This window comes from Manihot esculenta, chromosome 16, assembly GCF_001659605.2.
Source record: "Manihot esculenta cultivar AM560-2 chromosome 16, M.esculenta_v8, whole genome shotgun sequence".
In the NCBI taxonomy this organism is placed as follows: Eukaryota; Viridiplantae; Streptophyta; class Magnoliopsida; order Malpighiales; family Euphorbiaceae; genus Manihot; species Manihot esculenta.
In genome coordinates, this window is record NC_035176.2 from 2717870 (window position 1) to 2860254 (window position 142385).

At 39.2% G+C, this 142385-nt stretch overlaps 9 protein-coding genes and 2 non-coding genes across 18 annotated transcripts; 7 read left to right on the plus strand and 4 right to left on the minus strand.

Annotated features, from left to right (window-relative positions):
* Positions 1-5964: 5964 nt before the first annotated feature.
* On the plus strand, positions 5965-8182 carry LOC110603805 (CBS domain-containing protein CBSX5). The gene is made up of 2 exons (XM_021741730.2): positions 5965-6477; positions 7066-8182. The coding sequence occupies exons 1-2, from the start codon at positions 6128-6130 to the stop codon at positions 7877-7879; spliced, it is 1164 nt and encodes a 387-aa protein (XP_021597422.1). The 5' UTR covers positions 5965-6127; the 3' UTR covers positions 7880-8182.
* A 14373-nt stretch (positions 8183-22555) lies between these two features.
* On the plus strand, positions 22556-27001 carry LOC110603436 (E3 ubiquitin-protein ligase AIRP2). Its single transcript, XM_021741166.2, has 5 exons — positions 22556-22813; positions 23926-24076; positions 24180-24246; positions 24348-24582; positions 26408-27001. Exons 1-5 carry the CDS (start codon positions 22734-22736, stop codon positions 26616-26618), a joined length of 744 nt encoding a protein of 247 aa, XP_021596858.1. The 5' UTR covers positions 22556-22733; the 3' UTR covers positions 26619-27001.
* Positions 27002-27147: 146 nt separating this feature from the next.
* Positions 27148-30187, plus strand: LOC110603435 (sphingolipid delta(4)-desaturase DES1-like). Its single transcript, XM_021741165.2, has 3 exons — positions 27148-27699; positions 27818-28088; positions 29192-30187. The coding sequence occupies exons 2-3, from the start codon at positions 27927-27929 to the stop codon at positions 30020-30022; spliced, it is 993 nt and encodes a 330-aa protein (XP_021596857.1). The 5' UTR covers positions 27148-27699; positions 27818-27926; the 3' UTR covers positions 30023-30187.
* Positions 30188-30240: 53 nt separating this feature from the next.
* Positions 30241-34413, minus strand: LOC110603437 (tetraspanin-19). Its single transcript, XM_021741168.2, has 6 exons — positions 33909-34413; positions 33696-33795; positions 31750-31830; positions 31568-31672; positions 31085-31261; positions 30241-30511 (listed from the first exon to the last, which is right to left on the minus strand). The coding sequence occupies exons 1-6, from the start codon at positions 34079-34081 to the stop codon at positions 30500-30502; spliced, it is 648 nt and encodes a 215-aa protein (XP_021596860.1). The 5' UTR covers positions 34082-34413; the 3' UTR covers positions 30241-30499.
* Positions 34414-34668: 255 nt separating this feature from the next.
* Positions 34669-34741, plus strand: TRNAV-UAC. The gene has a single exon. It is a non-coding gene; the product is annotated as a tRNA-Val (tRNA).
* Positions 34742-35865: 1124 nt separating this feature from the next.
* Positions 35866-38931, minus strand: LOC110602996. Of its 3 annotated transcripts, none has more exons than XM_021740635.2 (5): positions 38687-38931; positions 38011-38064; positions 37428-37531; positions 37151-37189; positions 35866-36901 (listed from the first exon to the last, which is right to left on the minus strand). In XM_021740635.2, exons 1-5 carry the CDS (start codon positions 38760-38762, stop codon positions 36833-36835), a joined length of 342 nt encoding a protein of 113 aa, XP_021596327.1. In that variant the 5' UTR covers positions 38763-38931; the 3' UTR covers positions 35866-36832. The 3 variants fall into 3 exon arrangements, with proteins under 3 accessions (XP_021596327.1, XP_021596325.1, XP_021596326.1); XM_021740633.2 differs by having other exon boundaries at positions 35866-36583; positions 38687-38904; XM_021740634.2 differs by lacking the exon at positions 38011-38064 and having other exon boundaries at positions 35866-36583; positions 38687-38930.
* Positions 38932-43094: 4163 nt separating this feature from the next.
* On the plus strand, positions 43095-51246 carry LOC110603810 (allantoinase). 5 transcript variants are annotated; one of them, XR_006349012.1, is made up of 18 exons: positions 43095-43277; positions 43403-43505; positions 43755-43875; positions 44102-44175; positions 44502-44578; positions 44838-44874; positions 44948-45033; positions 45393-45452; positions 45665-45807; positions 46212-46338; positions 46469-46624; positions 46702-46812; positions 47526-47636; positions 47786-47884; positions 48505-48650; positions 49158-49216; positions 50166-50389; positions 50475-51246. XR_006349012.1 is itself a non-coding variant. In XM_021741734.2 (16 exons), exons 1-15 carry the CDS (start codon positions 43194-43196, stop codon positions 48631-48633), a joined length of 1518 nt encoding a protein of 505 aa, XP_021597426.1. In that variant the 5' UTR covers positions 43095-43193; the 3' UTR covers positions 48634-48650; positions 49158-49332. The 5 variants fall into 5 exon arrangements, 3 of the variants coding, with proteins under 3 accessions (XP_021597426.1, XP_021597427.1, XP_021597428.1); XR_006349013.1 differs by having other exon boundaries at positions 50221-50389; XM_021741734.2 differs by lacking the exons at positions 50166-50389; positions 50475-51246 and having other exon boundaries at positions 49158-49332.
* Positions 51247-70462: 19216 nt separating this feature from the next.
* On the plus strand, positions 70463-74086 carry LOC110603348 (monothiol glutaredoxin-S17). Its single transcript, XM_021741048.2, has 3 exons — positions 70463-70709; positions 70791-70865; positions 72515-74086. Exons 1-3 carry the CDS (start codon positions 70539-70541, stop codon positions 73745-73747), a joined length of 1479 nt encoding a protein of 492 aa, XP_021596740.1. The 5' UTR covers positions 70463-70538; the 3' UTR covers positions 73748-74086.
* A 780-nt stretch (positions 74087-74866) lies between these two features.
* Positions 74867-77934, minus strand: LOC110603349 (pentatricopeptide repeat-containing protein At4g21705, mitochondrial). 2 transcript variants are annotated; one of them, XM_021741050.2, is made up of 2 exons: positions 77629-77934; positions 74867-76610 (listed from the first exon to the last, which is right to left on the minus strand). In XM_021741050.2, exons 1-2 carry the CDS (start codon positions 77869-77871, stop codon positions 75378-75380), a joined length of 1476 nt encoding a protein of 491 aa, XP_021596742.1. In that variant the 5' UTR covers positions 77872-77934; the 3' UTR covers positions 74867-75377. The 2 variants fall into 2 exon arrangements, with proteins under 2 accessions (XP_021596742.1, XP_021596743.1); XM_021741051.2 differs by having other exon boundaries at positions 74867-76618; positions 77629-77931.
* A 4651-nt stretch (positions 77935-82585) lies between these two features.
* Positions 82586-85460, minus strand: LOC110604176 (heat stress transcription factor B-2a). Its single transcript, XM_021742306.2, has 2 exons — positions 84993-85460; positions 82586-83085 (listed from the first exon to the last, which is right to left on the minus strand). The coding sequence occupies exons 1-2, from the start codon at positions 85326-85328 to the stop codon at positions 82756-82758; spliced, it is 666 nt and encodes a 221-aa protein (XP_021597998.1). The 5' UTR covers positions 85329-85460; the 3' UTR covers positions 82586-82755.
* A 2871-nt stretch (positions 85461-88331) lies between these two features.
* Positions 88332-88404, plus strand: TRNAV-UAC. The gene has a single exon. It is a non-coding gene; the product is annotated as a tRNA-Val (tRNA).
* The last annotated feature ends 53981 nt before the right edge of the window (positions 88405-142385 follow it).

Below are 142385 nucleotides of genomic sequence, written 5' to 3' on the forward strand. Positions count from 1 at the left end.
GGAAGCTGGTTCAGGCCATGCAAGAGTACCAAAAGGAGCTAGAGGAGAACTATAGCCTGGACAATGCCTCGCCCATGTTAGAAGAGATCTTAACAGAAACTTTCCCAACCAAGTTCAAGCTGCCAAGCTTGAACAAATATGATGGAATAAAAGATTCCAGAAGTCACCTGGTGATCTTTAGGATGACCATGTAGCTTCAAGATGTTAATGACTACGTGTTATAGCGAGTGTTTCCATCAACGCTCATACGTTTGGCCCAGAAATGGTGCCAATATCTAAGCCCGGATTTAATTTAGAACTTTATACAATTTACTATGTTATTTAAATCCAGATTTATTACTTGTATACCTCTTAAAAAGCTCTCCTCTAACTTGTGGAAGGTTCACCAAGGAGAGGGCGAGTCTTTAAGGAGCTTTATCTTATGGTTTAATGCAGAAGCAATATAGGTGGAGGAATTAAATCATTAGATAGCATGTGAAGCATTCAAGAAAGGAACACAAAATGTCAAGTTCATGGATTCCCTAATCAAGAACTTAGCCGCTACGTACCAACAGCAAATGGACAAATCCCAGAAGTACATCAGGCTAGATGATGAAGTCTAAGCATTGAGAGAAGACAAAAGGCTGAGTCAAAAGTAAAAGCAAAAGCCAGAGAGGCGAGAATATTAAGAAGGCCATAGAAGTTACCTAGTCTCTCGGATAAGAGATGATTAAAGTAAGTATAAGAACTATATTCCATTGAATGACTCACGAATACATATTCTAATGTGGATTAGAAAAAACAACAAGGAGGTCATGTGACCTCCTAAGCTCAACCTTAAGAGGGCCAAAAGGTGAGATAGGACCAAGTACTACCGCTTTTATGAATACCACAAACATACAATGAGATCGAGAAGTTAATAAGGGACGACACACTTTGAAAGTTCACAAGAAAGAGTAGGGAAGAGAGGAGAAACCACCCCTGACAGTGAACCTATAGGGGTTATTCATGTAATTGCAGGAGGACCCAGTGATGGTAAGAGAAAAAAATAAATGAGTCATAGAAAATGTCATGAATGTTCAACAGTAGAGTTAGGTCACGTGTCTTTAATGTAGGAGACTTAATCCTTAAAAGAACAGATGTAACATACAGTGATGTCGGATTTGGTAAGTTGGGTGAAAACTAGAAAGGATCATTTAGGGTCTCGAAGATTATTCGTCCAACGTCTTATAAGCTGGACAAGATAGATGGCCAAGTCATTCCCCACTCTTGAAATATTTGTAATCTGAGAAAATTTTATTAATAATAGTTAATGATGTATTTTTTCATGTGTTGTGTTATTTAGTGATAAGGAACAAGGCGGTTTCCTTCTTTAAGAAGATTAAAGAACATTCATTAAAAGCCACAAGGCGGGTTCTGCCAGGCCACCTAATCCGGGTGTTAGTCTTGCTAAACGAGGTATCTTATGACAGGCCACAAGGCGGATTCTTCCAGGCCACCTAATCTGGATGTTAATCTCGCTAAACAAGGCATCTTATGCCAGGCCATAGGGTGAGTTTCGCTAGGCCACCTAATCCGAGTGTTGATCCCGCTAAATAAGGCATTTTTTACTAAAGCCACAAGGTGGATATCCGCCGGGCCACTTGACTGTGTATTAGTCTTGCTTCACAAAAAGTTTAAAAGGTATTTTATGCTAAGGATACAAGGCGGGTATTCGCTAAGTCACATGACCAGGCATTAGTCCCGTTTCACAAGAAATCTCTAAGGCATTTCATGCCCAGGCCACAAGGTGAGTATCTATCAGACCACATGTCTCGCTAATTAAGGCATTCTATGCCTAGGCTACAAGGCGTGTATCCGCTAGTCTTACGACCGGGTGCTAGTCCCAATTAATAAAATTTTTAAGTCATTATCGTGATTGAGTGATAAGTTCGATTTATTATTTATTCAAGTTATTTATTCCATAGCCACAAGGCGGGTATCCGCCAGCTCGAAACCATGTGGTAGTCATGTTAACTAAGGCATTTTATGACAAATGGGCACCTATCAGGCCTAATGACCGGGTGTTAGCTGCACATTTATAAGAATTCTAAGGCAGTTTATACCCAGGCCACAGGGCGGGTATCTACCAGACCACGTGTCTGGATGTTGGACCCATCCTACAAATTTTCCAAGTTATTTATTTTATGGTCACTAGTTAGGCTAGTGACCGGGTGTTATGGTCGGGTGTTAACCCCTTAACAATTTTTTAAAGAGATTATTTAAGTCTTGTTTGACGATGGTTGGATAAGGGTTATGAACGAGTGCAAAGCATATAAACACTTAAATAAAATAATAATAATATATTTTGACTAAAATTATGCAAGATTACATAGATGGAGGATCTTCAGGTCCCTCCTCTCGAGTCTCCATTACATCAACATTTTCTACATTTACTACATTGTCTGTAGAGATCCGGTCGATGGGATTGTCCTTAGCTTGTTCCTCCTCCTCTTGTTTGTCCCCATCTTCCTCCTCCTCAAGGAAGATATCGTCTATCCAGGTAAAGTCTTCACCAGCTTCTTCTTAATCAAATCTTAGCCCTCGACGAACATCTCCTTGCCTCGGGCCACTATCTCCTGAAGCTCAACCTCTAATTCAATAATTTGTTGGAGGCGGCCTGGTTCTCCTCAACTTGAGACTGCAGCTCTAGGACTTGGTGCTGACATTGACCACTTGATCCTCAGCACTCCTTACTCGATTCTCAAGGGCAAGCTTGCAAGCGTTGGCCTCTTCCAGGTCCACCTAGAGCTTGTCTACCAACTCCAGTGTCTCTTTCATGGTATCATCTACTTCATCAACCTAAGCCTTCTGCCTCGAGCATTTCTCTTGCAAGAGTCCTCTGTCTGTCTCCTGGGCCCTGAACTCTCGTCTCAGAGCCTTGTTACACTCTTTGGCCATGTATGCGCAGAGGACACTCTCCATAGCAGAGTGCATGATGTTGTCAAAGAAGTCATCCTACTCGACCTCATTCAAGCAATGATGGTCCCTAGGCCTTAAAGCATTCTTGGCTATTAGGATTGATAGGTGGGATTTTTTAGGAAGAGAGGTTGTCTGAGTTAGTGCCAGTGCTAGGTGTTGGATGCTACGAGGCCATGAGGACTCGACCCCAATATTTTCTAGGGTGGGCTCAATAGTGACGTGGACAGATGCAGAAGCACCAACAAGGGCTAATTCTTTTATTATAGGAGAGGGTGGAGGAGGAAGAAGAATGATAATCTCCTTAGTATGATGAGCCCGTTTAGAAGGAGGACCGATCATTCCAACAACTTCTTTGCCCTTGCAAGCAGTGTGTTGCCTTGATAAATTTATTTTTTGATCCGACCATATTTGCATAAAATAAAAAGTGAGTAAGGCAGTCAGTTTCAAAAATAAAGGGGTTAGAAAGAAAAATACCATGCACGCTAGCATGTGACATGCTTTCCCGAATGTTCGAAAGGTTGGGGAGTGAGGAGCCCGAGCCTGGTCAGCATGGTTGTGGTTTTGCCAGGACAAAATGACACTCCTCACTGCCATGGTAATATCTGAAGAGATGTGATAATTAACACCATCTTCTTAAGTTAATAATTGCAGAAATCAAGATATACATTCTTACACAACTACTTTTGAATTCTAAACAACTCCTTACACTCGCTATTTTATTCAATTCACTGAATTGAACGTCGGAGTGGCTACTGTAGGCGCTAATCATCTCACATTTACTTTCTTACAGATTGACCAATCACAGTACAGTTTCATTTCAATTATATCATTATCCATCACTAATTTAATTATAATTTAACCAGATTTAATCATGATTATTTTATTAAGAGGTGAGTGGATGATGTGAATTCATAAATATCGCTAAAAAAATTAGACAAAGAGAAAAAAAACGAGTAAAAACATAAAGGACTTAAGGGCTTATTTGAATTAGCGTGATTGTGAAATGTGAATAATGTTGCCTGCATCTTGTATGGATATTTTGAATGATTCATTGCTAAGCGGTATTCGATTTATATCGGAAAAATTAATCGAACTGAATTAATTTAGAAATTTAATTTAATTTTTATTTTTTAATTCGATTTAATTTTTATTTTTAAAAATTTTAATTAATTTAATTCAGTTCAATTTTGATAAGAAAAATCGATAAAACCGAATCGGTCAGTGAATAATAACATATTATTTTTGATAATATAAAGAAATTAGATCATAAATAAAATTTAAATATTTTAATTAAATTTTAAAATATAAAAATAAAAAAATATATTAAAAAAATTTAATTAATTAAACTGAATTAAATCAAATTGATTTAATTTAAATTAATTTTTATAGAAAATTAATTAATTTTTATAAATAATAAAATTTTATTTTTTAATTTATTTAATTTAATTTTAAATCAAATTAAACGAATATTCAATCTGACTCATTACGATATTGATTTGCCAACCACCATGTCAACAAACTAGTGGAAGCGGCTGTAGCTGATCTCACCAACGAGACCCAAGAAATTTTTACCTGTGATAAAAGTCACTCTTTTCGCTGCTGAAAAAAAAAAAACTCAAATTGTTTTGAAAATAAAGCCAGCTTCGCCTTAATATTTCTTTTTATCAAAAGCCAAACAAGTCCTTTTATTTTTATTTTTTGCTAAATAGATTCTTAACTTTAAATTAAGAGTCAAATATATCCTAACATGCTGTAATATTAATTTTTTACTAATAAAATATTATTATTTAATTTTTTAAAAATAAAACTTAGATACTATTTTAATTAAAATGAAATAAAATATAAAAAAATGAAAAAAAAAAAAGAATTACTGTCTACAAAAATCCCTCAAAACTTAATATTTGAATATGTTAAAACATAATCTTATATTTAAATTTACGATTTTATTTAACCTGAAAATTAAAATTAACTTATTTGATCTTAATAAAAAGTAGAGTGGTAGATTTTATTTTCCTATTTATTTATATATCAACGTGCTTAATAAAGAGAAAAAAAATAAAAACTGAGCTGTCAAACGGCAACAACCGCGTCAAAAACGACAAGTCCGGCGTAATTGTACTTCTCGAGGAGCCAGACGGGACTTCACATTAGCGCGTTTAAGTGAAATTCAAAAGTCCAGTAAGCAATATATCTTTTCTATTTTTTTAATTTAATTTTGATTAATATCAAAATTTTAAATTATTAAATTAAAATTATAGACAAAGGAAAACTTCATTTTAACCCCTAAAGTATGAGTGAATATTTTATAAGTGTTAAAACTTTTTTAATTCAAATAAATCTTTAAACCATTAAAATAGATCGAGTAAATTTTAAAAATATTTCAAGTAATCTCTTAAAATACGTATAAATATTTTAAATTTTAAAATGAAACAATTAAATTTTTTAATTTTAAAAATATGTGAAGATAAAGGATTTATACCGATTACTACAATTAATTCCTTTTTTTAAAATAATTTACTCAAAATATTTAATTTTTTTAAAGTCTTTTAGTAAGTAATTACATAAAGCATATTTTTAAATAATTTTTATTTTTTAGTTTAATTTTATTTGGTAATTAATTAATATTCACATGTGCTTTAATAATTTTTATTATCTTAAAAATTAACTCTCCTTGCGTTATGTATAAAAAAAAGAGATTTTTTAATAAATCTAAAATTAAATTTTAAAAAAATTATCAACTTCAAATTTTAAATATAATTATAAAAATTTTAAAAATAAAGATATTTATGTGGATAATTTTTTGAATTATTAATTCATAAAAAAATTTATTTTATAATAGTATATTAAAACTCAAATACTATTATAAAATAATTTAAAAGTTTCGATATTCTCTCCCTTTTTTATTTAATGATAAAATAAAAATGTCCCACTCGTACAATTAAAAAAATATGGGTAGGTCCCACTCGTAAAGTACTGACCTCGCGGGTGCGCCGGTGATACGCTGTCTATAAATTTCAGAAAACTCAATCCTTCGTAAAAATTCTCCAGCTCTCCTCTTCCTCCACCGGACCACAACCCACTGTCACAAAACCCGACTGTTCTCTCCACTGCTCCCCTCCTGCTTCTTCTCTCTCAAGCCATCCTTTTTTCTATTACCCTTCTCTCTCCCTCTGTGATATTTCTGTGCATGGCAGTGAGTTTATTGGCCCGCGAGGTATCTGACCTATGCCTTGGAAAGCCTGCGCTCAGGTCTCTCTCCGTCTCTGCAACAGTAGGTGATGCGCTGTCTTCTCTCCGGAGATCCGGTGACCCGTATTTGAGTGTATGGAGCTGTGATCATCACTGTAATGTTTCAAGATCTAAGGTTGCTGATGTAAATGAATGCCGTTGCATTGGTAAGATTTGTTTGGTGGATGTCATTTGCTTTTTGTGTAAAGAAGACAATCTGAAAAATCCTGGGAGAGCTCTTCAGGAACCTGTCTCTGTTCTCCTTCCTAAGGTTCCTGGCCTCGTTAGGCACTTGGAGCCAAACGCAAGGTTTGTTAATTAATTCTCTGAGACTTCTTCTCCTTTTTTTTTTTGGTGATTTTGAATTTGATTTTTTTAATTATATTATGATTTTTTTTTTTTTGGTTTGAGAAGTGGAATCCATTTGCTTGGCATTTGTTGTTTGCCACTGTAATTTCAAGATCAGAAGCTCTTTGAGCTTCCCTTGATTTAATGGATTTTGTTTTCTTTCAGGTGTTGGGTGATTTGAGCAGTTGCATTTCCAAATTCTTAGATTGCATATTCATAAACGTTTTTTCAGAATTGTAGCTCTGGGATCTAATTTGCCGTTAGAATTTTAATTGCTTAACTAATGATGCTTCAGCAGTTAACGAAATTTAATGCGAAGAAAGGTTTTTTAAAAAAAACTGTACTTTGCATCAAAAGGATTGTTTGTTTGGCTTCAAGAACTGGTTTTAGTTATAATAGCATTTCTGAATCTGGAAAATGGGACATAAGCAAATCATAATTGTAGTTCGATTCCTAGTTATTCATTTCTGCAAAATCCCATTTTTTTCTAATTAACCCATCTCTGTTTCTTGATCATTTCTAACTGCTCTGTGTTTCCTCTTGTTTCAGCTTGTTGGAGGCTATAGATTTCATCCTTGAAGGTGCACAGAACCTTGTGATCCCAATTCACAGCCCCTTTTCAAGAAAAAAGCTGATACACAAACCATCCTCTAACTCCACCCTTCATAACAATCGAGATAAGTACTGCTGGCTTACCCAAGAAGACATAATTCGCTACCTTCTCAACTGCATTGGTCTCTTCTCCCCAACTTCTAACCATGCCGTTGAGGATCTCAACATCATAGACACCAAATCCATTTTGGCTGTCTGCTATGATGAGCCTGCCTCCTCTTTGTTACCCTTGATCTCTCAATCCCTTGTCAAACAAACATCTGTTGCTGTTCTTGACATAGACGGAAAGTTGACGGGTGAGATCTCACCATACACACTGAACTCTTGCAATGAATCAGTAGCTGCTGCAATTGCTACACTTTCTACTGGGGATTTTATGGCTTACATAGACTCTGGCGTGCCGCCAGATGATCTGATACAGTTGGTTAAGGAAAGACTGGAAGAAAGGAATTTACGCCAAGCTGTGGAGTTGCTGGAAGAAGAATCAGTAATTTTGTCATCCTCTTCCTCAGACGAGGAGTTTGGGCCGGGAAGGAGTGCGAGATTAGCTAGGCATTCATCAAGAGTGATGATGAATACTGATGCAATTGTGTGTTTTCCATGGAGCTCGTTGGTGGCAGTAATGATTCAGGCACTTTCTCATCGTGTGAATTATGTGTGGGTTATTGAAGATGATGGCACTTTGGTTGGAATAGTTACCTTTGCAGGAATGATGAAAGTTTTCCGAGAACGTTTGAAGTCGATGATGTAGGGATTCAAAGCAACAATTGAGAAATAAAAGAACTGCCATCTCTATAATGAAACCAACATTCCTTATAAGGATTCTTATTTTCTTGTCTTCATCGCCACATTTTTAGTTCTATGAGTAGTGCTAAGTTTGAAGTAATTATGGTGGAGCTTGTGGCTTTCCATGATTAAATTCTGTGTTTTGTGATTTAAGGATTAAACTAAAACAGGGTGCAATAGAAGGATTGCGAATATGACGAGGTCAGTCTGTTGTATGCCTGTTGTTTCTTGTGAAAGAAATGGCGAAATGCGGCTTTTATCTTTCTAATATGCTTGCATTTTGCTTGATAATATGTTCTACTTGAAACATTCTATGCTTAGCATCAATTTTGCAGGACTTTCTTATCAGCTCCATTGCACCATGGGCAGAGTCTTCTCCCTTGAAACAAATCCAAGAGATGGTTGCAACCGGATTTTATTATTTGTGAGATTTTTAAAGAGTTGCAATTAGATATTCAAATATGATTTTCTGAGATTTATAAAATCTTAATCTTGTTTTTATGAGATTGTACAGATTTTTTATTAGATTATCTCAGAATTTTCCTAACGGCTCTACTCCATTCTACTCTGCTCCTTTCTTGAAAATAAAAATGTCTAATTTTTTTAACACCTAATGTAACCTCTTTTCACAAAATATAAAATTCATATAATCCATTCTTTATTAGCAAAAAAAAAAAATGCCGATGAACATCAGCTTTTAAAACAATCACTTGTTGTCTCGATCAAGCTTGCCTTCAGAAAGGGGAAGGGCATGAGAAGAGAGATAGCCGACAGAAATTGAAAAGTCTGTTTCTTTTACAGAATACAGGATCTGGCAAAAATGAAAACGAAGGCGGCCAAGGTGAAAATCAATTGAGGGCTTTGTCGGAGTAAAACTTTTTGCTCATAATTGAAGGCATAAAGCTTCTCATACTTCGAGTTGGTGGTTTTGTTTGCATAAAGCTTCCAATCCAAGCTGATGATCAGCGAAACAGGATTCATCATTTAGCCCCTCTTCTCTGCTTTGAGATCTGTAAGTTACATTTATCTGCTGCGAGAAGACTTCTCGGCTCCATCAGCTTGCTTCAATATAGGCGGAGTCTGTTTCCATGTGTTGTTAGTAACCGAAATTGAAATCCATATTTAGACAGATAGTCGTGGGTTTCCAAGTTTCAATTCCTTTTTTTTTTGTTCATCTTCCAAGAGACAAAGCGATTATCCACGATCTGCAATCTGCTTCTCAGGTAAGAATACTCTTCAGCACCAATAAATCTTTTCCCATTCCCAGCTATTTCTCTTGAGTTCATTTTTGTACTTATAGATATAATTCTGATTTTACGTTTATACTTTGTTTGGGGGGAGGGAAATGGAGCAAAGACAAAAAAGAAAAAAGAAATTTAATTTTCTTAAATTCTCTTCTTTGGATATTAACACTAGAAAGAATAAAAGAGAGAAATGAAAATAAAGAAGGAAAATTAATATTTCTCATCGCATTCGACCCGACCACCGTAATTTGCTGAGTTAGGGTTGGATAATGCATAGATGGAAGAGCAGCTGGTGAGTTTTAGAATGTGTAGGACCTTGGTGAGGAGCCTCAAGGGAGTCTCTATTTGCAAGCCAATCTTTAGGATTGAATGCTTGTAAACTGTCAACTCTGATCAACGAATACGTTTTCTCATAATGCCAAGAGAAAATTTTGGTGAAAGCTTAATTACTCTCTAGAGCTAGACACCCTTTCCTTGCAAATCTCGAATATTTTGAGGCGGAGCTTTTCATTAGCAGCTCTAGTTTTGACTTGAAAGTGGGAGGGTGTTTTTGTCGATAGAAAAAGAAGCTTGAGCTCAATAAACAAAACGGTGCGTCGTTTTGCATTATTGGAATCTTACTAGCAGAAGGTCTGAGCCCATCAGAAACAGTTGAATGAGACCGCACCAGCTTGAAAGGTAAGCTAAGGCCCAATGGTGCTAATGGACAAGCCTCCAATGAATTTAAATTTTAACCCATAAATTTTAATTATTTATTTTTATTTCGAATATTGATAATTTTACATTTTTTAGATAGAAAAGATAAACTTAATATGCTTCAAGAACCTACTGGACACAACCTATTAATTGAAAGATTGTCAAAAGTCAAGAATTTAAATTTTAATGCAAAAATAATAATAATAATAATAATAATTATATGAGTATAAAATAGGAAAACAATAAATTAAATATTATATTTTTGTTTCATTCACATAGAAATATAATTGTTGATCATAAAAAATTGAAAATTACCCTATTGATTCACACTTTTATATCACTTTTTAAATATTGTTTTGTTTAACATGTTTTATTGTTTTAATAAAACTAAAAAAATATTAATTAGTTTTCAATTTTACTACATATAATAATTATTCATGTAATTTTTTAAATTTTATTTTATCATGCATCTTTTTTCTCTATTTTTATACATATAGAATTATTAAGATCGGAGTAATTGTGCATGTAAATAGTAATTTAATTAAAAGTATTTATTATATTTTAAATTATTTAATATTTTTAATTATTATATAAAATAAATACTTCTTTACCGGCATTTTAAATATCATAACAAATATTTTTTATCAGCATTTTAAAAAACAACACAAATATCATAACAAATATTAGAAGCGAGTGGCCAGTGGTTATGAAGAAAAATATTATCTGATAATTTAAAATTCAGAAAAAGGTAGGGTTTTAATATGTGTAAGTGAATTTAATTTGAATAATTCATGTTTTCTTCTTTTATTTTTTTTTCTCTTATCCTTTAACGACTATAACTGACCCCTATTATAGTGCTACTTGTCGTTATCATACAGAATTATACATAAGGACGTACCTTTTCTCTGTATTATAATCGATTTTTTAATTTTCTTACGACGCTAGTGTTAATAGAGTATGGTATATCTGGGTTCTTTCTCACTGATCTATCATGTTAGGTGAATTGAATCCCTTTTTAATGAGTTTAGATCCCAACCAGTCCGATTTACTCAATTGTGATTTGAATTGTGCGCTAATGGACCAGTTTGAACTTAACTGGCTTTTAAGAATTCGAATACGATTTGAGTGTTAATAGTCCGACGATCATCACTATGATGATATTTTCAATCCTAAAAAATTTAATTATAAAATTTTAACGCGAATCATCAGCGGTTCACTCTTTCTCTAATGAGCATGATAAATTTAAGGGAAAAACAAATCGCAAACGGTCACAACCAAAAAACTCACATAATCAAAACTAACAAAATCAGAAAAATTCAAAATTAAAAAAACCAAAATAAAAAACCATGTTTCAGTTGCCAGGCAGAGAGAGCCTCATCGTTTGTGTTTTCATGGCCTTTCCTCCTATGAAGGACTCTATAAAATAGATATTCTGATTCCATTAGAAATCCAAAAACTGTAAAATATTGTAAATGAAGAAGAGAACAATAAAAGCAAATGAATTTAAGGTTGATTATTGGTTAGGTGAATAAAAATTAAAAAGATGGGGACCATATTGAAAGAGACAAATCATTAATGGTTTGATCCAACTTTTATACATAAACAGATAAAAGAATTTATTGTTGAATAATGAAATGATAAGGTAGATAGGATAATAATGGATGTGATGTTGGCTGCCTACTACCACATCACATAAATTATTTTATTCTTTCTTTATGTCAAAATTATAATAATAATAATATTATTATTATTATTAAAAAACATATTATTTATAATTTAACAATAATATTATATTTTTTAAAAAATAATTACGATTTAGTCCATTAAATTTAATAAAATTTATTAATTAATTTTTTAATTGAAAAATATATTAAAATGTATTTAAAATATTAAAAAATGTACTAACTAATCTCTCCATTAATTTTATCTATTAAGTACTAAAAAAAGTCTAAATGCTATCGGTTGAAGGGATTAATTAAACTAAAAAAAATAGCGAGTGTAATAAATTGGTTAAAATTCAAGAATAATTATGTAAAAATGCGTATTTTGATCTTTATATTCATCAGTTTTATTAAATTTTTTGAAAAATTGAATTAGCACCGGTTTATAAATAAGAGATCCCGCAATTATAGGTATAATGAAAATCTGTTAAATTATATTCTCCAACAGTAATTTTTTGTAAAATCTTGTCCTGTTAAATAAAGGTCTGAATAAAAAATAAAAGTTTAGAAATGTCTAAGTCTTATTTTTCATAAACAAAACCGTATATGATTCGATTAAATTTTTGCTACGTGATTATATTTTAAAGTGATGGCTCATTATGCTACATCAGTAATTATTATTATTATTATTATTATTATTATTATTATTATTATATCTTCAATACATGAGGTAAAGCAAATTAGTTGAATGTTGGCTGTTGAGGAAGCCATATGATTTATTTTATTTGTCAAATTGGAGAGAGGAAAAAAAATTTCAGCTTTACATTATAAAAAAATAAAACCCTTTTAAACCCTTAAAAAAAATTAAAAATATCATTTAAACTCTTGTTCAAAAAATTGATCCAATTAGGTCTCTAAATATTTTAAAATAATCATTTAAACCCTTAGTAAAAGAATCAAAAATCATTTCTATTTAATAAATAAATTTATCTTGTACATTTCAAAAAATATATTTTTGAAATTTTAATGATTAAATTTAATTTAATAAATAGACTATGTTAATTTATGTATATTGTTTATAAAAAAATAATTTTGTAAAATCTATAAATTAAATAAAAATATTAGTAATAGCTCATAAACATTTAAAATATATAATTTATTAAACATATGAAGAAAATTATTGATTTGGATAAAACAATTAAAAAATATATTTTTTTCTTTTTCATTGATCAAACACCCAATTATAACCACAAAGCCTCTATTAAAATTTCTGAAGAGATAAGAAATGAAGAGAAAATCTAAATATTTTTTAGTTTTGTTTTAAGTAAATGATTTTCAAATATTAAATTTAAATTTAACATTTATAAATCTTAAATAAATTTTATTTTATATTATAAATTTATAAAACTATTTTATTTATGTTTAAAAATTTAAGCTAAAGTAATTGATTTATAAATTTAATTATTAAAATTAAAATTATTTATTAAATAAAGAGTTTCAATCATTATTATACTATTTCTTAAGGGTCTAAATATTCGTTTTTTAATAGAAATTTAACGCCTTAAATTACTATTTTAAGGGTTTAAATAACTGTTTTGAAAAATTCAAAATTTTAAATGGACGAAATATTTTTATAAGGATTTTAATGGCTTTTTGAACATTTATTAAGGGTTTAAAAGAGTGAAAAAAATCAGCTTTACATTATAAAAAAATAAATAACTTAAATCTCTTTTATTAGTTACAATTATCATTAAATCTCACATCGGTTTGAAATAGAAATAACGTGTCTCTTATAAGAGTTTTAGGCACTTTTTCTCTTGAGTTTTCGGCATTGGCCATGTTGCATGCAGGATTAAATCAAATATTCTTTTATATGGAAGATTTAAATATTAAATATGTAATTTTTTAAATAAAAAATAAAGAATTAATATGTTTTTTTTTTGAAATAGAGGGTTGGGGGAGTCGAACCTTAGACCTCTCAAGGTTACAAGGATGCACTTTCCACCATGCTAAGCCTCGAAGTGCAAATGATTAATATGTTGAATTTAGGATCTCACAAAATTTCATTAATGCATTAAATCAAATATTCTTATTCTTAAAGCTAATTAAATGATGAATTGCCCCTAACATTGTATTATTGCATTGGAAGGTTAATCCTCCAAGTTTCAAAATAATTCAAGAATCATTATGTCTTTAATTCAAGAATTGTTAAGTAACATGGAATTTAATAATTATTTTTTTTTGTCAATGGGTCTTACGAAATGACATCATTAGCTAGCAACCACTTTATTCTTAATTATTCTTATTATCTGATTATCTTGATTTCATCACTAAAATTATGGAAAAGCAAAAAATTAGGAAAAAACAAAGGATAGGTATAGAAAAAGAATCCTTTGATAAAGGCTTAATACATAAAAAATCTAGATGTTTTTTTTTTTTTTTTTATCTTTTGCAATTAAATTTATTAGTTTTGATTTTAACACAATTAATTAAAATTTTAAATATTTTTAAAAAAAGTTATGCACATTTTATACTCTTAACTTAAATTTTATTTTTTTAATGACGTGGCGGGTAACTCATCTCACCTACTAATAAAAAAATTAGATGACATGTCACCTAAAATTAGACATATGTCCTCGATTATAAATTTAAAATCTAGATAAATTTTTTTAAAAATTTAAAATTTTGATCAATTGTGTCAAAATTAAAACTAATGAATTAAATTGTAAAGACTCAAAAAGATTTGAATTTTTTAATATTATTAGGCGTTTGATAAATGTTGCATTACATATATATCATAATTTAAATGATCATTATTTGAATGCTAATATTTTCTGTTGAAAAAACAGTTATTCACTAACTTAATCTTTTAAGTAAATAGACTATATTGTTAATTTCATTAAAGACCAAATATCAAATATATAATTTGGTGTTTGAATTTTTCTTTATTTAACTCATGATATAACCATTTAACATATAAATTTTATAAAATATAACTATTAAATCCTTCAATTTATAAATTATATATAACTATTTAATGCTAAAAAATTAAATTACTTATAACTGAGTGTATGCACGTAAAAATTAAATAATTAAATTATATAACTTACATTTGCATATAAAAGTTAAATAATTGGATTTTTATGAAGATTATGTATTAAAAGTATAATAAAAAAATAAAGTATCGATTGACTTTTTATACAAAAATATAATTTTTTTATAGAAAAAATAAGTTTATATTTAGTTTTTACTAAATATGGACTTAATAGTACAAAAGGGAAGGGCCAAAAGGTGAAAAAAAGGAAATGTAAAGGGTAGTTCAGTGAATAAATTAAAAAAGAAGGGCGAAAATTAGATGAAGGTGCTAAGATTCACACGGTGATCAGGAAAGTGCGTAGAGGGCAAAGCTAAAATAAAATGAAAAGTGTAAAGTGACGGCAAAAAATACACGCCATTTAAAAAAATGTCACGCTTCATGATGAGAATGGATAAGGCGGAGATACACTAATTGTAAATTTTTAAATAAAAAGATGGGGAATTGAGATGTTGAATATAGGATCTCATAAAATTCAATAATGCACTTATTGTCGAACTAAACCTTTTGTTAGAATACAACTGGTAGTTGATTGTCTTATATGTATAGAAGCTTAATTTTAAGATTAACTGTAGGAGTAATAATATGATTAATTATAAATTATTTCCATATAAGATGTAATACCCGGCTCGAGTCCGGCATCGGAATTCCTGTAGTCCGGTGGAATCTCGGGTGTCGGAACCCTCGAGAAGGGTAATGCATATGTTTTCCACGGTTTTTCACTTGTTTTCATGTTTTGAAGTGTTACAAGACTTGAGTTTTAAAAGAAAAGCAACAAGGGAGAAATGCAAAGGTTCGGCCGCCGAAGGTCACTTTAGGCCGCCGAACATTGCATGGTTGCGGCTTCACGTTCGGCTGCCGAAGGTGGTCTGGCCAGCCACCTATAAAAGGGCCAAAGGTCGGTGAGAGGAGGGTATTTTCTCCTCCACTTGCAGCCAGAGGTGAGTTTCAGCCTCTCCACGTTGACTTTCATATTTTCCATGATTTTCATCAAATCTTTCAAGAGTTTTAAGAGTTTTGGTGACTTATGAAGGTTTTGAGCAAAAGAACCAAGTTTTGAAGCTTGGAGCTTTGGAAGCACTTTTCTTCCTATCTCCGCGTTAGGATCCTTCATCCTCAAGTTGTGTAAGAGGTAAGTGAAGATCCTGAGCTTCTTTGATGATTTTGAAAGGTTTTATGAAGTTTGTATGGGTAGTATGCATGTTTAGGTTTAGGTGAGGGTTTTGGTGATTTGTGGTGTTTCAGCATGTTTAAGTGTTATGTGCTATGTTTGTTTGGGGTTTTAGGGTAGTTTTAGACCCCTTTGTGCATATATATGTGTATATGCTAGTTGGGAGTAGTTGATATGCATGTTTGTAGGTTTTTGGGCAAAGTTTGCATGAAACAGAGCAGGGTTCTGCCCTTCGGGCAAAACCAGGTTCGGCCGCCGAAGGAAGGTTCGGCCGCCGAACCCTTTGTGGAGGCAGTTCGGCTGCCAAAGGTTGCCCCCGAAAGCTAGGCTTTCGGTTTAGAAAGGGACTTTCGGCCGCCGAAAGAGGGAGTTTGGCCGCCGAAAGTGTGTGAGTTTCGTCTCTGGACGAGACCTTCGGCCGCCGAAGGTGCCGCCGAACATGCATGAGTTTCGTCTCTGGAGTAGGGTTTCGGCCGCCGAATCTGCCGCCGAAAGTGCCCTGTCCAGCTTTCTTTTGCATGTTTTATGTGATGGTTGTAGGATTGTTTAGGGGGGTTTTTGGGGAGTTTCTTAGAGATGTTCTTGAGTGAGTTTAGTCCCTCATTGGAGTCCACCTGTGTAGGTACGGACCAGAGGAATCAGGGAGGTCAGCAGTGAGTCCAGTGTCAGAACCTGCAGAGTCAGTTCAGAGCTAACCAAAGGTGAGTGGAATTTAACTTAATGTTTTAATCTGAGAACTGAATATTTTATCATGCTTCATGCATCATGAATATGCTATAGGGTGAGTGCATTAGTGTACACAAAGATGATGCATTGCATTTATCCTTGTACTTGGCATTGCTCCTTGTACATTGTTTATGTGAGACGGCACGGACTTCGTGAGGATTCATTAGCCCTCAGAGGAAAGACCTGGAACAGCCCTACGGGGACCAGGCACAACACAAAGACCTGGAATAGCCCTACGGGGACCAGGCACAACACAAAGACCTGGAATAGCCCTACGGGGACCAGGCACATGGTACTCCAGTACCCCAGATGAGATAGAGGGAGTTTTGATCCGTCCGGCCGAGGTGATGTGATTATGTGTTGCATTCCATGAGAGCATGTTTTATCACCTGTTATTTTCTCACTATTCTACTCACTGGGCTATCGTAGCTCATCCCTCTCCCCTAACTCCAGTTGTGCAGGTTCAGAGGTCAGAGAGAACTCAGCAGGGTACAGGAAGAGTACAGAGTCTTGTAATAACTAGTGTGGACATGTAACTGTATAGAGATATTGTAAATGTATAGAGATAGTGTCTATGTACAGTTTATAGAATAGTGCTTGACTTATAAGACTTGTAATCCCTTTGTGGAGTCACATGATCAGTTTATGTATGTTTCTTTATTGTTGTATGTTTATGAGCAAAACCAGGCTTAACATTATGAGTTTGATCCGCCTAGGGCCATGAGGAGCTCTAGTAGGGATTAGTAGAGCACAGAGAGAGTGCATGCACAGGTTAAGCCTTGGAATGAAGAAAAGTTTTATGTTTTTACAGCAAATGTATGATCATGTGTGGGAGTTCACAGGTCTACAGACAGGATAGCAGGCTTACTACGGGTCCCGGCGACCTTAAGTCGATCTGGATCCTAGTGCCGGTGGCAGTTCGGTTTCCGGGCTGTTACATAAGGGGACTTGTAAGTTATATATATATATATATGCTCTTATTCAAAGACCGATATGTAGAAAATCTCTTCAATTCTCTTGTGTTTTACATGGTACTGAAAGCTTTCAATTTTTTAGGGTTTGGGTACTATTTATGAATACTGTTCATTCACGTGTAATGTTCATTGGCACTTTCATGCACATTGTTTATTGGCGTTGTTCATTTGCAATTTCAGCCTTTGTGTACTGTGTTGATTTTTGGCACCTCTTTTTTGTGGTGTTTTTGAGTTTTGGATTTTATAACTTCCTGAATTTTGGGTTTTATGCTTGAGAGATATTATTGGATTAGATTTCTTGTAGATTTGATTTTCGATTTTTTTCTACTAATTAAAATTTTGAAAATAGCCACCGATAATATGTTTATGATTGCTAAAGAAGGATGGGGGAATAATAGTTGGGATGGAAGTACTACAAAGACTTTAATTGTTAATGTTGCTACATTTAGCTCTTTTTTGTGAACATTGTCCGCTATCTTGACTGGTGAATATGCTTATATCATAACCTACTCAAATTGTCCACTTCAGTCACTCCTATTATTGAAACAAATAAAACATGTCTCATTTCCTCCTCAAATAAATGAGACATTAATTTTGGTGCCACAGATCATATGACATGTAATCTCTATACGTTCTATAATTTCCAATAAGGCACCTTCTCCTGTCACCATAACCGATAAGTCAAAATATAATATTGATGCTTCTGGTACTGTTAAGTCTACTACTTCCACCACTTCATCATCCATGCTAAGTTTTCTCAATTTTGTCTTTAATTTTATCTCTATAAGAAAACTCACCAAAAATCTAAATTGTTATGTCTCTTTCTTCCTTTATTATTGTCTTTTTTAAGATCTTACGATGAAAAAGATAATTAGTAAATAGTCTTTACATTTTGGATACATAGATGACTTAGTCAATTACTTGTTCTAGTGTAATCTATGTGTTTAAAGCACATTATCGATTAGGGTATCATTCTACCAGTTTTAAAAAAGTTATGATGATGTACCGTCTCTGAAATGTGAGTTCTGTCATTTAGTAAAACACTGTCGTATCTCGCTCAGTCCTAAAATTTATAAGCAAGCTGAATCTACTTTTGAACCAGTTCATTTAGAGATTTGGGGATCTTGTCCTGTTGGGTTGACAACTGGATTAATGTATTTATTACTTTTGTGGATCATTTTTTGTGAATGACTTGGATTTATTTTATGAGGAATTGTTCTGAGGTACTTTTTCACTTTTCTGCTTTTTGTGTTGAAATTAAGAATCAATTTAATGTTTTTATACAGATATTGAGGAGTGATAATGCTAAAGATTACATGTCAAAATCATTTCAGATACTCATGACTCAATAGGGCATCCTTACCAATCCTCTTGAAACTATCATGCCTTGTTGTTCCAAATGAAAGTCCCTAAGCAATTTTGAGCTAATGCTATCTCTACATCATGCTTTCTTATTAATCACATGCCACCTATGGTTCTTAATGGGAATATTCACTACAGTGTTCTCTTCCTTAACAAGCTATTATTTCTATTGGAGCTATGGGTATTTGGAAGTACTTATCATGTTCATGATGTATAGCCTCATATTACCAAATTGGATTCTGAAGCATTAAAGCTCCTTTTTTGGGATAATCTCACCTTCAAAAGGAGTACTGGTATTATTATATAGAACTTAATTGATACTTTGTCTCAACTGATATAATATTTTAAGAGAAAGAACTATTTTTTTCTTCAACATCGATCTCTACGAGTCAAAGGGAGGAAGATGAATAACTCATCTATAAGCTCACAACAAATAGTGATATTTCCTCTATGCTCCTCAAATTCAGTCCAATAATATTGGCCTTCCCAATGTTCAAGCCTATGCCCCAATCAAACTATTAGTTGTTCAAGTTTATTCAAGAGGACAAGAAGTGCTTGATGATATATGTCATATGCTAGCTTTCTTTTCATCATCAGATCCACCACCAAGTAATCTTAATCTCCCCATTAGTTTTCGTAAAAGTAAACTTATTCTATTGCTAATTTTATTTTCTACGATAACTTGTCTCCTTTGACTAGATGTTTAATTGCCTCCCTAGATTCTATTTCCATACCTAAAATAGTCAAAGAGGTCATGTCTCATTCTAGTTGACATAACACGATGCTTAAGGAGATAAGAGCTCTAGATGAAATCATACCTGGGATCTAGTCACTTTACCTCTAGACAAGAAAGTTGTGTGATGCAAATGGATTTTAATGGATTTTAGCAATCAAAGTCAATCCAGATGATTCTGTGGCTCGGCTCAAGGCTAGACTTGTAGCTAAAAGACATGCACAGACTTAGGGAGTAGACTATTCAAACACTTTTTCTCTTGTGGCCAAAATGACTTCTATTCGTTCATTCATATCCATCACCGCTTCTCAATATTAACCTTTGTATTAATTGAATATTAAGAATGTTTTTTTCATGTTGATCACCAAAAAGAAGTATATATGGAGCAACCACCTGATTTTATTGCTGAGAAGAAGACTAAGAAAGTATATTGTTTGAAAAAATATCTATATGGTTTAAAGCAGAATTCCTGTGATTGATTTGAAAAGTTCAATGAAGTGATTCAAGAGTTTGGATTAAAGAAGAGCAAATTTGATCATTTAGTATTCTATAGAAAGTCAACAGCTGACATGATTCTTCTTATTGTATATATTGTGATATTTTTATTATAGAAAATGATTATGTAGGAGTCTCAAATCTTTCTTATATGCTAATTTTTATATAAAAGACTTGGGTCAGCTGAAATATTTCTTGAGAATATAAGTTTTAAGAAGTAAAAAAGAGCATTTGTCTCTCTCAAACAAAAAAATCCTCGATCTACTTATAGAAACTGAGAAGTTAGGAGTAAAGCCTTACAATACACTAATGATTCATAATGTGCATCTTACAAAATATAATAGTGACCTGTTTGATGACCCAGAGAGATACAAGAAATTAGTTGGCAAGCTAAACTATCTTGCAATAATGATTCAACAAAATATTATTTTTGTAGTAAGTGTTGTGAGTCAATTCATGTTTGCACATACGGTGAAATATTAGCAGCTCTGGAATAAATCTTGTGCTACTTAAAGATAACTCTAGGACTTGGAATACTATACAGTGATCATAGGCACACTCGCGTTGAGTGTTTTTCAGATATTGATTGGATTGAATGTCAAAGTGATAGAATGTCAACCGTAGGCTATTGTGTTTTTAGTGGAGGAAATTAGTGTGATGGAAGAGTAGAAGCATAATGTTGTACCTAGATCAAACGCAGAATTTGAATACAAAGCTATAATACGATCTACTTGTGAAATTCTATAAATAAATCATTTATTAATAAAAATTAGTTTGGATCTCTCGCTATGATTAAAACTTTAATGTGATAATCAAACTGCTCTTCACATTTTTTTTAATTCAGTGTACCATAAGCGGATAAAACATATTAAAATTAAGGGTAAACTGTAATTTAGTTCCTCTGGTTTAGTGAAATGCAACCTTTTGTCCCTCTGTTTTAAAAAATCTTCAATTTAGTCACTGTGATTTTTAAAAACTATGACATTAGTCCCTCCCGTTAGATTTTCAGTTAAATCACCGTTAATTTTAATTAAAAAGACTAAAATACCCATTCTCTAAAATACCCATCGGGAAGGAGGAGAAGAAGAAGAAGAAGAAGAAGAAGAGAAAGAAGAAGGAGATCAGAAAAGATAAGAAGAAGAAGAAGAAGAAGAGGAAGAGGAAGAAGAGAGAATGGGTATTTTAGTCTTTTTAATTAAAATTAACGGTGATTTAACTGAAAATCTAACGGGAGGGACTAATGTCATAGTTTTTAAAAATCACAGTGACTAAATTGAAGATTTTTTAAAACAGAAGGACAAAATGTTGCATTTCACTAAATCAGAGGGACTAAATTACAGTTTACCCTAAAATTAATCATCACTTTATTTATAAAAAAATTTAAGAAAATGTAATTTCTACTTGATATATAAAAACATGAGACCAACTACGCAAACTCGCAAACGAAAGCATTAAATGAATTTCAAATGTAATTTCTACTCGAATGAATCTTTCTATTCTCGTGTTTTATGCCAATAAATCAAGTACTCTTTATCTTAAAGCTAATTAAATGATGAATTGCTCCTAACATTGTATTATTGCATTGCAAGATTAACCCTCTAAGTTTCATAATCATTCACGAATCATTATGTTCTTAATTAATGTGGGATGAATAATTAATTATGTGAGCATTTTAACTAATTAATCTATAAAATTAAATTAACATGGAATATAATTATTATTATTTTATTTGTCAATGGAATCTAATCTATTAGTCTTCTGAAATGACATCATTAGCTAGCAGCCACTTTATTCTTAATTATTCTTATTATCTGATTATCTTGATTTCATTTGTTAATTACTGTCCTCATTTGTTTTAAACATTTTAACTTTTTTACTATAATTTTAATTCTTCTGTATTATACAAAATAATATATCATTGCTTATTAATAAGTGTGGTTTTAATTTTATAAATTTTTTATTAATTTAAATTGAATGGAATTGGAATAATTAAAATTTTTAAAAATAAAAAATAAATAAAAAATAAAAAATTAAATACGACTTTTCTCTACAAATTATGGACTTAATAGTAAATTTGTCGTAGAAGGGAAAGGGGAAAGGGAAGAAAACGGAAACTTGAAGGGTAGTTCGGTGAATAAATTAAAGAGGAGGGCAAATAGTAGATGATAGTGGTAAGATCCACGTAACGATCATGGAAGTGCGTGGAGGCAAAGCTGAAATAAAACGGAAAGTGTAAAGTGGCAGACAAAGACACGCGCCAGTTAGAGAAATGCTACGCTCCACGACGAGAATGGATAAGGCGGAGATACACTCACGAGCTGTATTCTCTAATTTCGTGTTTTTTATTTCCATTTTTGACGAATATGCCCTTATAATTACCTCTTCATATTATTATTCTAATCATTTATTTATTTTCAACGATCCACCACATCCTTTACATTGTCCACGTGTCCCTCCCTTCTTTTATCAATCGGCTACGCTTTCAAGAACAGAATAGAAGCGCCTCCTAGAAGAACCCCACCCGAGAAAATAAGAGAAAATCCAATTCTTGAGTTAGAAAGGAGGGGTTTTGGTAGGGAGGGAGAGAGAGAATTTGGGGTTTTTTGGGTGTGGGTGATAGAGAGAGGAGAATCTGATTGATTGAATTTTGAGTGTTGAAGGAGATGTACATAGCTTCTATGAGAAAGTCCTTCAAAGACTCTCTCAAAGTGCTTGAAGCTGATATCCAACATGCTAATACTATGTAAGTTTTTCAATTTAATTTTAGAATTTTGGGTTTTTGAGCTTTGTTGTGATCATGGGTTTGATTTTTCTGGGAAGAAAATTTTTTGTTTTTTCTGGGCTTTTTTTTTTTAATCGTAATTGTTATTCGTTGCTTGAATGTGAATGCTAAAGTATCGATCCCCTCTTTCCCCTCTACTTCTTGCTGTTTTTGTTTGTTTGATCGTTCAAGTTTTTCCTTTTTGGGTCTTGATTACGATTTTATGATCAGGTACCATTACTTCTCTGAAAAATTCCTAAACAACTTCTATTATCTCTGTCTGGCAAACACACACACATAAGCACAGAGGCGTATTTAGTATGTTACAAGTCATTCTTGTTCCTGAAAGACACATTCTTTTGGGCGGCTTCTAAAAGGAGGTGGTGGCGTTGTGGTCCAATTTGAGTTTAGCGTTTAATAAATTTGGTGAATCGTGATGAGGTCTATGCTTGTATTAATCCGCAGATTCTTATGTTAAAGGTTTAATTTGTTTTTTTCCCTCTTGTATTTGCCTTCGCTTGAAATCGCATTCAAATTGGGAATTCTTCTGGTGGCTTGCATTTGCTATGGCAATTGGCAGCGTAATTTGTGTATTTCCCCTCTCTCACTTTGTTTTTTGGGGTGGTAATAGGGGAAAGGGGGTTGGGGCCTGGGGGATTGCCAGTATCACGTAGTCAGTGGGTTCCATTTGTGTTTGCTTTTATAACATTGTTTGAGATTTTTTTGAAGCTATATGATTAATATTGAGACCCTTTTCTGGAAACATGAAATGCTTGTTGAAAGGGAGAGAGAAAAGGGTCATCATCCAAACGTTCAGTATGTCATTATTTTTCAGAGCATTTCTGTGGTATTAGAAGTTTCCCTTTTGGTTTATAAATGGCGACTTCAGGGGCAAAACTTGTAGATAGAACAAGATGTTTACCTGCCCTTATAGTCTAAATGCTATCTGCAGCTTCTTAACTGTTGATTATATCAATTATGCTACGAAAGCTTTCCTTGTTTTTTTCCCTTTATATTCAATTGTTTTATTAACTTGAAAATTAAGCTAGTATTTTGCCAATGTTTACATTCTTATTGTGCAATGTCGTGTGCAGGGCGTCAGATTTTCCAAGGGAGTATGATGGTGCCTGTCTTCAGATGAGAATGTCATATAGCCCAGCTGCTCACCTGTTTCTTTTTCTAGTTCAGTGGTCAGACTGTCACCTAGCAGGCGCCCTTGGACTGTTGAGAATCCTAATTTACAAGGTTTATATTTGTTTGCACGGGAATAAACATGTGCATTTAAATGTTTTATGATGTCTTAAGTAAATGATGAATGGGGCTTATTGATTTGTATCTTGCATTCTAGGTTTATGTAGATGGCACAACTACCATGTCTACTCATGAAAGAAAAGCAAGTATCAGGGAGTTCTATGGTAAATTGCTATATTCTTTAGTTTTTGTATTGTGCATTTATTTATCTAATCTTTGTCCTTAAGCTCTCTTACCTTAACTTATCTATTCCTTCTGTGGCCAGCGGTTATCTATCCCTCTTTATTGCAACTTCAAAGTGGGGTCACTGATACAGAGGATAAAAAGCAGAAGGCAGCATGCATGGAGAGGTTCCGAAGAAGAGACGATGAAGAACGGAGACAGCTTTCAGAAGTTGACATTGAAAGGGAAGAGGAGTGTGGAATTTGCATGGAGATGAATAGTAAAATTGTACTGCCTAATTGCAACCATGCCATGTGCTTGAAATGTTACCGTGAATGGTACTTTCTCTCTCTAATTCGACATCCTTTTTGTTCTTGGAATTCTGATGAGATGCTTTCTTCTTCTTATTCTTGTTTTTTTTTGGGTTGCCATATTGTGTTGAGAACAGTGAATGCTTCTATAAACTTCTTTTTTCCCCCCTTTTCATTGCCCTTTTCTTTAGGAAAAAAATATTTTTTAGTTTTCATTATTGTATGAATTTCTTAGCTGTAGGCATAAATTAAATGAAGTTTCATGGCTCATGTATGCTGGGTTTGTTTCATTCTGATGCATTTGGACAGTCATGGTCTCTGACTTAATGAATACTCACTAATGAAAAAAGGTGTGTTTGCAATGGTAGTTAGGGACATTATCTGCCATTAAGTTTTTTCTTGAGCATGCTCCTAAATCGTTACATTGTTGATGGCTAAAATCAATTAAAGCCATTGAATACCCACACTCACACGCGATCTTGTTAGCAATCCAATAATTGTTAACTTGTTGAAATGTGTATGAATATTGTGAAATGTTTATATGTTCAAAAATTTTACTTGAAATTTGTTGATCTTTGGAGTGAACTCTATCCTTTAAGGAATATCATATTTTTGTGGAAATGTGGACATCTATGATGAATGTATGCAAGTGCTTGAAAGTAAGGCAAGATTCAGTAAGAGGGAACAAGTGATGCCGTTTAATGTTAACTTGATATTCATTGTCTTGATAACATCCCACATTTATTATACAGCTGGGGCTACTTGTTTAACCATTTCTGTTTGGAACTCAACATTAGCTGTATAAATCTGGCATGTTTTTCAAACATGTTATTCTATAGCATGATGACTAGGGACCTTTGCATTCTAATACTCATTATTTGCGTTCTCATTGACTGCTAATCCTATTGAACCTGATCTGATCTTTTTGTGCCCTTATAGGTGGTTACTACATACTCTATATGAGATTTATCTTAGATCTTTGAGACATTTATTGTAGTTTCTTCAATGGAAGTATGAAAGACTTGTCTGTACAATGTTGTTCCACAATTTAGGAAATTTGCACAAGTGTGTTTCAAAATATTTTTTTGGCTCATCCCACCCTGTAGGCTGTTGATTGCTGTATGAAGCTAAGGTTCTCATTGATTTTTTTATGTTCTGAGACTTGTTTTGCTGTTTGTGTTCTTCCTCTTATGCTTGTGTGTGCATGTATGTGTGTGTTCGGGAGGTTGGGAGAAATGGATCGGAGAGATTTTGTTTTGCACTTCTGCTGAGTGAAGCCTGGATTATTCATCGTGTGCCTGTCATAGGAGGAATTGAGGTCATGCTCGGTGGATGACTCTTCAAAGCTTGGATGTTGGGCAATTTATTTGGTGGAACATTGTTTGAATAAGAGCTGTAATCAAGATTCTTCAAAATGGAAACCTGTTCTTGCTCTAGATGCTTGTCTAGGTTGTGAATGTGCCTCAAAACGGTTAATCATGAATAGGAAGTTCATGGTAATGTAGATTTGAGGTGGGGGTGAGATTAAGGTTTGGCCGTTAAAGCAATAGAATCCCATATTTATTAGCCAATTCATTTAAGATGGACTTCACTTTTGCACCTTCACTGTATCATCTGCATCCATCTATGCAACTTATGTTCTTGAAATCGCCTCTATAGATTGGTCATTTTCATTTTTCCCCTTCAGCATTAAACATAAAGTTGGAATGCATTGTTTTGGCTTTCTAAAGGCAGCTTATTATCAATTTAGCTTGTCCGACAATGTGTAAAATGTTGTTTTTGCTGATTTCTGGGTGGTGGTGTTAATTTCTTTCATACTTATTGATGGAAGGATTTGTTGCCGTGAATGCAGGCGATCAAGGTCACAGTCGTGCCCCTTCTGTCGAGATAGCCTGAAGAGAGTAAACTCTGGAGACCTGTGGATGTTTACTGATAGTAGGGACATAGTGGACATGGCGACAGTGACGAGGGAGAATCTTAGGAGGCTTTTCATGTACATAGATAAGTTGCCGCTGATTGTTCCAGACTCCCTTTTTGACAATTATGATTCTCACCTTAGATAGGTGCCAACTAGAATCTGAAATCTCCATCTCTCATGGTGTTTGGATTATTAGTATTAAGCTCAAAAGAAGAAAAAGGAAAAAAGGGAAGCGCAAAGTTTAGGTTTTTTTTTTTTTCTTTTTTTCTTTTTTTCTTTTTTTCTTTTTCCTCCTGTTGCCATTGCATAAAAAGCCGACTGAAATTGATATGCAAATTGCAATTTCAGTGCTTTCTTCCCACTTCTGGTTAGAAGAACCCAACTTGAGTTATTTTCGTGAGTTGGTAGGTGAAGTTGAGACTTGAGATAGAGAATTAGAGATGGGGATCATAACATTGTATCTACCACATTTGTACATTCTTGTATAGCTTTCATATTTACGTATAAAAAGCTTTGCAATTTCCTCTACTCCTCTCTCCGTCTCTTTCAGAATTCATTCTCTGATCTATCAATGGGTTGCAGCCCAAGAATGCAGTGTAGCTTTCTCAAGTGATCAATCAATTCCATTACATCGATGATGCTGATTTTAGCCTATTTGAAAGGGACACCAGCAGGGGACGCTCTCCCAGTTTCTGGGTTACTTGAATTCAGGAATTGCGAGTGCTCTGGAGCTGGCTGTTAGACGTTATCGGCATCAGGCTGCAGAGATTGAAGGCTAAATCAAGCAAATGAGTGATCCTGATGGCTATGTATACGTCACCAGGTCGACATCTCAGAAGTTAATGTCAGAGTGTCTCCCACGTTCTTATGAGCCATGTGAAATCATTATTAGTCTATCAGAGGCGATTGAGCTCGCCCAAGTCATAAAAATGAAAGGCAAATTCCTCAAAAGGACGAGAGGTGGGGCCTGGTGGCACGTTGGGCCTGTGGTAGAATTCGAAACTGCTTGAAAACTATCAAAAGGATTTGCTGAAAGCTGTAGGCCACAGTGCTGCCGCTCCCAAAATCCAAATCTACTTCCAACCTGTAAACCCCTGCAAGTTGACGCATCAGCATTGGTCCACCCCTTCGAACACTTGGGTTCTTGGGCGTTTCTTCCTGCGCGTACGTGTCTTCACTTGTTTAAACGGCGCCGTGCTATTGCGTTAACCCTCAATTCAACGGAGGTAGTGTAAAGCGATTAAATCACACAATCTCACTTGCGCGTCACGACATTGAGTCATCGTCATCTTTTCCTCTTTTTATTTTTTCGTAATAATTTGCTGCATGCTTTCGTCCTCCTAGTTTTAAGCCGCACTCACTGGGGGAGGAAACGCCGAATGAGAGAAAATATCTGCGAGGGAAGAGAAGAAAACGAGAAAGCAGAGGCGAAGAGGAAGAGGAGACGGGGAAAATGGGCGGAGAGGAGAAGCATGAGGAAGAGGAAGGAGTAATGGCGACAGATTTCTTTTGGTCGTACACGGATGAGCCTCATGCTTCGAGGAGAAGAGTGATCCTCTCTCAATATCCTCAAATCAAAGAACTCTTTGGCCCTGACCCCTTGGCTTTCCTCAAGGTTTCCTTTGATCTTCCTCTCTATCTGCATTTCCCTTTTGGTTTATTTGGTTAGATCTGATATGATGTAATTGGTTTTATTGGCTTGACTTCGATGGTTGATTTGATTTCCCTACTTCTTTTTGTTCTTTTCATTTCTGATTGGATAATAACGTTTGTGTTAATCTAGATGTCTTGTGAGTTCCGAAATGAGCACTACTTTTTTTGTCAATTTCTGCTGGCCGGCATTAACCAATTTCATTGTTTGGACGATAACCTTGCTGCAGTTCATTCTGTAAACTCTTCAATTATCTCCCAAAATTTATCAGAATCGATATTTTCCTAATTCGTGAACAAATTTTCATGTATTCCCATGTCTTTATTGATATTTTTTCCTCGATTGTGATTTTGAATGGCCAGTTGAAAATTTCTCAGTTTCTTGATGTGGATTTCTTCAGATCTCCATAGATTATTTATATGTTTGGTTGAGTGAAACTCTTATTTTGCCAATTTTTTGTGGCGCCTGATGTTAATTTGACTTGTTTTATATTGCAATGAGGAGAATGAGAAACCTTGATTCCTTTTTTCTCTTGAAAATTTTTCAAATTGCTTGTTCTGCAGGCAACATTAATCTTGTTCATGCTGCAGAGAGACGACTTGGATTGTTTCTGATTGGACTAGAGTTTGTTTTTTCATTATATAGAAAAAAGTGGACTGAAAATTTTGACCGAGTTAATGTGATGCATTTTTCTAAGTAATTCTGATATCTCTAGCTGTCCTTTTCACCTTCTTTATTTCAACACCAAACAAACAAGAGTATCACTTCAACTAAATTTATGCACATATCTCACGTTTCATAACCTTATAACGCCTTCTACAGTATTAATTTTGTAGGTGGGCTTAATAGGTTCTACGCCCAAATTAAATAAAAAGTTTGCTATTGATTGACATATGTCTTAAATGATTTCAGTTTTACGTTGTGCAAGAACTTTACAATAACTGAGAAATCATAATTAATGACAAGCATTTTCTGTTTAACTTATTGTTTTGTTGAAGTATGCATATAATTTCTCCTTTATTTATGGTCCAATATGGTTCATGGTCTCAAACTTTTTGGTGTTTCAGGTTACTGTGGTTGTTTTGCTTCAACTTTGGACAGCCACATTACTTCATGATGCTGGCTGGCTTAAGATACTGGGAATAGCCTACTTCTTCGGGTCTTTCCTCAACCACAATCTTTTCTTAGCGATCCATGAGCTCAGTCACAATCTTGCCTTCTCAAGGCCTGTTCACAACCGGTGGCTTGGGATTTTCGCTAACCTTCCTATTGGCGTACCCATGTCTGTAACCTTCCAAAAGTATCATCTTGAACACCATCGCTTCCAAGGAGTAGATGGGATTGATATGGATGTCCCAAGCAATATTGAAGGCCATCTTGCGACTAATGTTGTCTCAAAATCTGTATGGGTTATCTTCCAACTCTTCTTCTATGCTTTGAGGCCTCTGTTTCTCAAACCCAAGCCCCCTGGTTACTGGGAGTTCATCAACCTTTTTATTCAGATAGCTCTGGATGTAATAATGGTTTATTTTTGGGGGTGGAGGTCTTTTGCTTACTTGATCCTTTCTACATTTGTTGGAGGTGGAATGCACCCAATGGCTGGTCATTTCATCTCAGAACATTATGTCTTCAAGCCTGACCAAGAAACATATTCCTATTATGGGCCCCTAAATTTTCTTACTTGGCATGTGGGGTACCACAATGAACATCACGATTTCCCTAGGATCCCTGGGAACAAGCTGCACAAGGTGAAGGAAATTGCACCAGAATATTATGAAGGTTTAGACTCTTATAAGTCTTGGAGCCAAGTCATATACATGTACATTATGGACAGAACAGTTGGGCCTTACAGCCGAATGAAGAGAAAGGTATCAACTATTACCAAGAAATCTGAATAGTTGCTCCCATCTTTGCGCTTTCTTTTTCCTCCTCGCCTTGTTGGCAATGAGTAGTGCTTTTTATTATTTGAGGAACAAAAGAATCTACAGTCTCTTAACATTTTTTTAATTTTTATTGTAGTGGCTGAATAGTTTTAGTTGATTATATATCCGTTTCTTTGCAAATAGCTTTTGAGAAATACTATGGAAAAGTGACTGTTGAAGGAAAAATATAATAATTAATGATAAAAACTAATCAAATAACTCGACTATATTAAATTTCTGAAAACACAAGTACTTACCTTGAAGTAAATGATCCCACAACATGACCAGTCTAGGAAAAAAAAAAGTTGGTGGAGGCTTAGAAATCCTAATTACAAGGGCCAGCATTTATTTCTACAAAATTCTGGAGTCTTCATCAATTCCTTATTCGTGTCTCATATTTGACTACTGAAGTGATATCCTCACCTCGGCAATCTGCTGCTCGAGTTATTTTCTTCACTTGTTTGTCTACAAAGGATTAGAAGAAAAGAAAAAGGTGTATGTTAAGTGAGAAAAATACCATATCTATACATAGGGAGAGAGATCGAGTAAGAAGCTAGATTTTGAAACAAATTGAAAGTGGTTGAAGTCAAATTCAAAATTGGCTCGGATCAATAATTCAAAGATCCGAGTCGGAGTCAGACAAGAACTTTTGATTTTAGTTTAATTCGAATCAGATTTAAAAGATAAATATAGTTTTAAATGAAGTTATAGAGAGATTTAAATTATCAAATTTTATCTTATTATTTATATTATTTTTAAATGGTTATTAAAAGACTAAATAAAATTATCACTCATCAAACTTGAAAATGTATTTAGTATTTTTTTATTCCAAGGCCAAATTTAATCATTTTACTTATAAAAAAATAGAATCAAAATCAAAACTGAAGAGTCTAATTTCGACTTATTTTTTGTCAGATTGAGCCGCTGATCCGATCTAGAACCAACCCAGTTCGGATCGATAGCAATGCTTGTATCTTCCCTTACCAACATAGATATGCAATTGAAAAATCTATAAATGACATGAGAAAGAATCCTTACATTCCATGTTCCATTATCGGAGGTGAAGTGTGGATTGCCGATGACAAATGAAGGTGGCTGTAAATGGTGATCGATCAACGGAAGCCTGGCTGGAGGGCATTCATTGTCACTGTCATAGTTGGATCCATAATTTAGTCCAAGAGCTCTCAAAGCCATTGCCAATAACATAGAAAATCCCTGCAGATGGGACATTAACAATTTTTGATACCTCACCAGATTGACATAAAAATTAAAATAAAAGGTAATTTATAATATAGTTTCTGAAATTTAATAAAATACATAAATTAATTGTTTTAATAATAAATAATTTAATCCTTAAATTTTTATTTTAATAATAAAAGTCATATTAAATTAGTCAACTTTATAAATATTAAAACTCTAAAAATTAAATTATTATAATTTAATAGTAAATTTTAACAGTGTTAAATCTTATAAATTACCTAATATAATAATATGTACTCAATTAATAGAGAATTAAAATACCTGAGCTAAGACAATTAACAAACCTATCCATTTGAACACATCAAAGTTTGATTCCACAAATTCTTTAAAGTCATGGAATCTTCCTGTTGGATCCTCAGGCAAATCCTGATAAAATTAACATTTTAATCAATTTAGATATTCAACAGAAATAATTAATATATAAAAAAATCCAATTAAATTACCTTTTCCCACTCAGAATTTAGGAGTATATCAGCTGCAAATGCTATTTCCAATAAGAGAAGCACAGAGATAATAACTGTATACTGCATATTTTATCAAGGTTTAACTATTTTTTTTTAAAAATATTATTACACTAAATATATAAAATTATTTATGAACTATTCGAGAACACAGTTAAAAAATTCACTTAAACTCACGAATTTAACCAGCTTGAATAAATAGATTAATTCACTGAAGAATATAGATTTAAATTATGGTTATAGTCATGGTTAATAAAAATAAAGCTGTAACAGTCGTAACATAATAATAATAACTATCACTAAGTAATTTTTTAAAAAAATTTGCACTATGTAATTTTTCAACAAATTTTGCATAACTCATAAAATGAAATGATTCTAAAGTTAGAGTATTACTAAGATTTCCAAACATCAAACAAAAGACATTCAATCCATCATTATTAAATATCTGTAATAATAATTAATTTATAACCAAAATAATAATGTAGATAATATGAATAATACTCTAAATTTGACAAAAAAAAAAAAAACACTTGGCATTTAAGCTTCAATTTGTTTTTATTTGAAAAATATTTTCTGCAAAAATATTTTTTGCAAAAAATATTTTTTAATGAGATAATTTATTTTTTATTATTTAATTTTAATTTAAAAAATAAAATTTATTAAAAAATTAATATATAAAATCTTTAATAAAAATATTAAGGCGCGAAAACGCTAAAAGAAAAATATTTTTTGTGAAATAAACAGAGTTTAATATTAATTTTTTTTAATAAATAAGTAAAATAAAGATCAATAACTCAAATTTTATAAGGTATAAATGTATAGAATTAAAAAGATAATTGCTGATTTCAGTTTAAGAGAAAGAACTTTTGATAAGTGAAATATAGTAGTATAAAACTTCTCAATCTAAAAAAAGAAATTTGAGTGGTTGCTCTCATATGACTTTAAAAAGAAAAGGCAACGAGCTTTACTATTATTTAACGGTAAATAATGGCCGTTGCAATAATAAAAACAAACTTTTCTTTGTCTGTAAATAATGTATGTAAAAGTAATGAGAGAGTAAAAAATATATAAATAGTAAATTTTAAGTAGTATAACGGTTTTTATTTAAAATTATGCTAAAAAATAAATATTTTACTTAGTATTAACATATAATTAAAATAATTATGACTTATCATTAATTTAAATTCATTGATATTGCATTCGAATTCTAACTACAAAAGATAGTTATCAAGCCAAACTAAAACATTTTAAATATATCATACAGTTTGATTTTCGGAATCTCGAGTCCGGACTCGAGTTTAAACTCGAGTTTCGGAATCTCGAGTCCGGACTCGAGTTTAAACTCGAGTTTCGGAATCTCGAGTCCGGACTCGAGTTTAAACTCGAGTTTCGGAATCTCGAGTCCGGACTCGAGTTTAAACTCGAGTTTCGGAATCTCGAGTCCGGACTCGAGTTTAAACTCGAGTTTCGGAATCTCGAGTCCGGACTCGAGTTTAAACTCGAGTTTCGGAATCTCGAGTCCGGACTCGAGTTTAAACTCGAGTTTCGGAATCTCGAGTCCGGACTCGAGTTTAAACTCGAGTTTCGGAATCTCGAGTCCGGACTCGAGTTTAAACTCGAGTTTCGGAATCTCGAGTCAGGACTCGAGTTTAAACTCGAGTTTCGGAATCTCGAGTCAGGACTCGAGTTTAAACTCGAGTTTCGGAATCTCGAGTCCGGACTCAGTTTAAATTCGAGTTTCGAAATCTCAAGACTTGATTCGAGTTTAAATTCGAGTTTTGAAAACTCGAATCAAGTCTACCTCAAACAAAACATCATATTAATCGTAGTTGGCTCCATTAGATATATTGTTTCAGTTGCATCAAATTTCATTACAAAAGCATCACTGGCTTGTAATAAATGAAGAGATGAAATTTGAAAAAGGATACACAAGAAAGGCAGAAACCATTTGAGCTATCAGCAGAAACATGGCCTATGCATGTTATAAGGCACAAGGTAATGCCAATGCTAAGAAAACTGTATATAAACCTGAAAATTTTTCATAGACAACAATGAACAGAACAAGAAAAATATCTCCATTAACTCAAAAGATCCATACAAAAAAAAGGTGAAAAAATTGCTGAAGAGGAAGAGACACATACCATGGAGCAGTAGAATCATACCCATAAGCAGATGATGAGGCTTCTTCTATGTCTCTCTGCCAGACTCTTACCATCCAAAACCCATATAGAACCATTGCAATCCCAAGAATTCCCATTACTGAATTTACCATTTTCAGTATTGATCTCAGCAGAATCTTTGCAATTCTTCCCATTGTTTCTCACTCTCGATACTCTGCACACTTAAAAGAAATATTTCAAGGGAGTTTATCAAATTATAAAAAAAAAAAAAGAAAAAGAAAAACTCCCCAAGTGATATTATATAACCAATTTAAGCTTAGCTCGACTTAATCCAGTGGTTAAAGGCCTAATTGACCCAAATTTCCTAATTATATATATATATAAAAGCAATTTGAGTTTGAGATGAAGATGGGTTGTAGAGAGTTTGATAAAGTTGAAAATTTTGAAAGAAAAAAAATACTAATGAAAGTGAAGTGGATAAAATTAATATAAGCTCGTTTTTTTTTTGGTATAAAAATGAATTTAAGGGTTTAATTATGTATGATTAATTAGGGTTGTGAATTTTGATGTAAATATTAAATTAATTTGAATATTATTTTTAAAAAAACCCAAAGGACATGGTTACCAAAATTTGAAAATGGGAAGGAAATTTCTTGGAAACTGTATGTGTGCTTCCTAATTTTTGGCTGGACTCACTTTTAAACTCCGGCAAGTATCTGATTTGTCCTGTTTCGCTTTTGTATGAAATCTATTCGTAAAGAGGAGAAAGGTAGCAACAACAGTTGCTGTGGTGTAGTGGTTATCACGTCAGTCTTACACACTGAAGGTCCCCAGTTCGATCCTGGGCAGCAACATTCTTAATTTTTCTATTATTTTCTTTTTATTTCTTTGATGAAAACTCATATAAAATTTATTTATTTATTTTCATTCTTAATTTTTCTATTATTTTCTTTTTATTTCTTTGATGAAAACTCATATAAAATAAATAAATAAATTGATTTCAAAACGGAGAGATAAAGATCCAAAGTTCAATATTTTATATTTATATAATAAAATTCTATTTTTAATTTAAATATTTATGCATGACGGTTAAAGTAAAAGTTTTTGAATTTTATAACAAACCTTTTACATTTACTGTAATTATAGTAAAACGCTTAAAATCATTTTAATTAATTTTAAATTAATACATTAAGTTATTTATTTATGATTTTCAAATATTATTATCATATATATTAAAAATATATAACTCTTAATGTTCTAATATTTAATTTAAAATATAAAAGAATCTCTAAAATAAGAAATTTTGGATTTTGGATTGAGAATTAGAATAGAAAGGGTTAGTTTTTTAGAACATATGGTTAAATTTAATAATAACCAAAATTATTTTAAGAGTTTAACTATAATTATAATAACTTTTATCGGGAATTGGCCAAATTATTTTAGGTATTAATTATAAAATATTGAATTTACGTATAATAAGATAAAAAAAATAAAAAAATCTTTTATATTTTTATTAATAAAATATTAAGCTTGTATTATTAAAAAAATTTATTAATTAAAAATAAAAACTGAATAAATCCATCCAATGAGTAGTACCTCCCCCCTAATGGAGACAAATTCAAGCAACAACTAGAGCTGTGCACAATTTTTTAAATTGAATTTATTTAGTTTTAATTTTTTTATTAAGAACGGTATTGAAATCATATTTAAGAATATGTTTTTCAAAATTTTAATAATATTATTCTATTATATAATTTTAAAAATATATTTTATATGATTTTAATATAACCTTATAATTTATAAAAAGATTATAATTTAGAAATAAACTTATTTTTTACGAAGTTATTTTGTAAATCAAATATATTTTTATCATGCATTCTAAGAAATAAATTTTTAAAAAATATACTTCCTGAAAGATATATTTTCCAAGAAATAGATAATTTTGAACCAAATAAATATATTTCATTAAGATATAATATTAAAAAATAAAGAATTTTAATAAATTAACGGAGCCTAAGTACCAAGATATCACTTATTCCATAATTAGACAAACAAGCTCTACATAATTTAAAAGAAAAAAAAAAAGAAAGAAATTGCATAAAATGGTTATTAAATAATTCTCAAAAACATAAACTGCTAAACCCACCATCAAAATTTTTGCCTGTTTCATCAAAATGAACAGAATCGTGGTATATTTTCTTCTCAAAAGTCAGAAAACAAATCTTCAACTATGCTACTTCTGAAGCCACCAGTTGGTATCTGTCATCAACCAAAACTTAAAAGGGATTGACTTTAGAATTCAATTCTCCAAGGTTATGCTATCAAATCTGGAAAACCAGATGCAACTGTAATGAAACTTCAGGAACCCAATTGAGGGACAGAACACGGATAAAATATAAGCTACCGGTGAGAGAAAGGCGCAAGCAGATATAAGAATCTTCCAAGACTATACAGCTAAACAAAGGGTGTTCATCTTCTTGCCAGAACACTCTTTTCTCTTTCTACCTGTTTTTCTTTCTTCTTTCCATCTTTCTCTGTCTCTATGCAGAAGTGCAAGGTATGTCTTCAGTAGGTTCACCAGGTTTACTAGTTAGGGGAGATGGCTTCTGAACAGGAGGAGCTGCCTTCACAGAAGGGGGAGGCTTGCATGGCCTGTTTGGTCGCGCCTCATCGACTTTCTTTTGTTCAATTTCAAACTGTAGTCCAGAAAGAAGCATTGCAAGAAAGCACATGGGCATATGAATTGTTTATGAACTCAAGAAGAAACATAAATGAATCTACAATAATGCCATATGTTTGAGCTTGAGAAATAATTTTGCCTGCAAAAATTGGTTGATTCTCTGGATGATTCTCCTACAAACCAGAGAAGCTTGGGAGGAGAGAGACAGAGGGTGGAGAGTGAAATGGGAAATAAATGAAGAAAAAAACTATCCTATGTGATCCACTTAATGCAATCTGAGATAACTAGAGAGTGTGGTTGTCGAAGCTGTAACTACAATTGAAATCCACACCTTCTGAATCAAGGACAAAAAAGAAAAAAAAATCACATAGATGTTTGTCAAAGAGCTTTCTGGATAACAACGAAACAGAGATTTTCAGATAATAATTCCATCAAAATGGTTCATTCCCATCTATTACTAATAATCCACAGGATCACCATCAGGAAAGGAATCTTGCAAGTGCCTTGTCATATAGAACTTTCACCTCAAGAGGAAAAAAAGGACACGATGCAACAAAAAGCTTAACCATGAGAACAAACTCACCTTGTAGCCACAGCCAGACGCACAGGCATGAAAGCATTCCTGTATAAAGAAGAGGAGGACCAAAAATTTTAATTACTAAACATAAGAAGTACAAAAATATAAATGAATTAAACAAGTCAGGACAAAAAAGGTCAAGGATTATCCCCAACAGGATTTTAACATAAAGGTTCCATTTTATCAACTGGATAATGATCAAAATTAATAAAAAATTTCACTGCAGGAACAGTGATAAGCACAAATGGAAAAGAAAAAGGAACTCGTTAAAAAGATAGAATACCTCAGAATAACCGGCAGCTCCAGGAGACCGGTCAATGTAAGCACTCCACTGCTGATCCTTTAATACTGGGTCCTTATAACATATTTCATTGCACTCTTCCAAACCTGGGGGGTTCAAGGGCATCAGAGTTAAAACTCAAGTAGCTCTAACACTATGCTTTGGTATGAACTTCCTTTAGATTATGGTAGGTTAACTTTTCAAACTAGTGAGTTCTTCTGATGCTGGCTTTCAATCTGGTTATAGAGCCAGTTAAACTGAACACATTATTGTCCAAAGCATAAGCTAATTCTAGCCAAAGTCCACTCCTGTACTACATAAATTGAAATTAATGAGAATTCAAATTCCAATTTTCCAATAGAAACAATGTCCAGAAGTCTAAGTCTATTGAGGAACCACTTTCAAAAAGTAATCTTCATGTGCACGCAGTTTGAAAAGAAAGAAGCATAAAACTTCAACAATATTCGAGTCCACCACATAAAACACAAAGCTCAAACTATAATCTATAAGTCCTGAGCAAGAAAGCACAATTTTACATCTACAATCTCTGTGGACAAAAATGGGAATAGAGCAGGAAAACACTCACATTCTTCCCACGTTTCTCCATCAGCATCACATCCTTTCTTGCAAAATACTCTCCCTGCAAAAATCCCCGCCATTGCTTAGACAGATAACTGATATTGCCAATTGAGATATAGGACTAACAATATCAAAGACCATCCCACGTTCTCAGTAGGCATGTCACCACACACTTCTAAAAACTCATCAAGGTTACAAACATAAGGAACATATTAAATACCCATTTCCTAATAAAATCAGGTAATCAAAGGGTCTGCATCAAAAGGAGGACTGCTTGTTTGTTCTTCAAAGCAAATAATCAAACACATGAATGACTCGTATATTATTATCTTTTTTCATTCCTTATTTTCTCAAGGCAATGTCTGCTCCACAGATACATAATTAAATCAAAATTTTAGGGCATAAAAAACCAAAACAAAGGGTATCACAATTCATTGATTACCAGAAATGAACAATATGATCCACATGCAAAATCAATTGCCCCGCTTCTCCCACCCAAAACATATATATATCAGAAAAACAAATGAATAAATTAAAAAAAAAATAACCCATAAAAATAGAAAACCAGAGATTGAATATGCAAGTACAGATAATTAACAAGAAAAACAGAGGGAAAGTAGCTGGAAATGAAAGATTTTGAAAAGAAAAAAGAAAGATAAGTAGGCAGAGAAAAAGTCACAAACATGGAATCTGAGTGAGAGCTGCGTATTTGTGAGTGCACTGATTGCCACAAGGTTGAGCCCATTGATGGGGTAGCATCTCTACTTCCTTTTTCTCCTTTTCTTACAAATCTGGCAGCTTCTCTCTCTAGCAAAAGGGCAGGGGAGAGGAAAAGTGAACAGTGGAGATATGTTGATTATATAGTAGGGACAATTTGGTCTTTTCAGTAATATCCAAGCCCAAGGGCTTCGGTCAGCCATCCAACACTTGGTCGGAGCCATTGGCCTGAAATTCACCCATGAAAAATAGAGGGCAGAATGCAATCGTAAGGGTCAAACTACAATTTAATTCCAGTAAATTCTTTGGCAAAAGAAAAGTTGGTAAATTGACAAATTGACCCCTAAATCTGTACCTCGAAACTAATAATACTAACTTTTATATTTTAATTTAAATTTACTCTTAAATTCTCGGTCTTTTTTATTTTTTATTTAATTTTTAATAATAATTTAAAAATAAATTAAATCAAAAGATAGAATTTATCATTTTTAGCTCTGCTTAAGTATAAATTTGACTTTTTTTAAGAAAAAAAATCCCTATGATTTAATAAAAAGTTATAAATTAATTTTCATATATCTAAAGTTTACCTATTTAATTTTTATATTAAAAAAATAAATCAATCTGTATTATAAAAAATGAATTAAAGTTTTTTTTCGTTTCATTTATAATTTAATCTATATAATTTAATAAACTCGAACTATTGAGTTGCTATGTTTTAACATATACCTAAATTAGTCTTTAAATAAATAATACAACAATAATATTTTCAATATATCTTTTCATAATATAAACAAATTAATTTATTAATTTATAAAATTACAAGATTAAATAAATTATTTTATAAATATAAAAATTAATTTATTAATATTATTAAATTATAAAAATTAAATTATAATTTACTCGATCACTAAAAAAGTAGCCTGTCAGGGAGAGTATTAATTAGTTTGGACATGTAAATCAAATTGATTTAACTTAGTTTTTTAATAATTTTTTAGTGATTTAATTTGATTTTAATAAAAAAATTTTTAATTTTTATAATAAAAAAAAAACAAGTCTAAAACAAAAGAAACAAAAAATTCTAACATCCTTCAGATGCAGTCATGTCTGTAAATTAAGAATAATAAAAAAAAATTATATTTGAATTTTTAAATTTTAAGATAATTAATATATTAATTTTTATATTTTTTAAAACTGAATACATAAATTTTTTTATATCAATATGTTAAAATTAAATATTTTTTCATTTATTTTTATCGATTAAAATATAAAAATATTTTTATTATATTTTTAAAATAAATAAATTACTGTTAAATTTTTAAATTTAAAATGATTAATGGATTGATGTTTATATTTTTAAAATTATATCCTTAAATCTCGTTATAATCAGTTTATTATTATCTATTTTAATTTAGATATTTTTATTTTTTATTTTTTTATTTAAAAAATAATTAAATTTTTATTAACTTTTAATGTTATGCAAAACAATAGGGTTTACAATTTTTTTTTCCTTTATTTGATAGTGACGCTTAACAGCTTCGCTGCTATAGTGCTACCCGCATTTATTATATAGGTCCGTATGTATAAAAATGTTAGACGTTTTCTCCACGTCAGACGACCATTTAATTCCCTCCGACGCACGTGGAGGTCGAGCTGCGAAGTGACTGGCTTATTGTCTCTCCCCACATCACGTCACCAGACTGAGCCTATAGTGAGTGGACCTGGAGTTGTGAGTGGTTCGGTCTGCTCTGTGGGCCTGAATGGAGATCGAAGATGTTGGATTAATCTGTCAGGAAGGCTTCTTGGACTTTGGGCCAATACTGCTTTATGAAGTCCGACCTCATATTGAGATGGTGACGTCCGGTCATCAACTTTTATCCATAATATCTCAATCACCTAAATTTTAACATTTTTTATTCTTCTATTTTCATTCATTCAAATATTTCAATACTTATAATTTTAAAACTTTCAGAAAATATTTATATTTTCAATTGTTTTTAAGTGATACTAAATAATTTTTAAATAGATTATAAATAATATTTTAAAAAAAATTATATTTTTAGAAAAAGTTTATCCATACACTAAATTTAAACTAAGAGTGTAATTTTATACAGATTAAACATTAAAGAATTTAAAGATTTCATTTTAAAAATATAAAAACTCATCTATCAATTACGTTAAAATTTAAAGTTTAAAGTATAATTTAAGCAATATAAAATTTTTTATTTACATTAAAAAAATTAAATATTGATGATGAAATTTTAGATATTTAAAATAATTATTATTTTTTTAATTAATTAGTTAATAAATTATAGATAAAAAGACATAATTTAGATGAATTAATTATATAATTTTTTTAAAAAAATTATATAAAAATTTAAATATTTAATTTTAAAAATATAAAAAATAATCTATTAAATATATTAAAATTTAAAAATTAAATTGTAATTTAGCCTAACAAAAAAAAATTAAACCTAAACCGTTAAACACTTCAAAATATTGCCTTCCTCTCCCCATTTTATCTCCGCCTTCCGTTTTTTTGTTGATCCTCTTTGTCGCCGTCGATCCTCATGCTTCTGCTTTGGCCTAGTCACTTCTCTCGACCAATTGATCACCAACTCGTCGCTCCTTGCAAATCACTTCCTTGCCCAGCTGCTTAGTCGCTTAATACTTGATTGATTAAGAAAATAACTATTATACTTGTTGAGTTTTTCTTGCTTCAACTTCTAAACGAACTTTGTTTTCTTTATTTTTAGAGAAAATTTTGTTTCGTTCTAGAAATTGGATTTTGAAAGTTGAAATCATTTTGTTATGTGTATATTATATGGGTTGATTATTTAATAGTTTTTAAAAGTTTTTCACAAAAATTTTCACAATTTTTTTATGCAAAATCTAAGAAAACAATACTTCTAAAATTGGTTAACTGAAGTTTATAATGCTATCTTCATATATTATAATTTTATAGAGATTTAATTACTTTAATTAGTAATTTTATAATATATTACAATATTATGACATAATATAAAGATATTTGATTGGTTTTACAAGTCAAATTTAAAGAAGAAATATTTTTCAAATTTTTAATTACATTTTAATATTTTCCAAAAATTTAATTATACTTAAAAAACCAATATTTTATATTAAAAGGGAAGATTTTCATATATTTTTTATATTGTAGTATTTTTATAAATTACAAAACAAATAACTATAAAGTAAATTAATCTCTATATGAAAAATTATAATAAACTTTAGTAAGTCAATTTTCAAAAAAAAAACTCTTGTGATTTGAATTATAAATTATTATTAAACTTGTCTATAAAATTATGAAAATTTTTTATAAACATTAAAATATTCAATCAATGAAAAAATTACATGTTACTTAAAATTATAATTAATTCTATATTTAAATTTAAATTAATATACCATTGACCAAATTCACTAAATTTCCTTAAATTATCATTCCTTCCGCTGTTTATTCAAAAGTTAAATGGATACTTAGTATTCTATCTAACAAATACTTAAATTTTAAAAAGAGAAAATTATTTTTTAGTCCCTGAGATTTAATATAATTAATACTTCTGCCTCTCTATTTTGGCGACCTAACACTTAAGTCCCTCACTTTCTTTTCTCACTTTCTTTTCTGTCCAAATTCATAGTCCTTCCGTCCAAAATAGCCGTTTGGGACACGTGAATTGACAAAATTAACCCTCACTAATCCAAACCCAAATGCCTCTTCTTCTCCTTCTTCCTACTCTTTGTGCAACTTCTTCTTCTTCTTCTTCTTTCTACCCTTTCTGTAACTTCTTCTTCTTCTTTCTTCTTCTTCTTCTTCTTCTTCTTCTTACCCTTTCTGCAACTTCTTGTTCTTCTTCTTCCTGGATAAAAGTAACTGGAGAAAATATGAAAGAGAAAAAAAATAGGAATTTCATATTGAGAAATGAGTATTTTTGGAAAAAATTATCAACTCTTACCTTTAACTCTTTGACTAAACAGTTTAAATGGACGAAAGGACTACGAATTTGGACGGAAGAGAAAGTGAGGGATTTAAGTGTTGGGTCGCCAAAATAGAGGGACAGAAGTGTTAATTATGTTATACCTCAAGGGACTAAAAAATAATTTTTTCTTTTAAAAAATATTACTTTTAAATGATTAAAAATAAAAAAAATATTTTAAATATTTAAAATTTTAAAAAAATTATTTTTAAATATAATTTTAAAATTATAAATTAAGTGAAGTGACTAATTAGTAATTTGTTTAAGAGGTTAAATATGTGTAAATGTATTTTTTAAAATGAAATTAATTAATAAATTTTTTATAATATAGGGATTAAATAGTAATTTTCATTTCATGTGCATTGTTTTGTTGTGCGCTATTGTGCGCTGGATAATTCACTCTCCAATCGAACTGGGGTTGCTTTGCAACAACCAGTTTCGTCTCTCTCGCTAGAGAAAGAAGCACAGAGGGAGAGAGAGAGAGATGGATCATTTTCTATGGCGGATATTACCTCTACTGGCACTTCTTTCTTCCTTTCTCTACTTCTACTTCCAGAATTCTTCTAAGGTAAATTTATGTTCTCAATTTTTTTTTCGGTTGTTGATTGGTTCTGGTTAATGGATATAGCAATATCTACTTGGGAACCGCTGTCTTTATCTCCATCGGCGATGCTATGTGACTAAATACTCTAGCTTTTGCAGTTTTCTCACAGTGATTGCAGCCTTCTTCCATACAACCATTACTGGATAACCAGCAAGAGCATTGTGACACCTCGCGGGGTCATTTCTGGTGCAGGTGTGTTTGATCAAGTAGTTTTGTTTTGTTTTGTTTGCTTCTGATTGATTTTGGAGGAAGAACTGTATTGGTTTTATTGCTTAATGTGGATTAGAAGGTGAGTAATTGCATGGTTTTGTTGGATTTTATTTATTTTTTAATTAATTATGTACGCAATTATTTACTCTTGTATGTAATTGTTTGGAATGAAATTAGTTCTTGTTGTAGACTACTTGGTATTTATCTTTTTGAAATTTTGTGATTGAACAGTTGAGGTGAAGGAAGGGAATATTGTATCCATAGTTAAGGAAGAAGATTGGCAGGGAAATTCCAAGAGGGGACACATAATTGATTATGGAGAAGCTGTTGTTATGCCTGGTCTTATTGACGTGTAGGATTTGTTATCTCATTGCCTTTTTTAATTACTTTCTTATCAGTTAATGTGATGAATTTTTTATGTCTTAATTTTGTAAATTGGAAATTCAATGATTTCTCATCAGTAATAATTTCTAAGGAATATTCTAGCGTGCCTTTCGTCTACTAGATGGTGATATGGTAAATAGACTCAAATAACTCTGTCCTTTTGATGAAGTGCTTTTGGTATGATTTTCTGGTAGGCATGCACATCTTGATGATCCTGGAAGAGCTGAATGGGAAGGATTTCCGTCAGGAACTAAAGCAGCAGCTGCCGGTATAATTTTCTACCAATTTTCACAAATTTAGTGAATTCATAATAAAATGAATCCTTGATTGGGCTCTAATTAAAAAAAGTTGAAATTATTTTCTAACTTTCTGTTGTCTCTGCTTCCTAGAAATCTCTACAGCAACCGTGTAAATCACATTTCTGGAATTTTTTTTATTGTTCTTTGCTTTTTCATCTCTTATGGTTACCCTGTGTTTCTTGGTATTAAACTGCTTCAATAGTCCTACAACATAATTAATCTTTTATGCGAGTTAATTATGCTTTCTATACTGCAATGAATGAACCTAAGCATTTGGAGTATTATACATCTACAGGGGGCATTACAATGTTGATTGATATGCCTCTGAACAACTTCCCCTCAACTGTTTCTGTGGAAACTCTGAGACTCAAGGTATGGCTGGTCAAATGAGTTACTTTGTTGAAAATATCCACCAATGTCAATGCTTTAAATATGATAATATTGCTAAGCATAAGCCCTGGTTACAGCATGCTTTTTTGCATTCCCACATAATATTGGGCGCTAGCAATTCAATCTCATTTATGGTTCTTTTTATTTTGGACAGTGTGTGTTTACAGAGCTTCTCTTTTAGTATTCTTTTATCCACTAACTATTGTTTCCCCCCTTTTCATGTTTGACATACACATTTTAGCTTGAGGCTGCAGAAAAGAATATTTATGTTGATGTTGGTATGCCCTTGAAACTGTATCTGAGGATGCCAATATCTTAAGGACTTGTTTTTAAACTATATTGTGGCATCAGGTTTCTGGGGAGGCTTAGTTCCTGAAAATGCTTTCAATGCAAGTTCTCTGGAAGCTCTCCTAAGTGCTGGTGTTCTTGGTTTAAAGGTAATTCTCTGAGAAAATGTTTCTCACTTCTAAGGTGCTTCACAGAACCTTGTATTCATGTCGAGCAAGATGTTTCCAGATTGAAAATCTTTGGGTGTTGCCCAGGATAATCATCCTTTCAATAAGTTATTGGGCACTATTTATTCAGGCGAGATTTTTTTATTTTCCACTGTATGAAGGAATATGTTCTTTTGCATCAGTGGGAAGCGCTGGTAGAATTTTGTGCATTATTGGCAGTTGGCAAATTTTACTCTATTGTGATTTGACACTTCCTTGATGCTTCTTTTGTCTCTCTCTCTTTTTTTTTTTTCGTTTATTGAATTATCTTCTTATTATTTCCCTTGGTTTTTGTTTTATAGTCTTTTATGTGTCCTTCGGGCATCAACGACTTTCCCATGACCAATGCCAGTCATATCAAGGTTTGCTTCTTGCTGCATGGTCCAACATCTTTGATACAAAACCTGATTTGGTCAAATGAAATCTTAGCTGGTGTTTGTTACTTACTGATCTACATTGGATGAAGTTTTTTTAATTATTATTTTTTATTTTGTTAGAACTAACTTTATTTCTTTCTGATTGATTGAGTTGATTTTGTCAGTTTGCTTAAGTTTCTTATGGTTTGTTTCTGTAGGAGGGCTTATCTGTTCTGGCAAAATTTAGAAGACCTTTACTTGTACATGCAGAGATTCAGCAAGATTCTGAGAACTACTTAGAAGATGATGCAAATGACCCTCGACATTATTCAACATATCTCAAGACAAGGCCACCATCATGGTAAGATATTGTCAATGGATACTTTATGTGAAGAAGTTAGCAAGTTACTAAGCTCTAGAGTATCAGTTGTCAGTAGTTTTTAGGATTGAAATTTTGTTGGACTTAGAGCTAATAGGACATCATAGTCAGAGTCCAGTATTTTATCCAGTAATAATTAAAATTATGGTCAATCATTGATAAGTCACAGTTGATAGGTAATGGCTTCAAAGTCTTTTTTTTTTCCTGCTATCTCTTGGACACTGTCAGTCTCTTAATGTTTTGTTGATTTGTTCAATACATGTTATCCAAGTATCCTAAACTAACAAAGTTTGAACTTTAAAGTGCAAAATCCTCCTCCAATTTGTTAAACTTATTGTACTTGTTTAATTGGTATATAATACTGATCTTAATTGTTCCTTAACCAGGGAGGAGGCAGCTATTAGAGAGCTTTTGACGCTATCAAAGGACACAGGGATTGGTGGTTCTGCTGAAGGAGCTCACCTTCACATTGTTCATCTGTCTGATTCAGGTTCTTCCCTACAACTTCTAAAGGTGTGTAGAGTGGAGAATGAAATTGTTTGAATTACGGCCATAAATTGTACATCAATTGTTTCAACTGCAGTTTCTTTGTCCTTGGTAATAGCTATATACTTTCACCATGATGTCTTTTCTATTTTCATAGCAAGCAAAAAGAAGTGGTGACAGTGTGACTGTTGAGACATGTCCTCATTACCTAGCCTTTTCGGCAGAAGAGATTGAGGATGGAGATACGCGTTTTAAATGTGCTCCACCCATCCGTAATGCAGCTAATAGAGAAGCATTATGGAAGGCTTTACTGGTATTTGTGATTTCAGGGTGAATTTGAACCCATTATCTTTTTTCCTCTGTTTCTACTTGACAACTTTTCTATCTTAGGAAGGAGATATTGACATGCTAAGTTCTGATCATTCACCAACAATGCCAGAACTTAAACTCCTTAATGAAGGCAACTTCTTGAAGGCTTGGGGTGGCATATCATCTTTGCAGGTTAGTGTTACAATGAGTGTCAACTTATGCAACTTTTTGACTTCTCTGGGACTATTACATGTCTTAAAGTTCATATTATCCTCTAATATAGTTTTATGTGGGGCATGCATTGTTTTCTCACATTGTATGTATGTGATTGTGAAACTGTAAAGGGCATTGAGGGGGATTATTTTATTGGATAGTGTGACTTTTTGATGTAATCTATTTGCATAGTTTTTCCACTGGGGGTAATCTGTTATCTTTCACTGGGCAATTCTGCAATTAACATGAACTTATAAATACAATCCATAACTTCATGTTGAGTTCTTCAAATAAAAGCAAAAGGTTTAAAGAGAGATAAGGAACTATGAATTTGCAGTTAGCTGCTTCAATTTTCCTAAGCATGCAATTTGAGACTTTTCTGTTGATAATTGTCTCATGTGGTACCATGATGCCTTTTAGTCCTTTTATGGTGAAGGAATTTCTCATGGCTGCCAGAAAATTTCGGGCCTAAACTTACTTTAATATGTAAAATATATGTGCAATAATGGTCTGGGAAAGAAAAACTCCTGCCAAATTTTAGGATCATGATGCTGCATTTACATAAAAGAAGCAAGAATAACTCTTTTCTTAGCTTTGATTAAAACTGCATATTTGAGCTCCACTTTACTATTTTCCTATTAGTTTATTACAGTTTTGGAACACTTAGCCATTTTCTTGAGAGCATCTTGCAGTTTGTGTTGCCTGTGACATGGTCATATGGGCAAAAATATGGAGTAACTTTGGAGCAGTTAGCATTGTGGTGGAGTGAGAGACCTGCTAAGCTTGTTGGAAAAGATTCAAAGGTGAAGCAAAGTTCTGGCCTTTGGTTTTCCATCTTATTACTGAAGTTTATAATAGGAAAATAAAAAATTAAAGGGGCGTGAAGGCAGAAAAAGTTATCGCCTTATCTGTGATGAGCTTATGTCAACTGAATCTGAATTACATTTTGCAGGGGGCCATTGAAGTTGGAAAGCATGCAGATATTTTTGTATGGGAACCTAACACAGACTTTGATCTCAATGATGATCTTCCCATATACATTAAACATCCTGTATGCCGTCTGAACTCCTTATACAGTTTTTTTGATAGGCTTGATTCAATCATTTCTGACTGATTTTGAATGTACTCTCCCACCCTTTATATCATTCAGGAAATCTTATAAAATTGCACCAACGTAACTAGAGTCAACATTTTACAAATGTTTTCTTCATAACAAAAGGAAAATTTTAAATAGATTAAAGAACGGTAGAAGGGAATCCAATTTGTTTTTATTGTGTTTCACAATACTATTCTTTCCTAAAACCTTTTCTTGCGTTCATCTGCATCTCAGTTTCATATTGATTTTGGGTGTATAAACTTTCAGAACTCAGTATGTATTACAAGGGAGATTAAATTTGTAGGAACAGTTTCAGGTTAGTAAATTTTTCCAAGAGAATGAGAATTTGGAGAAGAACGCTATCGCAACTCCTCATTTTGAGGATTCTGATTTTTTTCTTTTTAATCAAGAAAAGGACATTTGAAATTAATACAAACCTGTCCTAAAACTTCTTGTGAATTCTTTCAACAAATTTTCCATTAATGGTGATACTTCAAGGTGTACCACTACTTGCCTGTTGTGTACTGAAAGCTTTTCTAGTGTAGTTGGAAGTATTAATCATTTTTCAATTGCAGAGTATCTCAGCCTACATGGGAACCAAACTTTCGGGAAAAGTTTTGACAACTTTTGTTAGAGGAAACCTTGTCTACAAAGAAGGAAAGCATGCTTCTGCTGCTTGTGGTTCTCTCATCCTCGCAAAATAAAAGGATGAACGGGAAATGTAAGCCCTGTAGTCAATTTCCAAATGTTTGATTGCCTCATATGTCTTTGCCCTTTTTATTTTCTTTTTCTTTTTTTTTCTAGCCTGTTTATAGAAAATAACTTATATTTGCAAAATATTTGATGAAAAATATTTTTTATGAAAAATATCTTTTAACAAAACAACTTATTTCTATTATTTGGTATTAATTTAAAAATTAGAAGATATTAATAAAATTTTATATAGTAGTGTTAATAAAATCCCTAAAGTGCAGAAATCACTTGCTCTTTTAGGGAAAAAAAGTTATTTTTTTTAAAAATGATTTAATTTTTTTTTTAACTAAAAAATATTTTTCATTAACCAATTTTCCTAAGTTCTCGAACAATAAAATATTTTGTTTGAAAAATGTTTTTCGGGAAATATAAATGGAGCCTTAAGCTTACTTCATATTTTTAGTGCTAGCTTTAAATTGTCTGCTTCTCTAACACTTCAACCGCATATTCTTTACTTATCTACGTTTGAGCGCAGGTGTCCCACTGAGCGTTGGCAGCTGAGGTATTTGCCGTCCCCAGAGCTTGGATTTGATAGTTAAGTATCTGCAACTAACTGTGAAATATTTGATCGAATGATACACTGCCAAAGTGAAATTGTAAGCGACAAGTGAAAATGAATCATTTGGTAATAAAGTCCATTATATTCTCTATCTGTTTTATAGAGATGAGAAGAAAAATATCATATTGGAAACTAAATATGATATTTTATTTCTCAAACAATATAGAATAAATGACTTTTTAACTCAAATTAATATTTCATTACCTTTAATTATAACATTATTAACAAAAATATTGTCCATATCTTACATTTTAAAATGATTATATGAAAATTGAGAAGTTTTTTTAGATTATGGAAATTTAGAATGATGTGATATGAACAGACAAATATCGAAATTAAAAGATATCTTTTAATAAAAAAATTAAGAAATCTTACAAGTGCAAATTTTCAGCTAATATCTCTTAAAATAAAAAACAAAAAAATTACCACCTCGTTGAAGTTAAAATAAGTAAAATTAGAGGAAGCAGAATTTTTTTTTCTCCTTCTTGGTATTGAAAATGGATGGTGACAGGTGATATTTGAATCCTGATACTCACTTTTAAATGGTAATCTTGACTCCTAATTATGTCAAATCGGGGTATCATTAGACAATATGGTGAGTGATGTTCTATATAAGAAGAATTATGATGTTGCTTTTAAAATAAATTTTAAATTTTCCTAATTTTGAAATGCCCAAAAAAAAATCTTAAATGATTTTAATTTAATAATAAAGATAACATATATAAATTTGTCCCCTTGCAAAATGAGATAGCTTATGAAATTTAATGTTTTTGTTGTAGATCTCTGTGTGTTTCTTTCGATGGATATATAAAATTAATTTTCAATTTGTTATAATATAAGGGAAGTTTTTTTTTTTGGTAATATTAAATTATTTATATTAAGGTAACTGTTAAAAATTATTCTAAAAAGAAGTGATTCCCTCAGAGATGATTGAACTACCTGTTTCCAAAATGATGAGTCTCAAGTTTTTATTCATGAGGTTGTAAGCTTTAAAGGTCAGCAGTTGAAGATTATTACATATATAATTACACAAAAGCATGCAAGACCATGCAACTAGAGATTTTGAAGGTTCTTGTTATGGGGGGACTGGAAAGGTGATTGAAGAGATCAGAGTCTTAATCACATTACTCAGTTCTTGAATTGCAACGGTGAGTTGATCGATGCTCATATCATCCTCTAGAACTTTCTCTACATCTCGCCTTCTGATCACATGCAACTCTTCTTCCTTATCAGGTTGGTCTCCACAGTCGCACGGAGGAGGAGGAGGAGGAAGATTAATATAAAAGCACGGAGGATGAGGATGACGACGAACATTACCACAGCCAGAATGACCTCCTCCTTCTCCTCCTTCTCCTATTGGATCAGGGTCTTCATTATCAGTTTGGCTACCGTCGTAGCACGGAGGAAGATTAATATAATAACTCGGAGGATGAGGACGAAGACGAACACGGCCAGAATGACCTCCTCCTTCTGGATAAGGGTCTTCCTCACCAGTTTGGCCACTGCCGTAGCACGGAGGAGGAAAAGGAGGATCAGGAAGAACACGAACACAGCCAGAATGACCTCCTCCTCCTATTGGAAGAGGGTCAAGGCTAATACCTCCGCCAATAAAAAGATTGGGTTTGGTTACGTTACTGGAATCTGTGGCCTCACCCCTTATAAGCTTGCTTACAGCGTCCTCTTTTTCATGGTGATCAACCTCACCGTGCTGATCATGGACACTGAGTTCATGATCATTTTTTCTGGTATTATGTGGGTCGCGACCATCAGGCTCGCTTTCGTTGTGGACTGGAACTGCAGTCTGTCTGTTTAGGGCAACTGTTTCCTTAGCCTCTGTCGTGTCAGAAACAAGATATCTATGACTATGAGCAGTGGAGACTCCTGCCAAAGTTAGTGAAGCAAACAAAGCTACGTAAACCCATGTGGCTGCCATTTTCAAGGCTTTGGTGCTTTGGTAGATGTGGATGGCTCTGCTATGAACATGCGATGATTTATATAGTGAAAACACTTGAAACATGAAACTGCTTTTAGCTTAGCTTCGATTGAGTTGTAGTCATACGATTTTGCTGTTGAAATTTAAATATTAGTTCATGATTCCGGCATGAATCCCCTGAAGAATTGGTTTCCTGCAACAATCGCTGCGCGGTCGACCCCCATAATCTGCCAAATCTTTCAGCCCCACGGAAAATAGCAACGGGTGTGACCCTTCAATATGGCTTATACCAAGGATAATTTATAATAAACTATGTTCCATTTGTTGCCGTAAAATTACTCATACTTAAAAATTCCATAAAATTTTCTGATTTTATAATCTTCCTTTGCAGAAGATAATTTGTATTTCAAAAGAATGAAAATATTTTTTTCATGTAAATTATTTTTCAATAAAATAATTTATTTTATATTATTTAATTTTAATTTTAAAAAATAAAAAATATTTATAAATTTATATATAACAGTGTTAATAAGATTTAAAAAAGTGATTTAATGTTTCTTGACTATAAAAATATATATATATTTTTTATTAATAAATTTTACTGAATGTACAAATTTAGTAATATTGTTGAAACTGTTTTTCTAGAAAGTTGTTTTTAAATATATTCTTTGTATAGCATTAAAAAATAATTTAAAATTAAATTTAATAAATTTAGTTATAATAAATATAAAAGAAAAAATAGCTTCTTCTAAATTCGTTCTTAAGAGCATCTGAAAATTGCTTATAAGGCTGCACAAGCCTATGAATGCTTGGTTCTGTCATGAGATGTGGGTTTTGAGTATGTGCAGGGATGGTTTTCTATTATCTTTTCAGTGTTAAAAAAAAATATTTATCAATTTAGATTGCTGGTGAATTTGAGCTGTAGCATCAAGTAACATTTGAAAGGTTCAATGTTTAAGCTCATTTTCAAAGATATCCTACCAGCAATTCTATCCTCAAATTCATTCACTGATGGTATTTGGGTTCGTGGATGACCCGGCCTGTCATGCATGTTGAAATCCAGGCTGAAACTGCAAGGCAGGCTTACTTAGGGGTGTTTCAGACTCAGGGCCGGATTTGCCTTCGTAGACCCTGACTCGGCCCAATCGAGTATGAGACATAGCCCAAGCGAGTATGAGACTCAGCGATTATCAAATTTTATTAACATATATTAGCATCCATGTATTTATATATAATGTATTTTTTTGAAAAGATAAAGTTATTTTTTTTTTAAATATAAAAATATTTTTTATTAACTAATTAAAAAATATAAAAAATATTTTGTTACGTAAAACAAATGGAGTGTTGATTTGAATTGTTTTGGTTTTGCTTATGAAAATTACTTGTTAGTTTAACTTTGACGGGTGTAATTAGAAAGCAAGTAATATTTTTAATAAATTTTAATTAAATGGTTTTTATGAAAATAAAATTAAAACAAATTAGAAAGCCCTAGGAATTGTAAATGTATGCTTATCTTCTATATCATTTGGATAATGGGAAAAGAAAACCCTAAATTATTAACGTATATTTTAAATTATAAAAATTAATAAATATATTTTAAATTAATCGTTTAAATTTATTTATATTTTAGTATAAAATATAATCGTTAAATTTAATAAAAATATTTCGTTATTATTATAGTTAGCATTATAAATTAATATTTTAATATAATTTAAATAAATAATTATGAAAAACATTAAATTTTATTAATTTCAATAATCATACTTGATGACCGCTGGATTCCTTCACCCCGGATCAGGGGCTTGACCACAGCCCAAGACCCATGACGTAGAGGCCCACACACCTGATATACCGAACGAGCCTGGCTCATCCGACCCTCAAGGCCGGGCTCGACCCATCTTCTTCACTCAAGCCGGCCTGGCCCACACGAAACAGGCCCTCTCCACTCAGGCTTAGCGCCTGGCCCAACTCTCGGCCTAGCCCAGGATCCAGAGAAATATTCACCAGACAGCCTGGCAGATCCGCTCGAACGTACACACGAGAAGAATCAGAGGCCGTTACGCATGGAGCAGGCAGCTGATACCCTAGTACCTCCGAATCCGCATGGCAGAGACGCGTGGCCCAATCCTGGAGAGACCTTTACCCGTCACCAGCAAGCAAGACAATGTATAAAAGAGGAGTCCCCTCCTCAGAAAGCTTAAGCCTTATTCAGTAATACAAAACCCTTGTAAAACCCTATTCTATTGGATCTCAGATCATCAATTGGCGCCGTCTATGGGAAACGAAGGAGATCTTTTCATCACCGGAGTTTTCACTTTCAAAATCCACTGAGATCCACGATGGCAAACCACCAAGACAGTAACCTTAATATTCCAAATGACCTGAGCTCCGCCCAAGATGGGCAGCAGTTCTCCTTTTCTAGCCCTACAATGTTGAATAACCAAACACCTATTTCTCTTAATCCCTCGCCAAGCCTGGCAGGGAATACTCCCACCATGACCCTGTCTAACCAAGACATTCAAACCATGGCTCTCCAGCTACAAACCACTGCTCACTGGTTGGGCCAGATAATGCAACAAAGGAGACTTAGCACCCCAGTAAACGCACTCCCAGTAGTGGAGGAACCCAGAACCGATGAACCCCAACCTACCTCTGCCCGCCTCAGAACTAACAACCACGATGCCGGAGAAGAGGAAGAACCGGAGGCCCGAATTCATGGGCGAAGGGCAAGAGAGTTGATAGAAAATGAAGAGGTGAACGACTATTCTGCCGAAACAACCAGAGAAACGGGAACTGAAACAGAGGAGGAAGAATGCAGTTTGGGCAAAAGACCCAGCCCGGAAGACGAGAAAATGAACCAAAAGCTGAAAAGGTTGAAGGAGCAGCTCCTAGCCGAGCTAGGTAAGAAAGATCAGAGTCAAACCTCCTTGCCTACTTCTTCCCCCTTCTCAAAGTTAATGCAGCAGGAGACCGTTCCCAAAAAGTTTATGATGCCGCCGATGGCGGCCTATAATGGAGCTGGTAACCCGAGAGAGCATGTCATGAACTATAAGACCTTCATGGAGTTGCAAACTCTGTCAGATGCTCTGATGTGCAAGGTGTTCCCAACAACGCTCTCGGGGCCAGCGAGGGCATGGTTCAACAGCCTGGAGGCCGGAAGCATTAAAAGTTTCGGAGATCTGGCCACCCGCTTCATTAGCCGGTTCGTAGCCGGGGTGCCAGCAGATAGGAAGACGAGCTATCTGGAAACAGTGAGACAAAAAGCTGGTGAATCCCTCAGAGAGTATGTCGCCCGTTTCAATACGGAGGCCCTGCAGATTCCCGAGCTTGACGAAGGAAGGGCGGTAGAGGCCATGCAAAAGGGAACAACCTCTGCCGAGTTCTTTGGTTCTCTAAGTAGGAAACCTCCGACCTCACTGGCCGAGTTGATGAAGAGGGCGGAAAAGTATATAAGGCAGGATGACGCCTTAGTAACGAGTAGATTTGCCAAAGGGGGGGAAGGAAAAGAGAAAGCCCCGGAGGAGGGGAGGTCGGAGAAACACGAGAAGAAGCGTGGAAAAAGGCCTGAGCCGTACAAGCAGGCCTGGGAAAGAAGGGATCAAAGGCCTCCTCCTCCTCGGGTTCTCGAACCAAGAGTGCTCCCTCCTTGGGTCCCGGAGAAACTGACTCCATTAAATGCGTCCAGAGCCGAGGTGCTCATGGCCGTCCAGGATAAGGAGTTTCTCCAGTGGCCCAAACCTTTGAAGTCGGAAGCAGATCAGAGGAATCCTGACAAGTATTGCCAGTACCACCGGACGCATGGCCACGATACAAATAACTGTTTTCAGTTAATCGCGGAGATTGAAAGATTGATAAAAAGGGGGCATCTCAAAAATTTTGTGAAGAAACCGGAGGGGCAGAGGCCTCAACCCGGTCCGGCAGCCCAGATGCCCAGGAGAACTGGAGCTGGACCAGTGAATGATGGGTCCAGTGGGACTATTAATATGATTGTTGGAGGAACTGGAGGACGGATGAACCGTCGAGGAAAGAAGAGAAACCGGGAAGGGGAGACCAGTAATGGCGAGGTTATGCAGATCGTTGAACACTCTCCCATGACCATCGCTTTCTCTTCGGAGGATGCACAGGGCATTCAGATGCCCCATGATGACGCGCTCGTCATTGAAGCAGTCATCCATAATTTTCGGGTGAAGAAGGTTCTGGTGGATGATGGGAGTAAGGTCAACTTATTGCCATATCGGGTTTTCCAGCAGATGGGAATCCCAGAGGAACAGCTGGTTCGGGACCAGTCACCCATCAAAGGGATCGGAGGAGCACCGGTACTTGTAGAAGGGAAGGTGAAGCTGGCCCTTACCTTGGGAGAAACACCCAGAGCTCGCACCCATCATGAGGTGTTTTTGGTGGTCAAACTCCCACTGAGCTACAATGCGATTTTGGGGAGGCCGGCGTTGTTCAACTTTGAAGCTGTCACTAGCATCAGGTATCTGGCACTCAAGTTCCCAACGGAAGAAGGGGTGGGAATGGTCCGGGGCAGCCAGGAAGAAGCAAGGGCAGTATACTTGGCCACAGTGACGGAACCGAACTCAGCTGGAGAAGCGCTTGATTCGGAAGTCTTGGAGGTCAGGGATGAGACAAAGGAAGCCCGGACAGAGCCCGTCGGAGAGCTGGAGACCTTCTCCCTATCAGAAGAAGAAGCAAGTAAGGTCTTCAGTCTCAATGCCGGCCTCACCAAAGGACAAAAAGGTGAAGCCATGACCCTGATCCGAAGTCACTCGCCGACCTTCGCATGGAAGCCCTCAGACATGCCGGGAATTGACCCCAAAGTGATGACACACCGATTGAATGTCCTCCCCGAGGCCAGACCAGTAAAGCAAAAGAAGAGAGTAGTGGGAAGAGAGAAGCAGCAGGCTACCCAGGAAGAAGTCCAGAAGCTAGAAGAGGCAGGCTTTATTAGGGAGGTTATGTACCCACAGTGGTTGGCAAATCCTGTGTTAGTCAAAAAAGCCAATGGCAAATACAGGATGTGTATAGATTTTACCGACCTGAATAAGGCCTGCCCTAAAGATTGTTACCCCCTCCCCGATATTAATAAGATGGTCGACTCAACGGCTGGTTTTGATTATATGTCTTCTTTGGATGCTATGTCTGGTTACCACCAAATCCCAATGGAAAAAGCGGATGAGGAGAAGACCTCATTTATAACTGAAGACGGGACTTACTGCTACAGAGCTATGCCCTTCGGATTAAGAAACGCCGGGGCAACTTACCAACGATTAATGAATAAAATCTTTAAAAATCAGATCGGCAGGAATGTAGAAGTGTATGTGGATGACATGGTGGTTAAAAGTTCAACTTTTCAACAACATATAACGAATTTAAGGGAGATATTTGGGGTGTTAGATCAATACAGGATGAAGCTGAATCCAGCAAAGTGCGCTTTCTTCATCAGGGGAGGAAAATTCTTGGGGTACATGGTGAGTGGAAAAGGCATTGAGCCCAATCCGGAGAAAGTGGAAGCCATATTGAATATGCCAGAGCCGACCTGTGTAAGGGACGTCCAAAGATTAACCGGGAGAGTAGTGGCGCTTAACCGATTTATGTCAAGGTCGGCAGAAAAGTGTTTGCCGTTCTTCAAAAAATTGAGGAAGGTCCCGAATTTTGAATGGACAGAAGACTGCCAAAAAGCCTTCACAGAGCTTAAGGAATACCTCAGCTCACCTCACGTGCTCAGCAGCCCCGTAAAAGGGGAAGAACTCTTGATATACTTGGCAGCCTCAGAGCAAGCAGTCAGCGCAGTACTAGTAAGAGTGGAAGAAGGGGAGCAGAAACCTGTTTTCTACGTCAGCAAGGTACTCAGAGACACTGAGGTCAGATACTCGAACATTGAAAAATTGGCGTATGCCTTGTTGTTAGCAGTCCGGAAATTCAAAGTTTATCTAGAAGGCCACCAAGGAGTTGTGATGACGGACCAACCGTTAAAGAAGATCCTACGTAGGCCAGAAACTTCAGGACGGATGTTAGCATGGTCCGTGGAAATCAGCCCTTACTGTCTGGAGACAGATCTTGGCCTTTTCCGGAAAACTCTCATTCCGAGCTACGAGAAGTCCTCCGAGCTGAAGACTAGAATAGTAGGGTAGGTGATAGTCGTAGATGAGGAAGTATCTGGATATGTAAATTCTTTAAGGATAGTCTTTCATCCCGTAGTGTAGGCCTTTGTAACGTGCTGTAATGTGCCTTTCTTTTAATGAAGTTCTTGTTCTGCTCTCATGCTTAAGCTGTTCTTCTTTTATTATGTGTGAAATACTTTAGATTGCTCGCCTTATAGTTTTAGCCAACTGAGCTCTGTCCTGCTTTTTCCCGAGCTAATCTAACCTATCTGCGAGCTTTGATGAGTTGAACTCCGGATCCACTTAGTCAACTGGGCTTTCAAGTTTTTCGAACTGGACTGTCTGACCGACCTGTGAGCTCGGTCTTTACTTCGATGAATTGAGCTTTGAGTCTCCTTCATCCGAACGGGTTCTCAGGTCATGTTGTCCGAGCTGAACTGGCCGACCTGAGAGTTATGTCTTTGTTTAGTGAGATGAGCTCTGAGTTTCCTTTAGCTGGCCGAGCTCTCAAGTCATGCTGTCTGAGCTGGACTAATCCGACCTCTGAGCTCGGCTTCTGATGAGTTGAACTCTAAGCTCTCAGCTTTGTATGACTCCGAGGTGCTTTTGGCGCCTCTTTCCGATCTCCCACCCTTTGTTTAGTAGCGGTAAATCAAATCTTATAACTTTTTAAGTGATGCGCAAGTCTGACCTTTATCATGCTCCTATTTGCTTGTACTGTTGAGTCTTTTCGTGACTTGCCCCTCTGTTTCCTCGGCATTTACCATAGGGATGGTAAAGTAGTAGGCTAAGTTGCTCTGACTGATGAGTTGGGCCTGTACTATGTGGATGGCGAATGGGCTTTTAAATGAGGGACTGTCATCGTATACTTGGCCCTTGATAGATGTAGAGAAGCCCAGCGATCGTCCTTTTGCCCCTTTACCGTCTCGCCGGTTATTTCCTAACCGTCGAGAGGGTAAACTTCGAGAACAATTAATGATCGCGCCGCTCCAAGACAAAACTGTTCAGTATCAACGCCTTGCCTCATAATAGCCTTTCTTTCTTTCTTTTCGAATTCCTTCTGTCTTTTGAAGAACTAGTTCTTGGTTGCTCTCTGTCTTCCTGCAATTCCTTCTACGTCTCTTTTTTCATCCTATCGTGTTCTCAGGTACGCTTCCTTGTTCTTTCATGGCCAGTTTAAAGCTTCCTGATGTTTTTGACCTTGAGTCGCATATTACCCCTTCCAACATAACTAATCACATTTCTCGGAGGCTTTTAGATACTCCGTTGTATCTTATTCGAGCACCTCTTCCAAATGAGAGGATAGTGCTTCCTTACCCTCGCCCACCTGGTTTAGTGGATCCCCAAGAGGTTCGTAGCATAGTGTTTTTCCTGAAGCAGAGAGAATTTGGTCTACCGCTTCCTTTTACCCCTTTCTTTGTTGAGGTGTTTGAATACTTTGGGGTAACTCCTCGAATGTTATCCCCAAATTCCATTTTGTTCATGTCCTGTTTCGAGTCTATCTGCTTGGGTTGGGGTTTCGCCCCTACGGCCTGTCTGTTTGTCACTTTTTTCCGTCTGGTTAGGGTGAAGCAAAACTTCTATTACTTTTCCCCCCGTAATGGGTTGTCTCTATAAAGGGATGGGTAGAGAATTTCCTTGTGGCGGAGTTGAAATTAGGGTCCTGCCGATCGTGGGATGTGGACCTGAGGTGGGGGGAGATCTTTCCGGGCTGCAACGATCTGCCCGAATTGAGTCTTATTGAGCAGGTCGGGCTGCTTCGACTGACTTCCGTTGAGAGGAAGTATGATGTCGAGAAGTGTATGTTTGCGTCAAACCTTAGGGATATCCAGGACACGGGTATAGTGCTTTGTCCGGTTATTCTGTTTGTTTTCTTTGCTCATGATATCAGGAAGTATGCTGACTCTTTATAACTTCTTGTTTTTTGCAGCTTCTGAAGTTAGAATGGAGGGCATCAAATTCCCCAAGAATTTTGACCTGTCTCGGGAGAACATGCATGCAATTTTTAACGCCTTTGGGGATGGGCGTTCTGTAACTGAGATTGCTGCAGAGCTGGCACAGGCCGCTTCTTCCAAGAAGATCAGCCGACCTCCTGTCAAAGCCTCGTCTCGGACTTCCAAGCCGAGCTCTCGCAGCATTAAATCAGCTCGGCCATCTAGTCATGGTGGGTCGAGCTCAACTTCAACGCCTGCTGAAGGGTCTAGATTCGTTCCAGCCTCCTCAGAGGTCGTGAGGGAAACTTCCCTAGCTGTTGTGGAGCAGACCCAAGCTACTGAACAATTGGGTGCTGTCCATTCTACTGAGGAGGTGTTAGGGGGGAAATTCAAGTCCCCTGTTGAAGATAAGGAGGTCTCTAGGACAGGGATGGAGATCGTCCTCCTGGAGGATCAAAGCCCGGAGGTTTCTGGTGAAGGTGCCCCTGCCCCTGTGAGGACTGAGCCTGAGGGATCTGAGGGTGTCCCCTCAAAGACTGGGGGCAAGCGTCCGACCCCTTCTGGAACGCCTGTCCCTTCTCCTGCTCGGAAAAAATCCCGGACTGCTGTGGGTCCTTCCCCACCTCTTCCTCCCATTGGGAAAGGGAAGGGTGTTTCTGCTGTTCCTTCGTCGTCCCCTACTGACAACATTCTGGACCTGTCAAGCATTTCCTCGGAGTCTCCGGCCTCCGCTGTTGCCGCACTTCTCCGGGAACGGATGTTCGGCGGGATAACAGAGGCTTCGGATCCTCGTCTTCTGGCCCTGACTGGTCACTTGGCCAGTTCTACCAAGGAGCAGGTGTCCTTCCAATCTCGCTCTCGTGAGGAGCTCGGATCCACGATTGGAGAAATGCTGCTGATGGTAAGTTATTTTTTCACCTTTCTGTGAGTTTGCTTTGTTTCTTTTCTTGACAATTGTTCTTCCGTACTAGGTGTTAGGCCTGGTTATGGAGGTGGATGCCCGTGATCTCTCTCTCCGGGAGTCCGTGGACCGCCGGATCGAGGAAGCGCGTCGTGATGAGAACCTGACTGCCACCAGCGATGCGAGGGGCCACCTGGCAGCCGCCCGGGAGCAGATCCAGTCTCTCCGAGTGGAGTTGCATTCTGCCCTGGAGGCCTCTAAACGAGCTGAGGGCAAAGCAGTTGAGGCGGCATAGCATAGCAAATCCCTGGAGTCAGAGCTATCTCGTACTCGCAGAGTTCTCCAGGAGTCTGATGAGAGGGCAGCTGAAGTGGAAACTCGTTGTGTAGAGGTTGTAAAACAGCTGTCCTCTATGACGACGGCCCTTCAGGAGAGAGATGAGGCTGTAAGTCAAAGAGCCGAGGTCCAGTGCCAACATGAGGCCTTAAAGGCTGATTTTGAGGGGCTTCAAGCTCACCTGAGTGAGGTGAAGGCTCAGAAGGAAAGTGCCCTAGCCCGGGTGGAAGTCCTTGAGCAGGAATTGGGCACAAGTTCTGAACGTATCAAAGATCTGTCTTCATCGGCTGAAGAGTTCAACCTTCGCCAACAACAGCTGAAGCATGAAGTTAGGGCTTTGGAACGTAAATGTTTAGCCCTGCTTGAGGTGGTAAAGTATGCGGAAGGGAAGGCTCAGCTGAAGCGTGAACAGTATATAGCGGAGTATCAGGAGTCTGATGAGCTGAAGGTTAAAATTGATCAGGCCTGTGAAGCTCATCTCCAGGACTATAAAGACTCTTCGGAGTTTAAGGAATTTGTGGCTGAGGCTTGTGAAGAACACCTTGATGAGTATAAAGCTTCTGGTGAGATGAAAAAGGCTATCCTTGATAAGGCCTACCGCATGTATGTAACTGGCTACAATCGCGGTTTAAGAGAAGCTAGACAGGCTCCTGATATTCCTTTGGCCAAGCTTCGTAGGCGCGAGGTGGACTCAGATGGCGAGTCAGTGCTATACGGGGAGGATGATTCCCCTTTGCACCGAGGAGATTCTCGGAGGAACATAGACCGGACAGCTGAGTCTTCGTCAGGGGAATCCGAGGTGGGGTCGGAGGAAGATGATCTTGATTCTGAGAAAGACGGCCTTCACCTTAGGTCAGGAGTTGCCCCTACTATTAATGTTGAGAGCTCTGGCCCAAGGGACACCGAGCTTCCTTCGGAGGTGGCTGCAGGCGAGGGTGTTCTTACTGATGTAAGTCCCTTAAGGACTATTTATCCTCCTTCCTCGCCGGAGAAATAAATTGTAATAGTCATTAATGAAATATTAGTTTCCTTCTTGTTTTTCATATTTCTTGACATTTATATCTACTCTTCGTATTTGTGATATAAACTACATATTTTTATTCAGAAGCTCTGAATTAATCTTAAGTTGCGAGCTCAGCTCTTAGCTGATAGTCTGAGAGATCAAATCTCGTACCTTTTTAACTATCATGTCAGTTTTTGGCTTTTAGTCCTTCTTTCTTCGTTGTGACTTCGTATATTTGTTTCAGATAAACTGGTTGAGGCTTTGATTATAGCCTTTTTATCCTCCTGAGGATATCGTCATTTTATGAGTCCTTCTATGGAGGGAGCTCGGCCTTTTTCTTTGGCCTTCGTATCTTGATCCTTTAAGGATATAAGTCTATCCGAACTGAGAGCTCGGTCTTGGGCCCTTTTTTTTTTTTTTTTTTTTTTTTTTTTTTTTTTTTAGCTCTGGGCTCTTCTCTTTCCAAGGTCGGAATTGGATTTTATAAGTTGTCCCGGTGGAGAAATTTTTCATTTCGAGAGGCTCTTAAGTCTTTTACCGACCTATTTTTGTTTCCAGGAGATCTTATGGGATCCTGGTTTTCTTTGAATTTCCGGGACGACCTCGGGGCCTCGCCGGTTGTTTTTGTTTTCCAGGAGATCTTACGGGATCCTGGATTTCTTTGAATTTCCGGGACGACCTCGGGGTCTCGCCGGTTGTTTTTTGTTTCCAGGAGATCTTACGGGATCCTGTTTTTCTTTGAATTTCCGGGACGACCTGGGGGCCTCGCCGGTTGTTTTTTGTTTCCAGGAGATCTTACGGGATCCTGTTTTTCTTTGAATTTCCGGGACGACCTCGGGGCCTCGCCGGTTGTTTTTTGTTTCCAGGAGATCTTACGGGATCCTGTTTTTCTTTGAACTTCCGGGACGACCTCGGGGCCTCGCCGGTTGTTTTTTGTTTCCAGGAGATCTTACGGGATCCTGTTTTTCTTTGAATTTCCGGCACGACCTCGGGGCCTCGCCGGTTGTTTTTTGTTTCCAGGAGATCTTACGGGATCCTGTTTTTCTTTGAATTTCCGGGACGACCTCGGGGCCTCGCCGGTTGTTTTTTGTTTCCAGGAGATCTTACGGGATCCAGTTTTTCTTTGAATTTCCGGGACGACCTCGGGGCCTCGCCGGTTGTTTTTTGTTTCCAGGAGATCTTACGGGATCCTGTTTTTCTTTGAACTTCCGGGACGACCTCGAGGCCTCGCCGGTTGTTTTTTGTTTCCAGGAGATCTTACAGGATCCTGGTTTTCTTTGAATTTCCGGGACGACCTCGGGGCCTCGCCGGTTGTTTTTTGTTTCCAGGAGATCTTACGGGATCCTGGTTTTCTTTGAATTTTCGGGACGACCTCGGGGCCTCGCCGGTTGTTTTTTATTTCCAGGAGATCTTACGGGATCCTGGTTTTCTTTGAATTTCCGGGACGACCTCGGGGCCTCGCCGGTTGTTTTTACAAAATTCAGGCTCATTGGCCTTACTGTCGCTTCGTCATCTCAGCTGGTTTTTGTGCCTAAATGAGGTCTTGTTTGCAAGGGATCTTTTTGAGCCCTGTTCTTTCTTTATCATGGAAAAATGTTTTTCACAAAGATAATCACAATTTTTATTTATTCATTTTTGTCAAAATACAATGTTTTTTCTTTACAAATATTTCAAGGAAAATACCTTTTTAAGTGCTGGATGTTCCAAGCGTGGGGCTCGGGGTTTCCTTGCATATCTTCAATTCGGTATACCCCGGGCTTAACCACTTTTGTCACCTTGAATGGACCTTCCCAGGTCGGTGCTAGCTTGCCGGCGGCTGCTCTTTTTCCAGTAGCTTCCAGGTTTCTTAAAGTCAGGTCTCCCACCTTCAAGCTTCTTTCTCTGACCTTTTGATTGTAATATCTTGCCGCTCGTTGTTGATAAGCAGCAGTTCGGACTTGGGCTTCTTCCCTAACTTCTTCAAGAGCATCTAGGTTGCTCCTTAATTTGTCCCCATTAGCGTTCTCACTAGCGAATTGAACTCGATGAGTGGGGATCTGCAATTCAACTGGGACTACAGCCTCTGTGCCATAAGCAAGTGCAAACGGGGTTTCTTGAGTGGGCGCTCTGGGAGTGGTTCGGAGTGCCCATAGAGTGCTATTGAGTTCTTCTGCCCAATTCTCCTTTGCGCCATCCAGCCGTTTCTTTAATCCTTGAAGGATAGCTCTATTAGTGACTTCCGTTTGGCCATTAGTCTGAGGGTGAGCCACGGAGGAGAACTTATGCCATATGCCCATGTTCATCGTAAAGGCTCTGAAAGTGCTGCAGTCGAACTGTCTGCCGTTGTCTGAGATAAGTACTCTTAGTATGCCAAATCTGCAGATGATATGTCCCCATACGAAATCTATCATCTTGCGAGCTGTGATTGTGGCTATTGCTTCTGCCTCTGGCCATTTCGAGAAATATTCCACAGCCACCACTACGAATTTCCTTTGCCCTGTAGTCTTGGGGAAAGGTCCCAGGATGTCAATTCCCCATTGTGAGAAAGGCCATGGACTGGATATGCTTGCTTGAGGAGTGGCAGGGGTCCTGATGGCATTGGCAAATCTCTGACATACGTCACACCTCCGGACAAACTCTTCTGCTTCTTTTTTAACAGTGGGCCAGTAGTATCCTTGCCTGAATATTTTGTTAGCTAATGTCCCTGCTCCCTCGTGAGCCCCACATAGGCCTCTGTGTATTTCCTCCATTACCTTTGCAGCTTCTTCTGGGCTCACGCACCGGAGCCATGGGCTGGACTTCCCTTTTCTGTATAAAGTTCCCCTTATTACTTGGTAATTGGCAGCTCGAGCTGCTATCTTTTTGGCTTCAACTTTATCTTCGGGGAGTTCGCCCTTTTCCAAGTATCTCAGGTATGGAGTCATCCAAGTTGGGCTCTGCTCCACCTGCAATACTGTGTTTGTCTTCTTGAAAGCAGGTGTGCCGACATGCTGTATGTATACTTCATCAGGGAGTTGCTCTAACTCTTCTTTGGTCAGTCGACTAAGCAGGTCTGCCTCCTCATTTTCATCTCGAGGTATCCTTTGAAATCTCGTAATAACTCCTCGGCTCGTGAGGTCGGCTTCCACAGTTTTTACTTTATCAAGATAGCTCTGCATGATGGGATCTCTGGCCTGATATACTCCCGTCACCTGGTTGATTACCAGCTGAGAGTCACTATTTACTTCGAGGTCGGTTACCCCTATTTCCAAAGCTACCAACATTCCGTTCACCAAGGCTTCATATTCGGCCACATTATTAGAAGCTTTGAAGTCTAGCCGTAAGGCATAACATACTTTAAAGCCCTCCGGCCCTTTAAGTATTATCCCAGCGCCACTGCCCTCAGAGCCTGATGCTCCGTCTACATATAGCTTCCAGCTGGACTCTTGGGACAGCTCTCCCTCTCCTTCTTTGCTTGATATCTCCGAGGATGATCCTTCCTTCTCCTTGTTGAATGAGCATTCTGCTATGAAGTCAGCCAGCGCTTGAGATTTTATAGCTGTCCGAGGTCGGTACTCCAGACAGTAAGGGCTGATTTCCACGGACCATGCTAACATCCGTCCTGAAGTTTCCGGCCTACGTAGGATCTTCTTTAACGGTTGGTCCGTCATCACAACTCCTTGGTGGCCTTCTAGATAAACTTTGAATTTCCGGACTGCTAACAACAAGGCATACGCCAATTTTTCAATGTTCGAGTATCTGACCTCAGTGTCTCTGAGTACCTTGCTGACGTAGAAAACAGGTTTCTGCTCCCCTTCTTCCACTCTTACTAGTACTGCGCTGACTGCTTGCTCTGAGGCTGCCAAGTATATCAAGAGTTCTTCCCCTTTTACGGGGCTGCTGAGCACGTGAGGTGAGCTGAGGTATTCCTTAAGCTCTGTGAAGGCTTTTTGGCAGTCTTCTGTCCATTCAAAATTCGGGACCTTCCTCAATTTTTTGAAGAACGGCAAACACTTTTCTGCCGACCTTGACATAAATCAGTTAAGCGCCACTACTCTCCCGGTTAATCTTTGGACGTCCCTTACACAGGTCGGCTCTGGCATATTCAATATGGCTTCCACTTTCTCCGGATTGGGCTCAATGCCTTTTCCACTCACCATGTACCCCAAGAATTTTCCTCCCCTGATGAAGAAAGCGCACTTTGCTGGATTCAGCTTCATCCTGTATTGATCTAACACCCCAAATATCTCCCTTAAATTCGTTATATGTTGTTGAAAAGTTGAACTTTTAACCACCATGTCATCCACATACACTTCTACATTCCTGCCGATCTGATTTTTAAAGATTTTATTCATTAATCGTTGGTAAGTTGCCCCGGCGTTTCTTAATCCGAAGGGCATAGCTCTGTAGCAGTAAGTCCCGTCTTCAGTTATAAATGAGGTCTTCTCCTCATCCGCTTTTTCCATTGGGATTTGGTGGTAACCAGACATAGCATCCAAAGAAGACATATAATCAAAACCAGCCGTTGAGTCGACCATCTTATTAATATCGGGGAGGGGGTAACAATCTTTAGGGCAGGCCTTATTCAGGTCGGTAAAATCTATACACATCCTGTATTTGCCATTGGCTTTTTTGACTAACACAGGATTTGCCAACCACTGTGGGTACATAACCTCCCTAATAAAGCCTGCCTCTTCTAGCTTCTGGACTTCTTCCTGGGTAGCCTGCTGCTTCTCTCTTCCCACTACTCTCTTCTTTTGCTTTACTGGTCTGGCCTCGGGGAGGACATTCAATCGGTGTGTCATCACTTTGGGGTCAATTCCCGGCATGTCTGAGGGCTTCCATGCGAAGGTCGGCGAGTGACTTCGGATCAGGGTCATGGCTTCACCTTTTTGTCCTTTGGTGAGGCCGGCATTGAGACTGAAGACCTTACTTGCTTCTTCTTCTGATAGGGAGAAGGTCTCCAGCTCTCCGACGGGCTCTGTCCGGGCTTCCTTTGTCTCATCCCTGACCTCCAAGACTTCCGAATCAAGCGCTTCTCCAGCTGAGTTCGGTTCCGTCACTGTGGCCAAGTATACTGCCCTTGCTTCTTCCTGGCTGCCCCGGACCATTCCCACCCCTTCTTCCGTTGGGAACTTGAGTGCCAGATACCTGATGCTAGTGACAGCTTCAAAGTTGAACAACGCCGGCCTCCCCAAAATCGCATTGTAGCTCAGTGGGAGTTTGACCACCAAAAACACCTCATGATGGGTGCGAGCTCTGGGTGTTTCTCCCAAGGTAAGGGCCAGCTTCACCTTCCCTTCTACAAGTACCGGTGCTCCTCCGATCCCTTTGATGGGTGACTGGTCCCGAACCAGCTGTTCCTCTGGGATTCCCATCTGCTGGAAAACCCGATATGGCAATAAGTTGACCTTACTCCCATCATCCACCAGAACCTTCTTCACCCGAAAATTATGGATGACTGCTTCAATGACGAGCGCGTCATCATGGGGCATCTGAATGCCCTGTGCATCCTCCGAAGAGAAAGCGATGGTCATGGGAGAGTGTTCAACGATCTGCATAACCTCGCCATTACTGGTCTCCCCTTCCCGGTTTCTCTTCTTTCCTCGACGGTTCATCCGTCCTCCAGTTCCTCCAACAATCATATTAATAGTCCCACTGGACCCATCATTCACTGGTCCAGCTCCAGTTCTCCTGGGCATCTGGGCTGCCGGACCGGGTTGAGGCCTCTGCCCCTCCGGTTTCTTCACAAAATTTTTGAGATGCCCCATTTTTATCAATCTTTCAATCTCCGCGATTAACTGAAAACAGTTATTTGTATCGTGGCCATGCGTCCGGTGGTACTGGCAATACTTGTCAGGATTCCTCTGATCTGCTTCCGACTTCAAAGGTTTGGGCCACTGGAGAAACTCCTTATCCTGGACGGCCATGAGCACCTCGGCTCTGGACGCATTTAATGGAGTCGGTTTCTCCGGGACCCAAGGAGGGAGCACTCTTGGTTCGAGAACCCGAGGAGGAGGAGGCCTTTGATCCCTTCTTTCCCAGGCCTGCTTGTACGGCTCAGGCCTTTTTCCACGCTTCTTCTCGTGTTTCTCCGACCTCCCCTCCTCCGGGGCTTTCTCTTTTCCTTCCCCCCCTTTGGCAAATCTACTCGTTACTAAGGCGTCATCCTGCCTTATATACTTTTCCGCCCTCTTCATCAACTCGGCCAGTGAGGTCGGAGGTTTCCTACTTAGAGAACCAAAGAACTCGGCAGAGGTTGTTCCCTTTTGCATGGCCTCTACCGCCCTTCCTTCGTCAAGCTCGGGAATCTGCAGGGCCTCCGTATTGAAACGGGCGACATACTCTCTGAGGGATTCACCAGCTTTTTGTCTCACTGTTTCCAGATAGCTCGTCTTCCTATCTGCTGGCACCCCGGCTACGAACCGGCTAATGAAGCGGGTGGCCAGATCTCCGAAACTTTTAATGCTTCCGGCCTCCAGGCTGTTGAACCATGCCCTCGCTGGCCCCGAGAGCGTTGTTGGGAACACCTTGCACATCAGAGCATCTGACAGAGTTTGCAACTCCATGAAGGTCTTATAGTTCATGACATGCTCTCTCGGGTTACCAGCTCCATTATAGGCCGCCATCGGCGGCATCATAAACTTTTTGGGAACGGTCTCCTGCTGCATTAACTTTGAGAAGGGGGAAGAAGTAGGCAAGGAGGTTTGACTCTGATCTTTCTTACCTAGCTCGGCTAGGAGCTGCTCCTTCAACCTTTTCAGCTTTTGGTTCATTTTCTCGTCTTCCGGGCTGGGTCTTTTGCCCAAACTGCATTCTTCCTCCTCTGTTTCAGTTCCCGTTTCTCTGGTTGTTTCGGCAGAATAGTCGTTCACCTCTTCATTTTCTATCAACTCTCTTGCCCTTCGCCCATGAATTCGGGCCTCCGGTTCTTCCTCTTCTCCGGCATCGTGGTTGTTAGTTCTGAGGCGGGCAGAGGTAGGTTGGGGTTCATCGGTTCTGGGTTCCTCCACTACTGGGAGTGCGTTTACTGGGGTGCTAAGTCCCCTTTGTTGCATTATCTGGCCCAACCAGTGAGCAGTGGTTTGTAGCTGGAGAGCCATGGTTTGAATGTCTTGGTTAGACAGGGTCATGGTGGGAGTATTCCCTGCCAGGCTTGGCGAGGGATTAAGAGAAATAGGTGTTTGGTTATTCAACGTTGTAGGGCTAGAAAAGGAGAACTGCTGCCCATCTTGGGCGGAGCTCAGGTCATTTGGAATATTAAGGTTACTGTCTTGGTGGTTTGCCATCGTGGATCTCAGTGGGTTTTGAAAGTGAAAACTCCGGTGATGAAAAGATCTCCTTCGTTTCCCACAGACGGCGCCAATTGATGATCTGAGATCCAATAGAATAGGGTTTTACAAGGGTTTTGTATTACTGAATAAGGCTTAAGCTTTCTGAGGAGGGGACTCCTCTTTTATACATTGTCTTGCTTGCTGGTGACGGGTAAAGGTCTCTCCAGGATTGGGCCACGCGTCTCTGCCATGTGGATTCGGAGGTACTAGGGTATCAGCTGTCTGCTCCATGCGTAACGGCCTCTGATTCTTCTCGTGCGTACGTTCGAGCGGATCTGCCAGGCTGTCTGGTGAATATTTCTCTGGATCCTGGGCTGGGCCGAGATTTGGGCCAGGCGCTAAGCCTAAGTGGAGAGGGCCTGTTTCGTGTGGGCCAGGCCGGCTTGAGTGAAGAAGATGGGTCGAGCCCGGCCTTGAGGGTCGGATGAGCCAGGCTCGTTCGGTATATCAGATGTGTGGGTCTCTACGTCATGGGCCTTGGGCTGTGGTCAAGCCCCTGATCCGGGGTGAAGGAATCCAACGGTCATCAATGACTATAATTTAGATATTGTCCAAATTTAATCATTTTAAATTTATTAAAATTGACTTTTCAATTTAGTTAGATTAAATATAATAAATATGGCTAATTTATCAAGCAGGGAGAATCGTACTTCTTGATTCACGAGAGTTAATAGTATAATAATATTTATAATCTATAATTATATAAAAAAAATATATTTATTGATAAAAAATAAAAAATAATTATTCATTCTTATAAATATGTCCTCTAAAAGTATAAAATAAATTGAATTAAAATTAAAAATCAAATCCAATTAAAAAATTAATTTAAAATATATTTATTAAAAAATTTTGAAATATAATTATTAAAATTCATAAAATTTAAAATTTTTGTAATAATTATTAGTTATATTAAAATATTAATTTTTAATTTTAACTAGGATAACAAATGGTATTCCTATTAAGTTTAACTATAAAATTTAAGGGAGAGTATAAATAAATTTAAATACTTAATTTAAAATATATTAGTTAATTTTTATAATTTAATATATATTTATTAATATATGAATAATTTATTTTTTTTTACTATTATCCCTTTCATATATAGTAAAGGTTTATTTTACATTATTATTGAAATTATTATCATTGAAAATTTCCTAAATATGTTAATTAAAATATATTAAAAATTAAATTAAATATTTTGATAAAATATTTTAGATAAATTATTATAAGTTTATGTATTTTTATTAAATTACTACTGCTCTTTATTTTCCTAATCACACTTAAAATATTTCTATATTTTATAAATTTAAACTATTTATTATATTTTGTTGAAGAAAATTTTAATTAATTTATTTTTAATTTTAAATTTTTATACTATTTAAAATATATAACTTTAATTATTAATTCTCTTTAGTATATATGAGAAGATTAAAATAATTACTTTTATAGAATCAAAATCACATTTTAATTGAATTTTAAAAAATAAGGATTAATTCACTTTTTTTTTTTTTTTCAATCTCAAGTTTAAATCTGGCGTGTTCTAAGGTAGGTAAAGACTGAAGAGCCTCGTGTTAAAATTAAGCTTCAAAGGGACCCACAGAGGCATCACGAAAATGGACGGTGATAGATGCTGATGTACTGTGCATCTCAAGAGGTCCCAACCATTTGATTCCTCAACAAAAGAAACCCACACGATAAAAGGAAGAGAAAGATTCCATTTTCTTTCACTTTCTCGAGGGTGGTTCTGAGAGTAGGGTATTCCAGAAAAGGGAGCAGGGCAAGCCAGAGAGAACAATGGGTGGGTCAGTGAAGGAAGTCCAATCTAAGCCGGAGCTGGATAATTTGCTTAGCAGCGGCGCGCCGGTGATCGTTCATTTCTGGGCGTCATGGTGCGACGCCTCCAAGCACATGGACCAAGTCTTCTCCCACCTCGCCACCGATTTCCCCAGTGCCCACTTTCTCAGGGTTCTCTCTCTCTCTCTCCAGCTATATATATATACTTATTTTTCTTTTATTGGGATTTTGAATTGGTGATGGGTATTGTAGGTGGAGGCTGAGGAGCTACCAGAGATATCGGAAGAATATTCTGTTTCTGCTGTGCCTTTCTTTGTTTTCTTCAAGGTAAGTTTTATGCTGGGTATCCAGCATTTGCTTGTTACCAGCCAATTTCAATTTTTGGTTTTTGGGTCAGTCTAGCAGTTGCTTTCTATTGATTTTAATAGCAAAGCAAGATGACGTTTTATAATGTTTTCTTCCCTGGATTAGTACTGGAAAAGGTTAAGCAAAACGATGAGACCCAAAGCGGGAATGAAAAAGAAAAAAAACTTAGATGTTGTAAAACTAGTGACTGTAAGTGTATGGCTAATATTTGAATATGGAAATTTTTAGTCATTAGATAGTCTGAGATGGCATATGACAGTATCATGAGAATTCAGATACTGTATAAGAACAAGTAGATTTTCATGACAGAATCATAGTTGAAGTGTGTATGTACTGCAGTTGGCTCGTTTTTCATTGGTATGGAATGATTGTCAGGGAAAGAGTGTTAGGTATCAGGCTGTACACTAAATCTGACATGTGGATAAATTGTTGCTTTCGTTTGCAAACTGGATAAGCCCCTAGAATCATAGAGACGTACTTTGTAACTGGAAGATAATCTATCTGATTATTCTTTTTGTTCATTTAAGATGTCGGTCGAATTGCACAATTGTCTACAAAAGGTGATACCTAGTTGGCAAAGTAACATTTGAGCTGTCTAATTGAGCAATTGATCTCAGCATTTGTTTGTATATACCCTCCACTTCCCCCATTGGTTGTTACATTATTATTGTTATGGTGACTTTAATCTGTACATTGCATAGAAACAAGAAAATAGAACATGAGTGATTTGAGATAGTCGGAAAACTAACCACTTGTTATTTGGAGTTATTGGTTTATATAATACATTGCTAATAAAGTAATAATGGGATTCTTGCTCCTTACAGTACATAGAGATGCAACAATATAATTGTTAGGTATGTTTCAAAATCCCCATGAGATTTAGAGAAACATATTTTTGAGTTTGATTGGGAGAAATATTCCTCAAGTAGATAACGAATCATTTCTTATGTAGAGTATTGTTTTAGTGTTATTCTTAATTGAGGGAAACCTACCAAGTCTAGCATTAAGGGGCTATTAATACTATGATACAAGCATTGTGGTATATGTTATTTGGCTTTGTCCCATGTGTGGAGAAAGGACATAGAGCCCAAGAGGAATAGACACTTTCAATTGTTGATGGTGCTGTTGCCCATGCTTTGTAGATAAATGCATGGTATATTGAGAATTTAAAGTTTACATAGATGGACTAGAAAAGAACTAATTGATCTAGAAGACATTAAAATTTTGGAGGTCATCTCTATCTCTTCAATCCTTTGTCTAAAAACTATTCTCCACCTGCATTTTTCTAATCCATTTTAACAGAGGCTTTGGAGAGCATTAGGTTCAATTATGGTTGAGTTTTTATAGGTTCATTGTTCTGCCTCTGTGCCATCTGAGTTGCACATATTTACCATGCAGATCTCACCCTGAATTATCTGTGACTTTATTGTGTACAATCGAAGTTATAAGAGTTGATGATTGCATGTATTGTTTTTAACTTTACTGTTTTCATGCATGTCAATAACAAGATCTCTTCTTCATGAGCTGATGATTTCAGTTCAAAATGATTTTCTTCACCTTAAAACATAGTTCTCAAAATTCTTAATGGTTTTTGAAATGGTCTTTATCAGGAAGGCAAGAAAGTTGATGTATTGGAAGGTGCAGATCCCTCCAGTTTGGCGAACAAAATTGCTAAAGTTGCTGGGTCTGTTAATCCTGGAGAACCTGCAGCCCCTGCAAGCCTTGGATTGGCAGCTGGACCTAGTGTTCTTGAAACAGTCAAAGAGTTGGCGAAAGAAAATGGCTCTTCCCAAGTATCAAACCAAGTTCAACCTGGCCTCAGTGATGCATTAGTAAAGCAATTGCAACAGCTTATCAACTCCCATTCAGTGATGCTATTTATGAAAGGGACTCCTGAAGCACCTAGATGTGGGTTTAGCCAGAAAGTTGTAGATATTTTGAAGGCTGAAAATGTGAAGTTTGGAAGTTTTGACATCCTGTCTAATAATGAGGTACGTGAGGGGTTGAAGAAGTTTTCTAACTGGCCAACTTTTCCTCAGCTTTATTGCAAAGGAGAGCTCCTTGGGGGATGTGACATAGCAATTGCGATGCATGAAAGTGGTGAACTAAAAGACGTTTTCAGAGATAATGGAATTGATACTAATCATTCTGAGGAGCCAAAACAGGGTGATAGTGAAGGTGGAAAGGGTGGCATCTCAGAATCCACTGGCTTAAGTGCAACCTTGACGTCCCGTCTTAAAAGCCTGATTGATTCAAACCCAGTTATGTTGTTCATGAAGGGAAGTCCTGACGAACCCAAGTGTGGTTTCAGTGGGAAGGTAGTTGAAATCCTTAAAGAAGAAAAGGTCAATTTTGAGAGTTTCAACATTCTTTCCGATGATGAAGTTCGACAAGGTCTTAAAGTTTATTCAAATTGGTCAAGTTACCCTCAACTATATATTAAGGGTGAACTGATTGGCGGATCTGACATTGTCCTGGAGATGCAGAAAAGTGGAGAGTTTAGAAGGCTTTTGGTTGAGAAAGGGGTTGTTCCAAAAGAGACACTTGAAGATCGTCTAAAGAGTTTGATTGCTTCTTCGCCAGTAATGCTTTTCATGAAAGGCAACCCAGATGCTCCCAGATGTGGTTTTAGTTCCAAAGTCGTAAATGCCTTGAGGGAGGAGGGTGTAAGTTTTGGGTCCTTTGATATCTTATCTGACGAAGAAGTGAGGCAGGGACTAAAGGTGTTCTCAAACTGGCCAACATTTCCCCAGCTTTATTACAAAGGTGAGCTTATAGGTGGTTGTGATATTGTAATGGAGCTCCGAGGCAACGGAGAGCTGAAATCTACCCTGTCCGAGTAGGGTTGACATGGTTTCTGTTAAATAATGCTGCACAAACCTAGATTTCTACTTTCAGTAAGACTATGGATGTCATACAAGTTTGCATGATTTACTTGCTCATTGATGATCGGATGCATTGATTTGATATGAAGTTTTGGTGTTAAATCATCAACAGTGTTTTCCTGTGATAAACCTCAGCTATTTAAGGGTCATCTTTTCTTGTTTTGCCGTTGGCTAGTTGTTTATGAAAAAGCTTCTTTCTCGTGTTGCACTATTGTTTTGATGGTCAAATTCTGTATGAAAGTTTACTCTTGCGAGGATTATGTTTTCTAATGTAGATATCTGATGGAACTTTTGATATTCTTGTTTTTTGAACTGAAATTGTTTGAGCTGAACTGAATTATACTAGAAGCAATCTTCTGACAGTATCCATGTTGAATTTAATGTAGTTCTATTTGCTCACCTCTAACATCGGACTAGTAATGTTGATAGAATGTTGTTTGAAGCGGCAATGGCATCCCCATCTTTTCTCAACGTTGTGCACTCCTTTACATATTTCAGTCTCCAGCAGCTCTAGGTCACTAGTAAATTTGTAAAGCCTGCTGAAATATGGCAAGTAGCAAATACAGCATGATGGACTTTTTTTTTCCCTTAATTATATATATATATATATATATATATATATATATCATCAAATGTGTTTGCATAAAATGAATGGGGTTTTATAAATAAAATAAATTAATAGAATATAAAATATATAAAAAAAAACTTGGATTGAAAAAGCGAGGTGTTTTGGGTTTTGAAATCTCTCAAAAATTTACCCGATTTAAAAAAACTTCATCTAAAATAAAAACATTATTCTAAAAACACTTACCTTCACGAGCTGCCAAACATGAGGGTAAGAAGCCAAGCAATCCTCTGGAAAATCAGAGATCACCGTACTTTTCACAGTTCACAGACATAAGAAAGCTGATTGACCCCAGAAAACTAGAAATCCCATTAACAAACTCCACCTCAACTTGCATCTATTTTCACAGAGTTTAAGAAAATACAATTAATATAATTAAAGTAATAAATTTTTATCTAATTTTTGTTCTTAATATATCAACTCTTATTACTCTATTAAAAATGAAATTAATCTGTTGAATATTTGTCATCAATCTCGAAAATAAAATTAGAACGAAAACCACTATCTCAAATGTCTTCGACAGCAAAAAGAAAAACTTTGACTTCCACAGCAGCCCTACAAGTTCGCAGCTTTGTATTCAGCTACAAGAACAGCTCAAAGATGCTTACAGAACTGACAAATTTCTTCGAATTATGATCTACCATAACAACAGTGACAGTGCCACCAGGAAGAAGAGAAGCATCTGATTTCACTTACAAAATTGGAAGGAGGAAAGGGCCGAGAAGGAATGCGACTGGAAACACATGGGTTTTTGAGATACTCTGACCAACACAAACAAGACCTAATTGTTGTGGGCTGCATCTATTGAGCTCATGTTAACATATTGTATCAATTGCACAATGCAGAAACGATCTTGAACAATTGAAACTCTTCATTCACGGAAGCAAACAAATTGCAGCACTACAATTCCATGATTGCATAACAATGAACTATGTTAGGCAAATCAACAGATCAAATTTACTTCTACATTGTGCCAAGGATTTTCTTTGTTTCCTCATCTTCATCTATCTTATCAGATTTCATGCGGTCCAGAAGTCCACAAATATCTTTGCCGCTTCTTATATTTGCCTTCAATGAAGCATGATACATTTGTCTGTTCACTGGAATGACAGATCTCAAAGAGGTCACAAAAGCTTCTACATCTTCAGCACTACCTTCATCACCAAGCCAACTTAAAATGTCTGCAATCACCTGAGGGTTCGGCTTCCATCCCTTGTTCTTCACGTGCAGGGAAAAGGCAGCCTTCATACACTCAAAAGCTTTTTCCACCATACCCTTTTCAAGGTATCCTGCAGCAACAATGGCCCAACTATTTGGGGTAGTAACTTTTCCTTTCTCCATCAATTCTTCAAGCAATGTTTCTGCTTTCTCATATAATCCTTTTCTAGAATACCCAATAATCACAACATTTGGTACCCGAACGTCATAAAAGTTGCCGGATGATTCCCACTCTTTCAGTATTTTTTCAGCTTCTTCAATCTCATCAAGCTTTACTAAAGATTCCAGCATGGTGATGAAATCCCTGTTTATGTGCCTCTTACATGCACTTTTCTCCAGATCCCATAATCTCAAAACCTCAGACTTATTGCCCAAAGTCGCATAGAGTGATATCAGATGGTTATAACCAGTCCCATCTTTCTTCTCTAACTTTTCTTCTGATTTTCTAAGGGCATAAATTGCCTTATCAGAAAGTCCAGATTTTATGTAAAAACTAGCAACAACAGCATATGTATTCCAGTCCATGGCAATCCCCAGTTGGCATTCCATCTCATTCAAAACTCTCTCCATTCCCTCAATGTCAGATCTAGCACCATGTGAATTGATGCAGATTCGGTAGCTAAAGTTGTCAGGGGATACCTTGTTCTCCTTCATCTCAGCTAACACGTCAGGAACCTTCTCATAGTCGCCAAGATTTGTATAGAGACACATAATGTCATTGTAAGTAAGAGGTGATGAGGCAAATCCCATCTCCTTCATTTTCTGTAAATGTGAGATGGACTTATCAACTTGACGCTGCCTACAATAACAGTTTAGTAGAGCACCATATGTCTTATCAGTTCTATCATGGTCCCTCAAGCTATTGAAATAGTTCTCAGCTGAAAGAAAACCATGGACTCTACCAATCAAATCCAAATGGACAGCATGTTCAATTGGAGAGAATATGCAAATGCCTTTTTTGTTCATCCAGTCAGACACCTGCATCCCTGAAATGTTGCAAATTAGGAGGTCATAGGAGTTGACCATTATTGCTAAGGAAATATGCATAAGTTTTATCTATTCCAAAAAAGTAACTTTTTGGCAATCATTTAAATGTTGCAGCACGAGCACCCACTCCAAACAGGCACATGCTATCTAGTGAATGGGATTTGAACATGTTGGCAAAAAAATGTAAATAACAAAATGGACATAACATATTTGATGCATGAATAATCTCCATTTACCAAACACATAGCATTTGGAAACAAAGTCTGTGTAAGTTACACCATACATATCACATGCTCACATTGAAAATGAGAAACAAAGACAAGATAACAATGCCATTCATTCCAACTTCCGGAATACTTTTTGGATGGAAATCCTACTTTTTGCTTCTTTCAAAGGAAAATTTTGCATTTCCTTGTTGTAAGACCATATTCAACATCACATGCACAACAAGGCTTAAAATTTTAAGGTAAGTTCCACTACAGGCTAAATTCTCATCACTCTTCACAAATCTTAAATGATACATTTCACATTTGACTCAATCCTGGTTCCTGAAGGCCCATGACTATAATAACCTCCAGATTGCTATAGAATCATAAAATCTATAGAATCTTCAGATTCAAAGGAACAGTTTAAGCTAAATTCTAGCCTTAAAAATATACAGATAAAGACGTTTAAACTAAATGCGCATTAATTGTCCCTTTTTTGTTGCATAATTTTCAACACATGAAATTTCTTCATAAAAAAAATAGTAACCAAATATTGAAACATTAGCTTTCTATCCATTGATCACTACAACGGCTGAATACAGGATCCTAAACTCAGAAATCACAACTCTATTAAGCCATGAAGCTGATTTCAGGATTACTCAGGTCCTAGCTTTTAAAGTTAATCACCCTACCGTTGCTTATAAAACCCTGAACTCTTAAAGGAGGATTTCATTTTCATTTCCAATCAAGTAATAAACAGAAACCAAACAAGAAAACGTTGAAGAAACGACAAAATTGCAAACCTCAAGGGCTTGACTGAACCGATTTCGTCGACGCAGGTCACGAATAATGCGCTGAAGCTCGCCAACTCGAACCTTGTTCCCATGTTGGACCCAATTTTCGAGCTCAGGCACCAAACTAAAGCTGGGGTCTCCTAAAGGACTGATTTTTGAGTACAAGGTCACCCTTTTGGTCGTGTAGTAGGATCTGCTAAACACTGAAATTGGACATTGGATTAGGGTTTTCAACGATAGCCTCATGCTCATGTTTAGCTTCAGGCAGAGAAGAAGCCGAGTGAAGAAGTTGCAATGCGACGCTGATTCGCAGGGGACAGGGTTTGCGCTTAGCTTATGCAGAAGATGAAAGGGCTTAAGAGATGGGCCTATTGGGCTGACATTTGGGCCTATATAGCCTATATGATAGGCCTATTGGGCTTACATGGGCATGGGATTTGGATTTCGCTCATTGGGCTTAATGCATATTAGTGACTAGTCTTCGGATTCGGGCATAAGGTAGCTAATTAGAAGTTGGGCTCTCATGATAGGGTTTGATTTCATTGTGGAGATGAAGGTGTGTAGAAGATTTTATAGAAATGGGCTCAAGAGTTGGGCTTGTATCTCCTTAAGGAGATATGCATAGGAGATTTTGCATAGGGCTGTCCTTGTGACTCGTGAGTTTCAGTACCCTAGTTTGTTTTCTGCTTAATTTTTAAAAATAAATCAATTAAACTTAAATTTTAAGATATTCGAATTATTAAGACTCGTTTAATTAAAATTTTCTAATTTTAAACATCCATTGGAGTTATAATATGAATTGAGCTAATATAAGCTGTTCAAGGTTCAATATCGTAAAAGCTCGATTTTGACTTAACTTTTTAAATTAATTGAAACTCAAAAAATTTAGATGAATTAAATCTAAACTCTTTGAAATCCAGTTTAATTATTTACATTTTAAAATTTACAGCATATAATTGAGATTAAAAGTTAAACTAATTAAACTTCAACTTTGTAATACTCGAATTATTAAAACTCACAGAATCCAGAAATTTTAATCAGGAATTTAAATTAAATAAATAATTAAAAAATAATATAAATTAAAAAATACATTATAAAAGTTGATAAACAATTACAATTAAGATATTTCAAACTAATTGGATATCATGATTAGTTTAAAATAAAAAACAAAGTTAGCACACGGCCAATTAATGAATATAAAAACACCAAAATGGTGGCTACTGCAGAGGGAGATAGCACTGGAGAGGACAATCTTTTGGACTACCATAATACAAAAACCAGAATTAATGAACTAACATCTATGTTAAGTTCATTAAAGTAAGAAGCTACTCAACTTGTGAAGGGTAAGAGTGTTTAAACACCAAGTACCTCAGTTGAACCAGACTCTTATTGTATGGATTTTGTTGGTAAGTCCAATGTCTTTAAAATTTACTATGCATAATTATATAATGACACTGGTTGGATTCTAGACACTAGAGCTACAAATCACATATACTCAGACAAAACACTATTCAATTCCTTGCACCCTCTGCATAAACCTATATTTATTTGCTTTCCAGATGGGAACACAACACAAGTATCATATTCTGGAAAGTTAAATCTATTTGTGAAAATGATGGTTGATGATGTTTTCTAAGTCCCTCACTTTCAATACATCTTGATATCTGTTAGTCAACTGGTGAATAGATATGCTTATTATGTAGTAATATGCTATCATTACTGCATCATATAGGACCTACTAAATAAGAAGGTGGTGACCATAGGAAAGAAACAATGAGGCCTTTTCAAGCTGAATCAGATGAGTTTCTCTCATATTGATATTAAACATTGCTTACATCAGATCATGTATTCTAGTCCTGATCTTCATACTCTTGTAAATACCATGCTTCCTACATCTGATTCTAATAAAGGAAGCTTCATATCTTCTAAATATGTGTATGATTGTGTTGTGACCATGATTGATTTATATGATAGAATAGGCCATGCATCTGTTGGCAAACTCAAACACATCAAGAGCATAAACATTAGTGGTAATTCTATAACCTGTTGTCCTGTTTTCCCTCTAGCAAAACAATCAAGACTGCCCTTTCCCAGAAGTCATACTTTGGCTTCAAAACCTTTTGATTTGATCCATATATACATATAGGGACCCTATAAGACTAGCTCTATCACTAGTGCTAAATTCTTACCATTGTAGATGATTATAGTAGGGCAGTCTTGACCTTTATGATGCATTTAAAGGGTCAGTCCTTTAATCTGACTAAACACTTCATCAATATGGTGGAAACTCAATTCAATACCACCATTAAGGCTATTAGAACAGATAATGGCAGAGAATTTTAAGTCATGCCTATAGCTCTTTGCTCACCAGTAAAGGCATCATTCACCAAAGATCTTGTCCATATAATCCACAATAGAATGGAGTTATGAAAAAAAAAAAAAACACAGACACATCCTTGACACTGCTAGAGTTTTAAAAATGCAATCTCATACCCCTACATAGTTTTGGTCAGAGTGCATTCTGACTGCTACCTATCTTATAAACAGAATGCCTTTGGAACAGTTTAACTGGACCACACCATATGAGAGACTTTATGGGACCTACCACATTACTCTCACCTTAGAAAATTTGAGTGTCTTTGTTTTCTCACTACTATGGGCACCCATAAGAATAAATTCCAAGAAAGAGCTATCAAGGCTGTAATGATGGGTTATGCTAGAACACACAAGACGCTGTATAATCTCATTGATAAGTCTATTTTCATTAGTAGAGATGTCATCTTTCATGAAAATATTTTCCCTTTTCAAAATAATAATGATATTGAGAGTTATGTTATTCCCATACTTGTGGTTGAATCTGAACACACTGATTCTCAACCTTGCAAACCCAACCCTACTAGTGACAGCCTTCAGGAATGTTCTTCTCCTAAAAGGTCTCAAAGGCATAGACAGCCACTTGTTTGTATGCAAGATTATGTCAATCTATTGCACACATCCTCTCTTTCTTTCTGTCCCTCTTACAGCTCTTACATTTGCAATGTCAATAAGATCCATGAACCTTGCACCTATGCTCAGGCTTCCAAGGGTCCTTAGTGAATTGAGGCCATGGAACAAGAGCTTCAAGCTTTGGAAAATAATAACACTTGGACTCTTACTACTCTGCCTAAGCACAAAAAGGCAATGAGCTGTAAATGGATATATAAAGTGAAATTTAAACCAATGGGGATGTTAATAGATACAAAGCCCGTTTGGTTGCCAAAGGCTACAACCAAATAGAGGGCTTGGACTATAAAGATAGATTCTCTCCTGTGGATAAACTTACTACAGTAAGAATCTTCATTGCCCTTGCTACTTCTAGGAAGTGGCCAATCTTTCAGTTAGACATCAATAATGCTTTCTTGCATGGACATTTGAATGAAGATGTATGCATGATACCTCCTCAGGGCTATCACAAAGCTCAACCTGGGCAAGTCTGCTTACTTCAAAGATCTTTGTATGGGCTTAGACAGCCTCTAGGCAATAGAACATTGAGTTTACTGCCTTTCTTAAGACTTTGTAATTTATACAATCCTCACATGATCACTGTCTCTTTATACAACATACTGATACTTTATTTTTGGCTTTGCTGGTATATATTGATGATGTTATCTTGACTGGAAATTCTGTTGATGCCATTAACAAGTGCAAGCATGCATTGCACTCAAAGTTCACTATTAAAGATTTGATGAAATATTTCTTAGGTCTAGAGATTGCCAGATCTTCACATGCCACTGTTCTCAGTCAAACAAAGTTTGTTTCAGACATGCTTAAAGATTCGGGCATGTTTTACTGTAAACCTACATCATCTCCTTTACCACAAGGTTTGCATTTAACTCCTGATTTAGGAGAGCCTCTATCTAAACCTGATATGTACAAAAGGCTGCTTGGCAGAATTATTTATATAAATTTAACAAGACTTGATATATGCTATGCTGCGCAACACTTGATTCAGCTTATGAGCATGCCTCGAAAGTCTCATTGGGAGGCTCCTTTACATGTGCTTCGGTATCTTAAGGGGTCCTTATATCAGGGCCTTTATTTTCCTATGAGCTCTAATTTGCCTCTCAGCGCATATTGTGATTCTGATTGGGCCACTTGCACATACTCACGAAAATTATTATCTGGTTATTGCATTTTCTTGGGGTCTTGTCTCATATCTTGGAAAACAAAGACACATACCACTGTTTCTAAGTCTTCTGCAGAAGCTGAGTATCGTGCTATGGCCAATATAGTGTGTGAACTTCTCTAAATTAGCTACATTCTTCAGAATTTACAGGTCTCTGTTCAGTTGCCTATATCCCTCTATTGTGACAGCAAAGCAGCTATGCATATTGCTGCTAATCCAGTGTTTCATGAACGCACGAAGTATATAGAAATTGACTATCCTATTGTGAGAGATAAACTCCAACAGGGATTCATCTTGCCTAGTCATTTTCCCACACAAGACCAATTGGCAGAACTCTTCATCAAAGCATTATCAGCTTAATGCCACAATTGTCTGTCCCGCAAGTTGAATTTCTTGACTTTACCGGCTTCAACTTGAGAAGGGGGTATTAAGTTGCATTAAGTTTAATGCTTTACTGTTATTTTATTGGGTGTTATTGTCTTTTGTATTAGTTGTTAGGACCTTTTCTATAATTTTTCTTTTTGACCTTATAATAGCCACGTGTTGTCCACTTGTCCTCGTGCTTTGCTTTTGGATATAAAAGGAAGTACAAAGACTTCCATACATATAACATTACAATCTAAGAAATAAACTTCAAAATATTTTTTTTTCTCCTCTTTCGATTCAAACACAACTTATAGTTTGGATTCGAATGTTTGACGTAACATCGTATCACCTCTTTTTATGAGTTTTTGACACAATTTCACTTTATATTTTCTCCTTTTACTCATTTAAGTGTGTGTAATGAAATTTTTACTAAAGGAAGAGAAAAGAAGAACTGATTGCACATTGATGTAGGAATTTGACATATATACCAAGCAATTAGTGGAGTGAAAGGTTTGAACTTAGACAAACATACAATTGCATATGAAGAAAAACAAAAGCAAAGCTATGCTTGTTAGGGTTTCTTTCTAGAATTTTTCCAAGCCAAGCTAAAATAGCCTTCTGATTTTATTGTGGTGGCTTCCCATGTAATGAGAAAGGAAATCCAACAACTTGATTTCTAGAGATTTGAATTGGGTTAATTGCATTTGCAGTTCCAAGTTCTCTCTTTTAAGGTTATTATTCTCCTCTAACAGCAGCAAACGATCATTATCCTCCACAGCAGCAGATGCATTTTCTTCATTGGAAGCCTTTAAATATGCTGGAAAAATACTGGGTTCGCATTTCTTCCTGGTGATCTCCACTAGCATTTGCCTGTTGCCTTTCTGGAATTTCTCATGCTTGAACTCCCACAACTTTGAGGATGTTTTCTTGAATCCCTGCATTATTTTTTTTGCAAGAAAAAAATATATATCATATATAAAACTTACAGTATTTTGCATGATTTATATATATAATGAAAAGAATTGAATTTTTTTTTCATTTTTCTTATTTCGACTAAGATATGATAAAATGACATAATTGAATTGAATACTTATAAATTTTTAAATTAGGTTTCAAACGCAATATTAATATTTAGAGCTTATAAAATTCTAAGATATTACAAATAAATTCATATCCAATATACTTCTACCTAAAACGTAAAATATCAGTGTAATAACTCTTACTAGCGCTCTCTTAGATCTATCACTGATTTCAATAATAATTTTTTAATATAATTTTATGATAAAATTAATATAATAAATAATATTATAAAAAATTTTAAACATCACAATAAAATATAATATAGTAAAAATTACATTTAATATCATAAATAATAGTATTATAAATTAGTGCACTCACAAATTTAGTTTAAAGTATATCTGAATAAATTTAAAAGCTCTTTCAATTTCTTTTTAATAATTTCTATTAACAATATATTTTTAAATTTCTAACCATTAGAGACAATAATTGTGGTAAGTGTTTTTAAAAGAATATTATATTCAAAAAATATTTATCTAAATTCAGTTTTTAAAAGAATATTATATTTAAAAAATATTTATCTAAATTCAATTTATTAAAATTTTCAATGCATAATTAAGCGAGTCTTATCATAAAAAATTAAATGAGACCCACTTTAATATTTATTAAATCCATAATAAATCGAATCTACATACAAAATTTCTCATTAAGTTCATATAAGATGTATATAATTAATTTAAAACAATTCAATGTATTGTTAAAAAATCTAATTTAAAGGTCAATTCATCTTAAATCAAGTTTTTAATTTTCATGTTCAAATCCATTCCAATAAAATAATAGATCAAATTTTTTTTACAAATCAAATCAGACCATTTAAAAGGAAAAATCAAATCAAAATTGTTACAATCAATTGAATAAAATTTGGATTGCCCGTCTAAATTAAATTACTCACTAACATGTGATCAAATTCTTGACAATCCAAAATTAAGGATTGAATAATATACATAAAAAATAATTAAAATCAAACTGACAGAGTAGTGATCAAAGTCTGTCTTTAGAAAATAGCCATATACAGTGTGCTTTTTTGACTAATTATAAATTAAGAAAAAATTCCAGATTTTGACTAAATTGTTTAATATTTTTGTATTTTGACTGAATGGGTATCAGAAATAAAAGAAAATAAAATCACCCATGTCCTAGAAAATTTTGTACAAGTAGTTGAACTCCCACATGATGATTTTAGATAATAATATTAATAATCATATGCTTGATAATAATTAATTAAGTTTCTCCATTTACCTTCAAACCTAGGGTGAGCAGTATTCGGTTCAAATCGAAAAAATTGACCGAACCGAATTGATTTAAAAATTTAGTTCAATTTTTTATATATTTCGGTTCGGTTCAGTTTTTAATTTTAGAAATTTCAGTTATTTCGATTCGGTTCAGTTTTGATAAAAAAAATTAAAAAAACTGAATCAAACTGATTAATGATAATAATATATTTTTTCAATAATATTGAGAAATTAAATAAATTAAAATATTTTAATTAAATTTTAAAATATTAAAAATAAAGTGTAAAAAATAAAAAAATTATTAAAAATTGAAACCGATCAAACCGAACCCAATTTTTCTCCGGTAACTGCAACACTAAATACATTTTTAGTGCAATTTTTCTCTTACAATTTCACCACAAAAGACTCAATTTGTTGTAATGAAAGAAAAGGAATTTGTCATTCCCTATCAACTTTTAGAGATGAGAAAGTTTTTTCAAGTTTCAATAAAATGATAGAGCTAGTATGTGTAGATGTGTAATAATATTACTCACATAGGTGTTAAGCTGGCGAATGAAGCTAGAGAAGTTGTTGTGCTTGAAGTATCTAGGCAAGGTGAGCTCGGAGAACTCGGCCGGCGACCAAACTATGAACCCAGTTCCATCATCATTCCATGAAACAATTTTCTTGCCATTAACACCTCCAGAATCTTCTCCTGATGAAGAAGATGAACCTTCCCCATTTTCTTCTAACAAATCATAAGTCTTTGATAAAAAAGGAGCAGGGATCTTTATTCTTGGAGATTGCTGGCTTGATGAAGATGATGAAGCTGAAGATCTCCTGCTTATTATTATGCTTCTATTATGCTCTGATAGATCATTTTTTGCCATTTTTTTGGCTGGAGATTTTGGTATCTAAAAGGTTCTTTAAGGCATAGTTGCTCCTTATAATACGACTCCGTCTTGGAAACTACTAGCAGCATCGATTGGTGGGCGGTTGTTTTCTTTCTTTAATGTTCTTTCTAGTCTTTGTTTCTTGCTTTTTATTTCTTTTTCCTTTGAGAATTCAAGAAAGGAATGATATTTTAAATGTGGTTGGTGCATCATGTGAGGTTTAATGGGGTGTGGAAGTTTCAAGGGATTTTCGTATTTTAAGCATTTAAATTATGACATTTTGTACTCTATTTTAAAATTTTCATGACAAGATTTCCGTTGGAAATTATTATTTTCTCCATCCTATTTTAAAAAATAATTAATATTTTTTAATGACTAATATGATAAATAAAAATTTTTAAAAAATAATTAATAAAAAAATAGAAAATTAAAATATTAAATATGAGATCTACTAAAAATTAAGCAAATATATTTATATTATATTACTGTGAATGCATTTTAATTTTATTAATTAAAGCTTTAATGTGAAAGAAAAAGGTAAAAAAAGTTTTTTTTTCTTTATAAATCTATTAATTTCAATATTGATGACCGTTGGACTTCTTCACCCCGATACAAGGCCAAACCCATGATGACTGCCTTAATTTAAGGGTCAAATGGCCTCTTCAATGAGTCGGCCTAGATCACCCGGCTTTGAGGTCGGGTCTCCCGTGGGCCTCAGTCTTCTCACACCTGGTTCGATTCTGGGGTCCAGAGTGATAACGGACAGCCGGCCCATACATTCAGCAGACTTGTTTATACGCATGCCAGAGAGGGAATTAAATGGTCATTTAGCATGAAGCAGACGCCTGGCATTTTCGTACGTCTGTATCCGTATGACAGAAACAAGTGGCTCAATAACAGTAACGTCGTTAAACGTCATTAGCAGATAAAGGAAAAGAAAAAGGAGAGGGATCATCCTCTCCTCTCATACTAAACTTATCCAACCATTATAAATTCTATTTTCTTTGGATATTAGAACGTCAAATACAAATAATTTAAATTAGAAAGGCAAAGTTTAGGAAAATGAAAGGTAATTGAAGACATGAATGACAAAATCTAATAAAAAGAGGGCAGCGATCTTTGACCCAACAATGGCAGGAATGCCAAATTCTAAAGTGTGCCATACTTTTTGTGGGAAAAATTTGTCTATATCCATGCATGAAAACTCAGCGGATGCTCAAACCGTCTTGGTTTAATTAGTCAAGGCATAAAAAAAAAAAACAGTATTTAGTTTAAATGAAAAAAATTAATTAAATTAAATTAATTTAAAATTTTAATTTAATTTTTTATTTATTTTAATTTTATTTTATTTTCAATTTTAAAAATCTTAATTATTTTGATTCACTTCAATTTTAATTAAAAAAATTAAAAAAAATAAATTAATATGATCAATGATAATAATATATTATTTTTGATAATATTGATATATTAGACTATAATTAAAATTAAAATATTTTAATTAAATTTTAAAATATAAAAAATAAAAATTTTATTAAAAAATTTAACTGATAAAATTAAATTAAAATTTTAAAATATTAAAAATATAATATAAAATATAAAAATTTTATTAAAAAACTTGATTGATAAAATTAAATTAAATCGAATTGAATGAAATCGATTTGATATAATTTTATTTTTATTTAAAATCAATTTAATTTTTATAAATATTAAAATTTTAATTTTTAATTTATTTAATTAATTTAATTTTAAATAAAATCAATCGAATATTTATTTTTATTTAATATAAAAATTAAAAGTAATATATTTATTTAAAAAATATTTAATATTTATATTATTTTATATTTTAATTCAAATATTTAAATTTTAATTGATTGAACAAACGTTAGGCGTTGTCAGTGAATTGGCCATTTATTTACTATTTTTTATAAATTTAAATTAAGTTCAAATAAAAATTATTTATATTACATTAAAATTTTCATATCAAAATTAAATATATTATATTTATCTAAATTTTAAATCGGTATTGGATTCAAAGTATTAAAAAAATCCATACTTTGAATCCACAGCCAAAACTGCTCAAAGAATTGTACCTGTCTCGTCTTATATTAGTCGACAGAACCCTTTTTATTTCTCCAATATATTTTCCAAGTGAGTTTCTCCTTCATTATATTCTCATTTTGTGCATTTGTCTTTTCTTATACAAATTTTTTTTTTATCAAATATATATGTCAAATATATATGAAAAATATTATAATTTTATAAGAAAAAATATTATCAAATCTCTAAACTTTTATTTATTTTTAATTTAAAATTAAAGATATGAGTTTATGAACAATTGATGTTTGATTCAAATGTGTTCTAGTCTTGCAGATTTAGTCATGGAATGTAATGTTTAATTGCTGGTAGAAGAAAATTATAAGCAATTTGATGAATAGATTTATGAGCAAAGCGGTGCATTGGTAGATGTGATGTGATGTGATGGGGAGAGTGAGTGTTGTAAAAGTCTGGAACTTTAAAGAAGATAAGATGGAAAGAGAGTTTAGTAGCTCACTTGATTTGACTGCTGATTAACCATCTTTACGCTTTCTCTCACTCGCCATGCCTTTTTGAGGGACAATATCCTCTTTTTCCCACTTTTCTTTTTCGCTTTTTTCTCTTATCAAGTTTATTATTCCGGCTTTTTGAAAAATATATATATTAATACGTTTATGACGTTTAAAAATTTATTAATTAATTTTAATTATTAAATATTATAAAAAAATTTAATAGTTAAAATTAATAAAATAATTAATTAATTTTGATATTTTTTTCATTTAAAGAATAAATTAATAAATTTTTGTAAGCATCAAGTTATTATTATTATTATTATTTTTTGTCTTTTTCCATTCCTCTAAAGCATTCCGCTTTGACGAAAAGAGAAGGTTGCTAGATAAGGTTGTTTTATTTGGGTTTCATCCCGAGATGCGTTAACAAGATTAATTTGATTTCATTATCGAAAGAGTTGCTGTGGTGTAGTGGTTATCACGTCAGTCTTACACACTGAAGGTCCCCAGTTCGATCCTGGGCAGTAACATTTTCTTTTTTTTTTCTTTTTTTCTTATAATTATTTTTGTGTGTTTTAAGTTGACATGGATGGGCATGGGCTTTCTCCTGGAGCCCGGATGAGTGGAAACTGATGCATGAGATCCGTATCAACTTTCGCTCGATGGACTGGGCTCTGACTCTGATGCCTTGAAAACTTGGGACACTTCCAATTATTTAGAGGTCTCAGGCTACGTTCCAAAGCACGAGAGCTCTAGCTGATATGAATCTGTTTCAACAATTGGCCCAAATTGAATAACAAGTTTAGAGTCACTCTCGGCTTTGGATACAATTTTGGTACCACAGCCATGGCTTTCCTCACAAAAATTAAAGTCCAATCATGGCTCTATGTAGCAAAAATTCCTGCTTTAATCCCATTCTATTTTCTCCTTCCCTATATTTCCTTAACTTAAACTCCATTTATTTCATAAATATTTTTTTTTTATAAATTTTCAATAATATTTCATAAGTTTTAGTACTCTTACTATCAATTTTGCATGGCTATCATTGGTTTTACTCTTCATTTTTTTGTGTATATTAATGGTGATAGTAATAAAATTTAAAATACTTGCAATCATAAAAAAATATTTAATATATTTTTAAAAATATAAAAATAATTAGTTTGGTCAGAAATTAAGTAATGATTTTATTTTATTTTATTTTTTAAAAGGTGTTGTATTGCAAGTGAGCAAAATGATTATTGGGTAGAAAAATCAACAATCCTGTCTGTGGTTAGTAGAATTGACTTCTCACAATCCTCCAAACAATTTTTAACAAATACTTCTAAATCAAAACCCATTAACAATAAAGAAGCATTTTTAATTGGGAGAGAGAAAAGGTAGAATCCGACACCTCGTGATGGCTAATCCTATAATTTCTCTTCACAAAAAATGATTGCAACCAAAGCTTTTAGATAAGATTTTTTTAAAAAAATTAAGTTGAATATATAATTTACTCATGTCCCATTATTCAAAAATCAGTTGACACGTTAACTTTTTTATTATTAATTTTAAATGCATGATATTTATTAAAATATAATTATTTAATTTATATATATATATATATATATACCATTAAATTTTACCTTAATTTGAAATAAAATAATATATTTTTTATAAAAATTTTAAATATTTTTTAAAATTAATTTAAATTTAATATAATATTATAGTCTTTCCATTAATATTAAATTCTTTAATATAATTTTAAACACAAAAAAAATAAATATCTTATCATTTATAAATGTTTTAAACACTTTTATCCTTAAATTACCTTTTAGAATGAATTTATCATATATATATATTCAAATTAATAATAAAAAAGTTAAAATAATAATTGACTATTCACATAAACGTCAAGAATTAAATTATATATTTAATAAAAAGTCATTTTTCTTTACTGATTTTTTTAAATAATAATTTTTATTTGAAATATATATATATATAAATATTAATATTTTTTTTTACCTTACAAACTGTATTTAAAATTTTATTAAGAGCAATAGGTGTATTTGTAAAGTATAATTAAATAACATTTATAAAATGATATTAATACCATTTGTATTCTGTGAGCACTTTTAATTTTAGATATCAAAATTTAAAGTATTAATAATACGCGGATGTTTATATTTTTTGCAGTATATGGTGTATTTGTATTTAATTATTTTTTACAAATTTAATTATTTTTATTCTTTTATGATTTTAATTAGATATTTAATAGACTTACTAGTATGATATAATATTTGCCTATAAGTTATCATTATAAAATGAAATCATGTAATAAGATTTTAATAAATTATAATATTTGATTACCCAAATTTTATCTATAAAATAAAATTTTAATCATCATAATGTTTAATATTTGAAACGATAAAAAATTTACCATTTTATGACAATTTTCATAATATATAAATTACGTTTTTAAAAGATATTATATAGTAGTTTTTCACTATATCTATAATCACAATATATCTTATTTACTGATCGATATTGATAACCGTCAGACCTCGCATTTTCATGGACTGAATTAGGACCCCCAAAATCATATTATGCCTTAAGTTCGGAGCGCCCCTAGGCAGGCCTGGTCTGTGGCTTCGACCCAAGATCCAGCTTGAGTAATGGGCCTGGTCGTCAGTAAGCCTAAATCCAGTAAAGAGGAGGCCGACCCAAGAAGGAGACATAGGGAGAAATGAGCCAGTCTCGTCCTTTCACAGCCCTATTCGCATGCGCATTGGGAAGAATTAAATGGTCGCCTGACACAGGTATGGCAACTAATGGTATGAGTCCATCTGACAGAGACAGATTGTAATACCCGGCTAGACTTCGGTATCGGAATTCCTACCGTCCGGTGGAATCTCGGGTGTCGGAGACCTCTAGAAGGGTAAAACTATGTTTGAATAAAATGTTTTAATGTGTTTTATGTTTTTAATCAAGAAAGAAATGAGATTTTGCATAAAAATAGCCTTGGAGGAAAACTCAGGTTCGGCCGTCGAACCTCAAGTTCGGCCGCCGAACATGCATGCACTTTGGGAGTGCTTTAGGCCCCCGAAAGCATAAGTGAGGGAAGTCTAGGTTCGGCCGCCGAACCTCATGTTCAGCCGCCGAACATGGCATGCATGCGGAGGCACGTTCGGCTCCCGAATGTGGCCTGGCCAGCCACCTATAAAGGGGTCCCTTAGCCGAAAACGGGCGAGCTTTTCCCCCATTTTCGGCCAAGGTGAGCTCTCCGCCGCCCCTCACTGATCTTGAGTTCCTTCCTTCAAATCTTTCACGATTTTCACTAGTTTTCACCTTGTTTTGAAGATTTTTGAGCAAAAGGACAAGTTTTGAGCTTGGAGACCCAAGGAGCTAAAATCTCTCCCAACTCCAAGTTAGATCGCCTCTACTCTCGATCTTTAAGAGGTAAGAGTCGATCTCTAGTTTATGTTGTGCTTTAAACAAGTTTTATACAAGTTTATGAAGTAGAAATGCATATTTAGGTTGTTTTGAGTTTATGGGTTTAATGTGTGTTTATGAGCAATGTGGGTATGTTGATGTGTTGTAGTTGGGGTTTAGGCTAGTTTGAGACCCCTATAGACTTGTATGCTTGTTTGTGTATGATTGGGAGTGTTGTAGAATAGGTTTATGCATGTTTGAAAGGTTTGGGAGGCGTTTGTGCATGTTGGAGCTAAGTTTTTGCCATTTTGGAGAAACTCAGGTTCGGCCGCCAAAGGAACTTTCGGCCGCCGAACCCGCTTGTGGAGGCAGCCTTCGGCTGCCGAAGCCTGCCATTGAAAGAGAACTTTCGTCTCTGGAGGGCAGTTTCGGCCGCCGAAAGTGCCGCCGAACATGCATGAGTTTCGTCTCTGTCTGGGAGTTTCGGCCGCCGAAGGTGCCGCCGAACTTGCCTGACTTTCGGCTCTGGAGGGACTTTCGGCCGCCGAACCTGCCGCCGAAAGTGCCCTGTCCAGCCTTCCTTTGCATGTTTTTCTATGATTGTTTCATGATGTTTTAAGGGGTTTTTGGGGAGTAGTTTAGAGTTATGTTCATGTATGTTTGGTCCCTCATTTGAGTCCACCTGTGTAGGTTCGGACCCGAGGAACCGAGGACCCCAGCAGTGAGTCAGCTGCTCCAGTGTCTGGTCAGAGCTATCCAGAGGTGAGTGGAATAACTTATTATGTTTTTAAAGCAAATAATGGACATTTTAGCATGATTCATGCATCATTAATGCCATGAGATATACTAGGTTGTTTGCATTAGAATTCACGAATATGTTGCATTGCATACTCTATTGCTGTTGATGTGGATGAACGTTGGATGATCCATAGCCCTCAATCTATGATGTGACGATGTGATATGTACGGTACGGAATGTAAGACCAGTGGGACCCATTCTACGTTCGCTGGCACTATGTAAGAGAAAGACCATGACCCATTCTACGTTCTGGCACATTGGAATGTTATGTTATGCTATGTAAGAGAAAGACCAGGACCCATTCTACGTTCTGGCACTATTGGATATGTAGAGGGCTATTGGTGACAACTTCATCCTTGATGTGATTAGCTGTGATGTGATGCATTCCATGTTATCATATATTTTAAATGTTTTATTATTCTGCTCACTGGGCTTTAGTAGCTCACCCCTCTCCCTTAACCCCCAGGCTTGCAGGTACCGGGTAGACCAGGAGGTCAGCAAGAGTAATGAAGTCTTGTGTATGTAATAGATAGAATGTGGACATGATAAAATTGTAAAATGATATATTGTTATGTTATGTTTAGTATAGTATGTAATGTAATGATGTTCAAGGATGTTAGAGGTGTGCTTGACCATAGAATGTTGTTATCCCTTTTGATACATGATCTCAGATGTTTTATGATGTTTTTGTAAACCAACTCAACACAGGTTATGTCAACCATTGGGGCACTGATGAGATCCCAAAGAGGGGTCAATGTTTATGGTTATGTTTATGCTTAGTGCATGTACAGGTTGAGTTGGGTGTATGAGAAAATGAATGAAAGAAAAGTTTTAAATTTTATGTATGTTGTTAATCATGTATGGGATTAAACAGGTTCACAGGATGTATGTTTGGCTTGCTACGGGTCCCGGCGGCCTTAAGTCGATCTGGATCCTAGCGCCGGTAGTGGTCCGATTTTCGGATCGTTACAGAATGGTATCAGAGCCCTAGGTTCATATGGTCGGACCTAGAGTGTCGGGCTCATAGATGTTATAGAAGATCAAGCACAATAGGAAAGATCATGTCCACTAGGATAGGATGTGGAGTCCAGTCTTGTTTAATTATGTGAAATGCCATGATTATATGCATGAGCATTAATGCTATGATATGAATGTTATGTATGTGATGCAGGTTCATGTGTTTCCACATGAACCATATGATGCGGATGTTTTTAGTGTTGTGTACTGTTTTTCAGAAAACAGGATGAGAGGAACCCGTCGATCTGGACGATTGACTGGAGTACCACCTGAGGATGAGGGCACGAGCGCCCGTCCTCCTGCATTGTCTAGGGCAATGTCATGTAGATCAAGCAGAGAAAGAGTGTCAAGGGACCCTAGAAGGTCTTTTGATGCTAGCAGAAGGGGGACAGATAGAGGAGGAAGTTCTTCAGATGTGAGGGAGGTTATGGATGAGGATCAGAGGAGGGATGGGAATCTGGATGTCAGCATGTCGGAAGAAGGGACAGGGGAGTCACAGGGAGGCGCTCAGGCCTCGGGGTATGGTTTTCCACCCCATTATCCACCCTTTCCACAGGGTTCAGGGTATCCGATGGGAGGCACATCGGATTACTCCAGCTTTAACCCCTACCCTACCTACATGCCTTATCCACCTTTCTATCCACCCTACCCACAATACCCAGCTTATCCACCCTCACCCTACTATCCTAACCCGGCAAACCCCACCTCGGGGAATGCTACACCCCCACCTCCACCACCTACAGAACCAACAGCCCCAGTTACTCAACCTTCTAGACCTAGTTCAGCCGGTGGGACCAAAGTGAAGATGACAGATTACCTTAAGCTGGATGCTCCCAAATACAAGTCAGGGGATGATCCCTTTGAGTACCTGAGGGTAGTGAAGACGATAACTGATGAACTAGGGGCAGATGATAGCAGGGCCATTCAAATGGCAGGGTTCACTTTAAAGTGCAAAAAGGCACGGGAATGGTTCAAGTGTTATGTGGACCCAAGACTCGACGGCATGACATGGGAGGAATTTGCAAATGAGTTTGCTGGATGGGCTTTTCCAGACAGTTCTAGAGAACTGAAGATGATTGAATTTGAGCAGCTGAGGCAGACAGATTACATGAGTATAGAGGAGTACACGGATAAATTCTTGGAGCTATTGCCTTTTTCAGGGCAAGCTCTAGATACAGATTCGAAGAAAGCCAAAAGATATGTTATGAAACTGCATTCTAGGTACTCCTCTTTGATTCAGTCAGTTGAGAGGGAAAGTTTCCACACTGTGGTGGATATGGCTCGAAGAATGGAGGCGAGTGCTATAGTTGAGGGGTCAGTGAAGCAGTCAGTGACCCAGTCTTCAGGAGTCAAGACCCCAGGCAGAGGAGGGCCAGGTCCCTCTTCTCAGAGCTCAGGTAGCAAGAGGTGGAGTAACACCACCAAGAAGCTGAAGAAGAACAAGTTCTAGAGTAAGCTGAAATCCGGTCTGGGTTTAGGCGGTGGCTCGAGCTCAGGTTCAGATGGTACAGAATGCCTAAGGTGTGGGAAGCCACACAAGGGAGTGTGTCGGGCTGGGACTAATGCATGTTTCAAATGTGGACAAGAGGGACACATGGCTCGGGAGTGTCCTAGAGCGCCTTTTATGGGCCAGCCCCAGCAGACAGCTTCTGGTAGTGTGGCACAGCCAGCAGCTCCAGCCACAACTCAGGGCAGTGGCAGAGGTAGAGGGAGAGGGGCAGCCTCTTCTTTTGCTTCTCGAGGTGAAGGTCCGTCAGCCCCAGCCAGGATCTTCACCATGACACAGCAGGAGGCTAACACATCCAACACCGTGGTGTCAAGTAATCTCATCATTGGGTGTTCTGATGTGTATGCATTAATGGATCCGGGTGCATCTCATTCTTTTATTGCTCCGAGAGCCGTTGAGAGGTTGGGTCTGATAGTCTCTGGATTAGAGTGTCCCCTATGGGTCAGTGGACCCAAGTGTGACCCGTCAGTGGCAGAGTCAGTCTGCCAGTACAGTCCAGTTTTTGTTGAGGGAAGATGCCTCTCCGCCGACCTTGTGGTTCTAGATTTGACAGACTTTGACGTCATTCTAGGGATGGATTGGCTATCTACCCATGGTGCTACCTTGGACTGCAGAGACAAGGTAGTCAGGTTCAGAGATCAGAATGGGTCAGAGGTCGTCTTCAGAGGAGACAAGAGGGGTACACCTAGAGGTCTGATATCAGCTCTTCAGGCTCATAGGTTGCTTAGGAAGGGATGTCAGGGGTATTTGGCTCATGTGAGAGAGTTAGATATTCAGGTCAGGGAGCCGGCCTCAGTGCCAGTTGTCAGAGAATTTCAGGATGTTTTTCCAGAGGAGCTTCCAGGACTACCACCTGCTAGGGAGATAGAGTTTGAAATCGAATTGATGCCTGGAACTAGACCGATCTCTATTCCTCCCTACAGGATGGCTCCAGCCGAGTTGAAGGAGTTGAAAGAGCAGTTGCAAGAACTGGTAGAAAAGGGCTTCATCCGACCGAGTACCTCACCTTGGGGTGCTCCAGTCTTGTTTGTGAGAAAGAAGGTGTAATACCCGGCTCGAGTCCGGCATCGGAATTCCTGTAGTCCGGTGGAATCTCGGGTGTCGGAACCCTCGAGAAGGGTACTACATATGTTTTCCAAGGTATTTTCACTTGTTTTCATGTTTTGAAGTGTTCAAAGACTTGAGGTTTGAAAGAAAAGCAACAAGGGAGAAATGCAAAGGTTCGGCCGCCGAAGGTCACTTTCGGCCGCCGAAGGTCACTTTCGGCCGCCGAACATTGCATGGTTGCGGCTTCACGTTCGGCTGCCGAAGGTGGTCTGGCCAGCCACCTATAAAAGGGCCAAGGGTCGGTGGAAGGAGGTTATTTCTCCTCCACTTGCAGCCAGAGGTGAGTTTCAGCCTCTCCACGTTGACTTTCATGTTTTCCATGATTTTCATCAAATCTTTCAAGAGTTTTAAGAGTTTTGGTGACTTATGAAGGTTTTGAGCAAAAGAACCAAGTTTTGAAGCTTGGAGCTTTGGAAGAGCTTTTCTTCATATCTCCACGATAGGATCCTTCATCCTCAAGTTCTTTAAGAGGTAAGTGAAGATCCTGAGCTTCTTTGATGATTTTGAAAGGTTTTATGAAGTTTGTATGGGTAGTATGCATGTTTAGGTTTAGGTGAGGTTGTTGGTGATTTGTGGTGTTCCAGCATGTTTAAGTGTTATGTGCTATGTTTGTTTGGGGTTTAGGGTAGTTTTAGACCCCTTTGTGCATATATATGTGTATATGCTAGTTGGGAGTAGTTGATATGCATGTTTGTAGGTTTTTGGGCAAAGTTTGCATGAAACAGAGCAGGGTTCTGCCCTTCGGGCAAAACCAGGTTCGGCCGCCGAAGGAAGGTTCGGCCGCCGAACCCCTTGTGGAGGCAGTTCGGCTGCCAAAGGTTGCCCCCGAAAGCTAGGCTTTCGGTTTAGAAAAGGACTTTCGGCCGCCGAAAGAGGGAGTTTGGCCGCCGAAAGTGTGTGAGTTTCGTCTCTGGACGAGACCTTCGGCCGCCGAAGGTGCCGCCGAACATGCATGAGTTTCGTCTCTGGAGTGGGGTTTCGGCCGCCGAACCTGCCGCCGAAAGTGCCCTGTCCAGCTTTCTTTTGCATGGTTTATGTGATGGTGTGAGGATTGTTTAGAGGGGTTTTGGGGAGTTTCTTAGAGATGTTCTTGAGTGAGTTTGGTCCCTCATTTGAGTCCACCTGTGTAGGTACGGACCAGAGGAATCAGGGAGGTCAGCAGTGAGTCCAGTGTCAGAACCTGCAGAGTCAGTGCAGAGATAACCAGGTGAGTGGAATTAACTTAATGTTTTAATATGAGAACTGAATATTTTATCATGTTTCATGCATCATGAATATGCTTAGGGTGCGTGCATTAGTGAACACGAAGATGACGCATTGCATGTATCCTTGTACTTGGCATGGCTCCTTGTACATTGCTTATGTGAGACGGCACGGACTTCGTGAGGATTCATTAGCCCTCAGAGGAAAGACCTGGAACAGCCCTACGGGGACCAGGCACAAAGACCTGGAACAGCCCTACGGGGACCAGGCAAATGGTACTCAGGTACCCCAGATGAGATAGAGGGAGTTTTGATCCGTCCGGCCGAGGTGATGTGCTTATATGTTGCATTCCATGAGAGCATGTTTTATCACCAGTTATTTTACTATTCTACTCACTGGGCTATAGTAGCTCATCCCTCTCCCCTAACTCCAGTTGTGCAGGTTCAGAGGTCAGAGAGAACTCAGCAGGGAACAGGAAGAGTACAGAGTTCTGTAATAGCTAGTGTGGACATGTAATTGTATCGAGATAGTGTATATGTATAGAATGGTGCTTGATTTATAAGACTTGTAATCCCTTTGTGGAGTCACATGATCAGTTTATATATGTTTCTTTATTCTTGTATGTTTGTGAGCAAAACCAGGCTTAACATTATGAGTTTGATCCGCCTAGAGCCATGAGGAGCTCTAGTAGGGATTAGTAGAGCACAGAGAGAGTGCATGCACAGGTTAAGCCTTGGAATGAAGACAAGTTTTAAGTTTTTATAGCAATTGTGTGATCATGTATGGGATTTCACAGGTCGACAGACAGGATAGCAGGCTTACTACGGGTCCCGGCGACCTTAAGTCGATCTGGATCCTAGTGCCGGTGGCAGTTCGGTTTCCGGGCTGTTACAGATTGGTATCAGAGCCCTAGGTTCATATGGTCGGACCTCTAGAGAGAGAGTTGGGCTCATAGAGAGGTTTAGTAGGTCAAGCACCATAGGAAAAAACATGTCCACTAGGATAGGAGGTTAGTCCTGTCGCTATATGCTGATGTGCAATGCCATGAGTTATGCATGTGCATGTTTTTGATGTGTTGCTGATATGTTATATGATTTGTTGTTTTCCAGAGAGTGAAGATGCGAGGAACTCGTCGATCCGCGAGATTGACTGGAGTCCCACCTGTTAGTGAGGGTGCAGCTGCTCGTCCACCTGCCTTGCCAAGGGCAAGATCTCACAGGTCAAGCAGGGAAGGAACGTCACGAGACCCTAGAAGGTCTTCTGACGAGAGCAGGAGAGGAGTAAACAGAGGGGGAAGGTCAGTAAAAGAAAGAGGTGTGATGGAAGAAGATCAGAGTAGAGATGTAGATGTAAGCATGGGTGTAGGAAGATCAGAAGAAGGTATGGGGGAGTCCCAGGGAGGCATGCAGGCCTCGGGGTTTGGCTATCCACCCTTTCCACAGGGCCCAGAGTATCCGATGGGAGGTACGTCGGAGTACTCCAGCTTTGCCCCATATCCACCCTACATGCCATATATGCCCTATCCTTCCTTTTATCCACCATATCACATGTATCCACCCCCACCTGTTCATCCAAGTCCAGTACAGCCTGAAGTGAGGGAACCAGTTCCTCCACCACCACCTCCTGAACCAGTAGCCCCTGTTGTGGAAGCACAGCAACCCAGTTCGTCAGGGGGAAGTAAAGTGAAGATGACCGAGTACTTAAAGTTGGATGCTCCTAAATTCAATACAGGAGATGATCCCTTTGAGTATCTCAGTGCAGTCAGAATGATAACAAGTGAGTTGGGAGCTGATGACGGTAGAGCCATTGAGATGGCAGGGTTCACTTTAAAGTGCAAGAAAGCTAGAGAATGGTTCAAGAACTATGTGGACTCGAAACTTGAGAGTATGACATGGGAAGAGTTCGCCAACGAATTTGCTGGATGGGCTTTTCCTGACAGTTCCAGGGAACTAAAGGTTGTCGAGTTTGAGCAATTGAGACAGACGGAGGAGATGAGTGTTGATGCATATACAGATAAGTTCCTGGAATTGTTGCCATATGTCGGTCAGGCATATGATACAGATCAGAAGAAGGCAAAGAGATATGCCACAAGGCTTCATCCCAGGTATTTCTCTTTGATTCTTCATGCGGAGAAGGAAAGTTTCCACTCTATTGTGGATGCTGCTAGAAAGATGGAGGCCAGTGCCATAAGTCAAGGTGTAGTCAAGGCACAGTCTTCTGGTGTTAAACCCGGTTCCTCCTCACAGAGTACAACAAGTGCAAGTAAGAAGAGATGGGAGAAATTCAGAGGAAAGAGAGGCAAGTTTTGGAACAGGCTTAAATCGGGTCTGGGAATGAGTAGTGGCTCCAGTTCTGGTGTAGATTTTCCAGTGTGCAAGAGGTGTGGCAAACAGCATAGAGGAGCTTGTCAGTTGGGATCCACAGCCTGCTATAGATGTGGGCAGGAGGGACATTATGCACGGGAATGTCCTCAGGCGACTTTAGTTGCACCATCCCAGCAGATGAGTACGGGCAGTGTTGTACAGCCAGTAGCTTCAGCCATACCACCAAGCAGTGGCAGAGGAAGAGGAAGAGGGGCAGCCTCTTCATCAGGGATGGGTTCCCGAGGTGCAGGTCCGTCAGCCCCAGCACGGATTTTCACCCTGACTCAGCAGGAGGCAGACACGTCGAACACGGTGGTGTCAGGTAATCTCATCATTGGGTGTTCAGAGGTGTATGCTTTAATGGACCCCGGTGCTTCTCACTCTTTCATTTCTTCTAGAGCTGCAGAGAGGTTGGGTCTGATGGTGTCTGAGTTAGAGTGTCCTCTATGGGTCAGTGGACCCAAATGTGATCCATCTTTGGCAGAGTCAGTCTGTCGGTTCAGTCCAGTGTGCATAGAGAGTAGATACCTTCCAGCTGACCTGGTGGTTCTAGAGTTGACAGATTTTGATGTCATTCTAGGGATGGACTGGTTATCTACGTATGATGCGACCCTGAACTGTAGAGACAAGGTAGTCAGTGTCAGAGACCAGGATGGGTCAGAGTGTGTCTTCAGAGGAGACAGGAGAGGGACACCTAGGGGTTTGATATCAGCCCTCCAGGCTCGTAGGATGTTAAGGAAGGGGTGTCAGGGGTTCCTAGCTTATGTGAGAGAGCTAGACAGTCAGGTTAGGGAACCATCCTTAGTACCAGTTGTTCGCGACTTCCCAGATTTGTTTCCTGAAGAGCTTCCAGGACTACCACCGGATAGGGAAATAGAGTTCGAGATTGAGTTGATGCCCAATGCCAGACCGATCTCTATTCCTCCCTACAGGATGGCACCAGCAGAGTTGCGAGAGTTGAAAGAGCAGTTACAGGATTTGGTAGCTAAGGGTTTCATCCGCCCGAGTACCTCACCCTGGGGTGCTCCAGTCTTATTTGTCAGAAAGAAGGATGGACCTCTTAGACTTTGTGTCGACTACAGACAGTTGAACAAAGTCACTATCAAAAACAAGTATCCTTTACCCAGGATCGATGATCTTTTCGACCAGCTGGCAGGAGCAGGTTGTTTTTCTAAATAGATCTGAGATCCGGATACCATCAGTTGAAGATCAGGGAAGGAGATGTATCCAAGACTGCTTTCAGAACCAGATATGGGCATTATGAGTTCCTTGTGATGCCGTTCGGGTTGACTAACGCCCCTGCAGCATTCATGGATCTCATGAACAGGGTTTTCCGGGAGTACTTGGATCGTTTTGTGATCGTCTTTATTGATGATATCTTGGTGTACTCCAGGAATGCAGAGGACCATGCCCAGCATTTGCGGATAGTGCTGCAAACCTTGAGAGAGCATGGCTTGTATGCCAAGTTCTCCAAGTGTGAGTTCTGGCTAAGGAGCATTTCCTTTTTGGGACATGTTGTATCAGAGGAAGGTATAGCAGTCGATCCCAAAAAGGTAGAGGCAGTAGCCAACTGGCCTACACCCACTACAGTGACAGAAATCAAGAGTTTTCTGGGTTTGGCAGGCTACTATCGGAGGTTTGTTCAGGACTTCTCGAAGATAGCTGCTCCTATGACCAGACTGACCAGAAAGAATCAGAAGTTTGTGTGGTCAGAGGAATGTGAAGAGAGTTTTGCAGAGTTGAAGAGACGATTGACTTCAGCACCGGTGTTAGCTCTGCCGATCAGTGATGAAGATTTCACAGTGTTCTGTGATGCATCCCGAGTGGGATTAGGTTGTGTGTTGATGCAGAATAACAAAGTAATAGCTTATGCTTCTAGACAGCTGAAGAAGCACGAGCTGAATTACCCGACACACGATCTTGAGATGGCAGCTGTTATCTTTGCACTTAAGATGTGGAGGCATTACCTCTATGGGGTAAAGTGTGAGATCTATACGGATCATAAGAGCCTGCAGCACATCTTAAGTCAGAGAGAGTTAAACTTGAGGCAGAGACGGTGGGTAGAATTGCTCAGTGATTATGATTGTAAGATCCAGTATCATCCGGGCAAGGCTAATGTTGTAGCTGACGCCTTAAGCCGAAAGTCACTTGGCAGTTTATCCCACATTGCAGTAGAGAGAAGACCGGTGGTGAAGGATTTCTACAAGCTTGTGGAAGAAGGATTACAGTTGCAGTTATCTGGTACAGGTGCTTTGATCGCACAGATGCGAGTGACACCAGTGTTTCTCGAGCAAGTGGCTCTGAAACAGCACGAAGACCCCGAGTTAGTGAAGATTGCCAGGACTGTTCAGTCTGGCGATAGTGCAGAGTTCAGATTTGACGGTGAGGGGATTCTTCGGCACGGTAAGAGGTTATGTGTACCAGATGATAGCAGTTTGAAGGCAGACATTATGAGGGAAGCTCATAATGCGAGGTATAGTATGCACCCGGGAGCCACCAAGATGTATCAAGATTTGAGAAGGGTGTATTGGTGGCCAGCAATGAAGAGAGAAGTGGCACAGTTCGTGTCAGCCTGCGAGACATGTCAAAGGGTGAAGCTAGAGCACCAGAAGCCGGCTGGAATGCTTAACCCACTGCCGATTCCAGAATGGAAATGGGAAAACATAGCTATGGATTTTGTAGTGGGCTTACCGGCGACGTCTAACAGACTAGACTCCATTTGGGTAATTGTGGATAGACTCACTAAATCTGCTCACTTCATTCCAGTCAGGAGTAACTACTCTGTGGACAAGTTGGCGCAGGTGTATGTAGACGAGATAGTAAGGTTGCATGGAGTTCCAGTATCGATAGTATCAGATCGAGGACCTCAGTTTACCTCCAGGTTTTGGCGGAGTCTGCAAACTGAAATGGGCACAAGGTTGGATTTCAGCACTGCTTTCCATCCACAGACAGACGGTCAGTCTGAGAGAACCATCCAGACCATTGAAGATATGTTGCGAATGTGTGTGTTAGACTTTGGCGGTTCTTGGAGGCAGCATCTACCTCTGGTGGAGTTTGCCTACAATAACAGCCATCATGCTAGCATAGGGATGGCTCCTTATGAAGCTTTGTATGGGAGGAAGTGCCGAACACCTGTTTGCTGGGAAGAGGTAGGAGAGAAAACTCTTGCAGGGCCAGAGTTAGTTGAGATAACCAGCAAGTTAGTGCCTATTATCAGAGAGAGGATCAAAACAGCTGTAAGCAGACAGAAAAGCTATGCAGACATCCGTAGGAAGCAGATAGAGTTCCAGGAGGGGGATATGGTATTGCTTAAGGTGTCTCCGATGAAAGGAGTGGTTCGGTTTGGAAAGAAGGGTAAACTGGCCCCACGGTACATTGGTCCCTTTGAGATCTTGCAGAAGATCGGGCCTGTATCGTATAAGCTAGATTTACCGGCTTCTATGGAACGAATTCACCCGGTATTCCATGTTTCTATGTTGCGAAAGTTTGTGTCAGATCCAGAGAAGGTTCTTAGTGAACCTGAAGTGGAAATCTTAAGGGATCTCACCTATGTAGAGCAACCAGTGCGGATCCTTGACACCCAGATCAGAAAGCTGAGAAACAAGGAGATACCAATGGTGAAAGTTCTGTGGAACCACCACAACCTAGAAGAGTGCACTTGGGAGCCTCGGGAGTCTATGCTCCAGCAATACCCATATCTGTTTTAAGGTTAGTTTTTTTCCCTTTTCTATGTGTTTCTGTTGTGTTAGGGACATTCGGGGACGAATGTTCTTAAGGGGGGGAGAATGTAATACCCGGCTCGAGTCCGGCATCGGAATTCCTGTAGTCCGGTGGAATCTCGGGTGTCGGAACCCTCGAGAAGGGTACTACATATGTTTTCCAAGGTATTTTCACTTGTTTTCATGTTTTGAAGTGTTCAAAGACTTGAGGTTTGAAAGAAAAGCAACAAGGGAGAAATGCAAAGGTTCGGCCGCCGAAGGTCACTTTCGGCCGCCGAACATTGCATGGTTGCGGCTTCACGTTCGGCTGCCGAAGGTGGTCTGGCCAGCCACCTATAAAAGGGCCAAGGGTCGGTGGAAGGAGGTTATTTCTCCTCCACTTGCAGCCAGAGGTGAGTTTCAGCCTCTCCACGTTGACTTTCATGTTTTCCATGATTTTCATCAAATCTTTCAAGAGTTTTAAGAGTTTTGGTGACTTATGAAGGTTTTGAGCAAAAGAACCAAGTTTTGAAGCTTGGAGCTTTGGAAGAGCTTTTCTTCATATCTCCACGATAGGATCCTTCATCCTCAAGTTCTTTAAGAGGTAAGTGAAGATCCTGAGCTTCTTTGATGATTTTGAAAGGTTTTATGAAGTTTGTATGGGTAGTATGCATGTTTAGGTTTAGGTGAGGTTGTTGGTGATTTGTGGTGTTCCAGCATGTTTAAGTGTTATGTGCTATGTTTGTTTGGGGTTTAGGGTAGTTTTAGACCCCTTTGTGCATATATATGTGTATATGCTAGTTGGGAGTAGTTGATATGCATGTTTGTAGGTTTTTAGGCAAAGTTTGCATGAAACAGAGCAGGGTTCTGCCCTTCGGGCAAAACCAGGTTCGGCCGCCGAAGGAAGGTTCGGCCGCCGAACCCCTTGTGGAGGCAGTTCGGCTGCCAAAGGTTGCCCCCGAAAGCTAGGCTTTCGGTTTAGAAAAGGACTTTCGGCCGCCGAAAGAGGGAGTTTGGCCGCCGAAAGTGTGTGAGTTTCGTCTCTGGACGAGACCTTCGGCCGCCGAAGGTGCCGCCGAACATGCATGAGTTTCGTCTCTGGAGTGGGGTTTCGGCCGCCGAACCTGCCGCCGAAAGTGCCCTGTCCAGCTTTCTTTTGCATGGTTTATGTGATGGTGTGAGGATTGTTTAGAGGGGTTTTGGGGAGTTTCTTAGAGATGTTCTTGAGTGAGTTTGGTCCCTCATTTGAGTCCACCTGTGTAGGTACGGACCAGAGGAATCAGGGAGGTCAGCAGTGAGTCCAGTGTCAGAACCTGCAGAGTCAGTGCAGAGATAACCAGGTGAGTGGAATTAACTTAATGTTTTAATATGAGAACTGAATATTTTATCATGTTTCATGCATCATGAATATGCTTAGGGTGCGTGCATTAGTGAACACGAAGATGACGCATTGCATGTATCCTTGTACTTGGCATGGCTCCTTGTACATTGCTTATGTGAGACGGCACGGACTTCGTGAGGATTCATTAGCCCTCAGAGGAAAGACCTGGAACAGCCCTACGGGGACCAGGCACAAAGACCTGGAACAGCCCTACGGGGACCAGGCAAATGGTACTCAGGTACCCCAGATGAGATAGAGGGAGTTTTGATCCGTCCGGCCGAGGTGATGTGCTTATATGTTGCATTCCATGAGAGCATGTTTTATCACCAGTTATTTTACTATTCTACTCACTGGGCTATAGTAGCTCATCCCTCTCCCCTAACTCCAGTTGTGCAGGTTCAGAGGTCAGAGAGAACTCAGCAGGGAACAGGAAGAGTACAGAGTTCTGTAATAGCTAGTGTGGACATGTAATTGTATCGAGATAGTGTATATGTATAGAATGGTGCTTGATTTATAAGACTTGTAATCCCTTTGTGGAGTCACATGATCAGTTTATATATGTTTCTTTATTCTTGTATGTTTGTGAGCAAAACCAGGCTTAACATTATGAGTTTGATCCGCCTAGAGCCATGAGGAGCTCTAGTAGGGATTAGTAGAGCACAGAGAGAGTGCATGCACAGGTTAAGCCTTGGAATGAAGACAAGTTTTAAGTTTTTATAGCAATTGTGTGATCATGTATGGGATTTCACAGGTCGACAGACAGGATAGCAGGCTTACTACGGGTCCCGGCGACCTTAAGTCGATCTGGATCCTAGTGTCGGTGGCAGTTCGGTTTCCGGGCTGTTACAGAAGGATGGATCCCTTAGACTTTGTATCGACTACAGGCAGTTGAACAAAGTAACTACCAAGAACAGGTACCCTTTGCCAAGGATCGATGATCTATTCGACCAGCTAGTAGGAGCGGGTTGTTTCTCCAAAATAGATCTGAGATTTGGGTACCATCAGCTGAGGATAAGAGAGAAAGATGTGCCAAAGACAGCTTTTAGGACCAGATATGGCCATTTTGAGTTCCTTTCTATGCCGTTCGGGTTAACCAATGCCCCTGCAGCATTCATGGATCTCATGAACAGAGTGTTTAGCCAGTACCTGGATCACTTTGTTATTGTCTTCATAGATGATATCTTAGTGTATTCCAGGAATGCAGAGGAGCATGCCCATCATCTGAGGTTGGTTCTGCAGACCTTGAGGGAACATGGCTTGTATGCCAAGTTCTCTAAGTGTGAGTTCTGACTGAGGAGCATTTCATTCTTGGGGCATGTGGTGTCAGAAAATGGAATAGAGGTGGACCCCAAGAAAGTAGAAGCTGTGGCTAACTGGCCTAGACCCACTTCAGTGACAGAAATCAGGAGTTTCTTGGGTTTGGCGGGTTACTACAGGAGGTTTGTACAGGACTTCTCAAAGATTGCAGCTCCTCTGACCAGATTGACCAGGAAGAACCAGAGGTTCATGTGGACCGACCAGTGTGAAGAGAGCTTTGAGGAGCTCAAGAAGAGGTTGACTTCAGCACCAGTGTTAGCCCTGCCATCTAGTAATGAAGACTTCTCAGTGTATTGTGATGCGTCCCGTGTGGGACTGGGTTGTGTGTTAATGCAGAATGAAAGGGTAATTGCTTATACTTCTAGACAGCTGAAGAAGCATGAGTTGAATTACCCCACACATGACCTGGAGATGGTAGCAGTAATCTTTGCACTCAAGATGTGGAGGCACTACCTCTATGGGGTTAAATGTGAGATCTTCACAGATCATAAGAGCCTGCAGTACATCCTGAGTCAAAGAGATCTGAACCTGAGACAGAGAAGATGGGTAGAACTGCTTAGTGACTATGATTGCAAAATACAGTACCATCCGGGTAAGGCGAACGTTGTGGCGGACGCCTTAAGCCGGAAATCACTTGGCAGTTTATCCCACATATCAGCAGAGAGGAGACCAGTGGTGAAGGAGTTTTACAAGCTCATTAATGAAGGTCTACAGTTGGAGTTGTCTGGTACAGGTGCTTTGATGGCTCAGATGAGAGTGGCACCCGTGTTTTTGGAGCAGGTGGCTCAGAAACAGCATGAGGACCCAGAGTTAGTGAAGATTGCCAGGACTGTTCAGTCAGGCAAAGATAGTGAGTTCAGATTCGACAGCAAGGGGATCCTCCGCTATGGGAGCAGACTATGTGTACCAGATGACATAGGGCTAAAGGAAGACATTATGAGAGAGGCTCATAATGCAAAATACAGCGTTCATCCCAGAGCCACCAAAATGTATCAAGATTTGAAGAAGGTCTATTGGTGGCCAGCTATGAAGAAAGAAGTGGCACAGTTTGTGTCAGCCTGCGAAGTGTGTCAGAGGGTGAAGCTGGAACATCAGAAGCCGGCTGGAATGCTTAACCCGCTACCTATTCCAGAGTGGAAATGGGAAAATATAGCTATGGACTTCGTAGTGGGGTTACCGGCGACGTCCAACAGATTGGACTCCATATGGGTGATTGTGGACAGACTCACCAAATCTGCTCACTTCATCCCTATCAGGAGTGGCTATTCTGTGGACAAGTTGGCGCAGGTGTACGTTGATGAGATCGTCAGGCTGCATGGGGTTCCTGTTTCAATAGTGTCAGACAGAGGACCCCAGTTCACCTCCAGGTTTTGGCGGAGTCTGCAGAATGCCATGGGTACCAGGTTGGATTTTAGCACTGCTTTCCATCCGCAAACGGACGGACAATCAGAAAGGACCATCCAGACAATAGAGGATATGCTCAGAATGTGTGTGCTGGACTTTGGCGATTCTTGGAGGCAACATCTACCTTTGGTGGAGTTCGCCTACAATAACAGCCATCATGCTAGCATCGGAATGGCTCCATATGAAGCTTTGTATGGGAGGAAGTGCAGATCACCTGTTTGCTGGGAAGAGGTTGGAGAAAAGGCCTTGGCAGGGCCTGAGCTAGTAGAGATCACCAGTAGGGTGGTACCCATAATCAGAGAAAGGATCAAGACTGCTGCAAGCAGACAGAAGAGTTATGCAGACATCCGCAGAAGGCAAGTAGTGTTTCAGGAGGGGGATCTGGTATTGCTCAAGGTGTCTCCTATGAAAGGAGTGGTTCGCTTTGGAAAGAAAGGTAAACTAGCCCCATGATACATCAGACCCTTTGAAATCTTGCAAAAGATAGGGAATGTGTCGTACAAGCTGGATTTACCTGCTTCAATGGAAAGAATCCATCCGGTTTTCCATGTTTCCATGTTGAGAAAGTTTGTGTCAGATCCGGGCAAGGTTCTTAGTGAGCCTGATGTGGAGATCCAAGAAGATCTCACTTATGTTGAGCAGCCAGTACGGATCATAGACACCCAGATCAGGAAGCTGAGAAACAAGGAAATCCCGATGGTGAAAGTCATGTGGAACCACCACAACTTAGAAGAATGTACTTGGGAGACACGGGAGTTCATGCTCCAGCAGTACCCTTATCTCTTCTGAGGTTAGTTTCATGTGTGTTTTATGTGTATGTTATGTTGTATGCCTTACTTGTACTAGTTGAGGAACATTCGGGGACGAATGTTCTTAAGGGGGGGAGAATGTAATACCCGGCTAGTGTAACGACCCGAAAATCGGACCGCTACCGGCGCTAGGATCCAGATCGGCTTAAGGCCGCCGGGACCCGTAGCAAGCCTGACATGTAACCTGTAAACCTGTTTAATCCCATACATGATCAACAACATACATAAAAATTTAAACTTTTCTTTCTTACATTCTATCATACACCAAACTCAACCTGTGCATGCACTGAACATATACATAATCATAAACTTGACCCCTCTGTGGGATCGCATCAATGCCCCCAATGGGTGGCAATACATGTGTTGAGTTTACTAAACATAGTCATCAAAAAGCATTAAGATCATGTATCAATAAGGGATTACAATAAACTATGGTCAAGCACACTTCTAAACCTCAATATCATTATACATAACATGACTATTCAAACTTTACATCATCTTACAATTTATCATGTCCACTTTCTATCTATTACAAACAAGACTTTACTCTTCTTGACTTCTCTGTCTAGCCCGTACCTGCAATCCTGGGGGATTAGGGAAAAGGGGTGAGCTACTAGAGCCCAGTGAGCAGAATAATAGAAAACAACATTAAAATCTCATGCCATCATGTAATGCAACACATCACAACAAATCACATCTCGGATGGTATTGTCACCAATAGTCCTCTGCATTCCAAAGTGCCGGGACGTAGAATGGGTACAACCGGTCTTTCTCTTAACATAACATATCATACATACCAATGTGCCATGGACGTAGAATGGGTACAACCTGGACTTTCTCTTACATAGTGCCAGGGACGTAGAATGGGTACAACCTGGACTTCCATACCATATCATGCCGTAGCATCATCATACCATATGAGGACTAAAGGATCATTCAATAACTGTAACGACCCGAAAATCGGACCGCTACCGGCACTAGGATCCGGGTCGACTTAAGGCCGCCGGGACCCGTAGCAAGCCTAACATACAACCTGTAAACTTGTTTAATCCCATACATGATCAACAACATACATAAAAATTTAAAACTTTTCTTTCATACATTAAATCATATACCAAACTCAACCTGTGCATGCACTGAACATATACATAATCATAAACTTGACCCCTCTGTGGGATCTCATCAATGCCCCCAATGGGTGGCATAACAGTGTTGAGTTGGCCAAACATGGACATCAATAACATTAAGATCATGTATCAAAAGGGATTACATCATACTATGGTCAAGCACACTTCTAACCTCAATATCATTACATTACATATCTATACATCATCATACAATCTGTCATGTCCACTTTCTAACTATTACATACATAAAACTTCATTACTCTTCTTGACTTCTCTGTCTAACCCGTACCTGCAAACCTGGGGAATTTGGGAGAGGCGTGAGCTATTAGAGCCCAGTGAGCAGAATAGTAAAGCATTTAAAACATATGATAACATGAAATGCATCACATCACAACTAATCATATCAAGGATGAACTTGTCACCATTTAGCCCTCTACATAATCCAATCATGCCAGGGGCGTAGTGCAGGCCACACCTGGTCTTTCTCTTATACATAACATAACATAACATACATAATCCATGATGCCAGGGGCGTAGTGCAGGCCACATCCGGTCTTTCTCTTACATAGTGCCAGGGGCGTAGTGCAGGCCACACCTGGACTTCCATATCATATCATCATGTCATAACATATGAGGGCTAATGCATCATTCAACATTCATCCACATCAACAACATATTATGCAATGCAACATATTCGTGATTTCTAATGCAATCATCCTAAAATATCACATGGCATCCGTGATGCATGAACATGCTCAAAACTGATTTATTTATTTATTTAAAAGCATAAGAGTCATTCCACTCACCTCTGGCTAGCTCTGACACTGACTGAAGCAGCTGACTCACTGCTGGGGTCCTCGGTTCCTCGGGTCCGAGCCTACACAGGTGGACTCAAATGAGGGACCAAACAACTAGAACATAACTCTAAAAACATCCTCCAAAAACCCCCTAAAACACCTTGAAACATCCATGCAAGAACATGCAAAGAAAGGCTGGACAGGGCACTTTCGGCGGCAGGTTCGGCGGCCGAAAGTCCCTCCAGAGCCGAAAGTCAGGCAGGTTCGGCGGCACCTTCGGCGGCCGAAACTCCCAGACAGAGGCGAAACTCATGCATGTTCGGCGGCACTTTCGGCGGCCGAAACTCCCAGACAGAGACGAAAGTCTCCTTTCGGGGGCAAGCTTCGGCAGCCGAAGGCTGCCTCCACAAGAGGGTTCGGCGGCCGAAAGTCCCTTCGGCTGCCGAACCTGGTTTCTCCCAAAGGGCAGAAACTTGGTTCAAACATGCACAAATGCCTCCAAACTCAAACCATCATGCATTTAGCTCAACCAAAACATGCATACAAGCTCCTAGGGGTCTCAAACTACCTTAAACCCCAACTACAACACATCCAACGCACAATACAAGCCACATTGTTCATGAACATACATCTATACCCATAAACATAACTAAAACCTAAACATGCATTCTACCCCCATGAACTTCATAAAACTTGCTTAAAACGTAATATAAGCTAGAGATCGACTCTTACCTCTTGAAGATCGAGAGTAGAGGCGACCAAACTTGGAGTTGGGAGAGATTTGAGTTCTTGAATCTCAAAACTCCAAAACTTTGCTCAAAAGCTCAAATCTTCAAAACAAAGTTAAAACAAATGAAAAACTTGAAAGATCTAGAGGAAAAACATCAAAAATCGGTGAGGGACGGCGGAGAGCTCACCTTGGCCGAAAATGGAGAAAAGCTCGCCCGTTTTCGGCTAAGGGACCCTTTTATAGTGGCTGTCCAAGCCACGTTCGGGGGCCGAATGTGCCTCCGCATGCATGCCATGTTCGGCGGCCGAACCTGGACTCCCCTCACTTATGCCTTCGGGGGCCTAAGGCACACCCGAAATGCATGCATGTTCGGCGGCCGAACCTGAGTTTCCTCCAAGGGTGTTTTTATTCTAAAAACTCATTTCCTCTTTACTTAAAATCATAAAAAGCATTAAAACATCTCATGAAAACATGGTTTTACCCATCTAGAGGTTTCCGACATCCGAGATTCCACCGGACGGTGGGAATTCCGATACCGGAGTCTAGCCGGGTATTACATTCTCCCCCCCTTAAGAACATTTGTCCCCGAATGTTCCTCAACTAGCACATAGCATGGCATACACACATCATACACATAAAACACATGAAACAATTCCGAAACTAACCTTAGAAAAGATAAGGGTATTGCTGGAGCATGGACTCCCGTGTCTCCCAGGTGCACTCTTCCATATTGTGGTGGTTCCATAGGACTTTCACCATCAGGATTTCCTTGTTTCTTAGCTTTCTGATCTGGGTGTCTATGATCCGCACTGGCTGCTCAACATAGGTGAGATCCTCTTGGATCTCCACATCAGGCTCACTAAGAACCTTGCCCAGATCTGACACAAATTTCCTCAACATTGAAACATGGAAAACCGGATGGATTCTTGCCATTGAAGCAGGCAAATCTAGCTTGTACGACACATTCCCAATCTTCTGCAAAATTTTGAAGGGTCCGATGTATCGTGGGGCTAGTTTACCTTTCTTCCCAAAGCGAACCACTCCTTTCATTGGAGACACCTTGAGCAATACCAGATCCCCCTCCTGAAACTCTACCTGTCTTCTGCGGACGTCTGCATAACTCTTCTGTCTGCTTGCAACAGTCTTGATTCTCTCTCTGATTATGGGTACCACCCTGCTGGTGATCTCTACTAGCTCAGGCCCTGCCAAGGCCTTTTCTCCAACTTCCTCCCAGCAAACAGGTGACCTGCACTTCCTCCCATACAAAGCTTCATATGGAGCCATCCCGATGCTAGCATGATGGCTGTTATTGTAGGCAAACTCCACCAAAGGTAGATGCTGCCTCCAAGAACCGCCAAAGTCCAGCACACACATTCTAAGCATATCCTCGATAGTCTGGATGGTCCTTTCAGATTGTCCGTCCGTCTGGGGGTGGAAGGCAGTACTGAAATCCAACCTGGCACCCATGGCATTCTGCAGACTCCGCCAAAACCTGGAGGTGAACTGGGGCCCTCTATCCGACACTATCGAAACAGGAACCCCATGCGGCCTGACGATCTCATCCATATATACCTGCGCCAACTTGTCCACAGAGTAGCCACTCCTGACGGGGATGAAGTGAGCAGATTTGGTGAGTCTGTCCACAATCACCCATATGGAGTCCAATCTGTTGGACTCCGCCGGTAACCCCACTACGAAGTCCATAGCTATATTCTCCCATTTCCACTCTGGGATAGGTAGCGGGTTAAGCATCCCAGCCGGCTTCTGATGTTCCAGCTTCACCCTCTGACACACTTCGCAGGCTGACACAAACTGTGCCACTTCTTTCTTCATCGCTGGCCACCAATAAACTTTCTTCAAATCTTGATACATCTTGGTGGCTCCGGGGTGAACGTTGTATCTTGTATTATGAGCCTCCCTCATAATGTCTCCTTTTAGCCCTATGTCATCTGGTACACACAATCGACTCCCATAGCGGAGGATCCCCTTACTGTCAAATCTGAACTCACTGTCCTTGCCTGACTGAACAGTCCTGGCAATCTTCACTAACTCTGGGTCCTCATGTTGTTTCTGAGCCACTTGCCCCAGAAACACAGGAGTCACTCTCATTTGGGCCACTAAAGCACCGGTACCAGACAACTCCAACTGTAGACCTTCATCAATGAGCTTGTAAAACTCCTTCACCACTGGTCTCCTCTCTGCCGTGATGTGGGATAGACTGCCTAGTGACTTCCGGCTTAGGGCGTCTGCCACGACATTCGCCTTACCCGGATGATACTGAATCTTGCAATCATAGTCACTCAACAGCTCCACCCATCTCCTCTGTCTCAAGTTCAAATCTCTTTGACTTAGGATGTACTGCAGGCTTTTATGATCTGTGAAGATCTCACATTTTACCCCATAAAGGTAGTGCCTCCACATCTTGAGTGCAAAGATTACTGCTGCCATCTCAAGGTCATGTGTGGGGTAATTCAACTCATGCTTCTTTAGCTGCCTAGAAGCATAAGCAATCACCCTCTCATTCTGCATCAGTACACAACCCAGTCCCACACGGGACGCATCACAAAAGACTGTAAAGTCCTCATCACTAGATGGCAGAGCTAAAACTGGTGCTGAAGTCAACCTCTTCTTAAGCTCTTCAAAACTCTCTTCGCACTGGTCGGTCCACAGAAATTTCTGATTCTTCCTGGTTAGTCTGGTCAGAGGAGCTGCTATTTTCGAGAAGTCCTGAACGAACCTCCTGTAGTAACCTGCTAAACCCAAGAAACTCCGGATCTCCGTCACTGAAGTGGGTCTAGGCCAGTTAGCCACAGTTTCTGTCTTCTTGGGGTCCACCTCTATCCCATTCTCTGACACTACATGCCCCAAGAACGAAATGCTCCTCAGCCAGAACTCACACTTAGAGAACTTGGCATACAAGCCATGTTCCCTTAAATTCTGCAAAACCAACCGCAGATGATGGGCATGCTCCTCTGCATTCCTGGAATACACCAAGATATCATCTATGAAGACAATAACGAAGTGATCCAGGTACTGACAAAACACCCTGTTCATGAGATCCATGAATGCTGCAGGGGCGTTGGTTAACCCGAACGGCATTACAAGGAACTCAAAATGCCCATATCTGGTCCTGAAAGCTGTCTTTGGCACATCATCTTCTCTGAACAGTCCTGGCAAGCTTTACTAACTCAGGGTCCTCGTGCTGTTTCAGAGCCACTTGCTCTAGAAACACAGGTGTAACTCTCATCTGTGCAATTAAAGCACCTGTACCAGATAACTGCAACTGTAGCCCTTCATCCATGAGCCTGTAGAAGTCCATCACCACCGGCCTTCTTTCTACTGTGATGTGGGATAAACTGCCAAGTGACTTCCGGCTTAAGGCATCAGCTACAACATTAGCCTTACCCGGATGATACTGGATCTTGCAATCATAATCACTGAGCAATTCTACCCATCGTCTTTGCCTCAAGTTTAGCTCTCTCTGACTCAAGATGTGCTGCAAGCTCTTATGATCTGTGTAGATCTCACACTGTACCCCATAGAGGTAATGCCTCCACATCTTAAGTGCAAAGATAACAGCTGCCATCTCAAGATCGTGTGTCGATTAGTTCCGCTCGTGCTTCTTTAGCTGTCTAGAAGCATAAGCTATCACTCGGTCATTCTGCATTAACACACAACCTAATCCCACTCGGGATGCATCACAGAACACTGTGAAATCTTCATCACTGATTGGCAGAGCTCATATCGGTGCTGAAGTCAACCTTCTCTTCAACTCCTCAAAAATCTCATCACAATCCTCTGACCATATGAACTTCTGATTTTTTCTGGTCAGTCTGGTCATAGGAGCAGCTATCTTCGAGAAGTCCTAAACGAACCTCCGATAGTAGCCTGCCAAACCCAGAAAACTCTTGATCTCGGTCACGGTAGTGGGTGTAGGCCAGTTGGCTACTGCTTCTACCTTTTTGGGATCTACTGCTATACCTTCTTCTGATACCACATGACCCAAAAAGGAAATGCTCCTCAGCCAGAACTCGCACTTGGAGAACTTGGCATACAAGCCATGCTCTCTCAAGGTCTGTAGCACTATCCGTAGATGCTGGGCATGCTCCTCCGCATTCCTGGAGTACACCAAGATATCATCGATAAAGACGATCACAAAACGATCCAGGTACTCCCTGAAAACTCTGTTCATGAGATCCATGAATGCTGCAGGGGCGTTAGTCAACCCGAACGGCATTACTAGGAACTCATAATGCCCATATCTGGTCCTGAACGCAGTCTTGGATACATCTTCTTCCCTGATCTTCAACTGGTGGTATCCGGATCTCAGATCTATCTTCGAAAAACAACATGCTCCTGCCAGCTGGTCGAATAGATCATCGATCCTGGGTAAAGGATACTTATTCTTGGTAGTGACTTTGTTCAACTGCCTGTAGTCGACACAAAGTCGAAGAGGTCCATCCTTCTTTATAACAAATAATACTGGAGCACCCCAGGGTGAGGTACTCGGGTGGATGAAACTTTTAGCTACCAAATCCTGTAACTGCTCTTTCAACTCTCTCAGCTCTGCTGGTGCCATCCTGTAGGGAGGAATAGAGATTGGTCTGGTACCAGGCATCAATTCGATCTCGAACTCTATTTCCCTATCAGGTGGTAGTCCTAGAAGTTCTTCAGGAAACACATCTTGGAACTCGCTAACCACTGGTACTGAGGATGGTTCCCTAACTTGCTTGTCTAGCTCTCTTACATGAGCTAGGAACCCCTGACAACCCTTCCTCAACAACCTACGAGCCTGGAGGGCTGATATCAAACCCTGCGGTGTCCCCCTCCTATCTCCTCTGAAGACACACTCTGGCCCATCCTGGTCTCTGAAAAGGACTACCTTGTCCCTGCAGTTCAAGGTAGCATTATACGTAGACAACCAATCCATCCCTAGGATGACATCAAAATTTGTCAACTCTAGAACCACAAGGTCAGCTGGAAGGTATCTACTCTCTATGCACACCGGACTGAACCGACAGACTGACTCTGCCAAAGATGGATCACATTTGGGTCCACTAACCCAAAGAGGACACTCTAACTCGGACACCATCAGACCCAACCTCTCTACGGCTCTAGAAGAAATGAAAGAGTGAGAAGCACCGGGGTCCATCAAAGCATACACCTCTGAACACCCAATGATGAGATTACCTGACACCACTGTGTTCGAAGTGTCTGCCTCCTGTTGCGTCATGGTGAAAATCCGTGCTGGAGCTGACGGACCTGCACCTCGGGAACCCATCCCTGATGAAGAGGCTGCCCCTCTTCCTCTACCTCTGCCACTGCTTGGTGGTCGGGCTGAAGCTACTGACTGTACGACACCTCCTGAGGTCATCTGCTGGGAAGGTGGAACCAAAGTCGCCTAAGGACATTCCCGTGCATAATGTCCCTCCTGCCCACATCTATAGCAGGCTGTAGATCCCAACAAACAAGCTCCTTTGTGCGGTCTCCTACACCTAGTGCAAACTGGAACATCTGTGCCAGCGCTGGAGCCACTACTCATTCCTAGACCCGACTTAAGCCTGTTCCAGAACTTGCCTCTTTTTCCTCTGAGTTTATCCCATCTCTTCTTGCTCACACTCGCCGAACTCTGTGAGGAGGAACCTGGTTTAACACCAGAAAATTGTGCCTTTGGTTGCTTGACTACTCCCTAACTTAAGGCACTGGCCTCCATCTTTCTAGCAGCATCCACAAGGGAGTGAAAACTCTCCTTCTCCGCGTGGAGAATCAAGGAGAAATACCTGGGATGAAGCCTCGTGGCATATCTCTTTGCCTTCTTCTGATCCGTATCATACGCCTGACCCACGTATGGTAACAATTCCAGGAACTTATCTGTATACTCATCAACACTCATCTCCTCCGTCTGTCTCAACTGTTCGAACTCCACAACCTTTAGCTCCCTGGAACTGTCAGGGAAAGCCCACCCAGCAAATTTGTTGGCGAACTCTTCCCATGTCATGCTGTCCATTCTAGGTTCCACATAATTCTTGAACCATTCTCTGGCTTTCTTGCACTTTAAAGTGAACCCTGCCATCTCAATGGTCCTGCTATCATCCGCTCCCAACTCACTTGTGATCATTCTGACCGCACTGAGATACTCAAAGGGATCATTTCCCGTGTTGAATTTAGGAGCATCCAACTTTAAGTACTCAGTCATCTTCACTTTGTTTCCCCCTGAAGAACTGGGTTGCTATACTTCCACAACAGGGGCTACTGGTTTAGGTGGTGGTGGTGGAGGTACTGTTTCTCTGGATTCAGGCGATGCTGAACTTGGATGAAAAGGTGGGGGTGGATACATGTGATATGGTGGATAAAAGGAAGGATAGGGCATATATGGTATGTAGGGTGGATATGGGGCAAAGCTGGAGTACTCCGACGTGCCTCCCATCGGATACCCTGGGCCCTGTGGAAAGGGTGGATAGCCAAACCCCGAGGCCTGTGCGCCTCCCTGAGACTCCCCCATACCTTCTTCCGACCTTCCTATACCCATACTTTCATCTCTACTCTGAGCCTCCTCCATAGCAACTCTAGCTTCTTCTGATCTTCCCCCTCTGCCTATTCCTCTTCTGCTCTCATCAGAAGACCTTCTAAGGTCTCATGACGTTCCTTCCCTGCTTGACCTCTGAGATCTTGCCCTTGGCAATGCAGGAGGATGAGCAGCTGTACCCTCACCTTCAGGTGTGACTCCAGTCAATCTCGCGGATCGATGAGTTCCTCGCATCTTAACTCTCTGGAAACAAACACATAACAGAGCACATAAGCAACACGTATAATAGACTGCCCATGCATAACTCATGGCATAACACATCATCCTAGAGACAGGACTAACATCCTATCCTCGTGGACATGTTTTCCTATTGTGCTTGACCAATTAAACCTCTATGAGCCCAACTCTATCTCTATAGGTCCGACCATGTGAACCTAGGGCTCTGATACCAATCTGTAACAGCCCGAAAACCGAACTGCTACTGGCACTAGGATCCAGATCGACTTAAGGTCGCCGGGACCCGTAGTAAGCCTGCTATACTGTCTGTGTACCTGTAAAATCCCATACATGATCATACATTTTCTGTCAAGTCATTAAAACTTGTCTTTCCTCCAGGGCTTAACCTGTGCATGCACTCTTTCTGATCTATTAACTCATAATGTTAAGCCTGGTCATAACAATAAACGAAAACATACATAAACTGATCATGTGTATACACAAAGGGATTACACCTCTTATACACTGTACACTATCTCTTTACATACATGTCCACACTAGCTATTACAGTACTCTTCTTCTTCCATACCCTGCTGGACTTTCTCTGGACTCTGAACCTGCACAACTGGGGTTAGGGGAGAGGGATGAGCTATACAAGCCCAATGAGTAGAACTAGAAAACATGGTATGAAAACATGATCTCATGAAATGCATCACAGCACAGACAGTTCATCTCAAGGACAGACATGACCACCAAAATTCCCACTAGGAGGATGCCTGGCCTAGCCAGGTCTTACAACCTCAATTTGCCTGGCCCGGCCAGGTCTTACGATAATCTGTTGCCTGGCCTAGCCAGGTCTTACCTACAGAAGGCTGCCTGGCCCGGCCAGGTCTTACACAGAGCTAGGGCTGTTGGGGTCGCCTTGGTCCATCCATCTCCTCATATACATCGTATTATGCAATACAATGCGCCATATTTGTGAAACTAGTGCAGTCAACCTACTAAAATCATCATGATGCATGAAGTATGCTATAAGCGAAGTTCCACTCACCTTTGGTAGACTCTGAACTAACTCTGCAGGTTACTGCTGACTTCCCTGATTCCTCTGGTCCGTACCTACACAGGTGGACTCAAATGAGGGACCAAACCTAGTCAAGAACATTCCTAAGCAACTCCCCAAAAGCTCTCTAAAAGATCCTAAAACAATCACAGAAAATATGCAAAAGAAGGCTGGACAGGGCACTTTCGGCGGCAGGTTCGGCGGCCGAAATCCCTCTCCAGAGACGAAACTCATGCATGTTCGGCGGCACCTTCGGCGGCCGAAGGTCTCGTCCAGAGACAAAACTCCCAAACTTTCGGCGGCCGAACTTCATCTTTCGGCGGCCGAAGGTCCCTTTCTAAACCGAAAGCCTAGCTTTCGGGGGCAACCTTTGGCAGCCGAAACTGCCTCTACAAGGGGTTCGGCGGCCGAACCTTCCTTCGGCGGCCGAACCTGGTTTTGCCCACTGGACAGAACCCTGCTCTGTTTCATGCAAACCTTTCCCCCCAACTTACCCAACATGCATATCAACTACTCCCAACTAGCACATACCATAAAACATGCATAAAAGGGCCTAAAACTCACTTCTAACCCCAAGAAACATATCAAACAACACTTAAACATGCTTAAACACAAAATCATGCAAAACCTCAACCAAAACCCTATTCATGCATACTATCCATACAACTCCCATAAAACCTTCAAAAATCAGTAAAAGAGGTTCTGGATCTGAACTTACCTCTTCCAAACAAGAGATCAAGTGATCCTCACGTGGAGATATGGAGAAATCTCCTCACAACTCTCCAAACTTCAAAACTTGGTTCTTTTGCTCAAAACACTCAAAACCTTCAAAAACACATGAAAACTCTTCAAAACCTTACAAGATTTGAGCAAGATCATGAAAGTCAACTAGGGAGGGTGTTGGACTCACCTCTGGCTGAAGATGGAAGCAAAATATCATCCTTCCACCGACTTGGCGCCCTTTTATAGGTGGCTGGCCAGACCACCTTCGGCGGCCAAACGTGAATCCGAAACCATGCAAGGTTCGGCGGCCGAAAGTCACCTTCGGCGGCCGAACTTGCCATGTCTCCCTTGGCTCTTTTCTTTCAAAAACTCATGTTCCTTTATACGTAAAACCTTAAAACAAGGAAAAATACATAAGAAAACATATGTATTACCCTTCTCGAGGGTTCCGACACCCGAGATTCCACCGGTCTACAGGACTTCCGATGCCGGACTCAAGCCGGGTATTACATTCTCCCCCCCTTAAGAACATTCGTCCCCGAATGTTCCACAACAACTAAACACATAAACACATAGAAAAGGGGAAAAATGAACCTTAAAACAGATATGGGTATTGCTGAAGCATGGACTCCCGAGTCTCCCAAGTGCACTCTTCTAGGTTGTAGTGGTTCCACAGAACTTTCACCATTGGTATTTCCTTTTTTCTCAGCTTTCTGATCTGAGTGTCTAAGATCCGCACTGGCTGCTCTACATAGGTGAGATCGCTTAAGATTTCCACCTCAGGCTCACTAAGAACCTTCTCTGGATCTGATACAAACTTCCTCAACATAGAAACATGGAATACCGGGTGAATTCTTTCCATCGATGCAGGTAAATCCAGCTTATACGATACAGGCCCAATCTTCTGCAAGATCTCAAAGGGAGCTATGTACTGTGGAGCTAATTTACCCTTCTTTCCAAAGCGAACCACTCCCTTCATTGGAGACACCTTCAGCAATACCATATCCCCCTCCTGGAACTCTATCTGCTTCCTACGGATGTCTGCATAGCTTTTCTGTCTGCTTACAGCTGTTCTGATCCTCTCTCTGAGGATAGGCACTAACTGGCTGGTAATCTCAACTAACTCTGGCCCTGCAAGAGCCTTCTCTCCTACCTCTTCCCAGCACACAGGTGTTCTGCACTTCCTCCCATATAGAGCTTCATAAGGAGCCATCCCTATGCTAGCATGATGGCTGTTATTGTAGGCAAACTCCACCAGAGGTAGATGCTGCCTCCAAGAACTGCCAAAGTCTAACACACATTCTCAGCATATCTTCAATGGTCTGGATGGTCCTCTCTGACTGACCGTCTGTCTGTGGATGGAAAGCAGTGCTGAAATCCAATCTTGTGCCCATAGCAGCTTGCAGACTCCGCCAGAATCTGGAGGTGAATTGAGGTCCTCTATCTGATACAATCGACACTGGAACTCCATGCAACTTTACTATCTCGTCAACATACACCTGCGCTAGTTTGTCCACAGAATAGTTACTCCTGACTGGAATGAAGTGGGCAGATTTAGTGAGTCTATCCACAATCACCCATATGGAGTCTAGTCTGTTAGACGTCGCCGGTAACCCCACTACAAAATCCATAGCTATGTTCTCCCATTTCCACTCTGGAATCGGCAGTGGGTTAAGCATTCCAGCCGGCTTCTGGTGCTCTAGCTTCACCCTTTGACACGTCTCGCAGGCTGACACATACTGTGCCACTTCTCTTTTCATTGCTGGCCACCAATATACCTTTCTCAGATCCTGATACATTTTGGTGGCTCCAGGGTGAATACTATACCTCGCACTATAAGCTTCCCTCATAATGTCTTCCTTCAAACCGCTATCATCTGGTACACATAATCTCTTCCCATGACGAAGAATTCCCTCACTGTCAAATCTGAACTCTGCACTGTTACCCGACTGAACAGTCCTGGCAAGTTTTACTAACTCAGGGTCCTCGTGCTGTTTCAGAGCCACTTGCTCTAGAAACACAGGTGTAACTCTCATCTGTGCAATTAAAGCACCTGTACCAGATAACTGCAACTGTAGCCCTTCATCCATGAGCCTGTAGAAGTCCTTCACCACCGGCCTTCTTTCTACTGTGATGTGGGATAAACTGCCAAGTGACTTCCGGCTTAAGGCATCAGCTACAACATTAGCCTTACCCGGATGATACTGGATCTTGCAATCATAATCACTGAGCAATTCTACCCATCGTCTCTGCCTCAAGTTTAGCTCTCTCTGACTCAAGATGTGCTGCAAGCTCTTATGATCTGTGTAGATCTCACACTGTACCCCATAGAGGTAATGCCTCCACATCTTAAGTGCAAAGATAACAGCTGCCATCTCAAGATCGTGTGTCGGGTAGTTCCGCTCGTGCTTCTTTAGCTGTCTAGAAGCATAAGCTATCACTCGGTCATTCTGCATTAACACACAACCTAATCCCACTCGGGATGCATCACAGAACACTGTGAAATCTTCATCACTAATTGGCAGAGCTAATACCGGTGCTGAAGTCAACCTTCTCTTCAACTCCTCAAAACTCTCATCACAATCCTCTGACCATACGAACTTCTGATTTTTTCTGGTCAGTCTGGTCATAGGAGCAGCTATCTTCGAGAAGTCTTGAACGAACCTCCGATAGTAGCCTGCCAAACCCAGAAAACTCTTGATCTCGGTCACGGTAGTGGGTGTAGGCCAGTTGGCTACTGCTTCTACCTTTTTGGGATCTACTGCTATACCTTCTTCTGATACCACATGACCCAAAAAGGAAATGCTCCTCAGCCAGAACTCGCACTTGGAGAACTTGGCATACAAGCCATGCTCTCTCAAGGTCTGTAGCACTATCCGTAGATGCTGGGCATGCTCCTCCGCATTCCTGGAGTACACCAAGATATCATCGATAAAGACGATCACAAAATGATCCAGGTACTCCCTGAAAACTCTGTTCATGAGATCCATGAATGCTGCAGGGGCGTTAGTCAACCCGAACGGCATTACTAGGAACTCATAATGCCCATATCTGGTCCTGAACGCAGTCTTGGATACATCTTCTTCCCTGATCTTCAACTGGTGGTATCTGGATCTCAGATCTATCTTCGAAAAACAACATGCTCCTGCCAGCTGGTCGAATAGATCATCGATCCTGGCTAAAGGATACTTATTCTTGGTAGTGACTTTGTTCAACTGCCTGTAGTCGACACAAAGTCGAAGAGGTCCATCCTTCTTTCTAACAAATAATACTGGAGCACCCCAGGGTGAGTTACTCGGGCGGATAAACCTTAAGCTACCAAATCCTGTAACTGCTCTTTCAACTCTCTCAGCTCTGCTGGTGCCATCCTGTAGGGAGGAATAGAGATCGGTCTGGTACCAGGCATCAATTCGATCTCGAACTCTATTTCCCTATCAGGTGGTAGTCCTAGAAGTTCTTCAGGAAACACATCTTGGAACTCGCTAACCACTGGTACTGAGGATGGTTCCCTAACTTGCTTGTCTAGCTCTCTTACATGATCTAGGAACCCCTGACAACCCTTCCTCAACAACCTACGAGCCTGGAGGGCTGATATCAAACCCTGCGGTGTCCCCCTCCTATCTCCTCTGAAGACACACTCTGGCCCATCCTGGTCTCTGAAAAGGACTACCTTGTCCCTGCAGTTCAAGGTAGCATTATACGTAGACAACCAATCCATCCCTAGGATGACATCAAAGTCTGTCAACTCTAGAACCACAAGGTCAGCTGGAAGGTATCTACTCTCTATGCACACCGGACTGAACCGACAGACTGACTCTACCAAAGATGGATCACATTTGGGTCCACTAACCCAAAGAGGACACTCTAACTCGGACACCATCAGACCCAACCTCTCTACGGCTCTAGAAGAAATGAAAGAGTGAGAAGCACCAGGGTCCATCAAAGCATACACCTCTGAACACCCAATGATGAGATTACCTGACACCACTGTGTTCGAAGTGTCTGCCTCCTGTTGCGTCATGGTGAAAATCCGTGCTGGAGCTGACGGACCTGCACCTCGGGAACCCATCCCTGATGAAGAGGCTGCCCCTCTTCCTCTACCTCTGCCACTGCTTGGTGGTCGGGCTGAAGCTACTGACTGTACGACACTTCCTGAGGTCATCTGCTGGGATGGTGGAACCAAAGTCGCCTGAGGACATTCCTGTGCATAATGTCCCTCCTGCCCACATCTATAGCAGGCTGTAGATCCCAACAAACAAGCTCCTTTGTGCGGTCTCCCACACCTAGTGCAAACTGGAACATCTGTGCCAGCGCTGGAGCCACTACTCATTCCTAGACCCGACTTAAGCCTGTTCCAGAACTTGCCTCTTTTTCCTCTGAGTTTATCCCATCTCTTCTTGCTCACACTCGCCGAACTCTGTGAGGAGGAACCTGGTTTAACACCAGAAAACTGTGCCTTTGGTTGCTTGACTACTCCCTGACTTAAGGCACTGGCCTCCATCTTTCTAGCAGCATCCACAAGGGAGTGAAAACTCTCCTTCTCCGCGTGGAGAATCAAGGAGAAATACCTGGGATGAAGCCTCGTGGCATATCTCTTTGCCTTCTTCTGATCCGTATCATACGCCTGACCCACGTATGGTAACAATTCCAGGAACTTATCTGTATACTCATCAACACTCATCTCCTCCGTCTGTCTCAACTGTTCGAACTCCACAACCTTTAGCTCCCTGGAACTGTCAGGGAAAGCCCACCCAGCAAATTCGTTGGCGAACTCTTCCCATGTCATGCTGTCCATTCTAGGGTCCACATAATTCTTGAACCATTCTCTGGCTTTCTTGCACTTTAAAGTGAACCCTGCCATCTCAATGGCCCTGCTATCATCCGCTCCCAACTCACTTGTGATCATTCTGACCGCACTGAGATACTCAAAGGGATCATCTCCCGTGTTGAATTTAGGAGCATCCAACTTTAAGTACTCAGTCATCTTCACTTTGTTTCCCCCTGAAGAACTGGGTTGCTATACTTCCACAACAGGGGCTACTGGTTCAGGTGGTGGTGGTGGAGGTACTGTTTCTCTGGATTCAGGCGATGCTGAACTTGGATGAAAAGGTGGGGGTGGATACATGTGATATGGTGGATAAAAGGAAGGATAGGGCATATATGGCATGTAGGGTGGATATGGGGCAAAGCTGGAGTACTCCGACGTGCCTCCCATCGGATACCCTGGGCCCTGTGGAAAGGGTGGATAGCCAAACCCCGAGGCCTGTGCGCCTCCCTGAGACTCCCCCATACCTTCTTCCGACCTTCCTATACCCATACTTTCATCTCTACTCTGAGCCTCCTCCATAGCAACTCTAGCTTCTTCTGATCTTCCCCCTCTGCCTATTCCTCTTCTGCTCTCGTCAGAAGACCTTCTAGGGTCTCGTGACGTTCCTTCCCTGCTTAACCTCTGAGATCTTGCCCTTGGCAATGCAGGAGGATGAGCAGCTGTACCCTCACCTTCAGGTGGGACTCCAGTCAATCTCGCGGATCGACGAGTTCCTCGCATCTTAACTCTCTGGAAACAAACACATAACAGAGCACATAAGCAACACGTATAATAGACTGCCCATGCATAACTCATGGCATAACACATCATCCTAGAGACAGGACTAACATCCTATCCTCGTGGACATGTTTTCCTATTGTGCTTGACCAACTAAACCTCTATGAGCCCAACTCTATCTCTATAGGTCCGACCATGTAAACCTAGGGCTCTGATACCAATCTGTAACAGCCCGACAACCGAACTGCTACCGGCACTAGGATCCAGATCGACTTAAGGTCGCCGGGACCCGTAGTAAGCCTGCTATACTGTCTGTGTACCTGTAAAATCCCATACATGATCATACATTTTCTGTCAAGTCATTAAAACTTGTCTTTCCTCCAGGGCTTAACCTGTGCATGCACTCTTTCTGATCTATTAACTCATAATGTTAAGCCTGGTCATAACAATAAACGAAAACATACATAAACTAATCATGTGTATACACAAAGGGATTACACCTCTTATACACTGTACACTATCTCTTTACATACATGTCCACACTAGCTATTACAGTACTCTTCTTCTTCCATACCCTGCTGGACTTCCTCTGGACTCTGAACCTGCACAACTGGGGTTAGGGGAGAGGGATGAGCTATACAAGCCCAATGAGTAGAACTAGAAAACATGGTATGAAAACATGATCTCATGAAATGCATCACAGCACAGACAGTTCATCTCAAGGACAGACATGACCACCAAAATTCCCACTGGGAGGATGCCTGGCCTAGCCAGGTCTTACAACCTCAATTTGCCTGGCCTGGCCAGGTCTTACAAACTCTGCTCGCCTGGCCCGGCCAGGTCTTACGATAATCTGTTGCCTGGCCTAGCCAGGTCTTACCTACAGAAGGCTGCCTGGCCCGGCCAGGTCTTACACAGAGCTAGGGCTGTTGGGGTCGCCTTGGTCCATCCATCTCCTCATATACATCGTATTATGCAATGCAATGCGCCATATTCGTGAAACTAGTGCAGTCAACCTACTAAAATCATCATGATGCATGAAGTATGCTATAAGCGAAGTTCCACTCACCTTTGGTAGACTCCGAACTAACTCTGCAGGTTACTGCTGACTTCCCTGATTCCTCTGGTCCGTACCTACACAGGTGGACTCAAATGAGGGACCAAACCTAGTCAAGAACATTCCTAAGCAACTCCCCAAAAGCTCTCTAAAAGATCCTAAAACAATCACAGAAAACATGCAAAAGAAGGCAGGACAGGGCACTTTCGGCGGCAGGTTCGGCGGCCGAAACCCCTCTCCAGAGACGAAACTCATGCATGTTCGGCGGCACCTTCGGCGGCCGAAGGTCTCGTCCAGAGACGAAACTCCCATACTTTCGGCGGCTGAACTTCATCTTTCGACGGCCGAACGTCCCTTTCTAAACCGAAAGCCTAGCTTTCGGGGGCAACCTTTGGCAGTCGAAACTGCCTCTACAAGGGGTTCAGCGGCCGAACCTTCCTTCGGCGGCCGAACCTGGTTTTGCCCACTGGACAGAACCCTGCTCTGTTTCATGCAAACCTTTCCCCCCAACTTACCCAACATGGATATCAACTACTCCCAACTAGCACATACCATAAAAACATGCATAAAAAGGCCTAAAACTCACTTCTAACCCCAAGAAACATATCAAACAACACTTAAACATGCTTAAACACAAAATCATGCAAAACCTCAACCAAAACCCTATTCATGCATACTATCCATACAACTCCCATAAAACCTTCAAAAATCAGTAAAAGAGGTTCTGGATCTGAACTTACCTCTTCCAAAGAAGAGATCAAGTGATCCTCACGTGGAGATATGGAGAAATCTCCTCACAACTCTCCAAACTTCAAAACTTGGTTCTTTTGCTCAAAACACTCAAAACCTTCAAAAACACATGAAAACTCTTCAAAACCTTACAAGATTTGAGCAAGATCATGAAAGTCAACTAGGGAGGGTGTTGGACTCACCTCTGGCTGAAGATGGAAGCAAAATATCATCCTTCCACCGACTTGGCGCCCTTTTATAGGTGGCTGGCTAGACCACTTTCGGCGGCCAAACGTGAATCCGAAACCATGCAAGGTTTGGCGGCCGAAAGTCACCTTCGGCGGCCGAACTTGCCATGTCTCCCTTGGCTCTTTTCTTTCAAAAACTCATGTTCCTTTATACGTAAAACCTTAAAACAAGGCAAAATACATAAGAAAACATATGTATTACCCTTCTCGAGGGTTCCGACACCCGAGATTCCACCGGTCTACAGGACTTCCGATGCCGAACTCAAGCCGGGTATTACAAGATTTCACTACTCTTCTTGACTTCTCTGTCTAAACCGTACCTGCAAACCTGGGGAAATTGGGAGAGGGGTGAGCTACTAGAGCCCAGTGAGCAGAATCATAAAGCATTTAAAACACATGCTATTATGGAATGCATCACATCACAACTAATCATATCAAGGATGAACTTGTCACCATTTAGCCCTCTACATATTCCAATCATGCCAGGGGCGTAGTGCAGGCCACACCTGGTCTTTCTCTTATGCATAACATAACATAACATACATAATCCATAGTGCCGGGGGCGTAGTGCAGGCCACGTCCGGTCTTTCTCTTACATAGTGCCAGGGGCGTAGTGCAGGCCACACCTGGACTTCCATACCATATCATCATGCCATACATATGAGGGCTAATGGATCATTCAACATTCATCCACATCAACAACATATTATGCAATGCAACATATTCGTGATTTCTAATGCAAACAACCTAAAATATCACATGGCATCCGTGATGCATGAACATGCTCAAAACTGATTTATTTATTTAAAAGCGTAAGAGTTATTCCACTCACCTCTGGCTAGCTCTGACACTGACTGAAGCAGCTGACTCACTGCTGAGGTCCTCGGTTCCTCGGGTCCGAACCTACACAGGTGGACTCAAATGAGGGACCAAACAACTAGAACATAACTCTAAAAACAACCCCCAAAAACCCCCTAAAACATCATGAAACAACCATAGAAGAACATACAAAGGAAGGCTGGATAGGACACTTTCGGCGGCAGGTTCGGCGGCCGAAACCCCTCTCCAGAGACGAAACTCATGCATGTTCGGCGGCACCTTCGGCGGCCGAAGGTCTCGTCCAGAGACGAAACTCCCATACTTTCGGCGGCTGAACTTCATCTTTCGGCGGCCGAACGTCCCTTTCTAAACCAAAAGCCTAGCTTTCGGGGGCAACCTTTGGCAGCCGAAACTGCCTCTATAAGGGGTTCGGTGGCCGAACCTTCCTTCGGCGGCCGAACCTTCCTTCGGCGGCCGAACCTGGTTTTGCCCATTGGACAGAACCCTGCTCTGTTTCATGCAAACCTTCCCCCCAACTTACCCAACATGGATATCAACTACTCCCAACTAGCACATACCATAAAACATGCATAAAAGGGCCTAAAACTCACTTCTAACCCCAAGAAACATATCAAACAACACTTAAACATGCTTAAACACAAAATCATGCAAAACCTCAACCAAAACCCTATTCATGCATACTATCCATACAACTCCCATAAAACCTTCAAAAATCAGTAAAAGAGGTTCTGGATCTGAACTTACCTCTTCCAAACAAGAGATCAAGTGATCCTCACGTGGAGATATGGAGAAATCTCCTCACAACTCTCCAAACTTCAAAACTTGGTTCTTTTGCTCAAAACACTCAAAACCTTCAAAAACACATGAAAACTCTTCAAAACCTTACAAGATTTGAGCAAGATCATGAAAGTCAACTAGGGAGGGTGTTGGACTCACCTCTGGCTGAAGATGGAAGCAAAATATCATCCTTCCACCGACTTGGCGCCCTTTTATAGGTGGCTGGCCAGACCACCTTCGGCGGCCAAACGTGAATCCGAAACCATGCAAGGTTCGGCGGCCGAAAGTCACCTTCGGCGGCCGAACTTGCCATGTCTCCCTTGGCTCTTTTCTTTCAAAAACTCATGTTCCTTTATACGTAAAACCTTAAAACAGGGCAAAATACATAAGAAAACATATGTATTACCCTTCTCGAGGGTTCCGACACCCGAGATTCCACCGGTCTACAGGACTTCCGATGCCGGACTCAAGCCGGGTATTACAAGATTTCACTACTCTTCTTGACTTCTTTGTCTAACCCGTACCTGCAAACCTGGGGAAATTGGGAGAAGGGTGAGCTACTAGAGCCCAGTGAGCAGAATCATAAAGCATTTAAAACACATGCTATTATGGAATGCATCACATCACAACTAATCATATCAAGGATGAACTTGTCACCATTTAGCCCTCTACATATTCCAATCATGCCAGGGGCGTAGTGCAGGCCACACCTGGTCTTTCTCTTATGCATAACATAACATAACATACATAATCCATAGTGCCGGGGGCGTAGTGCAGGCCACGTCCGGTCTTTCTCTTACATAGTGCCAGGGGCGTAGTGCAGGTCACACCTGGACTTCCATACCATATCATCATGCCATACATATGAGGGCTAATGGATCATTCAACATTCATCCACATCAACAACATATTATGCAATGCAACATATTCGTGATTTCTAATGCAAACAACCTAAAATATCACATGGCATCCGTGATGCATGAACATGCTCAAAACTGATTTATTTATTTAAAAGCGTAAGAGTTATTCCACTCACCTCTGGCTAGCTCTGACACTGACTGAAGCAGCTGACTCACTGCTGAGGTCCTCGGTTCCTCGGGTCCGAACCTACACAGGTGGACTCAAATGAGGGACCAAACAACTAGAACATAACTCTAAAAACATCCCCCAAAAACCCCCTAAAACATCATGAAACAACCATAGAAGAACATACAAAGGAAGGCTGGACAGGGCACTTTCGGCGGCAGGTTCGGCGGCCGAAAGTCCCTCCATAGCCGAAAGTCAGGCAGGTTCGGCGGCACTTTTGGCGACCGAAACTCCCAGACAGAGACGAAAGTCTCCTTTCGGGGGCAAGTTTCGGCAGCCGAAGGCTGCCTCCACAAGAGGGTTCGGCGGCCAAAAGTCCCTTCGGCTGCCGAACCTGGTTTCTCCCAAAGGGCAGAAACTTGGTTCAAACATGCACAAATGCCTCCAAACTCAAACCATCATGCATTTAGCTCAACCAAAACATGCATACAAGCTCCTAGGGGTCTCAAGCTACCTTAAACCCCAACTACAACACATCAAACATACATTTACAAGCCACATTGTTCACGAACATACATTTATACCCATAAACATAACCATAACCTAAACATGTATTCTACCCCATAGATCTACTTAAAACTTACTTAAAACATACAATGAGCTTAAGATCGGCTCTTACCTCTTGAAGATAGAGAGAGAGACGACCTAAAACTGGGAGGTGGGAGAGATTGGGTTCTTGAACCTCCAAGCTCCAAAACTTTGCTCAAAAGCTCAAATCTTCAAAACAAAGTTAAAACAAATGAAAAACTTGAAAGATCTAGAGGAAAAACATCAAAGATTGGTGAGGGACGGCGGAGAGCTCACCTTGGCCGAAAATGGGGAAAAGCTCGCCCGTTTTCGGCTAAGGGACCCTTTTATAGTGGCTGGCCAGGCCACGTTCGGGGGCCGAATGTGCCTCCGCATGCATGCCATGTTCGGCGGCCGAACCTGGGCTCCCCTCATTTATGCCTTCGGGGGCCTAAGGCTCACCCGAAATGCATGCATGTTCGGCGGCCGAACTTTGAGTTTCGGCGGCCGAACCTGAACTTTCCTCCAAGGTTGTTTTTATTCAAAAACTCATTTCCTCTTTACTTAAAATCATCAAATACATTAAAACATTTCATGAAAACATGGTTTTACCCTTCTAGAGGTCTCCGACATCCGAGATTCCACCGGACGATAGGAATTCCGATACTGGAGTCTAGCCGGATATTACATACAAGCTCCTAGGGGTCTCAAACTACCTTAAACCCCAACTACAACACATCAAACAACACAAATCCAACATACATTGTCCATAAACCAACATAAACCCAAAAACTCACAACACCCTACACATGCATTTCTACTTCAAGAATCAACTTAAAACTTGTTAAAAACATGTAGTGAGCTCAAGATCGGCCCTTACCTCTTGTAGATCGAGAGAAAGACGACCCTAGCTCGGAGATGGGAGAGATTTGAGTTCTTGAACCTCAAAGCTCCAAAACTTGCTTTAAACTCGAAAATCTTCAAAATAAAGTGAAAACTAGTGAAAATGGTGAAAGATTTAAAGGAAAGAACTCAAAGTTGGTGAGGAACGGAAGAAGGGCTCACCTTGGCCGAAAATGGGGAGAAAGCTCGCCCATTTCGGCTAAGGGGCTCTTTTATAGTGGCTGGCCAGGCCACATTCGGGAGCCGAATGTGCCTCTGCATGCATGCCATGTTCGGCGGCCGAACTTGAGGTTCGGCAGCCGAACCTGGGCTTCCTTCACTTATGCCTTCGGGGGCCTAAGGCTCACCCGAAATGCATGCATGTTCGGCGGCCGAACTTTGAGTTTCGGCGGCCGAACCTGAGTTTCCTCCAAGGGTGTTTTTATTCCAAAAACTCATTTCCTCTTTACTTAAAATCATCAAAAACATTAAAACATTTCATTCAAACATGGTTTTACCCTTCTAGAGGTCTCCGACATCCGAGATTCCACCGAACGGTAGGAATTCAGATACCGGAGTCTAGCCAGGTATTACAGCTAGACTCCGGTATCGGAATTCCTACCGTCCGGTGGAATCTCGGGTGTCGAAGACCTCTAGAAGGGTAAAACCATGTTTGAATAAAATGTTTTAATGTGTTTTATGTTTTTAATCAAGAAAGAAATGACATTTCGCATAAAAATAGCATTGGAGGAAAACTCAGGTTCGGCCGCCGAACCTCAAGTTCGGCCGTCGAACATGCATGCACTTTGGGTGAGCCTTAGGCCCCCGAAAGCATAAGTGAGGGAAGTCCAGGTTCGGCTGCCGAACATGGCATGCATGCGGAGGCACGTTCGGCTCCCGAATGTGGCCTGGCCAGCCACCTATAAAGGGGTCCCTTAGCCGAAAACAGGCGAGCTTTTTCCCCATTTTCGGCCAAGGTGAGCTCTCCGCTGCCCCTCACTGATATTGAGTTTCTTCCTTTAAATCTTTCATGATTTTCACTAGTTTTCACCTTGTTTTGAAGATTTTTGAGCAAAAGGACAAGTTTTGAGCTTGAAGACCCAAGGAGCTAAAATCTCTCCCAACTCCAAGTTAGATCGCCTCTACTCTCGATCTTCAAGAGGTAAGAGTCGATCTCTAGTTTATGTTGTGCTTTAAACAAGTTTTATACAAGTTTATGAAGTAGAAATGCATGTTTAGGTTGTTTTGAGTTTATGGGTTTAATGTGTGTTTATGAGCAATGTGGGTATGTTGATGTGTTGTAGTTGGGGTTTAGGCTAGTTTGAGACCCCTATAGACTTGTATGCTTGTTTGTGTATGATTGGGAGTGTTGTAGAATAGGTTTATGCATGTTTGAAAGGTTTGGGAGGCGTTTGTGCATGTTGGAGCTAAGTTTCTGCCATTTTGGAGAAACTTAGGTTCGGCCGCCGAAGGAACTTTCGGCCGCCGAACCCGCTTGTGGAGGTAGCCTTCGGCTGCCGAAGCCTGCCCCCGAAAAAGGACTTTCGTCTCTGGAGGGCAGTTTCGGCCGCCGAAAGTGCCGCCGAACATGCATGAGTTTCGTCTCTGTCTGGAAGTTTCGGCCGCCGAAGGTGCCGCCGAACCTGCTTGACTTTCGGCTCTTGAGGGAATTTCGGCCGCCGAACCTGCCGCCGAAAGTGCCCTGTCCAGCCTTCCTTTGCATGTTTTTCTATGATTGTTGCATGATGTTTTAGGGGGTTTTTGGGGAGTAGTTTAGAGTTATATTCATGTATGTTTGGTCCCTCATTTGAGTCCACCTGTATAGGTTCGGACCCGAGGAAACGAGGACCCCAGCAGTGAGTCAGCTACTCCAGTGTCTGGTCAGAGCTATCCAGAGGTGAGTGGAATAACTTATTACGTTTTTAAAGCAAATAATGGACATTTTAGCATGATTCACGCATCATTAATGCCATGAGATATACTAGGTTGTTTGCATTAGAATTCACGAATATGTTGCATTGCATACTCTATTGCTGTTGATGTGGATGAACGTTGGATGATCCATAGCCCTCAATCTATGATGTGACGCTGTGATATGTACGGTACGGAATGTAAGACTAGTGGGACCCATTCTACGTTCGCTGGCACTATGTAAGAGAAAGACCAGGACCCATTCTACGTTATGGCACATTGGAATGTTATGTTATGCTATGTAAGAGAAAGACCAGGACCCATTCTACGTTCTGGCACTATTGGATATGTAGAGGGCTATTGGTGACAACTTCATCCTTGATGTGATTAGCTGTGATGTGATGCATTCCATGTTATCATATGTTTTAAATGTTTTATTATTCTGCTCACTGGGCTTTAGTAGCTCACCCCTCTCCCTTAACCCCCTGGCTTGCAGGTACCGGGTAGACCAGGAGGTCAGCAAGAGTAATGAAGTCTTGTGTATGTAATAGATAGAATGTGGACATGATAAAATTGTAAAATGATATATAGTTATGTTATGTTTAGTATAGTATGTAATGTAATGATGTTCAAGGATGTTAGAGGTGTGCTTGACCATAGAATGTTGTTATCCCTTTTGATACATGATCTCAGATGTTTTATGATGTTTTTGTAAACCAACTCAACACAGGTTATGTCAACCATTGGAGCACTGATTGTAATACCCGGCATGTTCAGACATCAGAATTCCTATCGTTCGGTGGAATCGAGGATGTCAGAGCATCCCTGAAGGGAGAGTGGAGGTTTTCTAAAATGTTTTTAGATGTTTTAAGCTTTTGTTTTAGCAAAGGAATAAGTTTTGAAGAAACAAGGCTAAGGAAAGTTTTGCCACTTTCGGCCCCCTAAAGTGTAAGTTCGGCCGCCTAAAGTAGCTCATGTTCGGCCCCCTAAACTCAATGTTCGGCCCCCGAACGTGATGAGGTGTTACATGTAGCTTTGGCCACCGAACGTGAAGCGGTGGTTCACTTTTTTTAAGTGGATATGGCCGACTATGGAGGTGCTTAAGCTCTCCTTTGGGTCAGGAACAAGCACATGTTTCCCCTTGGTGATTTTCTTGAGTTTCTAATCAAATCTTTCAAAGAAAAATAAGTTTATGGTGAGTTTTAACTAGTTTTGAGAAGTTGTGGAGTTTGAGACCTTGTGAAGCTTGAATCTTCATTTCTTCAAGTTTGGGGTCACGCCAGCCTTTGTTCTTCAAAGGGTAAGAGTGAATCCTTTGTTTTTATCATGTTTTAAATGAGTTTGATGATGGGAAAGGGGAGTTGTGCTTGAGTATGCATAAGTTGTCCATATTAGGGTGTATGGATCCTATGCTTTGTGTATGGTTGTTGTGTGTTGTTTGTTGGAGTTTAATTTATTTGAAGCTCCTTTATGCTTATTGAAGTGTTTATGCATGTTTTAGAAGGGTTAAATGCATGTGTTGAGGTCTGAGCAGGTGATGGAGGGATTAGCAGGCGTCCTTGTGCACGAAACTGAGTTCTGGATGAACTCAGGTTCGGCCCCCGAAAGTCCAAGTTAGGCCGCCGAACATGCCTGACTTTCGTCTCTGGAAGGGACATTCGGCCGCCGAAGGTGCCCCCGAAAGTGCCCTGTCCAGCCTTCCTTTGCATGTTTTCTATGTTTGGTCTAAGGTGTTTTAAGGGGTTTTAAGGGGAGATGTTTAGCGGTATGTCCGAGTATGTTTGGTCCCTCATTTGAGTCTATCTGTGTAGGCACAGAGCAGAGGAACCAGAGAGAGCAGCAGTGAGTACTGCTCCAGAGTTTTCAGAGCCTGCAGAGTCAGTCAGTCCAGATAGCCAGAGGTGAGTGGAACTAAACTTAATGCTTTTTGAATTGATCAAAGACATGTTTTAGCATATCTCATGCATCATGATTATGCCATAAGTTGATTGCATTAGTATCCACGAATATGTTGCATTGCATTGTTATTTGTTGATGTGGGTAAATGCTGAATGATCCCATAGTCACAGACAGGAAGACCAGGAGCCTTTGACTACGCCCTGGCAAGTATAGCAAAGACCAGGAGCCTTTGACTACGCCCTGGCAGGTATATAGTAAAGTCCAGGAGCCTTTGACTACGCCCTGGCAATGGTAAGTACAATGGTGTTATATACACATATACATATATGACAGGAAGTCCAGGAGCCTTTGACTACGCCCTGGCACAGAGTTACTGGGACTATGTGGTGACAGGTTTACTCTTGATGTGAAATGTTTGTGTTATGACGCATTCCATGAGAGCATCTGTTAATGAATTGTTTTGCTGTTCTACTCACTGGGCTATAGAGCTCATCCCACTCCCTTAACCCCAGTTTTGCAGGTTCAGTATACCGTGTACAGGGACAGTCCAGCAGGGTTCAGAGAAAGAATAAAGAGAAATGTAATAGTCTAGAGTGGACATGTACTGTTAAAGAGATGTAATAGTTATATATGTACTAATCTGAACTAGCCCTCTGGCTATCTATAATACACCAGTGATGCTTTACCAAGTAACCTCCATACCCTATGCGCTCTGCAGCATAGAACCCACTCTGTAAGGGTCAGCATATCATAAGTTAACTTGGCTACCATAGAGTCACAGGAATCAAACCTGATCTTCTCTATTGGCCTCTCTATGGATCACAGGAATCAAACCTGGTCTTTCCTCCGCACTGGAAGGTCTGTGGACGAGAGCAGAAGAGGTACAGCAAGAGGAGGAAGATCAGAGGAGGAGATTGAGCAGTCGAGGGATGACAGTATGGGTATAGGCAGATTTGAGGAAGGTATGGGAGAGTCGCAGGGAGGCGCTCAGACGTCAGGCTTCGGCTACCCAGAGTATCAGATGGGAGGTATGTCGGAGTACTCGAGTTTTGTCCCCTATCCTCCTTACATGCCATATATGCCTTATCCTTCTTATTACCCACCATATCCTATGTATCCATCTTCCCCTACTCATCCAAGTGCAGCACACCCAGAACCAAATGAGCCAGTATCACCACCAGAACCAGTAGCCCCTGTTGTTGACAGACATCAACCTAGCTCATCTGGAGGTAAGGTACAAATGACGGAGTACTTGAAATTGGATGCTCCTAAGTATAACACGGGAGATGATCCATTTGAATACCTCAGGTCAGTTAGGATGATAACCAGTGAGTTGGGAGCTGATGATAGTCGAGCCATTGAGATGGCAGGTTTCACGTTAAAATGCAAGAAGGCCAGAGAATGGTTCAAGAATTATGTGGAACCCAGGATGGACAATATGTCTTGGGGAGAGTTCGCCAATGAATTTGCAGGGTGGGCTTTTCCTGATAGCTCCAGGGAGATGAAAGTAATAGAGTTTGAACAGTTGCAACAGACAGATGAAATGAGTGTTGATGAATTCACAGATAAGTTCCTGGATTTGCTTCAGTATGTGGGTCAAGCCTATGATACTGACCAGAAGAAGGCAAGGAGATATACTATGAGATTGCATCCCAGGTATTCTTCCTTGATTCTTCCAGCAGAAAAGGAGAGTTTTCATACGATAGTAGATGCAGCCAGGAAAATGGAGGCTAGTGCCAATATTCAGAAACAGTCAAAGGCACAGGCTTCGAGTTCTAAGGCTCCTAGTGCAGCAGCGTCCAACAGAATAGACTCGATATGGGTGATTGTGGACCCCAAAATGGACCGTCACCGGCGCTAGGATTCAGGTCGGCTTAAGGCCGCCAGAACCCGTAGCAAGCCTGCTATACTCTCTGTGTACCTGTAAATCTCATACATGATCATACATTTTTTGTGAAAATGAAAACTCTTTTTTGGCCCAAGGCTTAACCTGTGCATGCACTATCTCTGTACTCTGTACTCTGTACTCTGTACTCTGTACCCCTGACTAGAGCTTGCTCTAGATGGGTTCATTCATACCTGTTAAGCCTGGTAGTCCACATACAGTAAAACAAATACATATACCGATCCAGTTCGGAGTACCTATTCTGTGGATAAGTTGGCTCAGGTCTATCTAGATGAGATAGTGAGATTACATGGTGTTCCAGTATCAATAGTCTCAGATAGAGGACCTCAGTTTACCTCTAGATTTTGGCGAAGTCTGCAGAGTGCGATGGGCACAAGATTAGAGTTTAGCACTGCTTTCCACCCACAAACTGATGGACAGTCAGAGAGGACCATCCAGACCATAGAGGATATGCTTCGATTGTGTGTGTTAGACTTTGGCGGTTCTTGGAGGCAGCATCTACCTTTGGTGGAGTTTGCCTACAATAACAGCCATCATGCTAGCATAGGGATGGCTCCGTATGAAGCGTTGTATGGGAGGACATGCAGATCCCCTGTGTGTTGGGAAGAGATAGGAGAGAAGGCTCTGGCAGGGCCAGAGTTAGTCGAGATTACTAGTAGAGTGGTGCCCATGATCAGAGATAGAATCAGAACAGCTCAGAGTAGACAGAAAAGTTATGCCGACGTTCGCAGAAAACAGTTAGAATTTCAGGAGGGTAATTGGGTATTGCTGAAAGTGTCTCCGATGAAAGGTGTGGTTCGTTTTGGGAAGAAGGGGAAATTAGCTCCACGGTACATTGGACCTTTTGAGGTTGTGCAGCGGATCGGAAATGTATCATATAAGCTAGATTTACCTGCTTCGATGGAGAGGATTCACCCGGTCTTTCATGTTTCTATGCTACGGCAGTTTGTGTCAGATCCGACTCAGATTCTGAGTGAGCCTGAGGTGGAGATTCACACAGATCTCACCTATGTAGAGCAGCCAGTGCGGATTGTGGACACACAGCTCAGACAGCTAAGGAACAAGGAGATTCCGATGGTGAAAGTCCTATGGAACCACCATAATGTAGAAGAGTGCACGTGGGAGACGCGGGAGTCTATGCTCCAGCAATATCCATATCTGTTTTGAGGTTCGTTTCCTCCTTTTTGTATGTTTCCAATTTGTTTTAGGAACATCCGAGGACGAATGTTCTTAAGGGGGGAAGAATGTAATACCCGGCATGTTCAGACATCAGAATTCCTATCGTTCGGTGGAATCGAGGATGTCAGAGCATCCCTGAAGGGAGAGTGGAGGTTTTCTAAAATGTTTTTAGATGTTTTAAGCTTTTGTTTTAGCAAAGGAATAAGTTTTGAAGAAACAAGGCTAAGGAAAGTTTTGCCACTTTCGGCCCCCTAAAGTGTAAGTTCGGCCGCCTAAAGTAGCTCATGTTCGGCCCCCTAAACTCAATGTTCGGCCCCCGAACGTGATGAGGTGTTACATGTAGCTTTGGCCACCGAACGTGAAGCGGTGGTTCACTTTTTTTAAGTGGATATGGCCGACTATGGAGGTGCTTAAGCTCTCCTTTGGGTCAGGAACAAGCACATGTTTCCCCTTGGTGATTTTCTTGAGTTTCTAATCAAATCTTTCAAAGAAAAATAAGTTTATGGTGAGTTTTAACTAGTTTTGAGAAGTTGTGGAGTTTGAGAACTTGTGAAGCTTGAATCTTCATTTCTTCAAGTTTGGGGTCACGCCAGCCTTTGTTCTTCAAAGGGTAAGAGTGAATCCTTTGTTTTTATCATGTTTTAAATGAGTTTGATGATGGGAAAGGGGAGTTGTGCTTGAGTATGCATAAGTTGTCCATATTAGGGTGTATGGATCCTATGCTTTGTGTATGGTTGTTGTGTGTTGTTTGTTGGAGTTTAATTTATTTGAAGCTCCTTTATGCTTATTGAAGTGTTTATGCATGTTTTAGAAGGGTTAAATGCATGTGTTGAGGTCTGAGCAGGTGATGGAGGGATTAGCAGGCGTCCTTGTGCACGAAACTGAGTTCTGGATGAACTCAGGTTCGGCCCCCGAAAGTCCAAGTTAGGCCGCCGAACATGCCTGACTTTCGTCTCTGGAAGGGACATTCGGCCGCCGAAGGTGCCCCCGAAAGTGCCCTGTCCAGCCTTCCTTTGCATGTTTTCTATGTTTGGTCTAAGGTGTTTTAAGGGGTTTTAAGGGGAGATGTTTAGCGGTATGTCCGAGTATGTTTGGTCCCTCATTTGAGTCTATCTGTGTAGGCACAGAGCAGAGGAACCAGAGAGAGCAGCAGTGAGTACTGCTCCAGAGTTTTCAGAGCCTGCAGAGTCAGTCAGTCCAGATAGCCAGAGGTGAGTGGAACTAAACTTAATGCTTTTTGAATTGATCAAAGACATGTTTTAGCATATCTCATGCATCATGATTATGCCATAAGTTGATTGCATTAGTATCCACGAATATGTTGCATTGCATTGTTATTTGTTGATGTGGGTAAATGCTGAATGATCCCATAGTCACAGACAGGAAGACCAGGAGCCTTTGACTACGCCCTGGCAAGTATAGCAAAGACCAGGAGCCTTTGACTACGCCCTGGCAGGTATATAGTAAAGTCCAGGAGCCTTTGACTACGCCCTGGCAATGGTAAGTACAATGGTGTTATATACACATATACATATATGACAGGAAGTCCAGGAGCCTTTGACTACGCCCTGGCACAGAGTTACTGGGACTATGTGGTGACAGGTTTACTCTTGATGTGAAATGTTTGTGTTATGACGCATTCCATGAGAGCATCTGTTAATGAATTGTTTTGCTGTTCTACTCACTGGGCTATAGAGCTCATCCCACTCCCTTAACCCCAGTTTTGCAGGTTCAGTATACCGTGTACAGGGACAGTCCAGCAGGGTTCAGAGAAAGAATAAAGAGAAATGTAATAGTCTAGAGTGGACATGTACTGTTAAAGAGATGTAATAGTTATATATGTGCTTGACTTAGTAGTTGTAAATCTATTGTGTTGTACATGATCGGTATATGTATTTGTTTTACTGTATGTGGACTACCAGGCTTAACAGGTATGAATGAACCCATCTAGAGCAAGCTCTAGTCAGGGGTACAGAGTACAGAGTACAGAGTACAGAGTACAGAGTACAGAGTACAGCGATAGTGCATGCACAGGTTAAGCCTTGGGCCAAAAAAGAGTTTTCATTTTCACAAAAAATGTATGATCATGTATGAGATTTACAGGTACACAGAGAGTATAGCAGGCTTGCTACGGGTTCTGGCGGCCTTAAGCCGACCTGAATCCTAGCGCCGGTGACGGTCCATTTTGGGGTCGTTACACTGATGAGATCCCAAAGAGGGGTCAATGTTTATGGTTATGTTTATGCTTAGTGCATGTACAGGTTGAGTTGGGTGTATGAGAAAATGAATGAAAGAAAAGTTTTAAATTTTATGTATGTTGTTGATCATGTATGGAATTAAACAGGTTCACAGGATGTATGTTTGGCTTGCTACGGGTCTCGGCGGCCTTAAGTCGATCTGGATCCTAGCGCCGGTAGCAGTCCGATTTTCGGGTCGTTACACAGATGTCATTGTAGCTGAGAGGCCGTTAGGCACCACTGGCAACCAAGAAGGAGAGAATAAAAGGGGGGAAGGACTCCACTCAAGAAAAAAGCTTACACACACATAGAAAAACCCTATTTTCTGGATCTCAAAACATCAATTGGTGTCGTCTGTGGGAACCGAAGGAGATCTTTCCATCACCGGAGTTCCACTTTCACCACACCCACTAATATCCACAATGGCTAACCACAACGAAAACTACACTACCAACTCCCCAAATGACCTGAACTCTGCTCAACAAGGGCAGCAGTTCTCTTTCTCTAGTCCTACAAATCAATCACCGATACTGTTCAATCCCTCGTCGAGCTCGGCAGGGAATGCACCTTTAGCCACCATGTCCAACCAAGACCTTCAAACCGTCGCCTTTCAGTTACAAAACACCGCTCAATGGCTAGGACAAATAATGCAGCAAATGGGTCTCAATACCCCCATCAAACATACCACCTATAGCTGAAGGAATTCAAGCTAATGAACCCCAGACAACCCCTCAGCAAAGTAGCAGGGAGACAGGAGTAAGAGATAGGAGAGCCGATAGGGAAGAAGAACCGATAGCCAGAGTTCACAGAAGAAGGGTGAGAGAGCTTATAGAGAACGACGAAGCGGAGAGCTATTTTATGTGAATAGATGGAAAGACAGGAAGTGAAGAATAGAGGGAAGAATATCACCCGGAGAAGAGGCCCAGGCAGGAGGAGGAAGGCGTAGACCAAAAGTTGCAGAGGATGAAAGGACAACTGCTGATTAAGCTGGGGGTAAAAGATCACAGCCAAACCCTTTTACCCATATCATCACCCTTTTCAGGATAGATTCAGCAAGAGACCATCCCTGGAAAATTCATGATGCCACCAATGGTGACGTACAATGGAGTGGGGAACCCAAGAGAGCACATCCTCAACTACAAAACCTTTATGGAACTACAGACCCTATCGGATGCCTTGATATGCAAGGTATTCCCTACGACACTCACTGGCCCAGCGAGGGCTTGGTTCAACAGCTTGGAGGCAGGGAGTATCAGGAATTTTGGTGACCTAGCCAACATTTTCATCAGTCGGTTCATAGCCGGAATACTGGCTGACAGAAAAACCAGTTATCTGGAAACAATCAGGCACAGGAAGAATGAGTCTCTAAGAGAGTACGAGCCCATTTCAACACGGAGGCCTTACAAATACTTGAGCTGGATGAGGGGAGAGCGGTAGAAGCCATGCAGAAGGGAACCACCTCCCTTGAGTTCTTTGGTGCGCTATGCCAAAAACCACCCACGTCCTTAGCAGAGTTGATGAAAAGAGCGGAGAAGTATACAAAGCAAGACGACGCCTTAACAACCAGTAGATTTGCCAATGAGGCAGTAGAAAAGGGTAAAGGTCCGGAAGAAAGGAGGTTAAACAAGCCCAAAAAATGGCATAACAAAAGGTCCGAGGGGTACAAACAGCCCTGGAACAAAAAAGAATAGAGACCGCTCCCATCCCGGGTCCCTGAAACGATAACACCCCTCAATGCCTCCAGAGCTGAAGTGCTCATGGCCGTTCAAGATAAGGAATTCCTTCAATGGCCCAAGCCCATAAGGGCGGAAGCAGATTGGAGAGATCTTGACAAGTATTGTTAGTATCACTGCACCCATGGTCACGACACTAACAACTGCTACCAGCTGATCAGTGAGATCGAGAGGCTGATAAAGAGAGGACATCTCCAAAATTTTGTGAAAAAACCCGAAGGGGAGAGACCTCAACAGAATCCAATAGTGGAAAGACCTCAGAGACTGGGAGCAGGACCAATGAATGATGGCTCTAGTGGGACCATTAATATGATTGTCGGGGGGACCGGAGGTCGGATGAGCAGAAGAGGAAAAAAGAGGGGCCGAGATGAGGAGGGAAGTAGCAGCGAAGTTTTGCAGGTGGTGGAACACTCCCCAACCACCATCTCTTTCTCCCTAGAAGATGCCCATGGCATTCAGATGCCTCACGATGACGCCCTTGTCATTGAGGCCATCATCCACAACTTCTGAGTCTGGAAAATCCTGGTTGACGATGGAAGCAAGGTGAACTTGCTCCCGTACAAAGTTTTCCAGCAGATGGGGATACCAGAGGAACGGTTAGTAAGGGATCAAGCCCCTGTGAAAGGCATCGGAAGAACCCCGGTAGCAGTGGAAGGGAAAGTAAAGGTGGCTCTAACCTTGGGAGAGCCTCCCCTATCTTGGACTCACCACGCAGTATTTTTGGTGGTAAAGCTTCCTTTAAGTTATAACGCAATACTGGGAAGGCCAATGCTGTATGACTTTG

Excerpts from the sequence above, each read along its gene's own strand:
- LOC110604176 (XM_021742306.2), bottom strand. The coding sequence starts at position 85,328 with ATGGCAAAAAATGATCTATCAGAGCATAATAGAAGCATAATAATAAGC. Across the intron at positions 83,086-84,992 it reads TTCGCCAGCTTAACACCTAT|GGATTCAAGAAAACATCCTC; the intron begins GTGAGTAATATT and ends AAAATAATGCAG.
- LOC110603435 (XM_021741165.2), top strand. The coding sequence starts at position 27,927 with ATGGGCGGAGAGGAGAAGCATGAGGAAGAGGAAGGAGTAATGGCGACA. Across the intron at positions 28,089-29,191 it reads ACCCCTTGGCTTTCCTCAAG|GTTACTGTGGTTGTTTTGCT; the intron begins GTTTCCTTTGAT and ends TTGGTGTTTCAG.
- LOC110603349 (XM_021741050.2), bottom strand. The coding sequence starts at position 77,871 with ATGAGCATGAGGCTATCGTTGAAAACCCTAATCCAATGTCCAATTTCA. Across the intron at positions 76,611-77,628 it reads GGTTCAGTCAAGCCCTTGAG|GTGTCTGACTGGATGAACAA; the intron begins GTTTGCAATTTT and ends TCAGGGATGCAG.
- LOC110603348 (XM_021741048.2), top strand. The coding sequence starts at position 70,539 with ATGGGTGGGTCAGTGAAGGAAGTCCAATCTAAGCCGGAGCTGGATAAT. Across the intron at positions 70,710-70,790 it reads CCAGTGCCCACTTTCTCAGG|GTGGAGGCTGAGGAGCTACC; the intron begins GTTCTCTCTCTC and ends TGGGTATTGTAG. Across the intron at positions 70,866-72,514 it reads CTTTCTTTGTTTTCTTCAAG|GAAGGCAAGAAAGTTGATGT; the intron begins GTAAGTTTTATG and ends GGTCTTTATCAG.
- LOC110603436 (XM_021741166.2), top strand. The coding sequence starts at position 22,734 with ATGTACATAGCTTCTATGAGAAAGTCCTTCAAAGACTCTCTCAAAGTG. Across the intron at positions 22,814-23,925 it reads ATCCAACATGCTAATACTAT|GGCGTCAGATTTTCCAAGGG; the intron begins GTAAGTTTTTCA and ends TGTCGTGTGCAG. Across the intron at positions 24,583-26,407 it reads TTGAAATGTTACCGTGAATG|GCGATCAAGGTCACAGTCGT; the intron begins GTACTTTCTCTC and ends CCGTGAATGCAG.
- LOC110603437 (XM_021741168.2), bottom strand. The coding sequence starts at position 34,081 with ATGGGAAGAATTGCAAAGATTCTGCTGAGATCAATACTGAAAATGGTA. Across the intron at positions 33,796-33,908 it reads TATGATTCTACTGCTCCATG|GTTTATATACAGTTTTCTTA; the intron begins GTATGTGTCTCT and ends AAAAATTTTCAG. Across the intron at positions 31,673-31,749 it reads TAAATTCTGAGTGGGAAAAG|GATTTGCCTGAGGATCCAAC; the intron begins GTAATTTAATTG and ends TAATTTTATCAG.
- LOC110603810 (XM_021741734.2), top strand. The coding sequence starts at position 43,194 with ATGGATCATTTTCTATGGCGGATATTACCTCTACTGGCACTTCTTTCT. Across the intron at positions 44,875-44,947 it reads GAATATTTATGTTGATGTTG|GTTTCTGGGGAGGCTTAGTT; the intron begins GTATGCCCTTGA and ends TTGTGGCATCAG. Across the intron at positions 45,034-45,392 it reads CTGGTGTTCTTGGTTTAAAG|TCTTTTATGTGTCCTTCGGG; the intron begins GTAATTCTCTGA and ends TTTGTTTTATAG.
- LOC110602996 (XM_021740633.2), bottom strand. The coding sequence starts at position 38,762 with ATGCTACCCCATCAATGGGCTCAACCTTGTGGCAATCAGTGCACTCAC. Across the intron at positions 37,190-37,427 it reads GAGCTGCCGGTTATTCTGAG|GAATGCTTTCATGCCTGTGC; the intron begins GTATTCTATCTT and ends TTCTTTATACAG. Across the intron at positions 36,584-37,150 it reads CGTCTGGCTGTGGCTACAAG|TTTGAAATTGAACAAAAGAA; the intron begins GTGAGTTTGTTC and ends TCTGGACTACAG.
- LOC110603805 (XM_021741730.2), top strand. The coding sequence starts at position 6,128 with ATGGCAGTGAGTTTATTGGCCCGCGAGGTATCTGACCTATGCCTTGGA. Across the intron at positions 6,478-7,065 it reads CACTTGGAGCCAAACGCAAG|CTTGTTGGAGGCTATAGATT; the intron begins GTTTGTTAATTA and ends CTCTTGTTTCAG.